The following is a 144,179-nucleotide window of genomic DNA, read 5'->3' on the forward strand; positions in this document are numbered from 1 at the left end:
CATGTAGGACCAATTGCTTAGTCTCCGAGCGAGCAATTTGGATTCTGAGACCTAAGTATACTCGATTATTACCTGTCGGGTTGTCTAAAATTTATCATTTACGCAACACCTGCTAATAACGGTGAGATATTCGTGAGTTAATGAGGCGCGTATAACACGATAGGTGGTCATTTTGAACATTTTCTTTTCAATAATTATTTCATAAAATACAGAAGGTGCTGTAACTTAAAAATAATTTTATATCCGACATTTGTCTTTTTTATTGCTCTTAACTTCTGACTTTATCGTGACGAGCACTCTCCGCTCACAGCATTCTTTACTTCTTGTTTCATTCACTTTACCATCTTTATTTCTTGGAAAATATTAATACGTTCTCCAGTCGAGAACATACGACATTATAGTTTGCACGATTCGATATGCTTTTGAAAATTGATAGAATCGATTGGGACGATTTTGAATACGATTAAGAAATAAATCGATGTCGAAGTCCGTTGACGTTAAAGAACGATTAAACTGTGCTATGTTAGAAATGTATTTGCAAATGACATCGTTGTCCGCAAACTTTCACGGAACTGGTCTCTGAATCAAAGCCCCTGGAGAACGTTTAATTATCGTCCTTTCCAAGTCCAGAACCGAGCGTTTACTCCAAGACTCTCGATAGTAACTCAGGTATCATAAACCTAGAACTAAGCGAACGTTTAATCGGAGGTCTTAACGGATCCTCGCGATGTTGGGGTCATTTCTTCGGAACTACCTCTTCTATGCGCATGTCTTCGATCTATTACCTGACCGCCAAACGCACCACTGTAGGCGAAACATCCAAAGACCTCTGATTGGCTCTCCCATTATCGCACCCAAATCTCAACCGCTTGAAGAGTTCGTGGAAGGGACGATCGAGGGTTTCTTTTTACGATCGATAAGGGTTAACCACGTAGGTTGAAAAAAAAAGAAAATCTAAAATTTCTTCCCGCACTTTTCGAAAACTTAAAATAATTTGAAACTAAATTCGTAAAGTTTTATTTCGAAGCCTTAAAAAATAACGAAGTTATAAAATATTTTCGAGAGCGTGGCGGATTACCCGACCGCGCCATTCAGCGGTTTTCAGTGCGTCTACCTCCAAACCGCGTTTTTCGAGCTAGGTGTCAAGATATCTGAAAATTTAACGAGCCTTCAATTTTTGAAAGTACCTTATCAGATATATAGACGACTCACTTACATTTCTTTCTTTGTCTCGGTTTTATGTTAATATCCCGATCCCTTTTCACGTTAAGAACAGAACCATTACCTACCTTTAAACGACAGTCATTTTGTACTAAATTATTTTACTCGTTCTCAAGGATGCTTCAAAGGAACAGGGAAACTCGACAATCACGAAACACGATTACAGAATTTCAACGAGAAGTAATTTCAAATAAGATTACCGTTTTCAAATGTTTCCTTTTTATCCACGGAAGAGTATGGATTATCGTGTCAATTACGATAAAAATATATTGCCGAGTTTAGGAATAAATTACACGGACGGTTTTACTTCTTTCGCGTCCAACGTTGCGGTTGTTTTCGTTAAACAAGTAGTCTCGTCCGAAACACCGTACCGACGTGTATATACTCTTCCGCTACTATCGTTCGTAAATTCTAACGACTTAAAGACCAATTATCTCTTTACAATGCATTAGTATTCGCTTATTTTACAGAACGCGTCATCGATAAATCTTCTCGACCGAGGGGGTCATGCGTCATTAATTTACCGTAAGGTTGCGTACCCACGTGTACAACAGGCGGCGCAAAACCACATGGAACGCTTAAAGAGGGTCGCTTTTAAAGGTACCGCGGGCTCAAAAGGCGTCTCCTTTTAATCGTCTTCTGCGCCGCACGTTACACGTGTGGGAACGTGGCCTAATAGATCCAACCTTATGTCGCGGTGATTACGTGTAAGCGTGACTTACAACCCAGCGAAATTCTTTGAAACGAGGCATGCGCGACATTTTTCCGACAGGGTGTTAAATATAGAGTATCTATAGTTGAGTCGTGTACGAGAGAGACGACAGTACGTACACTAAGCGTAGAGTAGTTACACGGCTTTTTAACGAATATGGATTCAATAATTGTTCAATTCGTGGTTACACATCGGTGAATTAATTTTCTTGGAAATGTCATTTTCTCTCTCTACCGTAAGTGACGAAAGTGTCGATTATTTCGAAATTTGTACGAAAGTAAAAAATTATTTAACCGAATAAAAAATATTGTACAATAGAACCGTTTAAACGTGGATACACGGTCCTTGTAATCTTGAAAATTCGTTTCGCGTTCTAACGGTGTGTTGCTTCGAACTGAAACTTTTCTAAGTATTATAATCTCTCCAGTCGCATCGGTCCGCAGAGTATTTCTGACCTTAAAGACGGTCTTAAGGATCAAGGTGTTAACAGTAGAAGTTGTAGGTACCGGAGCGTTAATTAAAACGTACATAATAATATTTTGCACTATCTCGAACTTCTCGAGTGATACAACTCGTTCGTAAAAAAGAATAAAAACACAAGCAATATGTACCCTTCGATCGATTCACTTGGAAGAACTTCTTATCGCGATAAGAATTTCGAGAAACGAACAAAAAGAAGACCACTTTTCACCCATTAATCGTTGTCATTCAACGAACCGTGGAATCAAATATTTCACAATGAACATATAAAAATGTAACTCCTCGATCGAATAAACGTCACGAATAAATCACCGTTAGTTTCATTCGTCTATTACTCGTTCGAATAAAATTTTGTCCTGATTCAGACCCACGTACATACATATCCAATTTTTTTTTCTTTCTTTCGTTTCTTTCTCTTCCCTTCTCGGCAGCTTTTATTTCGAACCGAAGGGGATTTCTTGGTTAATCCAATAAATACAAATACGATGAATCGTTCCATCGATATTGAACTTCGTTTATTATCGAATAAAGACCAAGAGGATCGACAATTACTTCGAACGTTTAAAAATCCTGCGCGTTCGCGGCGGTTGCGTGAATAACTCTGCGTAACGATATTCGACCGACGGAAAACCAAATCTGGTATCTTTGAATTTCGATTCGGGTCGAGAACGAGTCGTGCACCGATATCCCGCGAATCGCAGCTCGCCACCGTCGAGGGTGAATCGCGCAAAAACATCGAGACTCGTGTGTATCGTCTTGGTCGTTGAACTCGGCCGTGATTCTAACCGAAGAATCGGCGGGGGTTGGAACCATCGTCGAGTATCCAACCCGCGACCGAATTCTGCCCTAATCTTCGTTGAACTTAATATCCCTGTACACGCGAATCGGAGCCACTCTGTTCCGGCGTGGCATACATCCCACTCGAGGATACCGATATTGAAACGTAAAAAAGATTCAATCAGTCGCGAAGTTTCAGCGCCAATCAATCACCCCTACCCCGAAGCTATCCGGCTTTAGGACGCAAAAGCTCTCTCGCGCGCGCAGCCCGCACTGGGGCGGCTGATCGCGACGACGACGCTAAAATGGCCGAGGGGGCGAAACGAAGGGGGCGCAGAAGAGGGGAGAAGAAGAGAACGAGGCGACAGGGAGGTGTAAGGGGTGTGAGGGTCGTGGGGAGGGGGAGAGAGAAACGAGCTTTCGGGTTGCACGACCGAGTCGACGCACTGGAAGCTCTCCGTGCTTGCGGCGGGAGCCTCAGTAGCCGCTTGTACGTCGACCGGAAGAGCTCTTTGTCGTCACGTCATCCTGAGACGCGCGGCGCGCCATCGCCGACGAGGGAGATCGTCGTGTAACGCGCAACTGGACCGCATTGTGAGAAAAAAACACACAAGACCGGGAATAACCAGGAGGGGCTGGAGAAGAAGAAGAAGGAAAAAAGATAACGAAATATCCACACGTCTTACGTGTTTTCGCGCGGCGCGTTATTCCCCGAAAGGAACGGGCGGCGGGGACGTTTTCGCCGCGGGGAACACGTTCCCCACCCCACCCCACCCCCGTCGCGCGTCCCCCTGTAAGGGGCCCCCAGTTGCCATCGGGATTCTTCACGGCACGGCCGAGAGAATTTTTTTTTTTTTTCTAACCAAATCCCGAAAAAGTGAAGTGTACCGTTATTTTTTTTTTTAATTTCGGTTGGTGAATGGATCGACGTGCGGGTGTGACGATCAAAGGAACCGGATGTCCTGAGATGAACGCGGTACTGTGATCCGTGAGAATACGAGGCGCGTACATCTGAGTGTGTTACCGCTGAAACAGAAACCGGAAGACATCATGAGAAGTGTCGCGAGGCATCGAGAAGCGCGTCCTACCCTCACCGTGTCGCTTTTCATCGTTCTCGCCGTTTTCGTGACCGGTAAGAAATCGAGCGACTGGGACGCGTGAACACGGCGATCTACGCGTTACGATGCACGATTATTGGAGACACATCGAGCGGATTTCGTGCGATTGTCCACGATCGCACAGAACCGGGATAAGTGGAACGTCCAAAGGGGTTTCCCGACCATCGAAATAGAGAACCCTACGAAGCGAGGGGACCGCCTCGATTTTTATTTTCCCGTTTAGGACGTCGTTGCCCGAACAATCCTCGGTTCACGGATACGGTCGACGTATACTTTGTTGCGCTTTAATTCGCGGGACACGTCCGCTCGTACGTTGTAAATTTCATTTTAAGATCGACCCTCGCGATCCGGGTATCCGGTGATCGGAATTGAACGCGTCCAATTGGGAGAAGAATTTTCATTCGAAGGAATTGAAAACGAAAATGTCCGCGCGTACGTTGGAAAATTTGATTTTAAGATCGACGCTCGCGATCCGGGTATCCGGTGATCGTTGAACGCGTCCAATTGGGAGAAGAATTTTCATTCGAAGGGATCGAAAATGGAAATTGTAAAAATTGAAATTTTCAACGATTGTTCTCGTTAGAAATTCATCGAGGAGTTCGGGTCGAATTTGGATACTCCGCGAGTTCGATTCTCGACGAGGATCTGTAAATCGAAATTAGTAACGAGTACTTCGAAAATTCTGCAGCTCGTTCCGTCAGATTTTTCAAAAATTGAAATTTCTTTTTTACTTTCGACGTTGACGAATCCATTCGCGTATTACTCACTCGTGAAGCTATCCGTGAATATTTGATTACATTTGATACGACCGAGTGCAAAAATTAACGCATCGTAACCCTGTTCGTGTTCCGTTCGCCGAAATTTCTCGCAAACCGACGGATCTCTCGAAGTGACACGCGACGCTTGTTCGTGTTGGCGAACGGTGCTCGACACTCGATCCGGAGTGTTGAGAAATCGTAGTTGGAAATCGAACGACCCCGAAGCCCCGTGTTTTGACTCGAGACGCGTAACTTCCGCGGACAAAGTATCGAGAAAACGAAAGAGACGGTACGGAAATACCGTCTCGCGTTATTCGACTCCGCGAGAGAGCCAGGATGCACTCACGGAACTTTTCAACCATCCCCGTTAAATGACCGTACCTTCCGTGAACCTTCTCCGGGGGCGACGATTGCTGCTGGATAAAAAAGTTTCTATGCCGAGTTCCACACCGAGAAGACGGTCCCGATTTCGTTTCTTTGTGCCGGACAAAACCGCGAAACGTTTTTCCAACGACGATCGCGAAACGAAAATAGCGATCGGGTGGGGAAACGCAACGAAAAGAGTCACGTAGACACCAACGTATTAGGACACCGTTCGGAAGTGAAATAAATCGCAAACGTAACGTTATGAAATTAGTCCAGTCGAGAGAATCGTAAATTACGAAATTATCGAGGAGAGTATCGTTACTCGATATTCCCCACCGTGAAGGGACGGTACGAATAATATTGAAACAACGTCCCACCCCTGAGGGGCGGATTATTTTTTTCGAGTAAATTACGGAATCATCGAAGAACTCGAAGGAACATCATCGTTCGATATTTTACACCGCGAGGGGAATATACGAGTAACGTTGCGAGAAAATCTCACCCGGTCGGGAAAATTATTTTTTTTTTTATTTTTCGTTGCGATACCCCAGGCGCTATTGAAACGACTAATATTGAAATTTGAACGTATAATACGGTCAAGGCACGGCTTTCTATTTAAATTCTCTGTTTCTATAATGGAAAAATAGAACGAAGTTATGCGTTCGTTGATAAAGTAGAAGTATATAAAAATTGTGCGCAGCTGTGCGATCAACTTGTGGTTTTCGATTCGAAGCTTTAAAATGGAATAGTAATCTTTTTCGATGCTTGCGCGGCCCCTGGGCATGTACGATAATCCGCTACTGATCTCATCGTAGGAATTGAATAAAAATTAGATCAACTTTTCGTCGGTACGACCGCCACGAATCTAGATGACAAGATTCCCCGTTCTTGAGTATTCGGGATGTCAATTTCTATAGTATTTCCGATAATATCCGGATCCATTGGTCTAGCGGAAGTTTTCACAAGTCGAATTCTGATTTTTGGCAAGCAAATCGTATTTTCTTGTCCACCTTAACGTATATATTTTCTCGATAGAGCGCTGATTGGGGTATTGTGGAAGGCAACGTGAAATTTTAATATCAAAAGTTAGTTAGTTTTTGCTCTTTCAAAAAGGATCCGAGTAAATTAATTAAGAATCAGAGTTTGGAAAGTCCAGCTCCGAATATCAAATATACGTGATTCCCCAACGTTACAAAACATCGTTGACAAGCTCTTATTACTAATTAATCGTACGTCGTTTGTTGTGATTATTTATTCTGCATAAAAGCTTTGGGCGACCCATACATAATGCAGCCTAGGATAATCCCATAAAATATTTAAATACTATTCCTTTCTGAAAATCTTATTAATTTTTATTCGACCATCAGTCGTATTAACGTCAATGTTATTCTATATCGTGACAGTGTGGCCTTCACTCAAGATTAATTTCTTCTGAATTTTGCCATGATCGTGCAATCGTTGTGAATAGTTCAATACTTAGAAGTTGTCGAATAGTCATTTATCCGCAACACTTCTTCCAATCTTCTTACAATGAAGACACATCTTTAAATCTACTCGAGTCTTTTCACTTCATTTTGTAGTCTTAAGTGTTCTTCCTTCGCTACACAATCTTGAAGCTTATCTACAGTCTCTTCACTGTTATCAGAAAAATCGGTACATCGAGATGTTGATTAATTTTGATCAATTATTTTCCAAATCATTTTTCGACGATTACTTTTAATCGACATTTACACGTAACAATCTTGAATGATTGTCGACTTCCTCAGACGTCCTGATACTTAATCATAGCAAATTTCTTGGACGTGTATACCATCAGACGATACGAACATCCAACAATAGCCTTTTTTCAATAAAATTTCAATTTTCGGAGAAATCGTAGCTCAAGGTTCTCGATTTCACTGCACGAGAACGTCACCCCGTGTACCTAAATTTTTTAAATTAGGCTAACAGAGATAGAAGCTCGTATGGAAATTGTCATAGTGTATTGGAACATTTGAACACAATTACACGATCGGATTAAATACGATTAATTAAATGATCAGATCGATCATTCGCAAATTACTTAACATAGACAGGTATCGATGCAAACATGACATAAACGAAACGGTGCAAATATATAATAATGTACACCAGGTTTTCTTTAAGTATACCGGGTGTCCTGATATTTATGAATAGAGATGTATCGATGGGAGAAGAAAAGATCAATCTTATAAGGAGTCGCGTGTCGTCCTGGGTCAGACGTTTTAGTCAGACTTTGCAAGTCCTGCGACTGATTGCAAGAAAAAATTACTCAAAAGTGTCCACGTTCTACTCACTCGTGGTATCACACTCCTCTTAACCAAGGATTAATTATTCTCTCTCCCTGCAATACACGCCCATTGAACGAATATTTAAAATTGATTTTCTTTCAAAGTTTCGAATGGAACATTTTTTATCTACACTTTTTATTTATTTCTTGCCCAAGGGATCAACTCTTTTTACCATTGTACCACAATTTCAACTGAATTCTGTATATTGGTGGAGCTATGTAATTTTTCCTTCTCTTTGTAACTTGTAACCGATGTTTCTTTCTCTCGACGATACACCGTGCACCACGTATGCTTGGATTCTCGATGCGTAAACGAGTGGATAATCGTTTGTAACTTGGAACGGTTTTGCGCGTTGAATAATTACTTTATCGAATATCCAATCGCGCGTAATCTGTGGCGCAGATATGTCGTACAAAGTCGAAAGCTTATTATGAAGCTTTTGAACAAACGATCGACCAATACGTCTAAACGTTCAGTGAATTGACTCGTTGCTTCAGACATTTCGGCATTTTCGAAAAAAAAGATAGATTCCATATTATGGTTCAAAGCGTTTGGTATAAACGTTAAACAATCGTGATTAAATTTAACGCAAATAACGTTGCACGGTCTGTATTATGTTCATACGATTATACGGACTAACTCTAATTGAAATTTAATATTAGCTGTGATTATACAGTGGGCGAGTTTCGGCGCTTCTAAAATGTAAAGCGCGAATGACACAATAAATACTATTTCGTTAATAAATTGCGTAATAAGTAACCGCGAGTGTGTAATTTATAAATTGAAAGGCGAGTGAACGATTTTCCTGCGATCGAACGATTCTCGACGAAATAGAATTAATCGTGATTAAATATTGTATAAAGAATTCGTTGATTCGGAATTCCTTCGTGGAGTTTGCTAAATGAACGAAAGTGGAAACGGTATATAAAGAAGTTTAAATCGTAAGTCGAGGAAAAATGAATAGATGGCACCTGTGAAACGTGGAAAAACTCGAAACTTAAATTGGGAACGAGGAACCGTTTAGAAGCCGTAGTCCTTTCATGTAGGAAACATTAGTCAAACTAAAGGAACGTTTCTCTCAAGTGTGACAGCCGGTTGGAAACTGTTAAATGACGTAAAAGAAATGATTCTCTGGAAACTTACACAATTTCTTGCTCTCAATCTTTACGATCTCGTGGGATATTCCGCTCGCGGAAGTCTTACGGCTACTTTTAATTTATTTCCGCGGACTTTTACGTTCTATTAATACAATTAAGCGAAAAAACGAGAATAGGTCGAGCAGATGAAATTACTTTCCTCGGTCAAAGTGTACAAGCAAATCTGTCTATTACCGTGGAACCAATTCACAATCGCGACGAGATCTGATTGAGAATCTTATTGAATTAGTTAGCCAATTTATTTCCTTTACTGACTGAACAATTTTCTTAATACGCGAGTTTCAGCTTCCTCGGTTTATTCAAATTCAGGATCGGTGGACATTGGTTTAGTTTATGGGCGTGGAGTAGACATTTGTCATTGGGCAATACGCAGAAGAAGAATCGTTTGATTATTAAAGTGTTCGAATATCTCGAGAAAGATTAACTCAAGGGCTTTGTTTATTGGACATTTTTTTCAAACATATATAAATACTATATTCGAATTAAATTCGACGTAAAGAAATTAAATAATTTTCTTCTTCCATCTTCTCTAATAGAGAAAAAAATTCACGAACATGATTATTGTCTGTTCTAGTATGCAATATTAACGAATAAGGTGTACGCATAAAATAGTCACCACCAACTTCTATAATTTTTAAATTCGTCCAAATTGAAGCATACGGACTGAGAGGGAGAAGTGAAAATTAATATCTAAATAGATCCATTTACGTAGGATTTTGGATTCTGGTACCTTTTCACCAAAGTATTACTTTTCCACCGACGAATTAACGGAGGAACACGTGAAATAGTCACTATAAATTACTCTGATCTATCGACTTCGGTAGACTAGGAAATCTATTATTGGAATTCGAGTTACAAGATCAATTTGTTTGAAACCACGTTCTATTCAACGAACGATATATGTAAGTCTTATCTTAATCCTCGGACGAAAGACAATTCAAATAGATAGCTTCTCGAGGAGCAGACTTTGCGTTTCTGCTGCTGAAGCAGAATTGCGAGCAATCCTCCTCTTTACAGCCTGGCTCGAACCTTTTCGGTTGATTTTTTAAAAGTTTCATTGACCGACTCGAAAATGAGAAAATGTTCGTTGATTGGCTGCAGGAACAATCAATGGATAGCTTTCGAATAAGAATCTATAAGTATCTACGTGGAAAATTCATGACTCGGGGACCGTTTCATTATTATTTCTGTTTCCTATTATTTCTTAACGAAAAAAACAAACATCGAATAAATGTCAAGCTCAATTCGGTATTTAAATAACACGCGCGAATAATTTGATCCATTCGGCATATCCAATTATGCAATATCATCGAGTTCTCACCTCAAAATGGATCGGTAAATCTGGATATAACGGAAAATGTAAACAAAGGTAATCCATGACAAGATAAATTCATTTTATCGATTATTAATTATAGTCACCCGGAGTTGAAGTTATATCGGTTAGTTTGTAATATATACGATCGTATAATAAACTATCGTTATGCAAATTAGAAAGTTAAATAGCTGAAAACCGAGTAGTTTGTGGGTTTATATTTATTTAGATATTTTGGTTTATATTTATACATTTTACCGGATGCAAACTCAACTCTACGTAGACTATTAGAGTCTATACTCGCACCATGTATTTTTAGTATGTAACGATAAATTTCAAATCAATTTTATTGTCTCTGGACTTTCCAATCTCTTTACGCGGTATCAATTATGTAAAATAGTCTATTATTTTCATTATGCAACGTTCATTCGCGCGTATCTCATTCTTTCCATGCTACTAAAACGTACTTTCTAATATACACTGCTTTACGAACAATATTATCTTCCATCTGTATATGCTACAATGTCGTAAAATTCTAATCTGATAAAATATAAATTCGAAATGGGTCTCGGATGACCCCAGAAGTAAAACTCGGAAGTATCCCAAGGTTAAGGGGTTAAGTTACGAGCTATTGTTCCGCATAAAATGTTTAGCTGACGGAAACTACCTATCTCTGATATTAGCTTGCAAAGCATTCTTCGCGAGCAAACCGTTCATTATCCTATACACACCGAAATTGGATTTAATATTGAGCTTTATGGCAACATAATCAAAGCTCCACGGTCTATGCAATGTCGATAACAACGTTACAATAAGTGCATCGAACAAACTAATACACCTCCGCACTGTTTTAGCGAGAGGACTGCATAGTATCAAAGCGAATACTATACATGTATCACGGGTTACATCAATTACCTCATATACTTTAATACATGCAGATGCATATCAGACTAACAGCTGTCTGGCATGACTATATGCATTATATATTGGAACAATTACGTGTTTCCTCGTACGGAAATTCAGACGCTCGTTAATCGTAGCTACGGCGAATAAGACGTCAGATACAAAGCATCCTAAAATATTTCCTCTCTACGTCGATATTCCAATATCGTAACTTAATAAAGACAACTTGACGTTCTCGAACAAGTTTTCTCAAATTTCGATAGAAAACTAATAAATAAACGGATATCTATCTTAGCTCTACATCTATCTATCATGTTTCTTAGTCCCTGAGCTATAAGGAGGGAAACTATTGCAATTCAAAATCTTTTTATTTTTTACATAGATACTCTCGGAGTAGTTATTCTTGTATATATTCGTTATACGTAAAAATTTAACGAAACGTTTGAAAGAAATCTTAAAGGAAATTAAATTGTACGTAGAAAAATGATATAAATTCGTTCTCTATCGTCCGTGATAAGGAAACGATTAAATTGAATAATTCACGTGTATACTTGTACATATCTGGGTTGTCTGTTATCTACATAGTGAAAGTAAGAATCTCATTAGCAAGATTATCCAAACGTACGATCGCGCGAACAGTGCAATCTAAATGGCAAGAGAAACAAACACTTTACGCACGTGTCAAGTTTGTGTTTCCCTTTGAGTTCAGTGTATTCTACCGAAACGTCAATGCAGCGCAAGTGCACTACCTGAATAATGGAAGCAAACGAGAAATAATAGATGAACAGGAGAATGATAAAACGCTAACCGAAGCAACAGTCGAATGTGAAATTGGAATGCTAAAGTTTGAAGAGTATTAAACCATCCTATAAATAAATCGATACTGCTGAGGATCGTCGAATAAAACTATAAAATTCTACACGATGCACATGTATTTTATATAAATCCTACCAGTGCAACGTGGCAGTGTTTCACTGTAACGAATGAGATTACACACGATTGAACACCGGGTAGATTTTAGCAAAACTTTGAAGAAACTTACTCAACGAAATAATACCATTGACAAGAATTTGAAACTGATATTGTTGAAAGAAATAAGTATCGCGTTAAAGGGAATGTAGACAGTGTTCAGTAATTAATTCTTACAAGCAACATTTTTACTTAGATTTTCTAAGTGAAATATGTTTCATAGAAAATATGTGTAAAAGAGGAATATAATTGGCAACAATTACACCGTTTAAGACTTGGTGTAGTTTTTATTTGTAGTATCTTATCTTTGGTTAAAAATCAAACTGTTTTCATCTTCGACATTTTTTCCATCTCCATTAGTCTACAAAAATGTAAATTGAATAGATATTTCGTTCCTAACATTGACGTTAATTAACATGCCTTGAATATGAATATCAACTGTATAAAAACAATACGTGTCTATTATTTTTCAATATTTGTGTGTCAGTTACTTTTTAATAATTGGGTTCATTGTTAGTCGCAGACCGTATGACTCCATTCTCTCCAGGACCGAGCTTTCGTTTTCTCTTTAACACAAATGATAGAATAATTAAGGGGACTTTAGTAGAATTAAAATGTGTAATCCACATAAAATTAAGGGGTGTTTAAGTCATCATTTTGCTGGATTCCAATTTGTCTGAAAACTATGAAACTCGTCTCGATTGAAAGAAAATTATTAAAAATTTGAACTAATATGATCACCGGGTATTGTAAAAATTTTTAACCATGAACAGCGAACAGTGCATATAAATAATGCACGAGTTTGTGTTAAAATCTTGTTTCGACGCTGAAAAGTGAGTCGTCTGCTGATCACACTATTAGGTACAAGGTTGGTTATTACATATTAATGTTAAATGACCACAAAAATAGGTTAGTCATGTTAAATCTCAGTACCACCACAGAAACCAGGACCACACCCAGAGAAAACTTTATTGTCTGTTCGGTGTGACACGGCGGAAGTTGCCCATTATGAACTGTTGCCATGAAAACAAACAATAACTAAGAAGCTTTGTTGCGAACAATTGAAACGTTTGAAGCGGCTATTAGAAGAACAACAGCGAGCTTTGTTCGTATAACGTGGAACTATAGTCCATTAGGACAGCGGAAGGGCACATGTCGGAAAGGAAAATTTACAAAATTTACGAGATTTAGATTAAAAATCTATAAATTATTTGAAATATTCACCAAACTTCGTGCCATCAGTTTTCTATATTTTCCGAAATCATCAAAGTGTTTGGATGGAAAAGTGAAAATTTTAAGACAAATGGCAATTCTTGTTTGAGACAAAGTTAACACAATTTTGATTCTGTTTTTAGAAATATTGTTGAAAAATTGTAAGAGATTGGAGAAATAAATTTTATGAATCGTTAATTAAGAGAAAGTTTTATTTTACATGGAAGATGTAGAAGAAATAACGACGACTGTTAAATTACAAACAGTTATAAATATTTTGAAAACACTTTAGGTATCACACTAGTCTATTGAAGTGAAGTGAAAACATGCTCCATCCAATTTTCGGTTGATATTTGTTAATACGATATTGGAAACGAATGATCCGATAACACATCGATCAATTAATTTAGAAACTCGACATTTTGCTGTAGTAGATTATATTGGTAATATGATTTGCATGGCAAAAATTTCCGAATTCATACAACTAAATTAAAAATATAATATTCACGATTAAAATATTGTTGTTAACAAATCAAGTACAGGAAAAAGCAACGAGCAACAAAAGGGTCTTTCATCGATTGTCTACGTAATTTTTGTCACAGTTTATACAGAACAATTAATATCACTCTACAAGGGTGTTTTAAAAGAGTAATAAATCTACATTAAAAAGAAAAAATTTTCTATTATACAGAAATTATTATCTACATATATGTGTTTCAATTCTGTTACAGAATATATTTCTAAAGTTTGACTGCTTATTCTAGGAACACCCTGTATATATAGTCCGATGACAATGCATTAAATGCAGTCAATGCAGAACCACTTGAGTCGCAAAAGGAACAGTGAAAATAATAATTCCAGTAGTTGTACCGTGGTGCATGAACACTTAGCTAAGATTGGAAAAGTGTCTAGACTTTAGAATTGGGTTTCTCACAAACTATCTATGTCAAACTGTATAAAATGCAGAAGCATTTATGCTGCATTGAAATATGATCAAAACAGTTATCCTTTTTCCAGGCACACTGCAGCTAATGAATAATGTATTCTTGCAACAATCTTAAGCTATAAATGAGAATGGCAAACGCGCGGTGAAAAAGTTACACAGTGTTCAACACCCAAGTCCCACGAGAAAAAACTATTATTCTCCGTATGATGAAGTACGAATTTTGTAATTAATTTTGAGATTTAAAATCAGTGAAAGTGCAGAAACGAACATAACCGACAATTTGATCGATCGAATACAAGTTTACTGGAAAGGGTCATCGCAATAAATCAAAAATAAACCCCGTACCTCTCTGTCTTACGATAGTATTCAATTATGAGCGATTGAAACGGCAGTAGCGCATTTTAAATAATGCAATTAGTAACTGATACCACACTGCAGCTACCGATTACCATTCACTCCAACCGTTGCAGTTTTGTAATTTAAAGAGTTTAATGATACTGTTCGTTTGAAATTAGCATGAAATGTGCATTTTGGCTCAAAATAACTGAAATTTGTTAGCAAGGGGAGCAATATGTTGCTGAAGAGGTGGATGCTCATAAAGAATAACGATCAATACGTCAAAGGAAAACGATAATCACGAGGCATTAATTTTTCTTCGTGTCAAAACAATCTTTGAAAACCCGATATCATTGCACTCGCATGTGCAAGTGCGCGGACAAATAGATTCCCCGGTGCAGAGTGAAATAAAAAAAAATTCAAAGAGCGAAATTACTTTGATGGTAACGAAGCAGAGGATATTTTCTATGAGTTTCGTGCAATAATACTGTACGACCGACCGAAACGAATTTGTTATCGCGAACAAACCATATAATTATCTTTAAAAAGGAATTTTTTAACTTTACTTTATACGCGAGCCAAACACAATGGCGTTAATCTACTCAGCGTTGGGCATGGCGTGTGTGGTTCTCTAGCGTCAGTGATTTCGGCTCGAACAGTGTTCGAAACACCAAACTTGAGTAATATTATTATTTATCAATGTATTCTTCGTTGTACGACATGTGGAATTTTTAAAAATCAAAACATTCTAGAAATTATTGCATTTAGGGAAGAATGGACCTTTTCCAACAGACACGAAATATTCTATAGTTACTGTTTACAAGCTCGCTACGTGGAACACCGTTTTTCATTTCATTGCTGTGTTACATAAAAAATTTACAAATTAGTATCAAAAACTATTCTTCCGAAACAATTTTTATTTTTGCATTCATGATAAGAAATTGAACGTATGAAATTGAAACGAACGTGACATCTATTGGAAGATGGTGGACGTTAAGAGATTAGGCACCAACGCCAGAAAGGTTAATCGTTTGCAACTACGAAAAAAAAAAAAAAAAGAAAAATGGTTTCAATTATTTCTTACTGAAAAGATGTCGTAACCCCATAATCGTTTACAACCTCAAACTTTGCTACTGGTCCTGCACCACTAAGGGGTTCGAACAATTATTTTACGCGCAAAAGAAAAGCAAACGGTTTGAATTATTTTTCACGAAAAAGGTGGCATGACCTTTTAATCGTCGATCAGATCGGGTTTTCAACGGCGGGGTTGGCTTTTGTTGGATCCACACGGCGGCATAATTAAAGTGTCACGCGGCGAGTAACGTTGATACTGCGTAAAAGTAAGAAGGCCGAAGTAACGGGCGCGCGCCTTTGTTCTTCGACGCCGAGCGAGGGCTTAGTTGTGAGAAATTAAGCAATTAAGCCGCGTATTTTACTACCGGAGATCCGAGTTCCACGCGCAAGCTAAGTCTTCCTTCCAAGCTAAAGTCGCCGCTCGCCGCTCGGCGCTGCGCGAGCGTGAGTAAGAGCGCGGCGTTATTAAGACATCGCAAAAGTGCAAAGACGACCTGGACGCGCGCGAGTCGACGGAAGAACATAGAGGAGGAGATAGGTAGAAAAAGATTAGAAAAGAACCGCGAAGTTCGCACGAGTTATAACTAATTAGATTCCATTGCCGCGGGTATCGGGTCTTCGGGAGTGATTATTAATAAGTCTCGCGAGCTGGAAGTTAACGTCTCGTTTCATTGGCGAACAAAGGACGTTAAACAGAAATTATGGTGGCTTTATTTCGTGTGTAACAGGGCGCGCCATAATTCAGATTCTATTTCCAGAGCGCTATCGCGGAGTTTAATGGGCAGTGAGCGAGAGGGGGGCTCCGGGTTTCGATAGGGGTGCAACATTTTAATGCGGTCGCCAGATGAACTTCCGCAGTTGCAACTGATTCGCACTTGTATTCGGAGAAAGTTGGACTTTTGTTTCGATAGGACTGCTAGGATCGTTGAAACGCGAAAGTAACGTTCGAAAACTATCCGCCTGTGCAAAGCCTAGCTTTACCCGGGAATTCGAAGAAATTCTATCAGTTAATTACACGATTCACTTAATAGTGCGTATTAATATTTTAATACCATTATTTCAACCTATTTCGAGCCGAAGTTTATTATTGTATAATTATCCCGTCTCGATGTCAACGATAACGTTTTGTCTTTATTTGAGAGTCGCCAAGAGAAATCTTTGCTCATTCATTAACGATATCACCGGTGGATTTACATTTTATTGCACGTTAATGGTCTTAACAGTTTCAGAGAGATCTCAGATACTTCGAACGAACTAAATGTTCGAGTAAAAGTTACGAATAACGGCAAAGAGATAAGCGAGACAAATAAAAAAAAACATACGACGATAAATGGGACAATTTTTTATGCGTTACTCGTTATGTCTACCGATACACATCACCATAAATACACCAGCAAATTTGCTACGTGTCGTTTCACAAAGACTATCCAAATGTGACTATCCTAGACTTCGTTTAGAATATGCTTCCGTAGAATATTCTACATAATATCGCTTTAGTACTTCTCGAAAGAGTTCAACGTAAATGTTCAAGATTTGTAACAGTCGGGTTCACACATTTTTAAACTAATTTTTTTTAATGTTCTTTCAAGTCTCAGAACTTTGTTAGTTTTTCGTACAATCTTGTAGGGATCGATTCAAGATTTGCTCGAAAGGAGTCTATAAAACTGTTTTGCACTCATAAAATATTCTTTTCTTCGTCAACATTGATACTAAATAGTGAACAAATATATTACTATATTTAATATGCTAGGTTGTAACGACCTATTATAAATAATAAATTATCGTTCATTGTATATACTTCACTCATAAAATATTCTTTTCTTCGTCAACATTGAAACTACTCAGTGAACAAATATATTATTCAATATACTAGGTTATAACGACCTATTATAAATAATAAATGATCGTTTATTGTATATACTTCAGCAACATTGATTAAAACAGTTTTAACCACCGAAGAAAGTATTCGAGAGGAAATCTGTTCAGAGATTACTTACCTATTTTGCAGAGTACTTCGAAAATGTCGTCTGTCAACTCCAATCCTCTTTCGCAGACAACAAACAAGCGAATGGCTAAGTTGTTAACATCGAAATTCCTTGCGGTACATTTCTTGACGTCGCTGGAATATTTTTGTACACTTTATCTTTCAATGTGCCTCATAAAAGAGAGTCCAGGGGATTAAGAACCGGGGAACGAACGGGCCAATTTACAGTACTGCCGTAACAGGAAATATTTCAGGAAATATTCAGTCAAAGACTTGACGTGCGGTGATAACGTAATGCGCCAAGTCATTCCACACCGAGTTATTTACAAGCAATAATTACTGTTTCAATGTACGGAAAAGAATACTTACAACGGTTATATGAAAGATCGTAAATTAGATATTAATAATGACTAATAGTGGTGCCTCTCTAACTGTTACGTAGTTATCTCCACCCCCGTAACTGTAACTACTCTCATCGTCTCTCGCTCACTTTCACTGGTTTCTCACTCTTGTCCTTAACGTAATCAGAGATCATGCAGTGATCAATTCTTGGAACATATAACTACCTGTGCTTCAAGTCTCTCATTGAAGAACAAAGTTGAATACGTAACATTGCCAGAGGTAACTCGTTTTTACAATATTCCAAATTAGTCGATCAAAGACAGGTATTTCGTTAATTACAAATATGTGCTTCGGTTCTGAAGTTTGGAAACAGAAAAGAAACACCATATTTCACAGGCAGAAAGAGAAAGAAATTTTACTCGAATTTAGAACTGGTACCTACTGTACAGAAAGATTCTTAACATATGAAAAGCGTTTCAAAGAGAGATTCGGAACTGAAAACGATAAAAAAGTTCGCATAAACCTATACCGAATGGAACCTAAGTTGTAATCGGTTGGCAAACATTGAAAATGGTCGAAGTGATCGAATTACGCGGTGTCACCCAGTATAATTCGTCGTGATGTTTGTGCTAGCCTCAATTCATCGCGAGCAGAGTCCAAGCGATAAGAGCGTACCGACGTAAAATTATACTTCCCGGTCTTCATTATACGAGAATAATGTTGACGGAAGGAAGAGAATAACGAAGAAAGTTACCGTTTGTATTAAACTTTTGATAAAATGCCTCGCGGTGCTACTCCCGGAACTGAAGCAAGTGATTCGTCGCGTCAAAGTGAATCTTCCAACGGCGCAAACGAATCGTTAAGAAGTACGACGATGTTTTTACAACGTAAATTCAATCGACTAGCCACACGGAAGTTTTCGATCCGCCGCCCCCTCCCGAAATAACCGTGCTGAAATAAAATGGAAAATAAATTGCAACAATAAAAATAAATATTACCGAAGTCGTTCCGGTGAATTGAAAACCACGAATCGCGCGGTAACGAATTGTCACAGTCTATGCGTACACGATTCAACGAAATTGGGATTATTAATGACGTAATGGTTGTTGCAAAGGAGTAGATGTCGGTGACGGATGTAAATGAAAAATTGTTTGTTAACGGAGAACTCTTCCGTGCTGTTCCTCTTCGTGGCTTAAGCGTCACAGTATTATCGACAGAAAGGTCGTAAAAATGCTGAATTTATAAATAAATATAAAAGCCGACGCTTTAGAACCGACAAGTGGTCGAGACGGTGGAGGCAGTAACTGGAATAACCCGGCATATTTGGTCCAAAGAAATGCAGATATGAATAGAGAACTACTTCACGTTCACATAATAAAGAAAAGGTGAGAAAGGATCAGAGAGAAAGAGAGAGAAAGAGAGAGAGAGAGAGGGAGCGAGAATGACAGGGACGTTGCGTGTCATAACATCGATAAACTCTTGTTGATTCCTATAGAACTTCACTCGCATTTGAAAGGGAAACTTCCAGATTATCATTACTTCCGACTGAAATCTTTTCCTCAAATGGCAATATTAACACTTTGCGAGCAAACGAGAAGCAAACAGACAATTATAGACAATTTTCTCCTAGACTTTCCGTGGAATTAATACTTGTAAACGGAGAAGGAAACATCACTCCTGGATCGAGAGAAACGTGCTTCCATGAGCGAGGGGAATGTGAACAATATCGAGTAATTGTTGCTTAGTCACAGACCTTGCGAAGGCTGACTAGAAAATCTGTTCTAATACGACTCGCAATATTTTCCAGAAATATTAATTGAAAGTTTCCCATAAATAATTGAAATAATTAAAAACAGTCCGAAGATGTAGATAGAATACCTCTCGAATAACTGGAACTAAGTCATCGAACATCATTCTTCGCGATGTACGGTTCACGGTAACCTTAACCTTTCCAGCTAATGAAGTTTACAAGCTGGCTATAATTCATTTTCAATCTTCTTGACGTAATGTTGCGCTAATTATACTTCCAACTTGTGACCTTATTTCTGGGCGTAGCTAGACTTCGCGTATATTGAGTTTCAATTACGTTACTCTCGTGTTATTGGATACTATCAATTATTCGAAAATTTGTGATTGTTCAGCGACCGGCTTAATGAATACGTACAATCTACGGTTATAATCACTGACAACAGTATCGAGACCCTGGTGGCTCTTTCGGGTGAAGTTACTTCGTAGTTCTTAACTTCTCCGAAGGTAGAGCCTGGAAGTGTTCGTTGCAGGTTTGATAAACTAATCCATCGATCGTGAGACAGGCTCTTCCTACAATCTTCTTGGCGATGATTAATTGCGCGAACCGTTCTTTCAGCGGGTCCACTAACATATCCCGACCGGCTCGTAATTTCACGGATAAATGTTCCAGCGGCAGTGTTATTTCCATTAAAATCGATCAGAGGACATAAATTTTCGTTGCAAATTCTTTGCGAGCTTAACTGAACTTTTTCCGCGGAACGATGATTCGCTACGGCGAATATCGGAATCTTCGTTACTGGTGGGATTCGAATCAAAGAGTTCACCCTGTTGGCTGGTACACCATCCCTTATCGCGGTATGCTGTTCGAGCAGTTTTTAATTTGCGTTGTAGCTCGTTAAGTCCCTCGATTAATTCTTTCTCACACGTGTTGTTGATTTATTTACACGTGCTATTTTAGTTTATCCTGTATATGTATTACGTACAGGTTAATACGTGGCTCTGATCACATATGAAGGCAAAGAACCACGCTACCTTCTTCTAAAGCTAAGAAGGGTTTAGAGAACTCGTAACTTCAAAGACGTCTGTATTATTTCTAATCTGTATCATTTTATTTGTAAGTAACATGTTTCTAGAATGTGTCAATCTCTGTTAACTTGTGTTACATTTGAATCTAAGTTGTCGGTCTCTGGCAACTGTGTTCAATTGTATACGAAATTGGCTGCACGAATATGAAACTGACCAAAAATAGTGGTGCTTCAATTGGTGCGAATCAAAATGACCGCCATTTAATTTGTCACATTTTACACGATTGATTATTTTTAAATATATCGTGCAAGTGACCCGGCTTAATAACAAACGAAACGTGAAATAGATTTGTTCAAATAAGAAACAAGAATTCTGGTTAATAAAATGTGCCAACGTGAAGTTCGACTTCGTTTAAGACTTAATTGTGTTCTCCTGTGGAAAAAGAAAACTACCGGCAATAAATTAGGATGGGAACGAAACACTTACGGTCATAATCATACTGAAAAGAATTCGAGAATTGACGATAGAGAAGAATGGGTACCCTAGCGCAAGAGGTCAAAAAAATTATTAAACATTAATTGGTTCGGTTGATTAACGTCACATGCTGAAATATGTTCTGTAATTAATTCGAATAATAGAGAGTCCGCCATATTTTAAAATTCCATAATAGTTTCAGGACTGTTACAGCAAGAAAAGTGCAAGTATCAAACAATCGGAATAACTTCGCACCAACATAAATTCCCGCGTAAATTGCCGTGTACATTAATTTCCTTTTCGAAGAGTAACCGACGCTCATTATATTATGCGCGGTTTATAAATTATTGCATTCGCTGTCACGGAAACAACTAATACGCGCATTTTCAAGTTTTATTTCGAACAGTATGGGAACATGAATGGACGCGCCAAGAATAATGTCCCCGCGTTGGAAAGTAAACAAACAATGGAATTAATATATCGGAATTACAACAGACCGCGGGGGAATTAAATCCATAAATACACGGATAATATTCGAACTTGGAAAATTACATTAGGAAGTGCATAGTGAATACCCGGTGGTCTGTTTAATTGCGCGGCGCAACGTTCCGCGTTAATCGATTGTCATCCAGGAAAGATAACGGAAATGGAACTCGCAGAATGACAGGGAATACGAATACCAGCCGCTGTCGTCTATAAACTAAGGGAGAAAACTGCTTGTCCTCGAGAAAGGAGGTGAACGACAAGGAGGAAAGGACCATTCTTTAGAAGTTTTCCTTGCTGTCTGCTTTTCTGGGATCTCCAATCAATCATCTCTGTCTTTCTTCTTCGCCAACGCGCATGGAAGCAACTTATTCAAAATTAATAGAACCCGGGAACTGTAGATGTGTTTCCGCAGCTTGGTATCTTCGAGAATATTACACGCTCTGCAGCATATTCGTGTGTGAATTTCGGATATTTCTACTTTGATGAATGTTGAACGGGTGTGTGCACGTGAACAGTGTCCGAGAAAAATGCTACCGAAAAATAGGAACTCCGGTGTTTGCGAAATGTGAAAAGAGACGAGCCATTTTTTAACCTAAATCAGTTTCAGTTAGACCAGGTTAACAGTGGTGAATAAAACTACGCTGAAAATTTACGTAACCGATGAGTGAACTATATTCTTAACAAAGTATCGTAATGGCTTTTTAGATTGTTGCTATTGAGTGACGATTTATAGTTCATTTTATATCGATATTAATATTAATATCGATACATTAATATTCCAAACACGTACGCTATGTACTATTAGGTGAAATAATCTAATAACGAACGAACATAATAACTTATATTTTATAAGTTTATTTACAAGAGCAATGAAATTGTCCAAACTTTTAGGGGTATGGTGTTGTAAATTGTCTAAGAATTTTATGCCAAATCGTACTTGGGGCTAAAATGGTCTATACTTGCCCTCCAATGAAATTTGAAACCTCTATTCACTTTGGCTAGACGAAGTGCCATATTTTCTCCGCCGCCAGTGTACGCGCCATTCTATTGAGTCAATAGGCTATCTATCTAGTGCAGCTATCGATTTACCAAATTGCAAATCGATACGTCGAATTCCATGCTTGGTAATATACTACTTGACCACCGCCGACGATGGCTGTCGGATACAGAATGATCTTTAAGGTATATTCAATATTGACCTGGCGTCGCGACGTCTCGACACTAGCTAAGATTACGGCTCCAACTGCGCCTGATACTCCTGCAACTCGTATCTTTACAACCCTTGTAAAATATATTTTTCAGCGAATGTAGCGCAATGGAGGGTAGAGAGTGCATAGAGTATCTTCGTAAAAATAGGATTTCCCACTTTATATTAGAATGTAAATTAAGCGAGTCCATTCTCGTATAGTATGATTCCCTACTGCATAAACTCAATTCTTTGGCAAAGAATCGTGGAATACGGGAGATGGGAAGAGTTAACAGCGTTGACGGATGTTTAAATACATCGGGAGTGTATATAAATTCACGAACAACTACACGAAAAATGTACAATAATTTGATGGATAAAAATATTCGAAAATTCATGAATAAATTCGACAGATTTTTACCGTTCTCTGGTATCTTCGTGCATACAAATTACAAAGGTAATGTGAGCTTAAATAAAATAATGTCAAGTTTTGTTCAATTGTTTTTATTCATTGATTTATGTACTATTGATATAATATTCATCAAACAATTCAATCGAACTAAGTGCAATTTCATTTCCCACTGTAGATTATTGCACACATTCGACCGTAATTACTAATCAAGATCGTAATTACTATCAAAATGTATAGCGCTATGCGAAATATTCCCTCGGAGAATATTCTGAGAATAAACTTCCACTATCGATAATCTATAAATTATTAATTCCTCGTTAATAATCGTAAACTAATTGAAAACATCGCTAAGATATCAAGTTGTTGATCTACTGCTTTAAATTGAATTAGCATACACAGAGAGCGTATTACCAATTTTGAAGAGTTAATAAATTTTCTGAATTTTACTACGCGTATTATCAACAGTACGGAAATATTTTCAACGATTCGTTTATAAAGAATGTCGAGCAGTCATTAACTTGGTTCGATTCAATAACATCTGTTAACTTTCCTACCATTTATTTTAACGTTACATCTACGTTTTCGTTGCGAAACAAATCTCGTTGAAACGAATCCTCCTTGTAATAAATGATAGCAGAAAATGCAGATTAAAAAATATAGTATAATGAATCGACTGATAATTTATGGACTACTCTAATGTTTTGCATAAAACGAGATCTGTATCTAAATCACAGCTCGGAATTAATTCACGCGAGTAAATTGGGATACCGCCGACGACATTCGTCTTCCGATTCTTCGCGTTATCTACAAATACCCTCTAACCGCTCACAATTAATTAATTGTAACGTTTAATCTTGATAGTCCCCAGAATTTCTTACCTCGTAAAAATCAATTGAGCGTGATGATAAATTCGGTACCTATAGTATTTATTACGGACGCACATTCCACTTTTACCTTTTTCATACACGACCATCGAGCGAAGTCAATGGAGCGAATACTGATCGATTTGCCTGCCCGAGAAAGAGTGTAACGATAGTTCGGTGAGGACCGACATCAATACCTGTCCCGTAGTCATCATAGAGACCCAGAGAACGCTCAAGATCAGAATTTCGGTAAATCCAGTGCAGTTTGGAAATACGAAGATAGCAAACCGGTATAAATTCACGGTCCACGACAATCAGCTATGATCGGAGCTAATATCTTTCTCCCAGATGTCGATGAAATATCCACCTGTCACCGAGACCAGTGTGCCAAATTACAAATCGATATTCAGAGTTTCGTCCCGATGATTCTAACCTTCTACGTAATATTCTTGAAAGATTCACGAGAGTCCCCATTCAGAGAGAAAATATCATCTTTGGAGGCCAGCAATTTTCTTATTCTATAGACAGAAACGTGTCGTTCGAAGCTATTAGAGAACCAGGTCTCTAGACCGTTGAGGGAGATTAAAGTATATTACAAACGAAACGGTATCATTTCTTGTATTTATTAAAATGTAATATTCTTCTTAGTTTTTCGAAGAAATAGATACGTTATATTTAAATACGTTACTTCGTACGAGAATAGGTAATCCGTGCAATAATTTCGACTAACGAATCCCAACCCAAAGCAAAACTGATTTCGTCCCAGCTGACAGCAAAATTTTAAAGTCAACAGATGCTGCGGCAATTTTCGTGTTTCATTAAGATTGAATTAAAAATTTGCATTCCTTGCATATCTAATTTTTTAACCTTCAACACGGATGTACAGAATTTATGACTTTACCATTCGTGTTAGGAACTCGACATAAATATTAACTTATCCAACTCGAGCAATGTATATTTTAGAGTTTCGATTCTTTGGTACAAGTTCTTTTCAGAATTCGTAAATTACATCGAAGAGAAAGAGTGAAAGTCTCAGAAAACTGTTCTCCAGGTCTTGAAAATTAGGATAAAATTTAACAAACATTTGCCGAAGATTCTAAAAATAGAGTAGCGATAGATATTGGCTGACAAGTTGTAAGAATCTAATAATACACATTTCGATCATTTTTAAATATAGACGTACAACGATCAACTGGTTGCTAAAGGCTATTAAGTGTGACACAAACATGGCTACATGAAATAAATGGTAACTACAAGACACAAGCCGATATCAATGTGCTATCAGATCTCTCATAAAGCTAGGCGGAATGCTGGCAAAACATCAGAACACGCTTCCAAAAGGACACGGCTTACACTAGGAAGCCTCGAACGGTATGTTTGCTATAAATCATTCGCTTATAACAGTGTATTTACACTGTTCCCTTTTGATAACCCGATGATGATTCGTGCTTATGTAAAACATCGATTTCTTATTGAACGTGTCGATTCAAGTATATTAATATCACCAACATAACGCTTTAAATATTAAAAGGATCGAACTTCTATGCAAATAACCTTATAAAAAATTCTAATTTTCCGCTGAAAATCTAAAAAAAACAGATGCATCGAAAGATAAAAAGTGTACACGCAATTTATTCCGAAAAGTCTAATCAATCATTTGTTTCAATGACAACGGAGGACAACTATACATTTAGTCAATTATATTATTTAAATCTCTGTACCACCGAAGAAGACTCCAACGATGTTTCAAATTTTCTCTCGTCAAATCAGTCTAACCTAGACTCTTTGAATAAAATAATATCACAAATAATACATTTCTTTTACATCATAATTTTACACGTACAATTAATCGTACATTGAAACAAACTTTCGTCGCGTACAATTAATTTTCTCCAATTACAAATCGATAAACGAAAGAAGCCCCGAAACCAACATCGAAACCTTACAATATTGACGCGTTAATATTCCAGATACTGCGATGAAACAAGCGAACACGTCTACGGTTTCGCGCTCATCAAAACCGATACTCTGTTTCGCGTTCCGTCAAAGATCGCCGTACACTTTCGCATCCTCCGGTGCAATATTACCATCTTCCGTCCCAACAATACCGCCAGTTTGTCCGTAATAAAGATTATACAGTGTTACACGCGAGGTCGTGCGGTTCCAGTGATTTCGAATTCTCGGACGTCGCATTGTTACTACCACATTACACAGAAATTGCGTGAGATTACCGATCGAACGTATCAATTGCAGCCGGCCGTCAGTGTAGAGGAAACGTGACTAGAGCCACTATATTTATCTTATGGACAACGTCTTACGAGAGATTTCCACGTCGTATACGAGCAACAACGGACGGTACGTTGAAAAGTTACCGCCGTTAAGCGCCAACGAGCTTCCTGGTTCTTGTTGTTCTCCGCCTTGAAATACAATACCGGACACTCTCCTATCCCAGATAACAGCGGGGGTGGCGACTCAATTACAGGATCAAACAGCGCGCGCTCCCGTCGCGGTAAATCACAATCAGTTTTAGCTAGCGTAGTGTAATGGTCTTGGAGAAAGCGTTATGGGGTCAAGCCGCTCCAAGTTAAGCCATTTTTCGCTAAACCGGTTTACAGTGTCAAACTTCCCTTCGAGACGGAAGGATCGATACCCCAGGCTGCTTCGCTAAAAGTCGCGCAGCCTTGATCCCAGGAATGACTGAGAACCGAGGAGAGCTACCAAGTAGGATCGCGGGCTAACTTTCGAGAAACTGATACCTGTTAAATAACGTTCCCTCGCTGAAACGTAGACGAAGACACCGGACAAATTCGATCGAATACGTTCACGTAAATCCTCGTTTCCGTTTCAAGCGATTCTGGGTCTCAGCTGAGAGCGTAGATCGGCAATTCCGTTGGGATAATCCGTAGAAACTGGATTTGGGCGAGAGAGAGGGGGGCAGGGGTGGGGCTAGGGGGTTTGAAACGTTGCGCTAATCCCGTTCGTTGTAATGCACGATGCACGATTGCGACGTTTAACGCGACCGAATCATAGTAATCGCGTATACGTACGAAACGATGATCAATTGAACGAGTGGAATACGAATCTACCCTTCTTTCGAACCGAACGGTTGTTATGTACGTAATTTTTCAAGGTATGGACAATTTTTTCAAACTGTTCGTCTCCGGTGCTCTTTCGAGTACCATTTTGTTGGCTCTCCATCGGATCTTCTAGAGCGGATTTCACGTGAGCCGATTTTTCCTCGAGGTTTCTTTCTATTTGTTTATTCGACGTATTTTATTGCGCGAAATCTGTGCTTCGCGCGTAAAATAAACATTGATTTACTTCGAAAGTTGAGACAGGAAAGATAAATGCGCTTAGAGGCGAGGTGCAGCTCGGAGGTGCTATTTCGGAACCCTTGTGAAATATTCTTCTCGTCAACGCCGAGGATACACCGGTGAAAAAAATGTATTATGTAATGTATAAATAACGAACCGTCGTTGACAGTGTATATTTATTACACCAGGGTTGACGATAATCAACCATCGAAGAAAGTGTTCAAGAGAGAAGGTTCAGAGACTTACCTATTTTGCAAGTCTGCCTACATTGCCGCGTTTAGCGCGACCGAATGATAGTAATCGCGTATAAGTACGTATGATATTATGCGTGGCGGAGCGAGTAGAATACGAATCAGCTTTTCTATGGCACTTGGAATATTGCGTGTGTACTTTTTGTACCGTAGAAAATTTTCCGAAGAACTCGAAGGTCGAGATAAGACTCGTAGTTTTGAATTTTTAAATCTAATATCATTTAGACGAGGCAGATAATTTGACCCTCTAAACATGGTTTAGAAGGCCCTGTAAAGTATAAACACCTGTTTATAAAAAAATAAGTTGCACATAAAAAATTGACAAAAGAAACACATAAAACAAGATACATACAGAATGTCCTGATTCCACGATTAGTCTACCAACAATGAAATTAACAAGGAAGCATAAATTATATAATTCACCCTATACAAGAGAAATTTATTTTACGACATCGGTCTTATTTTCCAAGAAACATAACATCATCGTTTACGACACGATTGTCGTTTCACGTAAACACTTTAAATCAGGTTGAAACCAAGTAGAGCCTTAACGTAGGGAAATATTGTGCAGAACTATAAAAAATACGAAGAATTAAACATGAAATTGTCTGCATTAGATATGTTAACAGACACGGCATACCACTGCTGCGTAACAACCCTCAGCGACATATTGGGCACCAAACGGTCCAAAAAGAGCGCCAGTTAGAATACCAGATTCTTTCTCATCCGGCGTAATCACTGGACTTGGCACCAACTGAATCTCGCTTCTTTAGACACCTAGATCTCATTTTAGCGGAGAAAACCTTCGGCAATGAGGTAGCAGTCGAAATGCCTCCGAAAAATAATTACTTCCAGAAACTCAAATCTCTATAATAATGGCAAGCCCGTATTTCGTTAGCAAGAGTGTATTGAACCTTTTAAAGCTTACAATCGTTACACAAATTTATTTTTACGTACGTTATCACCACTTGGAGCTAAATTGAAAAATCCATCACGTATTGTGTGCCATGTGTTCGTTCCAAAAAAATACACGAAGCTCGAGAAATAAAAATATTTACACGTGCAACAACATTTATCAACCAAGGCTTGCCAGATATCTAATCTCGCAAATTCTTACTCGTAAGAACTACCAGGAAAGAGATAGATTTACGAAAAATTAATTACACAGGAATACCTCGCCGTTGTTTAAAAAAATCTTGGTCGTATGTCATGGATATCAACGCCCGTTGAAAACGGAATAAAATTGCTTTTCCAAGGGGTGTAAAAACCCTTGGAAATTCCGAGATATCGAACCGAATACATTTTTCACCCCTTCGTCGTGAACATTACCCGACAAAAAAGATACGCGATGAATACTTTCGGTTATTCCGCAAATCTGTTTAGTTCTCTTCGCTTTTTATCTACGAAAGAAGATTTTCCGTATCTCCGAAAGAAAACTGAACAGATAAACGTCACGTATGGGGATTTCATCACTCGTGGTACAAGCACGACCTTTGAATTCTCACCCTTTTGATGTAAACATTGTCCAACTGAACAAAAACTACGCGATGAATATTTCCAGTTGTACCGTAAATCCGCTTAGTTTTCATTTTCTATCTACGAGAGAGGATCTTGCGTAGGTCCGAAAAAAACCACACAGATAAACGTCACGTATGGGAATTTCGTCACTCGAGGGACAAACACGACCTTTCGTTTCTCACCCCTACGATACGAACATTATCCGACAAAAAGAATACTACACGACGAATATTTTCGGTCGTTCCAGAAATCCGTTTAGCTTTCTTCGTGCTCCATTCGCGAAAGATCTTGCACGTATCCGCGAAAGAAAACCGAACAGAGAAACGCCACAGACGGGGAATTTCGTCACTCGAGGCACAAACACGACCTTTCATTTCCTCGAGACTTACGCATTTGAGCGAAAGATCATTTCCTATCGCGGGGCGCGCATCTTATTCAATTCGGAGCAAACATCGCGGTGTTATCGAACGCATTATCTGTTATACTCGGCAATCGACTGGAAAGCGTTCCATGCAGATGTTCAACGTCTCTGTTCTCGTAACGGGAAGCTGTCGTTCCACGGGAAAAACTTCTCGCGGAAACCTTTTTCACGGTTTTCCTTTTTAATATCAGCGGCAAATCGAGAAAGAAAACGTCCCCTTTATAATAAACCATCGCCTCGGTGTACATTCCAACTTGCAACGCCACCCTCGAAACTTTCCCGGGCTATTCCAAGTGAAACGAATTCCTGCGACTTCACCGTGGCCCATCTGAATGCTTTTCCAATCTGCTCCCGAAATCGCATTCCCCGGATCGTTCAATTTTCCAATGGTGAGAATTCGATGAAATGTAAAAACGTTTAGAACGTCGTTGGCCCCGTATTAATTGCAACACTATGGACACTCGTTCGTTTATTTCACGACGTGTTTGCGACAAATTAAAGAAACATCGATCACTGTTTCCAACCGACGAATTAATCGCGTACAATATCTATTCCCACGTGTGTGGATAGTCGTACAATTACGATTCCTCGATTTTTCGCGGATAAAACGAGACACGAAGTCTCGAAGGTTCGACACAACTTTTGTCGTTACCACTCGAGATTTTCCAACTTCGAATGGCTCCATTGAGATATTTAAAATTCGATTCTTCTGAAAAACGCTCGCGTTCGCGGCCACAGAGTTCATTCTTTATCGTTGTTGGGAACGCGCCTTACAAGTGTTCCCTCTGCGACTCAACTGCACAGCTTACTATACTTCGTAATAGTAAGTTTATACTACCATACTTCGTACATGTATATCCGCGACGCTTCGAAACACTTTTCACCTTGCCATTATGAAATCTTACAATCGTAACCATCGGTTCGATGTTTCGACACGTTGGAAACATTTCATGTAACACGGATTGTTAGAAATATATATTTTTCAATGGAATAGAATCGAATTCACCATTTCTTTTTTTAGAATATAGTTACAGTGTGTTAAATTGCCTTATTTGTTCCGCAATTCTTTCACAAAGTGGAATTAATTGTAGAGGTGTATAAATAATACAAATGAATAGCGACAGTTACATCAAGCATAGTTGATAATAATAATAATACATCTTTGTCGTTTAGAAAAAAAGAAATAAAATATTGAGTTAAAAGAAAACAAATGAAATATAATATACAGACGAAATAAAATTATTAACTCAATCTAAATTAATGGAATAACATTTACGATTTTTGCATTCTCTTCGATACAATTAAATGTAATTAAGAATCTATCAAAATTGGAAATTATACAGAAACCTTAAAAAAGTCTAGCAGCTTGTATTTCAACTACAACCTGTATTGTTCGCTGTAATGAAAACGGAGTTGAAACAATTTATATGTAAAATATGTAAATCGTCCAAGTAAGTAAAAGGACTTGCAATTAACTGATAATCTAAATTCGTCGTTAATGGAAAGTTCGTTCGCGATATTTCGTGAAATTAGCAAACCGTAGAAGTGAATTTACTTTACCAGAAGTAAGTACTCAAACGCTTTGTGCAATTAACACACGCGTCGATACGCGCACAAAGAAAATCAAAGACGCGTGAAACAATAGAACAGCTAGGTGTAGTTATATTATTTATTGTTAGATCCAATACGATGACAGAAAGTATACGTGTTTGGATATTTATTTACTGTTTCAGATGAGACTAATTACATACTCAATAGTTACATTACTAATACATGTGTATATATATTATATATTACTTAACATTGTAATATTACTATTTAAGAATTTCCATTATTAGTCTGTCCGATAAAATGACAAAGTATAAGTATTATTCGACCTCGTTCAATATAGTAATAAAGTACTTGGCAGGAATTTCCCAATGTTCCCAAGTAATGTCATACAATGAGATGAAAGAACAAATTCTGAACGAAAAGTGAATTTCAATAGGTATTACAAGTTTCAAAGCTCTTTATTCAAATTATCGCACAATGTCTGAAAATTGATGGCTGACTTATTGTAATTTAATTTTACATTTAACAAAGTTAACAGTAACGCATTATTAATAGAAATATTTTTCTAAATATTATCGACATTTGTCTTGGAGAAGAATAAGGCGAAGTTTACAACAATCGTAGTAATTTGATCACAATTTGTGATACATTCTAAAAAATTTGAAAAAAACATGAAATAATTCTCTCTCGGTAACTCGTTTGAGGTATTCTTTTTAAAATAAATAAAAAGTATAATTAATTGAAAACGATTTTGACTCTAATTTTCAGTTCTTTTCAGGAATCAACTTCAAAGAAATTTAATGATAAAAAATATGATTGCGACTAAATTTATTTACGATTATTCCATATACGACGTTCGAAACTACTATTTTGTCATATTTTATCTGTACAATAGGGATACAGAAGCCAAACAATCGCGAAACTCATAGAATCGTATCACGCGATTTGATTGTGGCGCATTTCCTATATTTTCACATGAAATTATCTTTCGACTAGTGTCAGAAAAGTCACGTTTAATTGAAAAACGGTGACTAGAGGGAGAGGGTAAAATAAAGAGGAATGAGAAACGAAAGCAATCGCGTTACGAGACGTAGTTGACAACCAACGTTGTCCCAATTTCGCGCGTGGCAATTAAACGTTATTCGTCGACCGCGAGTAGAGAAAATTGCTCAGTCAGACAGCACGATGTATTGTTGTCCTTTCCTTTTTCCCCTACTCGCCACAATCGCTTGTAGATTCGAACATACGGCGTGAAATGAAATCAAATATCGTGTGTTTCAATTAACCTCCAAAGAATATAAATATCATTTCCTTTACACTGTATATTTAAAAATTTTGTCGCAGCTGCAAAGTTTATTTTTTCCAAAACATGCTTATTTGCACCTTCAGGCAAGGTGAACCATTTGAAATAATTAATTTGTAAACCCAATTAGTAAGTAGTTAAAAATAAGTTTTTATTAAATATTTTTTGTTACAAAAAATGATGCAGGAAAAAGTAATACAATTTAATGGGTGCTACTGAAAAAAAAAAATATGAACAAATATGCTCTTGTAACCAACGCACGTACGTATTTACTCTATATTGTTGCAAGTATTTTAAATATTATTATTGAATTAATAATATTTATTAAATTAAATTATTAAATATTATCATCGAGAGTAATAATATTTATATAACTTTTACCAATTCAATGACACATTGTTAAACATTTAAGAAATAATTGGTTTATTATATTAATAATTTAGTATAAATATTAAATATCGTAGAGATAAAGGATTAATCCTTGTCTCCGAGTGGAAAGAAATCACTTGTTCATACTAATCGATTAACGAAAACCAAACTAATAGAAACCTTAAAGAATTCAAAACGATTTCGTTGCTGCGTTGAACATTAATTTTTTCATGCATTGTATATAACATTCATATCAAAAGGACAAAGAGCCAGTGAAATTATTACGGCTGAAATTGTATTTCTCTTTTTTCATCTTACATTGACAATCGAACTGGAAATTGGTCCACAGCCACGCGTTTGAACACATCCGCCAGCACAATAATCGAAATCGAAACTCACTCGTATGGAATTTAATTAAATCTGCTATTGGAAATCTCATCACAAAAAGATACATACGTACGTAATAATCTTTTCAGGAGTGAAACATTTCCAGACTTTTTCAACAATTAACTGTCGTAAATTAATGTTTAACGTATTCGATACGATGCAGGAACAGTTTTGTAAGAGAACTAAATCATACTGTTCCAAGAATAATTATCACTGGCAAATTAAAATTCTCTCTTCAATATCATCGCATTCTACCTTTTCCTTTCATTATCACGGGACTGAGGAGATAAAGTTACTCAATGAAGTTATCAGGACACGTTTAGCAAGAAGTCAAATTCCATTTCTAAAATAAACGATTTCATTATAATATATATTTCTGACAGATTCGTTCAATTTGATTACAATCGATCGACAAAATACGGAAATATCGATAAATTGAAAAAGGTGCGTTTAAGAGCAGAGATGTTAAAATGATATAAAATGTAGTTTGACTTTCGATCTCGAAAAGTTGACATTTTATGATCATTCGAAAAGTACGTAATAATTCGTTCAAATTATTAACATCTTAATTAAGTTCAACGGTTTAATACTATATTGTGTGCGCTAAAAATAAATTCTATCGTGCAAACCCGAATGTGAATTGCTAGAAGACAATTTGAAGCTACCTTGTAATTCAGACTGTTCAAAAGCAATTTAAATTCTCCCTCGGCAAATTCAAATTGCTTTTGCAGAATTCGCGTCGTATCGTGTTTGCATTGCATTGCCTAGTTTGTGCCGTATGCCGGCCCTCATCCGACAATCCATTTCCTACGCGCGAGGCATTTTACTTAATGTCAACAAAAATGCTAATTCCCCGCAATTATCACGACCGGGCAATTTTTTAACGTATTATCGCACCTCGACGATTTCTATTCCGGTTAGTTCTTATGCTCGTTGCCTGACAATACTTGATAATATCGTACTAATTAATGCGTTCAATTTTGCATTACGTACGAAATTACTTGAACAATACAGTTCGCCGAAATTACAACAGTCTAACATAACAGTAGTAATTAATTATCATTATTAGTTTATGCAATATGGTTGAAATTAATTACACGCATTGCTTCCTCACGATTAGTTGTGTAAAGTGTATAGAATGAGACTGAATATTAATATACAGATAAGCTAGCGGCAAAAGGAGTGGTAATTTAATCTTTAATAAAGCAACTTTAGAAAATATACAATGGAGTCTAACTGTTGCAATGGCATAATGATGAAGTACGTGACGTTGGAAATAATATAAAATAATAAGTATGTGTACGTGGAAAAAATAATTTTAGAACTAGGACCTTATTGTTTACTCAATCTCCTTTGGTTTACAGTAATTGCAACTTCTACAAATTGAACTAAACAATCATAACGAATATTAATTTTTAACAATTTATACAAAAACTGCTCATTGTCTGCATTTTTCTTAATTCTTCATTACCCAAATTAATGAAGTTTGCCTCTGGAATTAATCATATAAAAAAATAAACCCCAATAACGAATTATAAATTGAAAGGTGAATTTTAATAAAAATAGACCGTAAACCGTATTCATCGTAGTGTGAGAAATCCTACCTAATAACTATTTTAATTGATGGCCATACCATTGTTTCGAAGCCACAATAGCGCGCACTGGTAGAGAGATAAAATCAAACTTTGAAAATAGCTACATGGGTGTGTGACTTGAAAGTCGCATGGTATTATAAAAGTTTAATACTGTTACTTTTCTTGCAAGTGTAAAACAAGCAAAGGATGCAGACAGTTAAATTTTCACCCGAAAGTTTAATCTCTTCCGTCTCCCGATCAACCGTTCCTCTCTTTCTAAAAATCCAATTGCTCGATTATCTGCTGCTGCTGCAAAAAAAAAAAAAAATTGATTATCCGACCATTGTGTCCTCCAATTAGTTCGACTAAACGGCGTTCCACCGTGGTAAGGTATTCGTCGTTCGAATACGTTTTGAAATGCATTCTGTCCGTGTCCGCGCGCGATGGTGTCGTAGATTGCGTTTCACAGCTGCTGAAAAATGGACGCGGTTTCGATGGCGAGGCGACCGCGCGGAGAACCGTGGAGCACCGGAATCCGAAAGAACGCGGCGACGATCGTGATTTGCCGACTCATTACTGCAACCCCGGAAAATTCTCAAGCAAAACCGTAAGTGCTTAAGCTACGTGAAGCGATAAATAAGAGGTGCAAAGAGACGTAACAACAGGAAGAGGCGTACTCGAACGCCGTACTGGGCTGCGCATCGGTACACAAGATAGCACTGCAGCAAAACGTGGACAACTCCCGATGGAACGTGGAACAAAATCATTAGGACTCGGCCGCGATCAAAAGAAGCTCCATTCATCGTCGCGCCAGCGCACACGACCGCCGTAATTTTTCCGTTAATGCTCTTTGTTGGACTTCGGCTTAAGAAGAACACAGAACGGACCTTTATTCTAAAACATACGCTGATTCGCGTTGTTACGTCTAATCCAATGGGGTTAACAGGTTCAACGGTGTACTAGGGAAAAAGGATGATGAAGAAACAATTGACTCTGCAGTGGGGAATACGATTCGTATTAAGGATTCTTGTCGAGAAACTCGATTCCTCGAATCGATACGAAGCGAATGTTGGAAGATCAATTTGTTAAATTATTTATTGCAAAAGAATCGATCTATCGGTGTAAAAAAAATAAAATAGGTAGAGTATCAGCATTGCTAATACGAATTTAATTTTACAATGATAATTTTATATTCGAGTGATGGCAATTTGTGTTTGAATCGATAACGATTATTTATTTAAAATGAAAATAATTGAAGGTTCGCTGGATCTCGAAGCTATGGTAAATTGTTCGTACGTTAAACTTAAATGGAATAAAATTTCAGAACCGGTATCATAAATTAGTAAACGCAACTAAGAAACTAACTATGCTACGAATTATTTTCATTAAACCACAACGTAAAATTGTGTAAACTTGAAAGAATACCTAATTGCTCTTACGAGGCCTTCGAAGATTTCACGATAATTGATGTGAAAAACAAAATCTCCCATAAGCAGTTAATTGATTTTTTGAGTGCGTATACCTTCGAGTTAATTAGTAGTATCGGAACACCGTAAGATAGAAATTGTGCTTGTAGAGTGGAAAAAGTTTAATTGGATTATTTTGGAATTTCAAAAATCTATTTTGCTTAATTAAGTGTGTTTTATTTAATAAATACATTTTAATATTAATTTCATGACTTCCCTAACTAATTAGAATTCTTGTACTTCATTGATGCTCCATTCAATGTGTGAATACATATTGCTCGGTTACTCGTACAACGAAATATTTTACTTACTGCGATATAATTCATGACTCGATCACAATTCGTAAATTATACCCATTCTCTGCATACAAAACAGCTGTATAATTTGTATGCAACAATAAATACGATAAGTCGAACAAAAATAAAATCGATAATAAATATTTTCATTCGGTGGCGTCCACGTAGATTTCAACAATCATTACTTGTGCGTGTGATCTGTATAAAATTTTATTATCTTATAACTCGTTTACCTAAAATATTCCATGTACTTTTACTATTTCAAAAAAGGTCTATTTCTGGCGGAAGATACTACCTTTCCACGTTATTTCAACGATTTGCAATCAATTCGAGAGCGAATGCTCGCATTTCGCAAACAGAAATCGAAAAACAAGGATGTTAGCGAATATTAACTGTAAGCCACTAAACATGGAATGTTTATTGAACGTCCTATTAAACTTTGATAGTTGATTACTTAGTGCTCGTATAATTTCCTTCTACCAATCACGGTACACATTCGCTGAATGTGACCACGACGATCGGATTAAATTTCTTCGTTCGTTTTACAAAAAAGTACAATTTTCTCGTGTGCACGGTTTATTTTCGTCCATTGTAAATTCCGTGCGGCCTCGTAGAGACGATAGGTGGAACTAATTTTATGTAACAACGATATCTCGGTACAAGGGGGAGCGTACGTGAACTACTCGCGCAATGTGCCACGCCTTTTGTCGAACGTTACTTACAATCGCAGTGACATCGCCTCCTGTGTAATATACGCATTCCAGATTACGAAGGAAACATCAAATTCTACCAGCTTATCTTACGATTGACGCGTGTTACCGTGTGTCGTCCAATGTCAACGCGAGGAACATTTACACCCGCCATCTTCACGGAAGGAAATATTCGTTTCGACACGAAGTACGAACGACACGTGATACTGACGGCGCTTCTATTTCCGCGTACGCTATTGGTAATCAGCTTTACGACGATGGAACGATCCGTTGGATCGTAAAATCCCCTATTTCGTGACAATGTCTGAAAGAAAGACTAGACGAGGAAAGTACTTCAGCTTGATGCATTACTTATGCGTTTTCTGATAACACAACGAACGAGAGGAGTGCAAACTTCCGTTTGTAAAATAAAACGAACTCACTCGTCGAGTGACAACGTAATATGAAAGAATTTTTTTTACGTTCAATTTATAACGTAAATTTAATACGTGACAATGATCGATAATTCGTTTAAAAACCGAGCAGTTGGTGATTTTAAATTTCGTTCGTGAAATTTTCGGGATTGATTTTGCGCGTCAATGAAGGCAGCGGGTATTGAACAATTTTACAACAAAACGTCCCAAATGAACAAAAGACTTTCGAAGTACTGCCAACGAACCTGTTGTATAACAATAAATTTAGTTTGGAGAGTCTTTTATTTCAAGTACCGGTAATTTTTCTGAATTTCAAGTCTCGTTAGGGAATTTTTTTATACGTGAGTATTTGTTATGTGTGCTTGTATAGGGTGAGTAGAGTGTCTATTACTCCCCTTTTATGTTCTAGAGTGCAAGTGGCTTGAAACTCTACTTTTCGAGTAGTTTTACGATCAATTTTAAATACTACAGGATTAAACTGCGATGAGATGTACGGTCAGGATATATGTATTTAGGAGAGCATTTATAAACCTAAATGCATTATTAACATCAGCATAAATCTCAGTACCATTTACAACAGTAATTTGCATTAGCCAACGTCTTGTATGTAAAGAAGACGATTACGTGCCTTTATCGTACTATACGATTGGAACTTCTCTAAATAAAGGAAATAATTATTAACCGTCTTAAAAATAAAGCTAAGATATAAGAAAATACCGAAATATATAAATTTTTTATATCATCAAGTATTTTCCAATCGGTCTACGTGTCTTCTATTAAAGGAAATAATTTCACGAAATGTAGCTGATCGCATAAACAAATTTCGAGTGTAAAAACCAGTTGAAATTATAAAATTAATACTTTGCGCTGGGTTTTCTCGTTGTTAATAAATTAACAAGAGTGCGTCAGATTTAATTTCATAAATTTCTGTACACTTGACAGCGTAAACGGCAACGTAATGCAGTGTGATATAGTCTGTTTATTCTGTAACGATAAAATTTATGTATTTCGTTAATTGTGGAATTGTTGCAAATGTAGCCCCACTTGTTGTATGCAAAGCTCTGTGAATTGTGTTGTACATGGACGCTGACCAGGGAGTCCGATGTTTTTAACTTCTGAATGAACTGAATTCATTGCTTAATTAGTAGCATGTTTATTGCACCATACTGAATTACAGTGATACAAAGGGAAATGTAGAAGCGGGACGTAGAGTGGCCATCATTATGTTTAAACTAAAAATAAGCGAAGGCAAAAAAGTGGAAATAATATTTGGTGCAGAAAAGGTGGAAATAAAAATCGATCGAGTTCAAAATCAAACATTAATATCGAACATAAACATTGAACATAGAAAATAGATAAATAAAATAAATAAACTTGTTTAGGTTACAATGTTGATTTAAGTTTTTACAATCGAAATGTCGCTAAAATTATTTTAACCGAACGATTTAAATTTTACAAACATTTATCGGAAAAATGACTTGTATAACGTCAAGTATAATATGAACAAATTTTAGAATAAATAAAATTGAAGTAAGAGTAAAAAGAGAATGAGATCCTCGGTTAATGAAATAATTAAAACTGGAAGAATCTTGAGAAGAATGGTTTCGTGAGAAAATCTTGATAGCTTGTTTTAGAGAAAGAGGAAGTAAAGAGTGACCGAATTTCATCAGATAGAAGGTTCAAGGTTACATTTCAGAAATCTAATTAAAGATAAATCCTCGTATCTACATTCGTACGAATTTATAAATTCTTGGATACATTCTTATCTAATACATTTGTAATTGTTAAATAGCAATTACGAGAGGAATGACTGTATATAATTATTCTTTCTGTTTGCACATCGTGTAAAAATGAAGTTTATAATTTATAAATGTGTCAAAAGCGAGAATATCGTTTCACTAGTACACGATCTGTTTTTTTTTAGCGTACTAACAAAGTTTCGAGAAATCAATTTCAACGATAGAAGTAAAATTGAATATTACTCAAAATGGTTCCAAGGTATTAGAGGAACGGTTTTTATTTGTGACATAGTACGCAAGAGGAATGCGACAAAAAGAAGTATGCGCAACCTCGTTGATGTACGTACACACGACGTTATGAGGAAGCGAATGCAGCAACAATAGCTGTACATTATACTGACAGCGTAGAGGGGATAAGGTGCAATCCCCTTACAGGTCTACCGTCTCCGTAGTCAACAATGAACTCATATTCTCATGTTTTCTACGATTCTTCCCACCTTCGTGGTTGTTGAACCGAACTTGTGTCTCTGAGAAATGAAAAGGAAGAAGATACAATATATAGAAATAACGTAACTCTTTGAGTCTTCAGTGTAGAGACATTTAAAAATCGTTTATACCTCTGTTTTCACTTTTCTTTTGTCTCGAAATAATCTTAAAGTGGAATTACAAGAACTGCAATATGTACATTGAAGAAATAAATTCTGAAAATGGAAGGACGGATAATATACTCAATGAGTCTGTTTCTCCATGTTGTATACAGAACAAATTATAATTTTTACCGAAAGGTATAGCAGTTGATTATTAAATCGCCTCGATAGATTTTTTAAATCAATAATTCGGAAAAGAAACCTCGCGGTAGAAACATTATTCTACATTTTTTACTTCCGGATAACAATACGAAAACTTTATTTCAATCTCGTATAAATAAGCTACACCTCTCCTGTTTTGCACAACTGACGGCATGCTTTTACTTGTCTATTTTATATACAGGTATCCCTTCGCGTGTATCTGCGATAAAAACGTCGAGTAAGCGAATAAAATAAATACAATTATCCTCGTAAAAACGTGTTCCGTTCGAAACGAGTTCGAAATCCGATCAAAATTATACGTGACTTTTTCGGGCCAACGTGGCCGGTGGAAATTATCATAGAAATCAAACGTCGTTGGTTTCGTTAAATCACAAAGCATCAGAGACCACGATTTTCGAAATCTCGCCAGTTTGGAGCCCGAACGGTATCAGCTCTATGTGACCAGCATGAACTTCCCCGAGGATTACGATGCCGCAAGGCAAACGTGTTACTGGAAGCTTCGAGAGCGATTCACGGTACTACCACCGATATATCGACGAATTCATCCCCCACACTAGCAGCTGAAAACCGACAAATTTCACCTGCCGCCTTCTTCTTGGCATTTCCACTTCTTCACGTTCTCGCAGGAGGCAGTCATGAAAAGTATATACCCGCAGAAGCGAGTAAATCATAACCGTACACAGACACGCCGCACATACTGTCAAAGTTAAGCTCGACTCAGAATCAGGTTTCAGCTGAATCTCGGCAAAGAATGATTGGTACGTGGTAGTTTGATACGACGGAAGACAAAGAATTGGAGACTCTATTGTATCACGTTTTCCTTCTATGGTATATTTGGTTTACTCTCAGCAGTTTCTTAGCATACAGGAGCCAGGGAGGTTGTTTGATTTGGAAGAAAAATAACGACGTGAATTTTCCCTGTACCGACACCGAGGTAGTCGGTATTCCTAAGAGTACACGAACACGTCTCGAAAATTGTAAACAAAATTTGAATCGAGTCAATTAATTGACCTTAACTCGAAGCTGAATGTTAGATCCAAATTTGTGCGAAGGGAGATTATTTTACGGACTAAACTAGAGAGAACATTTGTTTCTGTTTTAATGGAACCTCGATTATTACAATCTCGATTGTTACCGAGACCTCGGTTCGTTGAATTGCATTGACAAGGGATGGTCACTTAGCGACGAGTAAAGTTGGACGAGGAAGTGGTTAGTAGTAGCGATCGTGGATAGTGGGAGATGCACTGTGCAAGGCTCTTCATTGGATTGGTTACCTTGATTATCGAACTTCGATCGTTGCACGAATTTTCCACCCCGTTTTCCTGCAATAATCGAGGTTCTAACGTATATTCTATCTTTTATCGTCTGTCACTCTATTTGTATTTCTGATATTTTTAGAGGGGCTCGTTTCAACGAAAACGGTAATAAAATGCAAAATTGTTTCGTACGGAATTCAATTACGAAGAAATTCAATTTTACCGCGTAAATCAATTATAAACAACGTAAGAAACATTTTTTGACGCAACGGAAGTAAGGAAAATAGAGTTCAATTTAAAAAGATGATAGTTCGAAACGTCAACGATCAACGATCTAAAAATAATGTCACAGTTATTGTCGATGGCCCATAATTGACTATATATATACTTAAATCAGATACGTGATTACATCATTGCTCCTTGACCTCACATTTTTCTCGTTGGGAAAGATGACGATATTACGCAAGAAAATAATAGAAAAGGTGGATAAAGTACAAAAGAAGGATCGTCTCGCGAGGTTATCAAAGAACTTTTCTCACTGATTTTCTCGAGTTCCTGTTTCCCTGGCAATGAAGCAATCCGGGCTATGCAATGTAATACACGTCCGTTTTTCCACATGGTTGATTTATTCTCGGCTGTGTAGCAAAGCTAGCTCTATCCACCTTTGAAATAGATTTCATTGGTCGTGTTTGGATCGAGGGTGTTGACCTGCACTGGCTTCGTGGATTTTTGCGAGTCGAATGCTTCGATGGAGCGAGCAGACATATCGTTGAATTCCTTATTTGCATTTACATGCTTATACGCGAGACAATTTTTCTTCAAGTGTTTTCGTATTCAGTGCTCCACGTCACAGAGGGAATATCGATAACCGAGAAAAACGAAGTTAGACCCTGACAATTATATTTACACGTTCGCGGGGAAAGATTTCAAATATTTGCAATCGTGAATTGAAATTTGCCCGGTATTCAGGGAAGCTTATTTAATTATTTCAACTGTTAGTTTACGACCAACAGTGAGACTTCTGACAACACAATACCAATCGCAGTGAGAAATTATTGCGTATCTAGAAGCGGGTCTGGTGTTCCTTGTAGAGAAGAGGTATTAGAAACAATTAATGTAGGTTGTACTTTGAAGCAGCGAAGTTCCTTCAGAGATAGAAGAACAATAGCGTGATACAGATGAAATTACTGCCTGCAGGCGTGTATCCACAACGTGAAAATAAATCTGTACAATTAGCGCACACAACGTCTAGGTAAGAATAGCTATGTTACTCGCTCGAGAATACCATTTCCGGAGCAAAATTTATGTTTAGTTATCATAATTAAAACACGTTAGTTAACGAGAATACTGCACGAAGAAAGTACGAAATGCATTCAGAATAACCAACGAATCATTTCTATGAATAGTTCTGCGGAATTATTCGCGTACTAAAAACACCAGAAAAATGTACATTTAGTAGACATGTCATTTATTAAAAGAAAAGTTTCCATCGTAAAAGACAATATTGCCACAAGGTTTACACACTCCCGTCAAGTTGCACCCACTGTTGTACTAATAAAAGGTTTCTGCTAAATCCCTGTGAAAGTTTAATCGTCAGCTTATTTAAATATGAAAATTAAAACGTCACAGAGCATTCTGCTCTTCCTTATTTTGCTTTCTAATAGCATTTAAACATTTTCTATAAATACCTTCTATTCCATTTAAGATTATAGTCTATATATTTTAGACAAAGTTCTAATAATTCTAAAATTCGATAATTTTATCAGTACGGAGGAATGATTCGTCCTTTTCAATTATTTTAATTATTTATATTTTAGAAACCGAATGTAAATATCATCGTTGATATTGAACTTGTTTAAAGCTAATTAGAGTAAATACTTTTCTATTTATTTAGTGTATTATATCTGTATCGAAGAAGAATAAAAGAACGAAAGTAATTAGCCAAACTTAGTGTCAAACTACTGTCAGTAAATAAAAGTGGACTGAAGACTGAACGGAAATTAACAGAATTCCCATTGACGTAAAGTACTTTTCTATTAATGAACAATTTAGCAATGGTCTGTTAGAAAAGGATAGTTGGGGATTGAAAATAAGATTCTTCCTTTACATTTTATACGTTTACGTACCTAATTTTTAAGAACAGGAATATATTCATATTTTATTTTCTATGGCTTATTGTAGCTGATTTCCGAAGAGTGTCCAAAAAAAAGTTAAACGTAACGTTTATTCGAATGAAATTATTCTTATTATTCCTCTAACAATAGGAAAGGATATAAACTAATAGTATTTCCTGTAAAATCATTCGTGGTGTTCCTAAAAATTGTACTAAGTAGTAAATCTAACTAAAAGTAGCCTCGCATCTGTGAACGAAGACTGACATCGATCAAAGTGCAAATATTATATCGACCAACGAAACGATGAAGAAAATAGACAAGATCTGAAGAACCTCGTATGCGACTAGACGTCAGGCACTTACGTAGAATATCTCGTACGGGTGTACATTTTATTATAAAACTTTTTACGAGCATCGTATAAAAGTTCAAGACCATTTGGAGGGTTCCTATCGCTTTGGGCTAGCCGGTTTCCTTTTTCTGCCTCCGATTACTGGTCGTCGTCTGCCCACGGACTCGAAACTTTAAAAATTCAACAAGCGCCGCTGAATCTTGCAATATTAACCGAGCCAGTCCGCTTCGGCTCGTGGATTCTCCATTTCCATTGGAAATTAAATATGGCCAGGAATCGTGCCGGATACGTAGCGATACCAGTCGATCGTAACACTTCCATCTGATGGATTAAAGGATCGCGTTCCGCCTTATAGCTACTTACTTTCCGAAGCAAATCGATGCCGATCGTTGGAATTAATGTTTAGTTTTCCATGGATTATATATTATTGGACGCTCTCTGCGTTATTGAGTTTCGAAGTTATCCCAGACTGGTTCTTGAATATTATAGAGGTTGTGTTATTGAAACGTATAACACGATACAGAGTTCAATTTTATTTCAAATGTACCCTTTAACCCTGTCTGTACGGACCCGGAGGCCTTTTCGGACCCAGACACTTTTCTATCGTTCAATTACACCGTTAATACAACCGTTCCTAGTGATCGAGAACAGTACGATAAAATAATAGAATCTTTGCGTCGAAAATATTTGCGCAAGCTAGGTTAAATTATGGATCTCTGATGATTCATAAAAAGTAATTGACTGAAATTGACAATTCAAAGTTACAACCGTTTCTGACTAATTGGAGAAAAATCTGTTGAAAGTGATAGAATGTAATTACCATCAGAAAGGAACAAATACAGGCCACGTCGAGGAAATTAAAACCACTATTATTTTGCTTTGCTCTTTTCGCTCCTATTTTGGGCTAATTAAAATCAGTTTCAAATGAAAAAGCATCGAAGCTCAAGATGTCCTCTCACAAAGTAAGCTTAATAAAATGAAATAGTCGGTGGTTCTATCGTTCTTTTGAGTCCCGAAACAAACCATAGACTGCGCAGTGTTTTCCCTTTTCTTCCCAACAAATATTTTCAAAGACTACTTCCACTCGCTCTTTTTCTCTCATCTTTCACGAAACAATAAACGCCTCCACAACCGACGGTGCATCAGGGATGAGGTTTCATTTAGTTGAGTTCTGAAGAAAGAAAGGGATCTCATTTCAAAGTACAAGCTCTTTACGCCTTTGGCTTTTCCGTTTTCGCGGCCGTAGGGGATCTTGCCAAGGATATGCATAATACTTGGAAGACTTTTTAGAGGGGCCACACTATAGAGCTCTAGAAATATATAAGTAATTAAGGCCTGATTAAGACTCCGCAGATACCGTGTACCGAGAGGCACGCAAAATCTTCCTCCGAGCGAGTGGACATTTTGAAAGCAATTTATTTTATGCATAATGGGAGCTACAGCAGCTGCGTTTAATAAGGAATGAAAATAACAGCGCAGTAATTGGCGTCGATAGGGGCGTGTTAATTTCGCGATACGTGCGAATTGAATTTTAATATTATCAGAAGATTTCACGATATAAATGTATCAAACATTGCGGTGAACGCGAATATTGACATAATAATATGAATTTCTGTAAACGCGACGCAATCGTTCCGCCGCAAAGATATTTCACAAATCTATTCATTAATATCGACACGATAATTCTCATGGTATTTTAAATTGGAGCAATCATTGAATTATTTAAGGAAGGAAGTGATTTTTTCTAATAATGTAAACGTCGGTACGTTTGGAGAAATTTTCAATTCAATTCAATTTAAACACATTGCTCGTGGATAAACGGAATTATAACTTTTCCTTAATTATTATATTAACCTATTAACTATTATTTGTTCAATATTATAGAAACTATTAGTCACCTAACATGACATATAACACACGAGATACAGCAACAGTGGTGGGGATGATTACAATTCAGTTATCCGGTGGGAAATTCTATTAGTTACTCGGGGAAGGGAATAACATTAATGAATTGGAGTAAAGTGCACGGGATAGTGAATTAAATGCATTTTGCATCCTAATAAACTGTAACAACATTTTCCTATAATTTTCGATATGTCTACTTTGGTCAATAACAATTTTTAAACTTTTCACGCGTTGTTACTATCTTTGAAAAAATTGTCATGCAATAAAGATATTAAATTTTATGCATGGTACAAGGTACAGCATAGCTACAACAACTGTGCCCATTAAAGATCATTAAGAAAATTAAAGGTAAATTTTAATATTGAAAAATATAACCTATGTGACATTAAAAATTTCAATATCAATGCATTGGTCGTTATTTATTGCCGGATATATAAAATTGTTCCACTATTTCGTGAACGCAATACGTGTAATTTTTATCGTATAATTTTCAGCGTGCTGTTCCTTCGCGAAGGAGAGTTAATAAAAAAAAAACCATTCGGTCACAGAATTTAATTGTAATTATAGAAGCTTCGTCTTCACAGGAGTCTCGAGACCTAAGCAACGGAGCAGAGTGTACCTAATCTCCAATGGTCTGTGTTTAACGTTTAGCCGTGCAATTTGACAAAGAACGCGGCAAAGTGGTTGCGGAGAAAAATGATTTCGGGATTCAGCTTCGCTTACCCTATTATTTCGACGATAATTTAAGGGCAAAGGGTTGATATATAGCTAGCAAATTTGTGCGACTCCATTGTCTCAAGCTACTGTTATTTATGGGAAGGTTATTTCGCCTTCCAAAAACGGAAGATGCGTGTACCGCCAACCACGATGAGAATAACAATCGCGCTAGGGCAGTAATTAAGGATTAGCGAGGTGATTAGCAAGCACCCGGTATTTAAATCTCACTAGAACGATCTGGAGAGCGAGTGTATGCGTACCACCTGATTCTTGAGTGCAACAATTGATTGCACCCGCTAAAAACCAATGTACGACTTTACGACGTGTTAACTAATTACACGTCTTAATTAAATATCGGTGTTTCAATATTATTGAAAATTTTACAGCAAATTTAATACAACACAATTTAATCGAGCATTCGATTAGTCAAACATTGAACGACTATAAAATGAATGATATTGAAAAGAAGGTATTAAAAATGGGGCATGGGTATTTATAATTCTTTGGTAAACTATGAAGTAGCATAACGAATATCAGTACATAAAGAATGTATGAAAGCTAAAGAGTAACAAATACACAATAATAATATATAAATGCACAAACAATTTCAATGGATCGTAAAGTAAAAAGGGAAAGTACTCTTGAAATATATGTTTATCGTTTCCAAAAAATATATGAATTGATTCTTTAAAAGGATTTAAAAACTGGAGTGAAGAATAACAGAAATTATTAAAGTTCTTGTAGCGGTTTGGTTTATCAATGCAGCCTAGTCACGATCGGTCGATTATCCAAACAAATCAAGAATAGAAGTAAACTGGGGAATATTAAACGCGTTCGGTTAGTGAATCTAGTAAAAAATAACATGTAATTTCACACGTTAAAATTTGTATATCAAGATACAGTTGGTTTTGTTTTAAATTATATTTTACGATAAAAACTACAAACAGGAACGAACGCGTTGGAAATAATTGTATAATATTTGCTAAAAAGATGCTGAAGTATAAATGCACATTGTATGTACATAATAAATTTTCATTTTAACACATTTATGATGCTACACAGGATATCCTTAAACGTATAAACAGTGGCTTAATATCGAGTAGAAAATGCAATTTTCAGTAGAGTAATAACCGTCCAGGAAATATGTACTATTTCTCACACGATGCAATAAAAAATCTGGTTGTCCTGGTTAATTATTGTCGATAAATGCAATGAAATTTAAAGTACTAGTTAAACGTAATTAACGAAACGTTCTTACGTAATTTTTCAGACATTTTTCATAAAAAAAGATTTTCGATTCAACAGATTATCGTGGTCTACCACGATATTAACAACACAGTTATTTATCAACAAACGTTACTATTCATTTATCTATATGAAACAACCAGCGTTCTGTTAATTGTAAATACAAGCCGTATCAATATTTTAATGTAGAAATGCAAATTGAACTGGATTACACATGGTATTTAAACCTTCTTGTGCTAATATGCGAGGTCGTTGCATCGGGTCTCCGATCAAACAACTGATTATACGTATCTCAATATTGAAGATGTACAGCATAGACGTCCCAGTTACCGACTCTAATTACGCACTCGTTCTCTAATGTTGTTACAAAGTTCAGTTTCTCGCGGGGATTACTGCTCTTGATAGACTATAATATACGTGTATACTGATGGATCCGGTCGTGGACACTATGCAAAGGATAGGAATGCACGACGTTAATTGATGACAGGATTAATACTAAGTTATACTTCCGATAGGGGTTACAGTGTGCCTTTTAGAAACGTATGGGTACGGTTCTCGTTAGACGAAATAAAGAAAAATAATCCAACCTTAGGAACTACGATAAAGTTTTAATCGCATAATTCGAAAATAATCCCTTAGATTATCGGATCGATTCGAAACACAGACAATGAAAAGCATTATACGAACAGAAATCGACTCACATCGCGATAGTACGATAACCACGATTACTAATTGAATTTCTATACAACTTTTTGTTACGTTACCGGATCGTTGCAGTTATTTATATTTAATTTATTTCTTTTCACCGTTGTTTCGTATTTTCTTTTCCGTGCCAGTACTACGTGTATTTACACCGTTTCGTGCCGTTCAATGAAATACGCTGCGGGCGCAGTAATTCAAAAAAAAATGTTGAAGCATAAAGAAATGAAAAATATGTATCTTGCTTTCTAATATAGCATATAATTACTTTTTAGATTAATTAACGATTAATTACATTATAGATGAAAAAGCTGCCCATGCGTTGTCTCATAAATAATTATAACAGGCTGCGCATTTCCGTGAAAAACGGTTAATTAAGGATGAAGCTGCAACGTTAGTCCGGTATAACGAACGCCATTCTCGTACATTTCACGGTGACCTCGCAAATCCACGACCTGGACGTTCAACTTGCGACAGATTTTTCCCTCTTAAGCCGAAATGTCGACGTCGGAACGAACGAACTCGTTGGCCTGTTGGCGATAACTGAACTAGGTATTCGCCGCGTCCTCCTATCAGCAAGTATACAAACATCGCCTATGGGCGTCGATGTTGCATTCTGCTGCGAGTCCAACAATATGTATAGGGTGCAATGTGAGAATGTTATGCCTTTGGCTATGGAAGTGCAGATATTCAGATGAAATGAATTATGAATGAATCGAAAAAAGACAAGACCAGCGAACACTCAATGAATGTAATTTAGTTGAGTAATTTTTTTTTAAAATAGCGTCGAATAACGCATTGAACGGAACGTTATCTAAAAATAGACGGTGCTAGCTACTTCCGGGCGAATATACATACGTCTGGCGCAACATGGTGATGCCACCCACAAAGAAAATTCGAGAATGGATAATTTTGAAACATTACGAAAAGTGAAAATTATGGCAAAATCAAAAGAAAGACTATTTCACTATTCAAAGAAAGATGTATACATAATAAAATTATTTTACGATAATAAAGTAGATAAATAAGATGAATATTGAATTTCGTTATCCATTGATCGTCCAGGGGAAAAATATTCCCCGCTTAAATGACTAATGTTATATTTTAATTTTCCTGTAGACAATTCGAGGAAAAAGAAATTCATACTTCTTATAATTCAGTATCATTTCAACGAATAAACTTCATCGTCCAGTGATAAAGTGTTCATATTTACGAGTGTATTTTGCAACTGACAAATTCGAAACTGTATTCCGAAAACCAAACGAGGTTAGGTTCTAGTAACACAGCTTTTCAACTGGATCTCACCACTTACACATTTGCATACGCATATATTTCTTGTTTCATTCAATTTTTATCATGTATCTGTACCATCGCATTTGCGTAACAAAGATATTAGATAAATAAGTAGGCATAAAATAAGTAGATACCTGGTCTACACTGTGCGTACACGTTCTACTTGTAACATTTAATTCTGTTCTCCAATGAGCCGTCTGGTTTCTGAATATCTCTTAATTGGCGACATCATTTTTTTATCGATGACTTTACATAGAATGTGAATGAATATTTCAAAGTTCATCGCAGTATCTGTAACTTAATGTGTTTGCGCGTGTGCATTCGCTCTTATTGCATAACTTTGAATTGAAGAAAAAAAAAATTTTTCTTTTAATTACTCCTTTTATAAACTATCTTGATACGTAGCCATCCAGAAATTCCAGTTTGTAACGTTCCCATCTAGCAAAGTGAATTTACAAATAGTTCATTCAAGTAAGGCAAAACACCTCAGTCAGAACGCCTTGAGCACCTAATACTTATGAATATTATATTACGATCATTAATTATTAATGTGTGCCTTTAAGGAGAATATGAATACGTCTAGTAGAATCTTCTCCTCTTCAATTTACTTGTATGTACAATGTTGCGCCTACATATTGAAGGAAGGCTCGATTTTCTTCCCATCACACGCCAACGTAATATTATGTAAGTACCTGAATGATGAATATCAGACAAGTTCACCTTATAGTTAAACATCCGTAAGAACGGTGTTTGATCGAATTAAATCTAGCGCGTGTGACGAGTTCTCAATTTACAATAACTTGGTTCGAATATAATTAAGTGCTCTTTTGATGGTATAAAATATGAAATCGGTATGCTGATCTAAATGCAACTGATTTAAACATACAATATGGCTCCTGGGTCGTTACAGGCTCAGGACTGCGAAGACCCGAAGCTAGCGAAAAATTAATCCAGCAACACCAAGAGATCGTAAGGTTAACTATTCAACAACTCAAAGGACAAAATTGATTAAGATTAAAAATTGATTCATTGATTAAGAATATATTTATTTGGTTGGATTAAAGTATAACTCTCCAATAAAATTTCTCGTGTCTTTCATAGATGGTACCGAGTTGTAAACTCGCAAATCGTAGATCTGAAAACAATTCGAGTAAAGCTAACGAAGCATGCTCGATCAGATGCTTTCGCGAAGCATGAATTTTCAAATTTTCAAAAGCATAAACAGCTACGTTCCTTTTCCAATTCTACTGTCAGCGAGGTAACATCTTGTCTCAGTTCTCAGATTATCTAGGCTCTGTCGAGCTCCCTTTTTATCAGTTTACATTTACAGAATCCAGTCGTATTCCTGATTCGATAAACATCAACGTGACATTGTAAGGAATAAAGCTCCGTGCGCTCGATAAAAGTCTAGGTTTGCATACAATTTTTCCACGGTCGAAGTTTAACCCAGGAAAGATTCCCAGTTGATCTTGTACACGTGTATATACAGACGAAAGGGTTGAAAGTACCTACGTTCCCTTTTACACGGAAAATAAGCAAACCGCGTAATTCCCTGTCGAGATATTTAAAAGCTGACGCCAATGCCGGAACTTTTCCTGTCACTCTACGCGATTCTCTTCCTGCGAACGTAATCCCTAAGGCGGCTAACGTTAACGCTGACGTTGCCAAGCTTACGCAGAAAGTTTCTTAAGCACTTGTCCGTTTAAGTTATCGCAGGGTAAGTGGTTGCCGCTTAACTCGCTCGTAAGAAGTGAAGTATGTGATTCCCGTTCGAAGAAATCTCGTTTTTCGACTCTCGGGAGTCGCTTGGTCTACTAAGCACACATTGTCTATTGTACTTTTGGGTGTGCTTACTGCACCCTTGCTTGGAAATTGATAGCGGACGAAGAGCACTAAACACGGATAAAGTTCCCTACTGTCACATTTACGAGAATGTATTACAATTCGTAGTTACGAATGATCGCACTTTGACGAACACTGTGAACTTCGATCGTTGACTGACGTTGATTGCCGCTGACTGATTGCGAGATTGATGTTCACTCGGAGATTGGCATTGGCCACGGTCTAGGTGTTTACGGATTTTGGTACAGTTCGTGTTGACAAAGTGAAGTTTCCAATTGTATATTTTTACCCAATTGAGAATTTCTGTGTGTGATTTTTCTTAATTGGTCGACACACCTGAGGAGAGAGGACAACAGTGTGGCAAACAGTTAATACCTACCTAAGCTCTTCTAGTGCCTTCTAATCCCAGAAATCTGGATGGTCAATAGTGTGACCCGTGGCACAATGTCTGCACGAGAAAATTCTTAAGTACGATGAACAAATGGATCGAACAGTAATTTTCTTTGTTTTGGAAATGGAACAGAAGATACAGCAATGTCTGAGAATGCTATAAAAATTGTGGATACTTTAAGGAAACGATCAGTATTTTGTATCATATGACATGTTATTTTAGAGACAATGTTAGAACAGGATGTTGACGTAAAACGTTTAATTAGTAAACGTTCGGTGGTTGAGAGAACATTATATAAACGAGCTGGCTTCGATGGTTGAACGTTGTCGTAGAAACTTGCAAAGATAAATAGATTATCTAATAGAAGAACGATATAAAAATGAACTGGTTACTATTTAGAACTTAAATGTCCCTTTGGTTGGACAAGTGTCCTGAGTAGAAGTGAGGGTACTAGAACAGGACAAAGTTTAGGACATAGTGTTTCGTAGCATGAATCAGGATTTGACAATACAGGAGCTAGGATGATGCAAGATTCGCACGATAAAAGGTTTATATAACGTCAAATTTCGATAACACGGGGAAAGGTCGAGTTGAAATATAAATATGCAGATAGTAAGTTAGTACATTAGAGATATCCAGAAGCTCGAAGGATCGAAATTCTCAAATGCAAGAAATACAACTGTTCGGTTCAAGTTCAACTATTAATGCGAATCTTGTCTTAAAGGCAAACTTTGAATCTACCCGTTCAAAAGGTTCTTTGCAGTTAGAATTTCTCGTGCAGTTCGCTGAATTTTACGTAATCTACAAGTTCCGGATTTCGAGGAAACTTCAAGATTTGCAAGTGAAGACTATTCAAATCTAACATTCGTGTAGACTCGTATCAATTACCATTGCGAGTGGAACGTACAAAGTATTTTCATGATAGGGATAATCGACTTTCTCTAGCTACGTTAACAACTACTTGAAAAGGTTTATCGTTCAAGAATGTGGAAATAGCTTTTGAAGAATAGTTACGGTGGTATGTTTGCAGCGCAAACCTGACAAAATATTCATACTAAAGATTGGACACGAACTTTCATTTTATCGTATAACCATAAATTCGTCTATGAAAGTTTTCATACTTTGTACGTGTATCCAGGGTGGTACGTTGCAAACAGACTACCTTAATATCTTCAGTATTTTAAATGATGAAAGAAAGTGTCGTTAATACACTCGACCAAGTGTATACGAATCAATGTTTAGTATTATAAGAGAGAAGTTATTGGTTCATTGTTCCTAAAATTCTATTTTAGTATTATGAAATAATATAACGTCACCGTGTATCTCTTATAATGGAACTTTTGCTCAACGAGACAAACGAAATGTCTGTCGTGTTGACGCAAGTAGTGCCACAAAATTTATACCATTTTATTTTCAGGCGTTCGTGGACTTAGAAATGTGTCCATCGATATTCCATTGGCCGTAGCAGCTGGCACCACCGTCAATATGAGCTGCAAATACGATCTACAATCGGACACTTTGTACACGGTGAAATGGTACAAGGGTCCTGAATTTTTTCGATACCTACCCAAAGAGATGCCACCAATTACCGTTTTCGGAGATTTGGGTACCAAAGTTGTTGTAAGTACACGTTTTCGACAATTTTACATCCAGACTTCGAACAAACGAATTATCGTACGATAACAATTCTACCCGTGAAATAATTTTTTATCGAGATTACATTTGTTTCACATCTTTCTTCGTTTATCATTTGTACATTCTACGTTTCATCGATGAGATACAATGATCGTACTTTCTTATTCTTTGTCATTCCTACCTCTCAAGTTCCTCGTTTCGTAAGTTTCATTTTGCTACCGAATATCGGTTAATTAAACAGTTGAATAAAAACATTTCCACGAACGAGTAACAGTAATACACTGGACGCTTCTCAGGGAATTGTCACTAGTTTATTTCCAGTTAGAAATACCCTCAGAAATCCTTACTTATTAAAAGTTGGAAGGCGATCCTTTGCGAATTACGTTTTACATTCGCACCTGACGCAGAACCGTCGAGAACCGGGAGAACAGAAGCGAATCTCCCGGATTATATTTCCCCAAGTTTCACCGGGCGCGGAAGTTTGTTAGTGCCATTCATGCTCTACTTTATTATGTAGCTGTACTTGACAAACTATATGCCGACGTGTGCACCGTGTCTTTTAAGTAATTAAAGACACTCACCCACAATTGCTGCATTCTTCGTTGTGCGACAATCGTGATGTATTTTATTTCACGTTCCCAACAATGAATAAATTTATGAAAATATATGAATGAAAATTGCCAAATGAGATGCTGTTGCATACAATTCTAATTCATAGGATTCCAATTGATTCTGACGTTAACAAAAACGATTTTCAGTGAACTTAAAATTTTATCAAATCAATTCACTTATGCAAGCTTTTACAAATGGAAAATATATATATATTGCTCGACAATTGTACACGTGATTTACGATTTTATAGGAAATTTGAAAATGAATCGATTAACTTGAGTAGAAGTATCGGTAGCACGATGAACATTTAATGTTGTCCCAGATTAAGAAGAAATCCATGCAAAATCAACATTTCCAAGCGAACTGAAAAACAGATATCACGCTGACACATGAATTCCGTCGATACTCGATTGAACGTTAAAGTTTCTGTTCAACGTATGCATTCTAATTTGCTAAAAGCTTGCGCAAAGATCACTGACCAAGCAAAATTTACTGCTGTTTTGCTTGTACGATCTGAAAGAAATCCTGATTAATTCGATGGAATCTTCTCGATGATAATCTACACGCTAATTCTACAAAGTATTGCATATTTCAAAACAACAAAGAAAACGATAAAGAAAAAGAATTTATTCGAGTTCGACACGTTCGACTAATGCCAAGAAAAAGTTACTACAACATTGAAAAGTATTTTCTCTTTTTTTTTTTGCTCTATTCAAAAACAAATAAATTGTTCGCACAGATATTTTTAATAGACTTCGAAAGCACGTTTTTTTAAAGTCTTTCTTGATTCTGTGTCCGATAAAAATACTTGCGCGATTAAAAAATGATTATTTTATTTATTCCCAGAATCACTCAGGTCGCTACACGAAATTTAATAAATCTTTACGTACGTTGAGAACGTATATTTAATAACGAGTTTGGAGTCGTTAATTATAAGGAATAGGAAACAGATTTAAAAAAAAAAGTATTAAATATCACGTCGACGGTATCAATGTTTCTTTCGCACACAGGAAGACTAATACTGCTTGATCCTATAAAAGTTGCATTTACGAAATGTACACGAACAGTACGAAGCAGTGCACATGCTGCATGCTGCTCGCGTGCAGTCCGGACCGCTCGTTAGAAAAAAGAGGAAAACAGGTGCCACAAAATCAACGTTTCGACGTAAGTTAAAAATCTCTTAAAACCTTCGCGAGTTCCACGTACACGAACGAGTGCAGCCGATCGAACAGCTAGCCACCGAGGCGCACCCATGCACGCAATACTTTTCCAATTAGATTTTACCGGCGGAAAGTACGAACAGCCCTCGAACCGATAAATTGCGCCTGACGCCTACCACCAACGAGGAAGAAATACAGGGGCGTAAAAAAAATTATAGCACCACCGGAAGCGAGGTAATTCGTCATACAGGAACAAGTGAATAATATAGAATCGTTACTTTTTCCCAGCAGAGATTTGTTTACGAGGAAATTGCGTTTGAAATTCAACGTTTACAAGTACCCGGTATATACACGTTTTAATGGATTTTTTAACGCGCCTCTAACGCGTTTTATACAGGAGAGAAAAGTAACAACTTATAAACACAGATAACGTTTCGTTAGCAAAAATGTTCGATAGCGTCGTAATTAAAAGAAACGAGCGTTTAAGCGTGCAGAGAATTGAAAATGAGAATTATTTCGATAAGAATTTATGTGTCGTCGGTTTGAAGATATTTTGCAGCAACTCGTGAACCAACGAGATAGAAACATTGAAAGAAATAACAGGAAACGAAATTGGAGAAGCGTTTCATGGATTTGACCTGTCCTGCACAATGTATATGTACAAAGTAAACCACGTAATTTGTGCAACCCTATTATGTTCGTTCTAGTGGTTCAATCAATATTTGTCTCACCGTTTCAATTGCACGGTGCAACGGATGACATTCTCTTGCATAGGATGACATTAGAGATTTCAAGGTCACTTTTACTTTTCTCTTCGTACGATGCATCCCTACAAATTTCTCGGTTTACGATTCGGTGTATAGGTGCTGCGAGAAAATCAACCAACTGCAACGATATGACCTTCAAATGACCTTGAGTATAAAAATTTACGCTTACAGCGGAACGTAACGTTACAAGCAGTTTCCGTTATGTCTGGTCGGAATACTACTTTCTTTCGAAACAGATTTTCATCCTCGAAGTTATCGTGCGAATAAACGAACGCATAATTTATGCCAATCGTGGAACTATTCTAATTTATAGCTGACGATGCATATCTAACCTGTTATTATCAATGTTAGTAACAGAATGGGGATATTATCAATGTTAGTAGCAGATACGTTGAATTTCGTTTGAATATTTCACGACAGTATTTTCAAAGTGTTAGATTTTCTGAAAATGCATAGAAAAAACCTCGACGTTTTGAAATCAGAAATATAATATTCCCTTAATCAACCACGAGAATGCGTTCGAACACTTGCCTAGAGTTGAAACTGAAAATGAGTTAATGAGAGAATACAGACAGAGATGCTTATATCAGAGAATTTATACAAATGATATTTTCAAGCAAGATAAGAAACAACGTTGCTTATGGAATGACACGAAGAGTGGAGCCGAGTGGAGTGGAAAGTACCAGACCATCGCTATTTCGTATTTCACAAACAGTAATTATTACAAGTATCGGTCGGCTGAGATAACCAGAGAGCCACGGTGCGAAACGGTATGCTTGGTTGTACCGACGCGTAACTGCTTGTCGATCGCACATATTCGACCCACCCTACTTGTTTCCCGGATAAACATTCTATCCGTAATTTTACACAGTTCGTTTTCCCCCCTTCTGCGTGTAATCCTTCGAATACACGAACATTATTTCGCCCTGTTATATTTTCCACCGTTGAGCTGCAAAATTACACATCTGTTCGGTGCCCATGCTAAAACATTGGACCGAAATGAAACTTGCCTCCTCTAGAAAAATTACTTTTTTCCCGCTCTTTGATACTTCAAGAAATTGAAATAATACCATATTCTCTCCCGAGAGATTAATATCGTTATTCATCTGGAAGATAGAGTAGATAGAATTATTCGCAATGTTGTTCATTTACTTACCTCCTATTTTCTATTCGTCCATTCAAACAACTTTTAATCTGAATTTACAAATTGGGTGATCTGTCGATACTTTTTTTTTTATGAGAACTATTCGACGTATGATTTGACCAAAAAATGCGTGTTTTAGAAATGAAAGAATTAAAGAGATCTTATCGATCCTTCGCATCGAGTTCATTTTTGTACGAAGGATAGAAAGATCTTTATTTTATACGCGTGTGGGATATCAAGTTACTTTGCCCCTTGAGTTATTCAAAATCTGTTTTATACATTTTTTGATATCTTCAAATCCAATCTACATATTTATGTGTCCTATTTCTTACGAGTCATCTTGCATAACTAATAATCGTTAAGGTAATACGCTTGTGAAGAATCTTGTTCAATTTCCTGAATATCTTGTGTCATATACCCATTACCTTCTCTCAATTTCCAGAATCCTACATATAAATACATCTTTACACGTTTCCACGACACATAAAAGTAGATTATTACGTCTATCCTAATAATTTCGTTCATAAAACCACGTAACTATATTTTTTACTGGATAGTAACTGGTACAAGGCACACACATATTCGTACAATACAGTGTTACTTCTCAGATTATCGTAATCTCGAGATCAATAACCTGAGTGGCAAAAACGGTGACAATTTATGAGAGACTGTGATTTTTCTTTTCGTTTATTGCAAAAATTTAATAAAAAACCTCTTCTGAAAAAACGTCTCACCAGTGTTCAAGAATAAAAAATTACTCTGTTACCGAAAATCTCTGTTTAAAAGATACACCTATTATTCGTCAGAAATGAATAGAAAAAATTATTATCTTTAAGGTGAACGTCTGCCGAAAGAATTGTCCTTTCGTCGCAATTAATTCCAGAATACTTCGAATCGATATCTAACGATTAGTTTCCACGAATCTCATTCCTGTTCACGAGTATCTCTTTGAGAGACGACTGTCATCATTGGAACACTGCAAACGGTTGTTTGTGCGTTAGTGTACCGTGGATTTGTTGAAAATGAAAAATAGGTCACAGTACGATGATTCTACACATCCGAAAAGCTGCTTGCGTCGTTCCGTTCTGAATTGAAAAATGTGAAAAACCTGATTGGATAAGCAATTTGGATTATGAGTGTCCGTTGCCACGAGCCTCGCGTGATCTGTACGAAAATTAATTGTGTGATTTATACGCTGCCATTGGCAACGTGTAATTAATTGTTGTCATGAAGTATTGTTTGTCGCGAGCGGGTAAATGCGCAAGGATGTCAAAGCGGATGCGTAAGTGCGATCGATTTGCAATAAATGGCACGCACGTCGTTCGTGGCGTTCGGTTCATCCTGTAATCATCGATGTTAAATTGACTCGCACTGCACCGATAAGTTACGCCGGTGTGAAACAGGTGCTTTGTATTACACGCAGTTTGCAATTTTTATTCAATTATTATGTCCATACCACCAGCATGGCGGCCGTGGTTATACAGCGAAAAATATGCATCCTGTTCTACGACAGCCAACCTTAAATTCAACACCAACTGAACGATAATTCTGTAACACAGATTTATCGATCGATTTATCAGTTTCGATCCAATTGTTACGTAATTAACGATGATGTATAGAAAAAGATATGTATGCATTCGATCTGTCCCACGATTGTCAATGTTGATTTTGTAACTCGAACCGTGCTAAAAATGACCAATAATTGATTATTGACTATCGACGCCCTTAAAATTTATAATCAAAATTTGGAGGAAGGTACAAACATATTTCATTTACAATAATACTTTAAAGTGAATGAAATCAGATATTTTAGAAAATTTCTTCCAAGAATTTTCATTTCTTGTCCACACCTACTTATCAATTGCAGTTGTTATTACATTTCTTTAACCTCCGTGTAGGAAAACACCGTAGATTCCTTAAACTCACATTTGTCTATTAATGTGCATAAACATACTGTTCTCGAATCTGTTTTACTAATGCTATGTTTAATCACGTTGCAGACAAATCGAAGCGATGCTCACCGTGTAGTTATAAAGGATGTACAGCCAAATTATACTGGCAAATACCGTTGCGAGGTCTCCGGTGATTCGCCTTCGTTTAATACTGTAAGAGTTTCTGGTTACATGCACGTTGCCAGTAAGTATTGTCATTTTACTTTTTATTCACGTCGAGGATAGATATTAGAATGTTAATATTGAGCCCGGTAGCTATGCTTTATAACCACAAACGATCCACGTTTAATAGACAGATGAATAGAAGTTTGAAAATAACAAGCGTAGCGGTAAAGAAATAGTCCAATCATTTTATATACACTATAAAAACTTACATTTTAAATGATCGCATGTTTTCTTAAGAACTACATTCGGTATTGTCATTCTTCATTGCTACGCGAAATTGCAACTATTAGGTTATTCAACGTATAAAAGTATATTTATATTTAGCCTGTAAGAAGAAATTAATCGCTCTCGATAGCCACGTGTTTAATCTTCTGCTCGCGTTATAAATAATGCATTCGTAGGGAACAGTCTGTTCGGAAGACACATTGAGAATTTGTATAACAGTGTAATTTTAATGCTCGTTCAATATTCTTAAAAAATACGTGAAACGAGGTTCTCCTTGGAGTATAAATTATATACACAGGTAATCGCTTGCAAAATGTTGTTTAATCGTGTTCATCCTGTTCATTTAGCATCTTTATTTTTTTATATGCTATATTTCAGCATTAGACAAATAGGATGGATCGAGGCAATTCCGAGCAATTTTTTATTAATTGAAATTAAATCATTCGATGCCGAGCTTGTGAAAAATAATTACCACAAATGTGGATTATACCCTTGGGAACAACGCATTGAAAGTAAAAAATGTTGGGTTAAATTTTGAAAGGCGATAAGTGATCGGAATAGCCTCGGTGAAATCATAAACAAAAAAGTAGGGTAATTCCAACCAGCTGTTGGGGTATTTTCGATCACCTCGTATATTGTCAGTAACCAACCAGTATAATGGCAACAAAAGCAATTTCTGGTAAAATGCTATTTTAACGATGCACGGTATTTGGTGGTTAGAATTACCTTAACAATATTAAAAACCGATTTTATTGACAAATTCTTTTGTTTCTAATCTTATGAAAAATCATAACTTGCATTAATAAATTCAGCTACGTGCAAAGATAGGACCATTTAATAGTCTATTAAGTATCTTCAAAGACTAACACAAAAGTTTACAACGCCCCGGGTAAGACGAAACTTACTTAAAAATATTCCCAAACGTCTATTTAACGAGCTTATAAAACTTACAATTTCTTTAAAATTGATTAATATAGTTTTTATGTAACGACCGTAATTACCAGTAGAGTAAAATAATTACGAGATAATTACACGATGCAAAAACTATATTAAACCATTCCGAAGCAATCGTAACTTCCACGACTAGTTAAACAGACCCGTTGGGAATACTTAAAAATAAACTCGGTCTTCCCCGTCGTATTTTTTCCACGATCGCCATCGTTTTGCAACCGAAAGCGTAAATGCCAGAAACTGATATTTCGCGCTACCGAGCACCATACTATTTCATACCGCGCACGAGATCGGTAATATTTTCAAATCAATATCACCGCAGCGTACAGTATGCCGTGAGTTATCGCAATAATATAATAAATATTATTTTTTCTCATACCGAGGGTAACAGAGGGCCGTATATACTCCTTGGTCGGAATTACCCTACCTTACCTCACACCGGTCCAATACTTCTTTCTTATCGTATCGTCGCACAACTTGCCGAAGCTATTCCATCGAGAGATTACATTTTCCTATTTCTCTGTTCTTCGACCGATTGAACCGCGAACGAAAAGAAAAACAAAAAAAAAAGCAAAAAACCAAAAAAAAGCTAGAGAAAAAAAGGAAAAACCCAACCGTCGAGAATAACCGCAGATTTACTGAAACCGACAACGAACGCTTTGCCGGATACAAAATCGCTCAACCGAGGAGAGAATCCTCGTCGCGTAATCTCATTAAACAACCGAACACGCGTCTTTCATTTCATCATCCGGTTTTCACGATTCTCTTAACCGAGATACTGTTAATTACCAGGCTCGCTTCAGCGCACCGTAACCCTACTCCCTTTTCAGAGTCGCTCTTCACCTGGTTCCCGCCGGGCCGATTCTTTAGTATGCACTGTTAATTTTCAATATACTCGGCTACGAAACCAACGACTCGGGACACGAGTCACGCGGATATCCGCGATGAATCAGTCGGTACATGAATCCCCTCCCCCTCTCCTACCCTCGATCGTGACCCGTTTACAGTTTCGTGAATTTACGTCGGCATCTTCAATTCTTGCCAGCGTCGTTCATTATCGTCCCTGATTATTCTACACGGTAACCCGGCATTGTCGCCGTAATCGCGGTTAATTGAAACGGCAGGACAGGGTAACGAAACGAACCGAGGAAAAGGGGGACCGTAGGAAACGTAGCGCGGAGAGACCGGTGGCAAAGGACGGAGAATCGGGTTTTGTTCCCACCGTGCTCCGTGCTCCTCGTCGAGCGTCAACTTAACGACGCCACAACCGCGGTAGCGATTCTTCTTTGAAGGAACGAGGCGATTGCCTCTCCTTTCTGATCACGGATCGCTCGTAAAAGCTCGATGGTGAATCGAGCCTTCCAGTCGTGCTTTGTATCCCTCAGACGCTCTGTTCACCTTCCCCTCATCTCCCCCCGAACGTCGCCGTTCGACCACCTTTTCTTCCTTTTCTCCATTCTCACCAGACGGGATGATCGCCCGCATCCACAACATTACGAGACACGTTTAAAATGATAATCTCCAGCGGCCTCCGTGTCCTTGAGAGCTGCATCGGGCATCAGGACGAACCACCTTAGCCACGCTAAGGCGGAAGTCGTTCCCCCGAAGTCGGACAATTCTTTGACAGTCCACTGCCGCTAAAGGGAAATTGACTGCCTTCTGTGGACGGTATAATGATCCCTCGAGATATACATGACGTGTTATGTATACAGAACACTTTACCGGGAGGACGTGCGGGGAGAGGACGGGACGGGCAGCCCTATTGCGAAAAGCTCGGTGCAACCTTATACAACAATGACCGCGCCGCTTGTTGCCGCGATTCTGCAATTCATAAGAACAATATAACAGACGAGAACCGATCGGACGCGACACCACCGACCGGCTCCGGGTAGTATTCGTTGTACGATCGGGAATAATAAATGTCTTTGGAAAAATCGCTCGACGTAATTTTTCGAGTCGCTTGAACGGGGGAACGTTTGAAGGATGTTATTCATTTGAGAGAGATTTTATTTGAGAATGGTGAGAATTTTATTACGTACAGACGAGCGTTGTATTTTTGGCAATGTACTTGATCGTTTCGATCACCGAGCTCGAATCGAAAAGTTCCAGGTGAATATTTGTTTCTAAATGTCAACGGTACAAGTCAAAATACATTGTACGGGAAATAAGTTGAGTAATTTTCAGCTGGTTCTTTTCTTTTATAGCAGAGAACAGATATTTGGTTTCGATGTTGAATTCAACGCTTTTCTATATTTTATTAGAATCGTTAGCTCGCGCTTTCGAGCGGTAAGTTTTACGTAGAATTGGAGTAACAAATTGTACCGAATTCTTATTATCCTCGGTTTAAGATTGGAATCACTACCTACCTCGCTTTAGAGCGAATTGGCGAAATGGTGTCGCCTAAAAGCGAATTACTACGATATCTCTTAAGATTTCAATGATCTCGGGTCTTAATTATGTAATGTTTCTTTTTATCAAAATACGAAAGTCGGTTTTGTATTGTAAACGGAACACACGATATTTAATTCTAAAATTCGAAGTATCAAACTCTGAATATAGAAATACTGGACAGTCCTTCGAGTTGTCGCATAACTACTCCAACTACTTTGCGAAACTGTTAGCACACACCTCATTTTTCACTCGTTCTTATTGTATTTCTCGTTCACTTTTACAATTTCTCACTCGTTTAATTACACGCAACAGGTTTTTTTAAAAAACCTTTGAACATAACGATGCCAAAAGGTGTTATAAATATCCTCGAGGAAACTATAATTATAATTAGTTAGGTAACTGGAACTACTATCGCTATAATTAATTAACTATAATTATGATTATAATTAATTACTCCTTTATAATTAGTTCCACTTGTTTCTATGACATATTTATTGTTCATAACCTTTGAAGATGTATTTCGAAACACAAAGAGGACGTCATTAGTTTGTGGTTATGAGAACCAAGAGGGGAACAGGAAGGAAATAAAAGAAACGGAAACGTACTGTCTGAAATTCTGCAAGCAGAGTGGCGAAAATTTTTAATGAATTTATTAACAAGTTACCTAACTGCGTACCAAGGAAATCTGATTCGGTTCAAATATTAAACATCTTCCCACATTATTCTCAAGGGAGCTCGTCTTAAGTACTGTTACACGTGATAACTGGAGTGCAGAGGTGTGTAAATTATTAAACTCGACGGAATATTGTCACTAGCTTGCTACGGAAATATCAGAAAATTGTGATTAAAGGTACCCTCCTCGCTTATTAATTAGTAATTCGAGAGTTGCAAAAATGTTTTTTTCCCGTTGAATTTCAGATTTCCATTCGCAGCTTCTTGATTCTATATTCCTTCCGTTGCTATTTTAAATAATATTTACCGTATTTTAACATACTTTCTAACATCAACAAACGGTTAAATTTTCATTTTAATCGAAGTAGTCTTTGTCGTTATCGATCCTGTTTTGCTGTACAAAATTAAGATTATGGAGAAGGATAAGTCTTATCGCCTACAAAAGGAACCTTAATAGAATGTCCTCTTAAAAAATAAAGTTGAAGATAATTTGAAGAAAACGTTTCCTTGAAAAAAGACCTCGTTGCTTATCATTTTAAAACTCTTGAGACTGATACACCTTTACACATTCTGTAACGTAAGAACTTGAATTCCCTCGTTCGTTTAAGTAACGAAACAATATCTGTAACGAATCGCTAAAAGTATTTTATCTATCGAACTCAAAACTACCTTATTATTATCGAGATTCGCGAGAGTTGAAACCACACACGCTGAGAAACGCAAGAAACTGAATTGTTCGCCAAGACTGCTTTTCAACGCTACGAAACAATAATCTCCAGCGTGTAACAATACCTCGTTGGTGTCGAAACGTTTTTACTAGAGACGCAACTACCCGTGGTAAAACAAGCGTAACAAAGCCATACGAGAAATAACCTAACAGCTATTTATTGTCGAAAGAAAAAGAGTAGCTATCTCGTGCAACGTATCGCTTCTCTTTTGTATTAAAAGTTTCGATGAATTTCAGGTCTTCCGAAAGGCGATCCTCAGGTAAGAGTCGAGAAGATACGTTACGCGGTTGGCGACACTGTGAGAGGGAACTGCACCGTTCCTTCGGGAAATCCACCAGCGAATGTGACGTGGACTGTCAATGGAGTACCGGTAGGTTGATGGATGCAGAAACTTTCGGGGAATTTCGGTCTAGGCAGTCTCGATAAACTGTCATTACTGTAACGATCGATATGTTAGCTCCCTTGCCTGTAATGGCTTATCTCATTATCCGCATTACAACGCTTATCGAGGTGCTCGTTATTGTCTTAAAAATGCAGTAGTTGCGTAATATGGACAAACGAATTTTATAATGCACGTTATTAAACATGATTCGAATAAAATTCACTCGAGATCGACGATGATAATATAGAAGCGACCACTAAAATTATCGTGTTTTCTTGTTAAGCGATTCTTTGACTAATTTTATCCGTTTATATTTTTTTTTTTTTGAGAAATCGACAAATTGAAATTTTATGAATTTTCTTACAAATCATTTGCCAACATTCTGATCAACGTATACAGTAATAGAAGTACTTCTCGCTGGAAATATTAAAATTATTGAACTTCAACGCAGAGAAGTGTAACTTAGACTAAGATCGAAATTAATCTCGGACTAAGGTTAGTATAACTTAGAATGATCAAGAACCGATTGTGAGAATAGTTCAATTGGAAATAGAACAACTCCCATCGCGAACTAATGATATTCGTAGAGTTTGAGAACATTCGTATTCTTGCATTGACAACTCTCTATCTATCTCTCTCTGTTTCTCACAACTGAAACGTACAATATGGATTAACCTACACAGACGCAAGATCCGACAATTGTAAGTTATCGAACTCCGTGCAACGTGAAATTCTGGTATCGAGGAAATTTCCAGCGAATTCGAAGGTGAATGAACTTTTCGAACGAACAACAACCGCGAATAACAAATGTTTGAGAATCGATGGAGAACGAAGAAGATTAAATGGATGTTTAGGTTTGGGTATATAGGATTAAGAGAGAAGAGATATTTTAAGAATGCACGTGATATTTTTGCGTACGATGACACATCACACGAGTATGCGATACGTTCGTGTGAAGCTTAAGAGTGCAATGTGATTGAAAAATCGTGGAATGAGTTTACTGAATCGTGAAATTCACCTAAACGACGCGACTAAAATGCGAAAGAATTATCATTCGACGGATATCTGCACATTAAACCTTTAAGTCCTCTTTTCATCAAAATGATACGACTGTGGTTAAAAAAATTATCTAGTCGAGAGAAGAAATTATTTCTCAATAGTTGCATTTTGAACTATTAAATCGTACACTTACCATCAATGTACATAATTACTTCTTTGATCAATTGATCAAGTGGAAGAACGGCTTTAATTACCAAGAGAGTCGCTAAGAGGCTTTGGAGCGCATTAGCGCGCAAAGATACTTTGCTGTACATTTATATTCATATAAATGTATATTTTTGACTATTATCTACTTCAGTTTCTCAAAGATCACTTCGATACATATTATTAGTAAACGTATATGTCTCTCGTTTACCTTTTACGTCTCTTCGTACGAAACCTAACGATTAACGAAACATTAACGAAAAGAAAACCAATGAAACACGAATTGTCCTGGTGCTTATTGTTAGATCATAGCACTCTCTGAACTCTAAATACGTGGAGAAATGTATCATCGAGGACATTGTAAATCGTTGCACTCGATTATCCGAGTGGTGAAGAATTATCAAAATGAAATTCGAGTTCTTGTTAATTGTGCGCATAAATTAGGCAATATTTCATCTTTCGTATTAATATTTCATTCCGACTAATCGTGGAACGTTTCCTAGCCACAAGTTGATTCAAGCAACATTACTTGGCACTTCATTGGATCCGAGAAATGAAATATTAACGGCGATGGAGCGTTCGCATATGGTGCGGTATACTCGACAGTCGAACAATTAGACTGTATTTTTATTTTATGGTCGTTCAACAAACTGGATGTACTCAATTTTCTTAAGAGAGCCATTGCCAGTTTTACTGCAGAATATATCACTAAGTACTTATCCAGTGATGTAGTACCAACATGATGGTCGCCCTGCACATTATGCACGGCAATCAAGGGAAGCATTACGAGAAGCATTAAGACACTTCTGTAATCGGTGAATTGGTCATGGCGGACAATTTCTGTGGCAACGATGTTTAGCAAAGTTGACGCCACTGGATTCCGTATGTTACATTAAAAGATAAAGTTTATTATAAAACGCGAACGTACACGGAAGAATAAATTGTTGCACCCCGCGTTTAATTTCGAAATAATTAAATGTATTGTGTTCTCGTTAATTAACAGACTGTACCTGCATTCGTGTTAACGGATGTCATTTTGTAAGCTACCGAATGAAAATTGTTAAAATTTTTGCGAGTATTTCATTCATTACTAGGTTTGAAGTAGATAAATTATAGGTTCTCTTTTATTCAAGATTTCTTATCTTTTGAATTTTACAGGGGTGACTGTTTTATGCGCGTTATAGTTCGATAACTCATGAATGTTGGATCTTACGTGCACGTGGGTAAATATTATTAATATATTTTAGATTCCGTAACAGAAAGATGCATCAAAGTTACCGAACAGAGAAACAAAGCAAGAAAATTTCGACTGTATTTGTCATTAATGTGTATGTAATATATTTATCATTTTCGTCGTCACTTAAATAAGTGTATGTTAATATTAAGTTACGTTATTTATTTTGTCGTCCAACTGTGGAACTTCTAATTTTAAATTAATGTCGTAATACGTCGCGTCGAGTAATATTATGTACAAATATATTTTAAGTTTACGAATTAAGAATATGTTTAGTTAAAATGTAAAAAGTACTTATATATTATCTAAGTGTTAACCTCTTTAGGGATGAATTATTTTGTTTGTAATAATCAACAATTCTAATTAATATTGATCCATGATTTCCATGATACGGTACAATAAGTCTTCGAGTTACACAAATTCGTAAACACTCGGTTGTGCGACTTACGTCCTCACTTATGTTGTGTATGTGTGTATGTATTTAAATATTAAATAAGACGTCTCTTTTTTCATTTTTACGGATCTACGTAACTTTAATTATCTACTGAAACTAAAGTTGTATATGAAATGCATTGTAGGAAGAAAGAAAAATCATGTATTCGAAAGAACAATTACGAGTATTGTTGAATCAGCTTTCTTAACACTTTAGATTAATTACTCTTTATTCGTGGTACATTTTACTTAACCCACGACTGATTTTTCTTTCTCTTTCTACGATACATTGTACTCGTACAATTCGACCGACACAAAAAGCGTTCGAACGGATTAACTACGTAAATCGAGGACTTATTGTACTTAAAGAAATTAAAAAATTATCTTTAAAGAGGTTAAATACTACGACGATTTTTGTTATTCAAGGTTACTCGAAGGTCAACGTATCATACCTGATTGAAATTGTTTTTTACAAGCTACCTTTATGAAAATATGTCGTTTCGTTCGAAAAAAGAAATGATCACAAAATCTTGTAAAACGTCACTCTAAAAAATAATTCTTGTTTATCGAAATATTCGTCCCTTCGAAACGAAGGGTATTCATCTTTGACATTTTTCGTACCTTCGAAAGGAATGGTGGTATTCCAGATACTCGTGTTCGAGGAAACACCTTGTATAATGCATCGTTATGGTACCGTTATGTGTACGAAGGAAAGTTGTTCAGAAAATTATAAACAGCACACGGAACTCCCCTGCTTCGATACTTTTCTAGCTGCAACCGATTTCATTTAATCCGGAACTGTAACTTCGACATAAGCTAGCAATCTGAAACGGTTTATGGGCACCCTAACAATCTGATAAACATTATAGTTATGGTTGAATATACCGCAAATCATTTGCGGCTTAAAAACGAGGCGTTCCCCATAAACGAGGTATAGGAAGCACTAACAGAACTGTACTTTGCACCGTTCGTTTTCTTCTTCTTTCATCCTTCGGTAACTATAACAATCAAAGTATAAATGGAACAACGTAATCCTGGATACGTTGGATTTCAGATGAATTAGTGTGCAATGATCTATCTGGTTCGACGACTATGCAATATGTAATAAGAATTCTAGTTTGTTACTCGATTCGTGCTGTGTTAACATATTTATAACTGTATTACTTAAGTCATCTTGTAACCTGAATTATGCTATACTCTTACAGAGATGATGAACGGTCTCGTTTGCATTAATTCGTTTGTAAAAAGATTATGCTTATCAAAAGTAACACCGACTGTTGATCCATTTCTTGACACTTTTGTATCATTTTTTCTACACCACGCAACTTACAAAATATTGATATCCAACATTTAGCTCGAATTGTGTAACCGAAGATGTGAATTTTTAAAATTCACGCAACTCGCTTTCTAGTACGCGAACAGTAGACTTCGATGTAATATTTTTCAGTCGATTTTTCGAAACATTTAGCAACTTTGTCAATGAAATTTTATCATTGCAGGTGAACGCCAGTTTCATCATGAATGTGACGGACAAGCTTGGGGACAATCAGCAGCTAATGATTATCGCAGGATTGGATTTTGAGATTATACCAGATAGTTTCGATAATGGCAGATTGCACGTGATCTGCCACGCTAACGTCTTTCATTTGTATAAAGAGAAGGCTGATGTTGTTCTGATCGAGGAACGCCCACGTTTAGCATCTGTCCTAGGAACTCGTGAATCTTCCTATATTGGTACGTTTTGCTATGATAATTCACACTTTCGAACGACAAAATCAGAAAGGTCGATTCGCTTGAAAACGGGGTAGGTAGCGCTTCCACTATGTGAACACAAAGTGGGGAGATAATTCCTATACGCGAATCCGGTGTAAAAATTGTCAATTGAAAGTGGAAATTATTGTAAATGGATGTCTTCTGGTCACTTCAATTTATAAAAAATCTTTCAATGTTTGCATACTGGAAATATCATACGGAAAAGAAATGAAACGTCGAGTCTGTAAATACAAACTCGAGCACGATTGAATCATTATAAATTTTAATTGGAGAGTGGAATAAATAATGTCCCTGGTCAAAAAATGATTAATATTTTGGATTTATTTAAAATAAAAGAACACAGCATATTAAACTGAAATCATTTGTGCCGATTATTATATCAATGTAGATACTACATAAATTTGTGTATGTAAATCTATTTCAATTCTATACGAGTTATTGGTAATAGACTGATGATATACAGAAAGTACCTAATCGGTGACCATGATTTACGATCATCCAACAATTGAAAATGAAAAATACAGATTATTATTCTTTCCGAGTGTGGTTTCAGTTTGAATCGGAAGTAATTAAAAAATACCAAACACGACAAAATGGCAGCCCTTTGAAGGATTATAGCTATGTTTACTACATATGAAACAATATTATTTATGGAATTACCAGCTGATATAATTATGCCCAATTACAGAAATATACATGTTTCAAAATCACAATTGGCTCTATATTTATCGTGTTGAGACAATATTGTTATACTATTGTACTACTATATTTCATTGTGCTATATTTAATTTACATTCATACGCGTTTCTTTTTCATTTCAGGGAGTGCAGCAAAACACATTGAAGGATGGTTCCACTTTAATATTGCAGTCACGCTGTTGCTGTGCAATTTGAGATAACATCAATGAACTCGCCATTGACATTTTATGGATATGATTGTATTGGAATGGAGAGGGCAAATTGTTTGTAAAATTTTGAAATTATTAAGTGCAACGAAGGAAGGGAGAAAATCTTTCGTTAACATAAATATCGACCGTATGTTATTCGTGTAAATAGGATAAAAATTTAGCGAATTATCTACGTGTAATTGCGATCTACGCTGTCTCGTTACAGCAAGATAAATTTATAATCTGAATAACATGTCATAATATTATATATTAGATTGAAGGTACGCCGCGTCAGGAATCCGAAAAATTATTTAAATATTACACCGTGTTTTCTATCCTCTGACAATGATTTTGATACCTCTTCCATAACATTATAGCTACCGGAATGTATCTCACGACGTTTCGAGATAAAAGCTGTTATTATTTACGAATGAAATTTTATTTTAGTGAGGAACAAATAAATAATTCACCTTCGTTACTTCTGTGTGTGTGTGTTTTTTTTCATAAAATCTCGCATCAATCTCCTTCCTTCCCAAGTACCCGACTAATTTATTATTATTGGATATTACTCTATTATATACGATTAAGAATGAAACTATTTGTTACAATACTTGTACGATGAAATAAACTTCTTTTATAATTTATTGAAATTTACATTCCTGTACAAAATAATCTATTGTATCAATATGTAAATAAGTGATATTCCCTTATACGACGCGCAACAGACAATATCACAAAATACATCTTGCTTCGATTAAATTTCATTAATTTTTTTCGTAATATGCAAAATAATCGTTATTAGAGTTTAACGACAAAATACAAAGCAATGCAATTCTATAATGATGTAAATGCGAATTAATGTAACCATAGAACGAGACAATAAATCAGTTACTTTAGCAAGTATTATATTTTATGCGTGCTCTGAGCCTTCCTTTTGCATTTGACTTTGATATTTCATTTCTATAACATCTACCGTTGCGTCTCTAGCTTTACTTTTGTCGAGACCCAGTTGTTGAATTTTTTCCATTTGTTCTGTAACATAAGCTACTCTTCTATCGAAATAATCCTTCGCTTCCGTGATATTCTTCTCTGCATAATAGCCAGTTCCAATGTCGACCAACACGTTATCTGTATCTGCCAGTTTTCCAGTAACGTACATCGATCCGGTTAATGGTACTAGGATTTCACTACCTGCAATAAAATCATTTCTTCCCGATTGCAACACATAGCTCCTATCAAATTACCTAACCTCAATTAACGTACCGGAAACTAAATAGATTATACAATAAACTAAAATATAGGAATCAATTTACTCTTACCTTTTGAAGACGGGGAAATCTTTTCAAGGCACGATCCCGATTCTTGAAATTTACTTTGAGCAATTTTTAAAGTTTGCAACGAGTCTTGAAAGACCACTAGTTCTTGATCCAATTGCTGCTTCAATACCGTAAGTTGTTGCAGGTTTAAAGTTGTCAAATCAACTTTTCTTAACAACGGCGAGTGTAATATGGTCGACATTCTGACTTATTTGGAGCAAAAGCAACAATACTTTACACAATCTCCTTTCTTGACAGACACGTTTCAGCACTATAACCAAAAACGGTCAACACCAGTCAACAATGAAATCATAAACTCATTTCCACTAATGATTTTGCAACATTCCGATAGATAGCGCACTCGTCCACTGAGTACTGGTGTAGACCTCTACTAATGAAACGTGACACTTTTTATAGGAATTATAAATACACGATAAATATTGCAGGCAATACTCTTTTGTATCACATGGATCGGAAATTTACAGGTCTTCAAACCATCTTTGTATCACTTCTAATATTATCAATCGAGACTAAAATAAATCTTCAGTGCTATTAGGTAAGAAATAAAAATATTATCTTCATATAAAATCAATGGTAATAGAGCGATTTCTTCATTTTAGACAGGTAAACTTAAGAACTCGTGAATTAAACTACTGTAGTCGGTAAAAGTAATAACTGTAACTTTACCACACGATTTAAAATACCGACGTCGTAAAATATCAGTGGTATTAAAACGGCCATCTAAGAATTAAGAACTACACTTAATTGAACCACTGAAATCGATAATAGTAGTAATGTGTATATTATTTGTGGTTTTATCGACCCCTCGTTATGAGGACGAATATTCTTTTACCGACTTTCGTAGTTCAGTTGAACGTGGTTTCTAGTTTCACGGTTCCTCATGAAGATGTCGCCACCAGACGGTTTTTAAAATTGAATAAATGTAAAAAAACTCGATCAGTTATCATTCTTTTAGTATGAATGAAACTATTTTTTAAATAGAGAATGCAACATGCTGTAGTCTCAAAACTTCACTAGACACGAACCTTAATTATCAATTTAATTTTACATGTATTTTGTTTCTCAATGTATTTAACATTGGTTCGTTTCTTTAAAAATGTATCCTTTGCAAAGTATAAGTGAAATCGATCGATATTTTTTTTTTACCCATTTCGGAGACAGATGTAGCACCAAATGCGGGACTTTTAACTTCGAGTATTGTTATTTATATTAGCGAGAATTAAAATTTTTTATGTACGTTTGAAAGAATCATTCGCTTAGCTTCTAAAAGACTATAGGTAAACCTAGGCATCATCTTGAAGTAGAGCGTAAATATCGATGGCGAAATTGTGGCGTGTCGACCCATTTCACTTGACTTGTCAAAACTTTAACACTTAATATCTTGCAACTGTTTGGGTTAGTGAACTGAGATTTGACGCGTATTAGTTTCTCAAGATTGTCAATAAATGTTGCAAATTTAAACAACAATTAACCGATGTTGATTCGTATTCAATTTGATGTAAAATGGCGCGTGCGTGTTCGATGAATTCTTTTTCTGTCTCGACAACGAACCCAAAACCGTTTTGATTTCTGTATGAACTATGAACTAGAAAAGTATTTAATACTTACCAATGATGATCCAGGCATAATTAAATATTTGAACAAATTTTTCTGATAAGTGCAAAGAATTTCTTTCTTATCGTAATATTTCATTTTAAGAACGAATAAAATAAAACGAGCGAGTAAAATTAAAGTTTATTTTCTTGCAGACAATCATAACTACTATTTAAGCGACTTCTTGTCCTCTAATTATAAAATTAAAATCGATCTATTTATTTCTGTATTAATTGTTGCTCGAAGAAGCTGTATTTCACATTCTGTGTTGAGTATTCTAAGTTTCTATTAAAACTGGAAACTTATTTTTGAATGCGACAATAAAAATAAAATAATTCCTCGAATATTGACGATGATTAACAATACTGGGGATGATAAATATTTATATAACAGTTTTACAATTATATCACATTAGTTCGCTTTATTGTAGCCATTTTTGCATATATAATTGCAACGCATCGTAACTATGTGTACATTATATTTAAAAAAAAAAAAGTGGTTGCTAATTATAATAATGTCTATACTGCTGTGCCTAATCCTATTGTATTTGCATCGCTACAATTCGAGCTGCCGATATCGGGTTAAATGTTTTCCATCGTGTCAAAAATCAACTGCACAAAGTGAAAATTATACAATTACATTTAGGAGCGGAAAAATTTAAGATAACAATGTGCTTCCTGTATACAAGGAAAATAAAAATGTAGAATTAACGATATATTTTTGTACGAAGCTTCCTCTTCGAAAAAAAAATTAATATTAAATCACTTGAGAGTACGCATTACCTTATTACAGACATATGTTGATGGGCGTTACAAGCATTTGAGGTTATGTTACTTGAGGTTAGGTTTAAATCCAGCACTTTAGCTGCATCTCGCCTACTATACAAAATGGGTACTATACACTACCCGTATTTTCGATTTCATATATTTACTTTATACTTGTATTATTACAAAGAATGTGCAATAACGGTGTTAACGAATGAACAAACGAATAAGTGAATGCACATACGCCCAGAATTGTCAATGCCGATTGGCTCGAAAACGAAAGGACCTTGTTCCGGTTTACACTATCGTTTTTGCAACATTTTCATAAAAATATACAACTCTTACGAAAATTCTTTTTCAGTAATAAAATTCGTCGAAGCGTTAAAATATCATTTACAATAACCGAAATAAAGTATAACGTTGCAAGATGCAGCTGTGCGACGACAACAATTTTCCAACACTATTACAATTTATTATAGTTGCGTCAATGTTTTATTTCATTATACAACATATATGCACACACTTTGTTACATTGTTGGCTTGAACTAGTAGAACATTTCTCTATGACGAAATTATACAATGCTTTCTTTTCCCATAAAATTTCCTCGCACACTTGCTGCTTAAACGCTTCTATTATATTTAATGACCATATTAATGACAATCACATATTCATTGAACTTTTTCGTAGAGCGATACAACAGCGAAGTCTCGAACAGGTGTGTTCAACATTTTTAAACATACATTTACATTTCACATAAAATTTTCGATATATATGTAACATGTTTCAGAATCAATTCGCATACTTATTAACTACAAAAGTGTAGCTTTGGTGTTTGTTCTTGTTCGAATTGAAACCTCCATTAACGTAACAATACAAAATTTTCGTTTCAATTGCTTTTCGTCCTAATTTACGTAAGAGCGTTGTACTTGTTGAATTTTCTAATTATTATTTGAAATTTCACAATACCGACGAGCAATCAATGCCGATTGGATGTTGCTGTCAACCGGAAGTTGAAGTATTCTCAATTGAAAATTAGGCCTTTAAAATTCGAGCGAAACATAAAAATTTAGAATCGATTTGTCGTCTCCAATTCCACCACGTATTCCGTGGCAAAAATATTCCTTTTAATATTTTAGCTTCGAGTGTAATTTATATATCCAGTTTTACTGTTCATAGACAATGACACTAGGATAGAATTCGGGTTACCCTTTATGACCTCTACTGTGATATGAGAAGACTACACACTCCGTTTAAATATTTAAGAGAACGAAACTGCCAAAGACTTTTTCGCAAGCATTTGAAAAATTCATTTCCGTGTAATCGTTTCAATTCTCTTCGTGTGATACAGTTCCTCGATATGTTGCGTCAATTGCATACCCTGACTCACACAGTGGATATAGTAATCCGCGTAGTACAGGAATAATTGTTTAATATTCTCGGCTCTAATTTTATATACGTATACTCTAATAATGTAGTTTCTCTCTCTATATATATATATTTTATTGCATCAGTGATAAAATTATATTATTTGGTTATTTTATACGTTATTGGAGGGTTGACGGAGATCAGATTGTCGAGTGAGAGCACGCACAGTATTGACTAGAATTTAATTACAACGAAATGCTGTTTTCATTGATCCCATGATAATCAAGAATGTCCATGAATATACATTGTATCCCTCTTTGTCTCGTAGTACATCAGTTTTAAAGAAAAATAGATACTTTTGCAGTTTCAATGCACGGCTAACGCGATACGTGTACACACTATCGACCAAAGCTTGGGACCACCGTATAATAAAATTTTTACCTAGAATTATGCGATTATCCATCAAAGGACAACCAATTAATTTTTCCATCGTATCTCGAGCAATGTTACTCCAACTTTCGTTAGTAGTTTCTATGAATCTTTTTTCAAAAGTGGTATTTCTCGATCGTCAAATATCAGCTTGGAGAGGATTACTTGCATCGATATTTATGAATAAACTAAAGAGTATTCGGACATGAAAAAATAGTAAAGCAATCCGTGCTGTCCGTTTCTGTGTGCAGATTAAAATAACGGAACCGTTGGAGTCACTTTTCAGTAATTATGCTATGAAATATAAATTGTCCCAAACTTTTCGCCAGTAGCGTGTACGTGTAATTAACAGCGAGTAAAATGTTCGTTTTACTTTTGTATGTTATAATACTCTCGGTAAAAATTGTTCTATGAACATTTATCAAAGAGTAATGTACCAATACTAATTTTGTCGAGTCTTCTTTTCATTTTTCATACACTTTTCATATCTGTAAATAAATTTTCTCGAAGTAGTGCGATAAAGATACAATTTGGAGATAATTCATCGTCGTACCTCGATTTTCGTTTCGAGTTTGCATAACGTTTAAAAAAGAAAAAAATTTATTTGTTTAATTTCACGTGTACTAAAACTTGTTATAATATTCGTCGTATGTATCTTAAATTAGTATTTAAATCTTTGTATACATGCATGAAATTTAACAATTTGCAATTTCACCATTTACGAACGAACATTTTTAGATGCAACGCAGCTAAAAACGTTCGTAAAAAATAATCTACGTAAATTATATAAAAATCATTTTATCGGTCGTAGAAATTGTCGCGATTCAATATCGACGATGAATTAGTCTGCAACGAAGAATGTTTCAATTTGATTAAAAGACGAACAAAGTGTTGTCGATTCTTTGAAACGTCGAAACGGTAAAATCGAATCGTGGTGTTAGGCGAAATTGTCGAACAAAGAACGGTATGAAGCGTACGCGGATACAGTACATATTGTACGAACGAGCAATACCTTTCATAGCGAATCGAAAACGGGTTCGCTGCATAACTCTCGTATTTCTTTTCGCATACAGGGCGAGTCACGCAACTAGGGCAGGTTATATCTCTTTTTTGGGTTAGAAATAGAGAAACTGACGGAGGAAAAAGTTGAATGCCGTCGGGTGGTCTAACTTTCTATGACCTTGTTTCATTCGAATATGCCACGATGCATCGGTAAAGTGCAGTTGTACCCTCTTTTCAAACGGAACCACAAATTTTTTTCTTAGATCGCCCGATTCTTCGGAACGTCGGAGTGGAGAACGTTGTTCTACCGAAAACACTTCAAATTTCTTGGCATGTTCAAACACCGGTATGGCGAAACTTTATCCCGTACACCGATCGAAAACAGTCAAATACACAGGACACTTTTTATTTCCGACGAAAGTTTCAATCAGTTGATCACAATCTTCAGAGCTATCGGACGTGTCGTTTTCATGCAGTTGCTTACAATTATGCAGTTTTCTATTCCAAATCCAATTCCAAATCTTATAAACATCCTTGTACCAAAGAACCATAAATATTCTCCGTACGGTGAAACATGTACAGTACGCGTGTAAAAAGATTGCATCTAGAGTTGCACACCGGTCCAATTAATCGATCATTCTCTCAGGCGTGTAGGGAACATAGATATTTACGTCCTTTTCGCGTCTAAGGAGAAAATCCCTAAACGAATAGGAATTGTCGCAATTCCTGATGCAATCTTCTCGCGTTCGTAATATAGTTGCTCAATCGAATTGTTCCACTTTGGTGAAGGTGAAGAGAAGTTCGACACTGTGACGGGATTCAACTGTTTCATCTGCCACTTTTTCGTTTTTTTTTGTTTTTTTTACCTCCGATCACAAAAAAAAAATGCAACCTAGTTCCATTTACGTGATTCACCCTGTACATTGTTCTGAGGTAGAAAGAGTGAGTGGAATCCATTGGGAGACATCGAGCCATCCTAACGATTAGACAGGTGACGAGCATTGCAATATTCTTGCATCGAGGAACATGGATTTTAATTGCTCCTCGATCTTTGTTGATTGAGGCGAAACCTCAGCCTTATAGCTCATTACGGCTCCGCTTTTTCCGTCTTTAATGACTCTGCTTCATTGGTAGGCGTTAATGAAGAACGCTACAACGAAAGCTTCGGCACGTAGAAAGAAATTGCGCACAGATACTTACCTTCTCCACAATCAATCATCTAATTGTTATCTAGTTTTCATGCTTATTTATTTTTTTTTCTTTTGTTTATTATTCGTTCGACTTTAATTCTACATTTCTCTAACATCGTCGTGATTAATCCCTATGTACCTCATTGTCTAACGATTGTGCTACACACGTGTATATTTGCTACGTACGATAACCCGCAAACAATTGTGTGTACAGAGCCAGACGATCGGATCATCGAATTGTTCAGAAACGTGTACATTAACGTAATTGATATCGATCCGCGAACATCGAACTTTCAGACGATTCGAGTATCCTGCAAAAAATCTTAGACCATTTGTTTTCGAACGACTTTACTATTTTTCAATATTTATTACAATTTTATTAGTTTTGTTTCCGAGAGACGTTACAATGATTTTACAGTGATATTGTTTTTTTTTTTGGAATTGTACAAAGCATATGCCAGAGTGTACAAAGAAGAAGTAAGAGAGATAAGCATTACTGTAATTACGTTTGAGCTACAATACGTTTCGGCTAAAATGAAAATTGTACAGTACGCACGCGAGAAGATTGCTTTTGAAATTATGGGGGATTCGATTTGCTCGGGATCTATCTTCTCAGGTGTGTACAGATCAGACATATACATCTTTCACATTTTCATTCATGGATGTTGAACGAATAAGACCCGCCATTCTCCAGATGCAATCTTCTCGCGTACGAACAGTACATATCAAGTATTACAGCGAAAAATTCATAATTTTCAGGAGACGACTTAGTAGATATTATCTTCTGCATAGAAATAAATTTCATTTGGGATACGTTCGTTCGTTTAAAATGATCTAAGATTTTGAGCAAATTTGCAATGCCTTGTACGCAAAAGATCGATTTTCGCTCCGCTAATCAACGAAAATATTATTTATTTCGTACACATGTTACGTACCTAAACTCGTATTTGGAGTTTCTTAGAACGGTGACATTTAAAAGAACACCGTGTTATTCATCTTCCTTTTCGATTCCCATTGAATGATGTCTATTTGTTCTTAATGGCACCATATTGATATATTATATTTCGGAGAATTTGAATTCGAAAAAGAAGATAATGTTACAAGTTTCCTGTCTCGTTAATGTCATACATAGTGTGTACAGTTTTCGATTTGAACATATTGCTAAGTTGTTCCGTATCTTCTATTATTCTGTTTACTTTTTTTCGCACGTAATACTCTTAAACCGAGTGACACGTATCTTAATCGCATATAGATTATGCTTGGTATAGAATTGCGCATAGAATAGGAAGAATAATTGAAAATTCATTAAGATTCACGGCGGCCTTAGCGTAGATAAATAAATATTTGTCCGTACGATAAAGAAATAGGTTGACTATCACCGTTTGGCAGTGAATTTCGAAAAATATACAGAACTTTGAAAGAATCGAAACTGAATTAGATCTTAATTTTAATAACTTCTAGGTTTTATACAAGAGTATGATACATTTATTCGAGAACCACATTCTCATTGTACGATTATACGGAATCGATCGCGTACAAAGTATCTTAATAATTAATAAGTACAGTAGCCGCTGTGAAACGTTTGAATTGGTTCACAATTAATTGCAGTTTACAATTGTATATTTAGTAATTAACATCTGCGATATGAAAATTATACATCTGCGAGGAAATTGATTTGCGAGTAAATTCACACAAATAGTTCACGGTGCAAGGTAATTGCTTACTTATTCTCCTGTAAAAAATGTATAAACGTTTGAAAACGATTAAATAATGGCAAATATAAATACGACTTTGTTAGTTTAATCAATACAATGTTACATAAAAAACTGCCATCAAAGTAACCTTAAAGCATATCTTTGCGAATGAACGAGAAGGATCCTCTGAAACATCCATTCGTAGGTTTTATGCTGTTGTATTTTAGTTTTTTTTTTCCACCTGTTTCTTCTTTCTAATGACGTAATTCCATTTCGTGGCTGTAAATTTGTGTACAATTCTTTTTGCAAAGCGCGCCATTGAAAAATATATCCCTCGCGGATATCGTAGTTACGCGAAAACAATTTTGGAGTCGCTTCGTTTATTGATTAATGATTGTATCAGAAAGCTCGATTAAAAGTATTAAAGCTATACACTGTCATTACAACTAGTTTCATGACACCGGTTTGCGTCTTTCGATGGTGTCATTAAAAATATGTTTGTTAAAAAGCATGCTCAGTCGAAAAGGTAACAGTTTACCTTATAAAATTCTTTAAAACGTACGAAAATGTAGCGTTTCAATACTTTCTCGCGAAAGAAATATTAATAAAATCGATCGTTATGCATACGCAAGGAAGATTAATAATGATGCGAGAAACATGTATTACAAGTAAATTATGTACGTGATATTCTTTTATGCGCTATGATAATTGACTTATACAGGATGCCACGCTAATTCTACGATGCGAATGGTTTTGAGAACGCGGTAATGATATCGATACAATTGTTTTTAAACTTTACTGTATTAAGGGGCCTTGTACTATATGCAACAAAAGATTTTATAGCCTTCGTAAGAGAATTGACGGAGAATCTTTAAATTGCTTCGAACTTTCTTTTCAATTTTAATTACCATACGAAATCTGTATGTGTCGAGTTCTCCCATCAATTTGAGGTGTTCGTGATAAATCATATCGAATAATTATAATTTAGAATGTTCTAATCAATTCATTGTTCGATCAAATATTATGGTAGCAATAAATTCTTCTAAACAAGATCCAGGGTGAATTTGGTTACATAAATTATCCTCTTCATTGTCATAGATAGTGTTTATACTAAATCAGTAGTTCTTACACGAATCAAATTTAAACTAATACACGTGATACAGAAATATCTAATTTTGTGATTGTAAAATGCATATAACCTAACAAGAGACCTCAAACTTTAATATAAATATTCATACATTTAATGTGCATTCCCAATCGTATGAATTATTGTCAGTTAAGGGGCAAATGACTCATTCAAGCTACCCCTTCTCTTTCTCGATACCACGTGCTATGACTCTATATAGCTGCGCAACCAATGATGCGCAGAATCATTATGGCGCCAATCACATAAAGTGATTTTACCTTTCCCGAACATCTATCCAATGTCCAACAAATTGTACGAATTACAATGAAAGAACAATACCGATAAGTTTCAAATAAATGATCAATGTTAAGATTGAACTATTATTTATCAAATATATTTCATACCCTTCTTGAGAATTAATTTCAACGTACGTAGTCTATACACGCTGAGAAGTAATAATGACTTTGTCGATAACTCTACGATACGTAACACCTAAAATAGATTATCAATCCAAGGACTCTATTATTTATTAAATACGCACTATTGTGTTTTGAGAATCAATTCCGATACACGTAACCCAGATACGACCAGTGTCTATGAAATAAGAACAACGCAATGCCAATATCTGTTCGATGTTTAGAGTTTTAAACAAGTTGTGAATTCAATAATTATTCATTCAAAGCGTACCGTAGTATTTTCAAAACGAATTCCAGACTCGCGTAAGTTATCACGTACGTTATCCAAATGATATAGACGTAAATACATTACGCGTATTCAACGCACCAAAACTGTGCAGAATACATTGAAAATGTGTAGAAAAATGCTCTATATTTAAAATTCGGAAAATTGTCCAGTAGAGATTCGCGCAACTCGTTGTACATAGGTTGGATAGGTGTTTCGAACGGTTGAAGTCGTTTCGTTATGCGACGTAATGTTTCTGCGTAACCTATGTCGCCCAGCTGTCAAGCATAGCGTGAAACGAGACATATGCCCCCCAAACGTAACAAATTAATGCTGCCTGGATTATTTAGGAGGCTGTTGCTGGTAAAAGTTCCATCGTGTCACTGACAAATTTAAACACACCGGATTTACCGGAAACGTTCATTCAAGACTCTCGAATCGCATCGTTTTTTCAAGTCTCTCTTCACGCTGAATGGAAATTGAAATTTGTTCACTTCGCGCGACACCGAAGTTCTCTTCGTGCAATGAAATCTAAAAAAAGAAAGAAAAAAAAAAACAAAAAGGAAAACAAATCGCGGTCGAAGCTGTTCACGAAGGGGTTGGATACATCGGATACAGCATCCTGTATAATGTTTGGAAAGTAAAGTTATCTATTGGTAAATCCACGGGAGCTCGTTGGCCAAGACAGCGCCAAATCTAACTGAATTCGGAGAGGAAGAAGGCCTGCATATAAGTAGGCCACCCCAAGGCAGTGTGTGTACGGATAATGGAATCCTTGAATATATTGGTACTTCTTCGAGGCAAGCCATTCCCCATCTGGTTCGTTGCTCGTAAAAAATATGTCCCTGTTGTCGAACATAAAAAACAACTTGTACTAAAGACTTGGCGCGACTGTGTGCTACGCGACCGTTCAAACCAATGGATAAGAACATTTTCCTTCAAACCTGTGGGTTGTTCACCGCGATGAAGCGATATTTATCGATGTCTTGAAATATATATCGTGTCCCGTGTTTCAAGCCGAACGATCCCCATCGTTCGTTAAACTAGAAAACTTACGCGTGCACGTTTCAACAGATACTTAAAGTTTAATGCGTTTCCTCGTCACGTAAAATGTCATGTCTCGAAAGCGCTCGCCCCCCCCCCCCATCCCCCCGTAGCGGTTATTACTACAGTACGCACAGTTCACCTAAAGCTAGTCATACGTACGTGTTCCTATGTGTTTACGTGCATCCCTGCACAGAAATTAATAAATATTCATACATATACATTATATACATCCGAGAATGCAGTCTAAAACTATATCAATGCATTCTATTCCTATATACATAAAGCGCACAATACTCAACTTCTTTGCGTTTGTATCGCAACTGTTTACTACGTTATTGTCCAATTTCACCATAACCATGGCGTTATGAGTATAATTCGGTATCAACTATGGAAGGCCTTCTTCTTCTTCTTTATCTTCATCTTCTTCGTGACGTTCTTACCCAGGTGTCTCCGACTTTGTATCGTCCGGTACCTTCTTATTCACGTCATGTGCAAGTCGCCCTTCAGTATTCTCGTGAAGGTTTTCTTGAATTGTTGATTGGCCAGAGCGTAACAGAACGGGTTCATGGGGCTGTTGGCGTAGCACAAAAAGTACGAGAACATGTAAAGGTGCTCGTTCGTGCACGGTGGCTTCGAACAGAACCCCTCCACCAACGCCAGTATGTGATAGGGTGTCCAGCAGGCGACGAACGCGCCCAGGATGAAGGATATTGTTCGGAACGCTTTCCGTGCCCGGTTCTCCGTGTGCGATTTGTGTCTACCCATCATCGGGTTCCTTCTCTGGGTTTTGCTCTTCAAACGTTTCCCGATCGTCTTCACGAAGTCCCTCCTGGAGCCACCGTCCTTGTTGTCGCGTACGTCCTTCTTCTTCGAATCCTTTTTCGAGTCTTGCTCGTTGCCACCTGTCCCCGATACCGTGGGCACAACACTGCCGCTGGACGATGAATTCTGCGGTGGATTGTTAACCTTCGTCACCTGGTCAGCGAACTGTTGTTCCGTTGTCACGTGGACCGACTCTACGGCGGACGAGCTGACGACCGTCGTCACCGGTTGTTGCTTGGTGTCCAAAGCCTTCACGGTAACCTCCGTGTGGACTTTGCTGACGGTTGGCGACGTCTGAGACGCCGCGTTGGTTTTCTGTGTGATGAACACGCGAGGTGGATGCGTTTGGCTCGAGGCGTTCGACATCACCGGTTGCGGTTGACTCTGTTTGTTCTGAATACCCATCGATTGATTGTTCGCTTGTTGGGCGGTAGCTCGTATCAACGCAGCCTGTAACAAGTTGATGTTCGTCGCGGATGCGGTGTTACCTAAAATTGGCGACGAGGGTGTGGTCGAGAGAGGATTGGCCAGACTACACGAGAAGGAAGACGGTGGACTTTCGCAGGAGGGGCTGGGCAATATCACCGAGCTCTCGTCCATGAATCTCAGATCGCCGCTGTCCAAACCGGTCAAGATGTCGAATGTACCCGGTCCTTGGGTAGGTACGACCAACGATTTCGGTCTGTCCGTCGACGACGAGGTTAACGGACTATCGGACACCGGAGGGCTACTCTGGAATTGCGTAGGCGGCGGTATAATGTTTTGCTGACTGCTGCTGTTCGAATGGTTGGGATGAGTGGGTGGGGAGGTCTCCGCGGAGGTTGCAGGCTGTTGGTTGACGCCGTTCCCGTTCGATTTTATCGACTGTTCGGGCGTCAACGTTTGGCTGCTGGACTTGTCAGGCTCGGCTAGGTTCTCGGTGTCCAGAAGGCTGAGTTCTTGTATCTTCGGCAGTGTTTGAGCCTTCTGCGTGGTCGTGCCTATGTCGCAGGTAGGATTTGCCGGCAGAATTTTTCTCGACGGTGGCGCATTTAGGTCGCCCTTCGCTGGAACGATCCCATTCAAACGGCCGTTAGTGACGAAAACTTGGAGAGCGCCGGACTGCGCTACCATGTCCGCCAAAGAGGATCGTTTCCTAACGTTACCGCAATGTTGACCAGGCCCGAAGGTACTCTCTTCGTCGGAGTCGAACGCCGGACTACTTGAACGTTCGGACTTTTCGGTTTCCGTGGGGAAAGTACTTCCGCACGTTTGCTTCCCCGCAGAATCGGTCACCCCGGTCGCGGATGTCTTCGAGGAGGTCTTCTGTCCGGAACCGTCGTCTTCCCCGGCCTCCTCTTCCGAGTTGCCCACTTTCTGCTTATCTTGACTCAAAAGAGTGCTCTGGGTTTTCGACATACCTATACCAGCCGCCATACCGGACATCGCGCCAGCGCTGAGTGCAACCATCGATTGCATTTTACGTTGTTTGGCCTCGCTCTTCTTCTGCATATCGTACGCTGTCTTGTATATACAACCGTAGAGGATAAACAAAACGACAAGCGTCGTCCAGTAGTAGCCAATTATCAGAGCGGTATTAAAGACCGGATCCTTGAGGAACTGTACAGCGCACTGGCCAGGACTCAGGTCTCTGTAACCGATGAAGTATTGCCAACCGAATATACTGGGGAAGAACAGTAGCGCGGGAATGATCCAAGTGATCGTCACCATCCAGATCACGCGGTTCTTTGTGCGCCAGCTACGGTACTGCGCCGCTATCTTTACCGAACAGAATCGGTCGATGGTGATCAGCAACACGGTGTATTGAGACACCAGACACACCGTATAGTCTACCGACAACCATAGATCGCAGAGCAAGGGTCCGAGATTCCAATATCCCATCAGTACGTACACTGTGTAGAATGGCATGGACACGGTACCTGTTCAACAATTGTATCATACTTAATTCCATTCAGTCTGAAAACTGTCAATTTATATATATATATATTACCGTAAAATATAAATATACACAAACTTTGACATAGATTAAAATAGACGTAAGACGGAAATATTGAGAAAACTATACGAATGTTCTACTTCCAATTATTATCGTTTAGAGACACTTACAAAGTGACGGGATACAACAATTTAAATAAAATATCCTTAAAATAATGACAGGAAATATTATTAAAATAATATTTCTAATATCTATGTAAGAATTGTAAATTTCTTTTTGGACGACACGAGTCCACACGTTCGCGCACTCGTAAGATACCAAACTCGAAAGAGTTGAGAAAAAAAACTTACCGATAAGCATATCAGTGGCTGCCAGCGAAGCAATAAAATAGTTGCTGGGTTGTCTGATAGCTCTATCTACGATAAATGCCAGAAGAACGAGAATGTTACCGCCGACAGTTAACAGTATGCACAGCGCGATGGAGAGAGCAATCAGTATCGACTGCCAGAGTTCGAAGGGTGGTAGAACGGGCGTGAAAGTTTCCTCTGTTGAACATATAGATATCTTATCGGTAAATGTTATAACGTGCTATTTTATTTTAATATTTCTGCGCGGATCGGTATTACGAGCATCGAATTTTGCAACATTAATAGACGTCCCTTCTGACATCGTTTCATTTTTATTTTCTCTTACTATCCATTATTAAAGTTATTAACAGTCCACTAACGATACTCTATTAATAATGCACTGAAATCGATTTTGTGCCGTGAAACGGGCCAAGTAAGTAATTGAGTGACGATCTGCAGTAATCGGAATTGATCGATATCGACAAAAATTATTTATGAAAATTTTACAGAACGAGCTCTTGGTGATAAAAATTAATCGTCACGTGTGTAATTTCTTAATTGTTAATCATGCTGGGAAATGTTCGCTAGTATTACCAGTTGATAAAACCGTTGTGTTCCCCGTTATCGAGCAACAGTTGGTGTTATTTGTCGGAAACAGGTCTGACAGAGGTTCTACATATTCTCCGCTACTCCCGCGTGGATCATCCGGGTCAGGCCATGTTCCATTAAACTGGGTGCATTCCGTTAAAATCTGGTTGTACATGCGACAAAATCGCTCCCGATGCCTTTCCCGTTTCCTGGAAATGAGATTCTTTATTTCATCCTGCGTTTCCATTATCTTAATACAGTAAGGTACGTATAGGTATAAAATTAACGAAGAGAAGGTCCCGAGATACAAATTCGTAAAATCTTTGAACACTTTGTGCCCCACGTGTGTCACCCAATTACGACCTTTCGTTTAAGCCGATTAAGAAGGGGCACGAAGCGTTTAATAATGTCACTAATCGATATATAAACTGTATCATGAATAATGCACTTGTCACGTCGTAGGATATCGGTGACTCGCGCGAGTTATCGATTTCTCATTAATCGTAAATTAAAATCAATCCGATAATATATTATTCGATAAGAGTAATGTACCGTCGAGGGTCGTTGCTCTTTCAGCGAATGAAAATTGTAAAGTATGGCTGTACGAATTAAAATTGTCCATGGAGTACCAGAAGAGGGTAAAGCGACAGGAGTGTTGATCGTAATCGTCGATCATCCATGAATCAATCATCGTGTAATGTATTCGTATTGTCTTTATTTTATTTCCCGTGGAAATGAATCCCGTGATTTATTTTTGAAGAGCAGTTTACAGAGTCAAGTTCAAATGTTACACGATACGAGCTACCATGAAGTGTCGTTACACGGTACGGTAGATAACAGGAAAAATACCGAACGATAAGGTTGCTGTTTCTTCGGTAATGTTCGTTAGTGTCAAAGAAAATGTGACACTAGTATTTCCTGATTTTAGCCAGCGACATGCACGTCTCTTGCTCTCCATGAAACATTGCTGCAGTGGCAACACGAGAAGCAAGTCAAAGGCTGAATGCACCTGACGCACAATGAGCTTGAAATAAGCATGAATGGAACCACATCCATTTCCCGCTTGCACGTCCCTGTCGCCGGCAGGGAAGAAACGACGGCCCGTACCTTAAAGAGGGTGACTCGTTTTTAAATAATTTAGCCAGTCGATCGCGACTCCCCCGGGTTAAACGTACCTTTCAGTTTCACATTCTCGTTTCACCATGCTCGTCGAGCATGTAATCAACATTATTCATATGCGAGTTAAGCAAAGGGGGACACCCATCTTTCGTTTCGGTGGACGTTTCATGAATTGAAATTAAACGCGATATCGGTTAATTTCGGTAGCCTTAACGAGGTAGCCTAAACTGTTTTCGACTATCGGTTTAAGCCATTTTCAGAATCGATACAATGGCATTTTTTTTTTTTTTTAATTTTGTTGCGCAATGTAATATATAGAAGGATGAATAACAAAAGTAATAGAATACAGATTGAGAATGAAATATTTGGTTAATCGAAGAAACTCTAGACTACAATTTAATCTTGACTTGCAAGTTAGAATAATTAAATATACGGAAAATATGGTATCGAACAAATAAATGCTTTTGTAAGGTTTAAAGTTTGATACTCCAATCAATGTAACATTTAATTTTTGCAATCAACAGCAATCTTTCCTTTTCTTTTTCTTATTTTGTTGACCACGTCATACGCCTGATAAGAGACGTGTTAATATTACTTGTTTTCAATGAAATTTGATAGGTGCTTAAATTTTCTAAATTTTCGCGTGTTTAACAATACGTTAACATAATTTCCACGTAACTTTTTATTCTTTTTCCAACTATTAATTAGTTTCATCATTCCAGTTTCATAATAACGAGAAGTTTTGTAGGCCAAAAAACTTGCAAGCTTTCGCAGAACCTTCGTTTCGGAATAATTAATTAATTATGAAAGGTACAGACTGCGTGTTAAATTCAAAGTTAATAAAACAATATTACAAAATTTAAGTCATAAACTCTGAATATTGAGACCGATATATGAAATTGTTAGAATAAATCTTGGAATTCGTTTCTTAAGATACATTTACATATATTTCTTTGGTACTCTAATTTATATATGTATAGCACAAACAGTTCTGCGGGTGATAACATGTTGCGTTTGAGTAGGCAAGACAGCAAGTTTGAAGCCTACATATCAGAGACTAAACTTTGTAACAATATAGAACTCTATGGAAACTTTAGACAGCTTAGTGAACTCATTTTACACGGAGAACACCACTATGACTTATCGCCTCTTGATTCTCAAGGAATTTAATTCCTACTAAAACGAGGAATCATTTTTTTTTTTTATACATACCCAATCAAAAATCAGAGTACTCGTCACACGTTGATAGAAAAATTTTCTACCAGCGCAAAAGTATCAATTAAGTTAATATCTACTTGATTTATAAAATCAGAGGGATTCCATCGAGAGTTACATTTATAATTTCAGCGCAAGACCGTCACATCGCAATGATATTACAGAAATAATGGTTAGGTGTTATCCATATGGTTAGCTATTGAAGCTTTACGTACTACCATCAATGAAGTTAGTATCGAAGCATTCGCACATCGAAAGGGACAAATAACGCGATGTTTCGACTTCGACGTCAAAGATTTGTGAGTCAATGAGAATCGTTCTAAGATTATTAGAACAGCTCGCAACAAGCACAGACAATGAAGCCACGTGAATAAAAGATAGAGAGATGAGATCCATTGTTTCAACGTTCTCGAGGGTAAATACTTGTCCTCGTTATAGCGGGCGTTCTCTTGAAGCAGCGTCGCCGTGAAATGATTCGTAAATACTTGACCTCGTTATGGCGGCATTTCTTTTTTACGGCACTACATTACAAGTGAAATGATTCGTAATGGAGAGCTAACTACTTGTAATTAGCTGAAACTTAACGAGGAACCAAACCCAAGGTGGATGATATTGGTTGAAATACGAATATAAATGGTACACGATTACGAAAATATAAACGAAAATTTATTCAATACCAAACTCTGGATTCAGTGGAAATACGATAACGATATAATCGGGCAGTTTTAGGAAATTGAATAATGATAACACTAACAGAAAGTAAATTGTAATTATAATGAATAGTTGCAGTTGTAAATGAATTTTACCAACAGTGAAAGATACTTTCTGAGAAAACTATTTAATAAATACAATTAATATTTTAAAATATAATTATATATATTATATATATTTCGATCAAATTGTTCATGAACATTGATCAATACATTGCTCGTCGAAATAGTTGCAACCTGCAAAAATAACTCTAAATAGTTCCAAGAGTTAAAAGAAGAGTGACAGACAATTACATGCAAAATAAGCTAGTAATCCGTCGCCAAGTGATCGACAGTCGGTCTTGCTCCTGATCAGATAGCGAGAGATGGTACCATTTTTATTCCAGGACTCGACATTTTTTATCTCGGATTGAGGCTAAGATTCGCCACATAGAATTTAACGAGGAGAGTAAATGGGATACATTGAAAGCGAGCGAGATAAAGTAACAATCAGTGAATCTCGGATTATCTATGACATAAAAATAAAATTTGTGATATATTTCAGTACACCTTCTTTAGAATATTATTATTACTATCAACGAGTTGATAAAATTTGCTCGATGAAAATGAGTCCAAACACAACTTATTTCAAACCATTTTACTCTGTTTTAACCGTAAGCATAACATACGAAACTATTGGCAAATACTTCCATTCTCTATCTTTATATTTGTTTACGCATTTTTATTTTGCTGATTGATAGATACCATCACCAAGTATTGCTCTAGATGAAAGACTATAAATTTTACTCTAGATGAATTATTTTAGACATTGCTCTAGATAAATTACTGTAGACATTGCTCTAGATAACTACTATAGACATTGCTCTAGACGAATGACTGTAAATATTGCTCTAAACAAATTACTGTGGACATTGCTCTAGACAAGTGACTGTAAATATTGCTCTAAAGAAATTACTGTGGACATTGCTCTAGACGAGTGACTGTAAATATTGCTGTAAAAAAATTACTGTAGACACACGGTTGAATGTTTAAGCAAGCTCGAGGGGTGTGTGACTATTACTAAGAACTGGATGTCGAAGAAGAGGGGGACTACAGAGGAGGTTCTCGATTCTAGAGCGTTTTGGAGGAGAGAGTGCTCGATGGATCGCCGCAACTCGTGCATTGAAACGAGGGTAAAGTATCCGTTTTGTCTAATGAGTTGTGATGCCTCCTCGTCAAGGCCATTCAACCGTGACTCGAACTAACGGAGACACCCTTGCGAGGGAGGACTCGCAACTTTCCATTCCTGTGCATCTCAATATCCTTTCAACGCTGGGAAACAGTTCGAAAACCGAACAATGGCGTGAATAAAAAAAATTAAATAGAGAAAATCGATGGTGCTTGTAATAAAGCCTGAACCCCTTCAAGCGTATTATATATATAGCGAAAATATTTATAGAATTTACGTCGACATAATTACCTTATTGGTGATAAATTGCTACGAAGTCGTTTCTTTAATTTTTATCGAAGGAAACAATTTCTATAAATCACAAACATAATTTGAATATCCCACTTTGTCACCATACAATATAATTTATACTTTGTACTTCGTGTTCGTGCCTCGTAAACTTTTAAAAATATTGAAGTTTGACGAACAATGTATTAATAGAAAGAGATGAAAGTCATTTATATTTTCCTATATTTTTTATGGTGACTTTCTTTTTTAAAATAACGTAAAACAAAAAATGCATGCACTACCCTTTGGTTTCGCAAGTTATTTTTAAAAATATTCATTAAATTAATATGACTGTGTACGAAAGTGGAAAATTAGTTAAAAATCAGTTGGAAATGAGCTCTAAAATGGGGAATTGGGGAAAACCAATGTGTATATATGACATAAGTAAAAAAAAAACGATATAGAACGGCAAAGTGGCTAAACGGTATAGTGGGGTTCGTTCCTCAATGGCTTCAAGTGACTAGTTGAATTTGCGTTCATAGCATTACCATTTGGTTCATCATATATGAAGTGCACGTCGACCATTTTAAAGTTTGCGCAAAAATGGATCATCTTTGAAAGACGTCAAGGAAAATTCTAAATCGAATAAATCTGTACACGATTTTCGTAATATCATACAAAGATTAATCTGTTTCAATTTGGAGCATTCACTTTTAATTTGCACAATAATTGTCTTTCATCGTGTACACTAAATTTAATTGCCTGTCGATAAATTTACTTTCGTTATTCGTTTGGTTTCACTTGTATTTAATTTTTACTTGTTAAACTTTCCGACTGTACATTCTTCCTGAAAGCTCACTTCTACAATGTATAAATAATTTGCCATTTTACTGCTCCTTTGTGCCTCTTACGTCGTTCAAACTTTTGATTCGTACCGAGGTTCCATAGAAAATTACAGAATAAGTGTTATTCGACACGCAGTGGTATTTCACTCGAAGACACATCTAGTAGTTCAATTCAACAGTACATAGGGTACATTTCTGCGCTGAGGATTTACGCAAGAGTCTCTCTTCCAAATGAATGGCACTCACGTGGCAGATATTCAGTTCCTCTTGAATACCTCGCGATGAAAGGAGAATTCAACGAGAAAAGGTTTGAGAGGAGCGAAATAGAGGAAAGTATGTAAGTGACTGTTGAGAATATGAGAAATATTGCTTGATTATAAAGGAATACGTACTGTAGTACAATGAATTTAAAGTGAAAATGAAGTTGAGCTTCCATTTTTAAAAATATTTTAATTAACCTTAGTTAGACGTATCTTTTCGTTAGCTAAAGCCACGAACAAAAGCCACAAACCAAAATTCACAAAGCTAAAATAATGAAACCCAGACCTATCCTTAATCTACATTTTACGTTCTCTTCTATGTGTATTATTTTTGCGATCTTACTTTACAAACTTTTTATATTCTTTTCCCTAATCTGTAAACTCTATTCTTTTATCGTTCATTCAAACGAATGTGATATTTAGCATTATAATATAACTCAGATCCTTTTTTAACCGCTGCTAGTATTTTTCAAGAAAATCAAGAAAATTTATAATACGGTGTTGTTTTTTCATGCCAACTGTATCTTAAAGTTACAATCTTCGAGTTACATTAACACCGTTATTCATAAATTCTTGGGACAATGAATTTCGTAACTTCCTTCGGGAATTCCTTCGTGATCGAGTATCGTATGAAAATTCTGTTCAATATTCCCACCTTGATGTGACAAAAATGATTGTCGCGCGTTTGTATTTGGGTTAAAAAAGGATCCGCGTATGAATTAACTTCATCGAAAGCTTTGTTCGTACGAAGACGCGATACGAATACAACACCGGTAGCCAACGCTGCTTTGTCCGGATGTTACATCCGTCCTTCGATACATGCATGCATGGCACTCTCATCTATGTGTGCCAAGAGGATGGCGAAGGGTGACTGCTACATAAGCCCTGTTGAGCCGAGGATCATCGCTGTGGAATGGCATGATCATACGGGCAGATGGAGGGGAGGGATGAGCGAACGAGGTGAACCGATACGAAGACAGGGGTGAGAGGAAAGAGTTGAAACGAACGACAGGAAAAAAATTGCGAGGAATGGAAGCTAAGGGTAAAATTCGAGATGTAGAGAACAGTGGCAACAAGTCCTCGGTCGGCAACGTTCCAACATTCCGTGAATACCGCTACGTAGTTTCAGCTTATTCGGGGGATGAACCAAAACACAGTACTCTGTGTCATTGTATCGAGTCACAGTGGATGACGTCAGGGACGGTAAGGCGAAATCATCGTGGTTCATTCTGGCATCTTATGGAGACCGTATCGAAACGTCACTGTTAACGTTCGATAATTTTGTCCGAGCATTCGTAAAACAATTTCGAATCCTTTAACCGTTTGAACACCGTCGAAGAATCCCGAACAGCGCAACCGCGTTTCCTCTAAATGAGTACGAAGAGACTTAAGCAGCGCGATAGCGCTTCTTTTATTTTACGTGGATAAATCCCAAACGACGTGATGCTACTTGTCAGACCATAGACGGGGTAATACTACTTGTCTGGTCACAGGCCAGTATATGATCAGAAAAGTAGTCTGACCCCTGTCCATGGTCAGACAAAGAGTATTGCCACCGTCTATGGTCAGACAAGCAGTATTACCCCCGCCCGTGGTCAGACAAGTAGTATCGACCCGTCTACGACCAAACAAGTGGTATGACCTGTCATGGTCAGACAAGTAGCATTGCACTGTCTATAGTCAGACGAGTAGTGTGGTCCCCGTCCATGGTCAGACAAACAGTATTGTCTCGTCTATGGTCAGACGAGTAGTATGACCTCCGTCCATAGTCAGACAAATAGGCATGCGTGTGTATGGTCAGACTTGAAAGAATTGATCTCAAAATGCATACAGATTCACAAAGTCAACAAATTGTTATACAAAGGAGGTAAATATATCTTCAAAGACGAGCCTTCTTAACTCAAGGAAGTAAATTTACTTCCTCCGCAATGAACCTAATCTAGACGAACTGTTAGGACGACCCAGAAAATTTATTAAGTCATAACTACAACAGAGCATAATTTTAAAAGTGATGATCTATGGCAGTAATTCTTTATCATCGTATAACAGCAGACCACCAAGCCACGAATGCTACACTTTATCATCGAAACAACCTTTTAAATTTTTATTTTTCAAAGTTTTTAACATTATTACTGTAATTATTCACTATTAGGAGTAATTCTAGGATAAAATTCTTTAAGTTGTGCCATGTGCTTAAAAATATTTTGAATCTATTTCTAAACAATACCACTAGTTCAAAAAGATCGAGAATCACTGAACTATAGTGTTCTTCTACCATTTTGAAAGTGCATTATTGTGCAATACTATGCCGATTATTTAAAGAGCAAAGTCTGAAGTGGTTATTATACTATATCGAGCGAGAAAGTAATACTCACAAAGTTATGAAAAATTTTTTGTTCCAGTTCACGTAAGTGATTTGCTTGCTTCGAGAGTTATCTTGTTATAAGAGATCACATCCAGAGAAAAGAAAAATGACGAAGTACTCCATTGTTTTAATATGGTATGATAGTTTCTGAAGCTAGCAAGTTGCTTGCTTAAACGAGAACAAAAAATCATAATTCGTAACTTTGTAAATATTAGTTTTTTGGCCCATGTTTATTAGGACTTCTCTGCTCCATTTGGCGAGTACTATCTACTCTAAAAGTTACGGACCGCTTTTTCTTTTTATCCTGTATACATATCTACAAAAGTTGTTTCGCTTTTGTGCGAATCTGCTAGAAATATTATCAAAATACTAAATCTCCGCTGAGAGGAGGCTGAAGTAGGCGGTAATGACGTAGAATGAAATGGAGGACAATGTCGGCCAGATTAGAATGAAAACAAGGAGTTCCCTCGGGCTTGGTATTTCCTTTTTTCGTAGGCACCGCATTTCCTTCCATCCGTATTGTCCATTTAGGCTTTGCTTGCTGTCTGCGAATTAGAAACCCGAATTCTTAACTACATGAAATGTTATTTACTTGCCCGAGTATCAGGAGAATAATGTTTTACAATCGCGATGGCAATTTATGAATTTTTTCGTTCTTTTCTCCATTTGATGCGTTATATTAATTTTCACATAAAAAAGTACTGAAAATTATCATTCAAATAATAGTACGTAGTTTTGGAATATTGAGATTCGTACGTATTTGAATAGAGCACTTTAGAGAAATGATCGAAAACAGTATTATGATATAATTACACATCTGTGATAAATTAAAATTTAATTTCCATAGAATTAAATAAATTTTACAATAATACTGAAACTGGTATTGTAATGTAAATACACTTTTTTGACTAATATTTATACGTCATTTTAAAGCAGCTCATGTTCCATTAAATGGACTGAAAATATTATTTGCGATGTTTTAGTTTCGAAATTCGTTCGCTTTTAAAATTGAAATTTTAAAAATGAAATAACAGAGCCATATACTAAATTTATTGCTTACAGACCTAATTTGTAATTTGTAAATCGTGACAATATTTTCACAGGCACATGATACGACATACCAGTTTTTCTCAGCTCGTATCTCGACACCGTTTACTTTCTTCGCAATCTTCATCAAGGATAATCAGTTTGGGAGTGATTGCAGGAGATAAACATCGTGTGACGAAGCAGCAAACTATGAGTTTTATTCATAATTAATGTAAAACTTGCTACGTCAGATTCACCCAGATATTCCTGCTACTGTATTCTTATTCACTATCGACATTTTATAAATACGTTTATATTATTGTTTTACCTCTCTCTACAAGCTCGTGTTTTCGTAGGGAAACGAAGCTCTGTAATTCTCAGAGTGAAATTTAACTCTCAATGTTTATTTTACAATAGTTGGGCAATTATATTGTTTCTACCGTCCAAAGTATTACCTGCTTTCACTTTTTCTTACATTTATAAATTTTAATTCGGTCTTTAAAGAAATAATCTTCATAAAGTTGACACATATAATAAGTAATAGTAATAATTTTATATAATAATTGATATACAGTATAATCATACTGTATTAAATTTTTAAAAACGTTGAATAAGAAATTGCTTATAGCTACGAAAAAATTCAGTAATTTAATTTTATCAGTTCGGATATGCTACTTTGTTACAAATTAAACTTCCATTTAAGATGAGAAAACACTATAGGCTATGTAATTTTCGAAAATTGATACGCATATTTCTATTAGTAACCTATATGGGAGTAGTGCATATATGCATGTTTATGGATGGAACGTTTCATCTAAGCGATGACAGCGTAATGTTCCCTGTCAGAAGCGTCTCTGCGCATCATTTAATTATCGGCCTCTGTCTAGGGATGAAACATAGAGACAAATAGCAATACATAGAAACGGAACAACGGAATAGAGACGTGGAGTTACATTACGTGTGCTTAATTATTGTGTGTCAACAGATGGTAGAAATCACTGATTGGTGCATATACGTTACAAAGTCGTGCGAACATAAAGACAAGAGGAATATACAGGGTGTATTGGAAATCGTGGTGTAACCAAAATAAGGAAGATGATTCTTGGAACAAAAGTAAGTCGAAAATTGTGAAATGAATTTTTTTTTTATAGACTTTGCTTTCGAGCAAATTAATTTTGAAAACTCTTCCAACGAATGCACGATAACGTGTCTGACCATCGCACGCTATTTCTACTTGCTTTGGTGTTTCTGAACATCGATCGTCTGGTATTATCTGTCTTCCATCGTATTGTCTTTTAATTAGAAACAATTAACACCAAGAATATAAAGAAATGATTATTTTTTATTTTTTTCAATCAGGTTAACATTCATACTTTTTGTTTAATAGAATATCCACGAAGGCAAATATTCGTTACGTAAAAATAAATAAAAAGCGAAGAAATTCTTTCGTCCACATTTATCACGAAAGAGACAGCTATGCCATCCCACTATTCTCTTCACTGGCTATTCATAAATTTAAGTCAGCATCGGGAGTTACACGTTTCAGCGTCAACTAGATAAATAAAGGACGTTATTACCGGAGTAATAGGCTACTGATAAGAACTTTAATACCCTGATATTACAAGTCTTAAAAGCTCTTGAAAGCTGAGTAACGGGTAAAATGGGTGTTGAAGTATTTGAACGACAAGAAATACCACGTGTTTGAATACACCTATGTATGTTCAACCTTGAACCAGTTTTTAATGTTTAAGAATTATTCACAAAAATGTTAATGAAGCAAATTGATAGAGAAATCTTAATAAAGGATTCATTAAAAAATATTTAAGAACTTTCGATCATCTTCGAATTGCGTTAACTTTCAACATATTATTCAACGTACTGTAATTCAGTTCAATTTTAAACTTGAAATCCTTATTGTTTTTTTTGAAACATCCTTATTCTTCTACGATCCTTCGATATCTATTTCTCTTGTCCCCCATAACTTTATCTACATATAACCCATATAAATCCCTACAATGTCCAGTTGGCGACTAATTTATTCGAAAACCTACATCGAAATTTGAACGAAATAAAAATTCCTCGCCGTCTCCTGTTCCGCTCAACAAATAAAAAAAGCTACTCCGAAGCAACACAAGTAGCACCGGGCTTCGATCTCTTTATATTTCCATTCGAAAGTTTACGGTGGCTCGTAAACACCGCTGATTACGCAATTTGGGTCGCGCTTTGAAAATTGTCGGGAAGCACTTACCCGGATTGTTGAAATTAGCCGGTGTGACGAATCGAGAAACAGACGGCAATTAAAATTTCTAGTAGCCAGAGAAAATGTGCTTCGGGCGCGGAGACATTGAAACTTACGACTACCAGTTGCACGCAGGAGGTGCGGGACAGGCGAATACTAAAATATCGTCGAACAGTGATTGCGCGGTTTGAATAATGCAGGTTGGCTACCGATTACAACATTGGTGGGAATTTCCCCTCGACTTTCCAAGAGGATCTCGACTCGCCTGTTGGATGGTTTCAGTGTCACGCCGTGGGCGATCGTATGCCAGCAGAGTTATTAAACGCGTTCGTTCAATTCCCTCGAGCGATTGAGCTTCCCCTCCGTGAAGTCTGCCGCATCACCACCATCGGCTCACCACCGTAACGCTGATATTTATGGAACACGCCCGCCCTCCGTCCAAGTGTAAACCTAAATTGATCTCCACCTATATTAAGCTTCCAACAACCCTTGAATCGCGATACAGCGAAGGTAGACTACGAAATGTGAGAGAAGGCTTCACGCGGAACTCCGGCTCTGGCTTCTCAGAGGGAGGGAAACGACAGCAATCACTGTAATTATCCACTAACTATAAAATGTTTGTTCTCTTAACGTTTACTGATTGCGTTCTCCCTGCTGCTGGATAACGAAGATTTCTTCCGGTAAAAGGTTGTGGTAATTGTTACTGCACGTTAAGCTGGATACGTTTATAAGCAACGAGATTCTTCTGTTTTTTTTATCTATAATAGTAGATGGTAGGTATGGAAATAATGTGTTTCTTATATTTTGGATTATGAGACTGGAATAGGAAATAATATTTTTTACAAGATGAATATTCTTTATGCGAGTGGTATCGATGAATTGTGAGATTCTTTTATGAAAATTAGTTGAATCGTTTAGTTGGTCAATGTAGCACGTATTTTTCTGAAGTAGGAAGTCGTTTGTATTTTATTTAATTACAGAAAGCTTGTACGAGAACGTAATGGAACGAACCTGGTTCTGCGAAATATTTGTTCAAGTTGTTAAATAGAAAAAAGAATTTTTACGATTCGTAGAAAAATGAAGAATAAATAGGAGAAACAAAAGTTGTTACTGCCACGGTATTTCAGTGATTGACTTTCAGATATACGTCAGCTTTGAATTGTTTGTAATATTCTATTAATAGTTGCTTGTATTGCAATTTAAAAGTATTTAATCTTTAAAAGTCAGTATGCATTCAGTAGAATTCTCTTCGGTTATTATCTTTGTATTTAAATATCATTTAATTTGTACTAAACAATACCCAATGATAGTAATGAAAGTCGTCGTGCAATATTCGTATAATCTCAACAGTGGAATGTTAAAGTAAGAAACTTGGAGACACCGGTTCTCAAAATTCTCAAGCGTGCCGTGTGAAATTTGTAATATTACGAAACTCTGCCTCGTAAAAGCTGGAAGTTTCCTACTAATCCCAAGGAATCCTTAAAGAAGAATTCTCTCCTGTTTTTAAAGTTACCGAATTCTTAGCAACTGGTGACCTAGCCTTAGTGCCAATATTTCTGACCACAGCACCGTCCAATCTCAGCAAAATTTCTGCTAACTTCTACTTTCATCTTCCGACTTCCACGCCGAATTTCATCCCCGGAGAGAATGGGAGAAAGATCAACACAAAACAGGAGCAACGTCAAGAAGAAACGAAAGGAAGAATATAACTTCATAAACTGCTAAAGGTTTCGTCCATTGTACGCTTCAAATGAGCAAAGTTTCTTGTACCACGCGTCAAAAGAACAACTTTCTCTACTCATTTAATGTAATCAATGAGATAACTGCGATATAATGTGCAATTCATCACCCTGGAATACAATTGTAACAACAGCAAAGATCGAAGAACGTATTCGAAACATATTTAGATACAGTGTTGTTTGAAAATTAATAAAAAAACATCGTTACATAATTTTTGTATCGTAATACGTATTTATTGACGTTAAGTCCCTCGACGGATCCGGTTGGCCAATGAATAAGGTGAACGAACAGCTTCATTCATGCACCGTCGAACTTTCTACGCCTATGGGTTCGACCTTTCTGAAGGAGCTCTTTTTACGCCACCGGTCTATTTTTCTCGAGAGGTGAGAATTTAAGGAAATGATGTCACGGGAAGCTGTGTCGACGAAGAAGAAAGCAGCGTGGAGCTGATATCAGCCCAAAGCTATGGGTTACGTATTTCGTGCATGGCGGGGCGGGAAGAAGAAACCTTTTGAAAAGCTCTATCCAGTAGCGAAGGAAGAATATAAGAATAAGATTTCCCTTGAGGGGATTGCGAGGAAACATCGAAGAATGTATCGTCTGATACGAGAACTCGTTTTGAATTTGCCAAGCACCTTACTAAATTATTTGCGTATCGCATGCAAATTACTACGACATCGAAATTTTTTTAGCATCATGCGTTACATTAGCGCAACGAACAGAGATATTTATCCGTACACGGCGGAACAAGTTCTTAATTAATTTTGTTCCAGTTGGAACGTAATCGTTAACTGAAAAAGAATAAACGTAACCTCATCGGAGACCACTGACCGGAATGGCGAGACGCCATATTTGTCACGGATGATCACGTCACGTGACTACATCGATAAATTCCAATAGCGTACACGTACCTTAACTTATAAATTGATCAATTCGCACGCCGATTAATCATAGTTCCTGTAGCAACTTAATTCTGGTGTGAATTTACGGGAAACCAAGGGGAAGTTGGATTAAGAAAGTGCCCGAAGCGTTGAATAATTGAGTTAGTGAAAAATGAGATCTGCTCGATGCATTTTTCCTGTATACACTTCGTCGGGGTAACGTAATTAATAAAAAATACAATATAACTTTTGAACATTGTTACGAGCTATTCTCTCTTTCTTTTTGGGAATATTGGTCACGTAAAAATTGCTCGCGTATTTTGTTACACATTTTTTTAAATTCAACTCGAACGAGTAATCTTTCTTCGCGCTATAACGATGAATGATAACGATTTGACTCTCGCTCGCTCTTTTCTATTCTTTTATATTTTCTCGTGGTCGTGCCACGGAAAACAAGAAACTACGTGGAAGTAGAATGTGTCGAGTAACTTTGTCAAACTAAGTAAATTGCATCTTTTTCGAAAACCTTGTTAACCCGACCCCTTGTTATTGAATTTCCTTCGTGAGGGAATAGGCGAAACCGCGGCAAGGTTCACGAAATGTATACAAAAAGTAAACATTTACAAGAAATAATACGGTGATATTTCTAATAATCTCTGTGTATTCATTAAACATGTAGCACGCGTGTAATATTATTTAAATATTCATGTCAATAAGTAAAATATTCCTGAAAGTATTACAAACAATTTATTTCCGATACGTTAAAAATAGGAAGAAATTTTACCGACCCAACTTGACGATTACAATGTTTACAATATACTCTAATCTGGGTCTTTTAAGGGTATACGTTGTATAAATTTTCCGAGTACGTATTCACAGGAAAAAGTTTTGAATAGCCGAGACAAAATTAAATCCTTGTTATCTTTTTTTAATACTCAAACGTGTATGTACAAGTAAAGCTGGATTCACAGTATCCGTCAGGTAACCGTCAATCGACCGTCCATATAAACATTCTTCAAAGGGAGCGCCAGACGGAACAGTGACGGACAGTGTTGAACACCTCCATGTAAAACCCATTGAACAATGTTTCGACGGACGGTAAACCGATGGTTGACGAACGGCTAGCGTTAATCAGCTTTAATGCCTCATATGATTGACCAACAAATAAATATGTAAAATTCCAAGACTAAGAATCGAATATTAAATTTGTATCCCGTATTCGCTAACATAAAGTTTATAAAAATGATTGCTTCGTTTATTAAATTAGTAGTTACAAATTGTAGTGAATAGAAACATGAAAAGTTTGTTCTTATGTTAAGAACGTAAAAGTTCATTATGTATATTAATACATTATACTCTACAGTTGCTGTCTTTGTAAGAGTGTTTCAATTTTCTGAAGATTGAAAACAAGTTAGAAAATAATTATTTTAGTTAAAATATTTGAATAAGTTTATTATACGAAGTTCATACCTAATTAGTTAGTAAACTAAGTAAGTCAATGGTGAACAAACGTTACTCATAATGTTTTGTGAGTAATCTCGGTTCGTTCTTTTAATAAGAATAGACGTGTGAGAGCTTTTGACTACTTTGTAGTGAATGTGATAATGAAATTGGGTGGGCAGAATGACTGACAAATGGTAATTGACAAGAAATGGCCGATATGCAGCTAAAGCCTAGATTTATCGAATGTTACGAGTCGAAACAAGATATCTATATGCAACTGATTTTCCCAACAGACGTCTGTCAAACAGAACAACATTTCAGAGAATACACGAACGCCCAGGAGATACTGTTTCCTTCCGAAAACGAGTTTCAGACACTGGTAAACCCGCCACTAGACCTGTTGATTTAGAAGAGCGGATTCCCTACCGCATCGAAGCAAATGATGGCGACAGTATTCGAAGGAGAACGATAGTAAGGAATATTTCACCTCTTTCTCTATACGATTATTGTAGAGAATTTTTTAACAGGCTAACTGTATCCACATCGTATTTAAAGAGCACAGAAACTGACCGAAGTTCTAGAAGACATAGAGTGAAAGTCTAGGACATAATTTAGGAGTAAACAACAATTTAGAAATAATTTAATCTGAAATTCCACTTTAGTTTCTTTTTTTTTATGAAAATGTAAAACAGAAACTATTCAAGATACGACATCAAGATATTACATCAATATATCGTACAAAAAATTATGCAGAGTTCTGTTTACTTTATTTTTGGAACTTTCAACGACTTCGTTTGCCGTAACGAAGCAAAGTAGAAGTTCCTAAAAACATGGCATAAAGGAAGCAAAGAAAAAAAAAGTAGAAAAAGGAATATATATAGACTTAGGTTAAACTATGGTGAAAGGTCGAGGTTCAGCGAATTGGTTTTTTACAACAGGATCTCTCACAACCTAACCCTATTCAGCGAATCAGATTTCAGGTTCCACATGCTTCGCCAAAGATTGCTTAGTCTTCCACATACTGCGGCCAAATTAAATATTTCGTGAATTTCGATGCATACTCTGAATGCACCGTACAGTATATATTTCTGACAAGGAGATTTGAAAGCAATACAGTGCAACATAGAGAATGTACTTTTGTCTCGATACTCTCTACGGAGTAATGAAAACTCGAAAATCAATATGGTTCGTATCGTCACAATGTACCTACAACGGCTTCCAGTGCTCTGCTTATTTTTCTTTACTCTGTCTACGTCATATCCGTGTGTTCTGTATAAATTCTGTATAAATCCGCAGAATTATTCTGACTATTCCTCGCACATAATACTGTTGATTCAATGAGAAAAGAGTTGGACACGTATAAAAGTAGCGGTAAGCTGCAATAACGTTTATCGAGAAACGAAGGATATTTAACATATATTCAAACGAACTGTATCGGTACTTTATATCGAGTGACTAGTAAGTTCGTAAGAACACTCTTTCAAATTCAAAAGGGACTTTGTAATAACTCTAAGAAATATCTAGGGTATGTTGGAATAACGATTCATGAATGGTATAAATAGAATTTTAATGGTATAAATAAATCCAATTATAGATCAGAATGTACATTTCGAGTTTTGTGAAAATTGAATGTAATATTATTTTATATGTAAAAGTACCAAAAATGGAAATAGCGTAAAGTTTTATTTGTATTGTTAATATTATGAATTATCGTGTAAACTGTTATAATAGATCTCATATATTTCGAAATTCATAGATTTAAAATATTCGTATATTTTGAGCGTTAAAATTTGTTCTATATAAATACACTTTTGCACGATCTGTTTCACGATAGCTCGTGCAAGCAGGATGCATGTGATTCGATAATAAAATGTATATCGATATTGTAGAATAAAAGTTTATTGAATGGGACTTTATTTGCGAGAAAATCTGAAAATCGTCGAATACACGCGTTATCTTTAATTAAGTATAACAATTTATACAGATAAATACATTTCGAGGAACTATCGAATAATTTCGATTTCGAATAATTTCATTCAATTATATTTCCAGCGACAATCGTGAACAATTTAACTTATAATATATGTATCTGTGAGATCTGTGAATTGTTATCTTTTGTAGGATAACACAAAATTAATTACGATTCATTGAGTTTTACTCGAGAAATTATAGTCCAACTTTCCACGGTGTAAATAATTACCCAAAAGTTTAAGAATCTTTCGTGAGAAAACGATTCATCTATAATGCATTATTTCTCGCGAAAGTTTTATCATTTTGCCGAGTAAAATTCGTAGGAATATTATAAAAGCACAATCTTGAATTTAAGTCGTAATGAATTTTGCAATATTTTTTGTGAACAATTCTTCGTCGACTTAAACGCAACAATTCATCTTTAAATGTCGTTTCGTTACTTCTTTAAGGCTCTATTCTTAGTACACGACAATAGTTACGTGTTAAAGGAAACAGGCAACACTATCGTGACTGTCAAAAGAACGTTCTCGTTTCACTTCCTTCGTTGTTCTTTTTAAAATCGATCGACATCTGTTAATGTCAGTCTAGAAACCGAAGAAATGCTGCAACTGAAATATGTAACAATAATTAAATTATATTAGTCCCCGATCGATGATAGAACGGTATTACAAATGAGTAACACGCTAAAATAATGCAGACCTGTGTTTGCTGTCGTGTTAACCATTCCTCGATACTTGTCTCGAGCTTATGCATTGTTGATAAACGTAAAGCACAATTCACGTAAGTAAATGCGACTGAAACAATGGCAGATGTTTCTCATTAGACAGCTGAACGCAATTCACTCGGACGCTGCACATCGAGTTTTAATTTTTTAATACACGCGTGAATCAAACAGCTGATGAATCTGCTTATGCCGCCTGATTGGCTGCACTTTAGGTCAATCGTTTCAATTTCCTGCCCTGTTAATTATGCGATGCTGTTCGTCTTTAACACGGACACACTGATGATTCTCTAACCCTCGCAGCTTGATTCTGTTCACAAATGACAGTTCCGTTGTACGGTAATTTTCACTTTCAATTTTGACTCGATTGTCAATTTTTACATGGAATTTACGTAACAGGGAAAAGAATTATTGACCTTAATTCGATATAAAAATTACTCTTCCACTTTCAAGTGAATTAGTAGCCCTGAATTTATCGCTCGAAAGCGGAAACTATAATACACGCACGAAGGGATTGAGTCTGGAATTATGGCAAGTACTATTCATCCAAAGGTCATCTCTTCAAGCGCGTACAAGACAGATATGTAGTACATACATCATGTTCACTCCTGACGAGATTGCCTCTGAACGAATGGGACGCACCATAATTCTGGATGCAACCTTCTCACGTGTGTATTATCACGTATGTATTATCTGTCTCGTACGTTCTTGAAGAGACGATCCCTGAACGAATGGGCGCGCCATAATTCTAAATGCAATCTTTTCACGCGTACACTGTACTACAATTGAAAACTACAATTTTGGTCTATTGAAATGTATTAAACGACATTAGAAGATGAAAATAAACATTTATTTTTTAATTTCTTTCGTATATTTATTTTTCGTACCATACATTTTAATAATATATATATACTTCCAACGATAGTAGTTATCGTTTGAACGTAATTAATTGTTTGACAATTGAGCGAATACTCTCTTTTTAGACATAATTTACAAAAAATTATTTAACGATCCGTGTACGATTATCGTACAAACAACAGACTTTTTCTTTATTGTTTTGATACTTTTCCTCTTAACATCTCATTCATCCGTTGTGTGTTTAATCATGGCTTTACCGTGTAATGTTGGACGCAGTTTAATTACATACTGAAACAAGTTTCTCGAGAAACACACACCCAGTCTCTTGAAAGTCACACTATACTTTTCATGTTGCAAGTGATATGCATATGGTATGCATATCATTGGAATTGCAAAGACTTTTGCGGATTCGTGTCGACTTGGATGTCGATTTTATGAACGATAATTAAGTGTAATGAGTTCCACCGTGTTTCAACCTTGTATTTCTTTGAACGAACACGTTGGGGAAAGGTACATAAATCTTTGCACGACAGTTTTGCTCGCGCAATTTTCAAAGAATAAATTTTACTTTTGTGTGTGACAATGGTTTTTTTTTTTCGATACAGTGGTAGATTGACAACCAGTAACGATACGTTGATTGAAAAATATACGGTGGCTGAACGTCGAGTTAGGAATGAACTGGTAAGGACGCAGTAGTGGAATATCGACATGGAAATGAACTGGTACCGATACAGTGGCTGAATATCGATATGGGAATGAACCAGTACTGACCGAAACGGGAAATACAATGGGTTTCAAGAGTTTTGAAAGCAGGAGAAGACTCTGATACGTTAAGTCAAGGTGTGGAAACTTTTGGTCAAAAACACAGAGGACGACACTGTGTTCACGAGAATAGACACCAGGGTGTTCGCGAGTAAGAAGTCATGTGTACGTTAAGAAGTGCACATTACATATTAATAGAAATGAAAGAACTGAGCTATAACATTACGTTATATTTATTCATATTTGTTCAACGTAGCAACGCTACTTGTGTCTGCATATTACGTTTATAAATAATAACAAAGCGGAAAGTGTAAGAATTTGGAAAATTTCGTACGTATTACACTCGCCCATTATATTCTATCGAATTTCAATAAGCCATGAAAGAAACGACGCAGCGATACCAGAAGATGCTACGTATAAAATGGTAATGCTCAAATACCCGTATACAATTGCGTCAGTTGTATACGATAAGAACGAAAGGACTTCGTCCATCCTATCAGTTGACCTGAATTTTATCGAGAAAAGATTTCAGTATGAAAGAGATAATCTTTGTATTCAGTAGAGGTTCATTATCTCCTACTCCTTTGCTTTGGGTATCCCGTTAAGTTGAATTATTCAAAATATCAATGTTATCAATGAATATTTTCCATTTTCTTTCGCAGACAGCAAGGTAGAATGTTCATCGTCAAGGAACAATTAAATATTTATACCTTTTAATGGAATATTTGTTTTAGAGTTAGAACAAAGGGGAATTATACGGGGACAGTTGATCTATTAAACTTGATTACTTGTCGAAGAATGATTTTTAATGTTAGTTATCGATACAAATTATAATTCTCAGTGTCACATATTTGTTCTGAATCCTTCATAAGAATATTTCGGATAATTTGGTAATTTTATCATTGCGAGAAGAAAATTAATAATAAAACATACATAACTAATTTACTTTAAAAGTTCATCTCGTGTCACTTTCACTTTCAATGAATCCCATTCACTTTGCTCTATGAATGAGACGAGTTCGAAATAAAAATGTCCGATTGAGTATAATCAGCGTTCAACCTTGAACGATGTTCATCAGGAGCAGTGAGCATCTTTCGAGGGAAAACTATCTAATAAAAATAGTGTACATTTTGGTATTAACGTACGAGAGTTGTTCATTTTATAAATATAGCGAGATACGCTCCGTGAAACGATAACAAACTGCGTAAGCAGTATCGAAAATACAGAAAAATGAGGTTAAGGGTTTCACATGCAATTCCGCAATGTCCGCACATGCGTCACGATCGAAGGGAAAAAAACGATCAATACACCAATCGAAACAGAAATGTCTACGTGACACGAGCGCCGCGTATCGTACGCAATCTGAAACCAAGTTTTCGCTACAATGACCACATGAATACTGGTTTTTAAATTTTCCAAGGAATCTAAGTGGAAGATTAAAATGCAGCTATATGTTCTAAAATATAATCTCGTCAAATTACATTTTGCGGTTGGAAACAAGGTTTCATTTTAATTGAATTTTCTGTGTCCAATGGGAGTGGCAACAAATTTACATACGTATAGTATTCTTATATTACATTTGAATAAAATATATATGAAATATTATTTCATATCATTTCCATGATTTCTCATAACAATATTTCAATTTTTTTAGTACTGCCCGTGTAATTTGTATTTTAAACGGAATTTTTAATCGCAACGTATTCAAAATTTTGGAATAGAAACTAACTTAGGTAAAATCCTAACAAATTATGCATTGTAATTTTTTTTTTTTTTTTGCTGATAAATGATTCTTATGGTTGCGAATTAGAATTATGAAAATTTAATTAGTGGCTATTTGCTTACATGTCATTAAGTTCCCTCAGACGTGAAGAGAAATCATTTGAACGCAATATCGTTCGTTGAAAATTGCAAACGTATGCGGGTAGCAAGAGCCGCGCTTTAATTAACAAATTTGCAGAGTGAAATCGAATGCCTCAAACGTTTTGTTTACCCTTCGCTTCCGACACAATCAGAGTGTTTTACGTGTAGTGAAAGATCTTTTTAATCAATCGAATTCTATAATGGTATATTGCAATCCTGTGACCCAGTTTAATAGGCGAACTACGTGTATTTAAAAAATAGCTATTTGGAGTTGGTGCTTCTCAGAAGTTACACGATGCTTTGGGTAATTATTGTGAAATTATATAAAAATAATCGGATCTCCTAGCAAAATGTCTACCAATTCAAAAATTACTTTTCGCTTCGCTCAAGATTATTTAATTATGCTATCGAGAAATGGAAGTGAATGTATCGAATCAATAATAGGTATATTTTATCAAGAATATATACATTTGTTCGAGTATATTAGAAACGGTTCATTAATTATGTGAATATGAAATTATTATTTTGCGTTTGAAATATTGTATTACTATTTTGCGTGCTGGTTTGTTTCACCTAGAAAATGAAACGCAATATCGTAGAGGAAAATAGTGTGTCGGAACAATAGAACGTTTTAATAATGGCGGTACTCCCATACTTTATCGATAGGCACCCGCAGAAATTCACAATTTTTCGCCAGCATCGCGTGCGTGAGCAGCCGATCAACGATATAACGTGGCCACTTGTTTCAATCCAGTTGCACGACATCGGTTCTCCTTTTTATGAAATAATGAAGCCAGCACGAGCATGTATTCGCGCATTCGAGCAACTAGTCCCATCAACCGAAACTCACCCTACTCGCCTATATGCCTCGACTCAACGGGATACGCGAATTAACATGGCTAGGTCAAGGGTGCAATTTTCCGCAGATTGGTTTTGCTGGATGCTTTCCTTCGTTCAGCCAGTATATCTGGTAGCTGTAAAGATGGCTTTGCATAGTCTTGGCCCTTTGAAGACCGACTAAATCGTTTAACCCAATACGATTTATAATTCCTTTCAGAGACTAATTTCTCAGCTATTTACAGTACCTTCTTGAAAAATCTCTTTTCAGGAAAAAAAAAACATCTGGATACTATCGTGAGGAAGTTATAAAAGAGATAAAGGAACAAAAAAGAATGTACTCTACATTTTGTTTTCGAATGGTCTACATACATGTAATTAAGATGATGAAGAATATAGTAAATTCAGTTCTTGAAAGAATGATTCATTCTTTAGTAATTTATTTAATCAAAAGAGAAGTGTTATATTTTTCATATTCAATAAAATGACATGTTTACCAATACTATTCTGTAAGTTTAAATTAAATCTAAAAATGTATTATAAATTTAGATAACAAACCACCTGATGTTTGCTTCGCGGTTACTTATTGCTACGCAGATAACGGATATTTAGTTTCAACATCGTACATGTAACTATTGATCCCTTAGGTGAATATCTGTTACCTGAGATATCAAGCATGTTATAATTTGCGTAACAATTTTGAAATAAATATTATACTCTTGTTATATCCGCCGTTCACATCGTTATAAACATTACAATTATTAAAAAAAAGAGAATATAAAGGAAGATCCAATTTCTATATTTCTATAAAAATTCTTGAAATAATGCAGGTAACACCACTTCCATCGTAAACACTCTATTTTCTTGAAATAGAAACATGCACTTTAAGTATACTTTATGAAAAGGAAGTATCGCTATATTTAAATGTTCTCTATCAAGGCATTGAAACGTTGTTTAAAAATAGTTGATTCAAAAATAGTAAATTCATTTCTATGTAAGGATACGCGTAAATTTGCAATGTACCCGACTGAAATTACAATCTTGAGGTATTCTAACAGGAAGTAAAATAAACTCTCTGTTAAAATTGCTCGGGTGTATTTTTCTTTATAAGTATCGATTACTTATTAGAAAAAGCGGAAGAAATATTCTGGTCAGGTATCTCGGTTAAAAGAAATTGTTCTCGATATTAATTGCCTTTCACAGGTACACCGCCTGCATTATCGGGAAACGCAGAGGCCGCTCTCCGAAGCGAACGTTCGTTGTAATTTACCTGTATATACGCCCTGTCAACAACGAATTAACAAAGCGATTCTTTGGTATTTAAATATCAGCATTTACGCTCTGGTAACATTTGTATGAAAACCTACACAGCCAAAATTACAGTATTGTGAAATTCAAAAACAATACGTTTCAGATTGATTGAATTTATTTAGAAAATTTTGTAAACGTTAGACGAACAATCGTGTTATTGTAATCAATTCCTGAAAACAAAGCTGTTTCATCAATTTTTCAATGAATCCTTCTATGCGCGCTTTTAATGATTACGTTGGGATTGTATTCAAGTTCTGTTAATACTATTTACTACAGTATGCACGCGAGAAGATTGCATCTGAAGTTATAACGGGTCCTATTCGTTCTAGGGGCCATCTCCTCAGGGGCGTACGTGACAGGCATACAAATATCCTTTTTACGACGGCCCTTGAACAAGTGTAGAATCCGTCATAACTCTAGATGCAATCTCGTCGCGTGCATACCATACATTCACATTATGTTGTAAATATTAATCACAGAAACCTGAATGGAAAACACTAATGATTTTAAGTGATTGGAACTTGAGTTTCTCGTATTTTGAACATAGTTGAATTTTCTGTGCTGCGATAGTTCGAAAAATCATTTTTAAGGACAAATATTAAATATTACAAGACTATGATTATCAGCTCTTGGTGAATTCTTAAGCAGTTACACGTATGCATTAGTTTATTCTCTGTGTTTCTGAGATCGCTTCATTTATTTAAAAAGATAATTTTACAAAATATTCGGATCAATTCGAGGGTGACAAGTTGTCACTGAAAATAGAATGAAGTAATTAACAATAATTAAAAATTTTCAAACATATTTACTAAGAACCTTCTCTATGTATCAAAATGCTTATAAACAGAAAGTGTGTTAAAGTAGAGCGTAAATATCAAGGGTCAAGTGATGGTGCCCTATTTTGCTCGATTTTTTAAAACGTCAATATTTATTATAACGGAAATTGTTACGTGTAGCTGAAAGTTTGTACGAATTATCGAGATTATTGGTAAATAGCACATGTTGAGACAAAAATTGCTGACGATGGTATAAAATCTTTTACGATTTAATTGCTCACGTGTGCGTGATTGCGTTGTATTTTACCAGGGGTTGGCACTTGCGTATATATCCTTACTGGAATATAAAATTGTAGCTCGTTCAATCGAATTAATCAATACGTTATTATTGTTATTATAATATTACCGCATCGAAGGTACGTTATAAATTATCATTAATTATTCGATAAAGGCGGAAAAAATTTAGCTACGATCGTTGCAGCAGTCTAAGCAACATTATTTATCGACGCGACAATAATTTAGAAAAATGGAGCAGTTTATCAGTCGTTGCAACAAAATGTAATTTATCGATGAAATTGAAAATATTAAAATATTGAAAATTCTCAAAATATTTTAAAAGTTACGATCAATAGGGATACTTGCAAGTTGTTATAACACTAAAATGAATGTATTAAATTAAATTTTCGACGCATGATGAAAAATAATAAAAGTGTGTACGTTTTATTCCCATGTGTTTACCAACGTCGAGAATCTCTTTACTTACGTGTAATTTAATCTTCTATAAAGTTCTGTTTGTTGTCCCCAACTCATTTTTAATTTGCTATGCTCACTTTATTCGCGCATATATCTTCAGAGAAGCACTATTTTAGGATGAGAAAGTATGCTAACATCATCTTGGAGATCTTTTAACAGCTACCAGACGCAACGAACATCTATTTACCGCGTGTATAGCGGTACTCATTAAGTACGACTAGAAGGACAATGCTGTCTCCAAGAGAAACTAGAGGAGTCGTCCTCCCAAGCAATTTTTGTCTTCGTTTTGGCTCTCGTGGAAGTTCATTTCCTTCAGCCTTGGTACTTCCTGAGCGTACCCGTAGACAATTAATATCGGCCGCGTGAGAGAAACCAACATGATGTTATTACTCTTCCAATAATAAGCATTTATAGGAGCAGCGATTAATTAACAAAGTCACATGAATTTCGAAAAGTATCGAGTGAACATCGAATAGCTACCTGAACTTTCCTGCATCTTACGAAAATAACTTGTATTTTTTTCAATTTCACCCTACTTATTGGAGACAATTCTCAACTTCTAATTTATTCACGACATATTGTAGTTTACAATCGAATATGTATCTAAAACGAAGTAAATGAAAGTAATATATAGTAGAACATATAAAAATAATCGTATCAATTTATTTTACTCCATGATAATCTGTCGAGGAATTACGAACAAAGTTTCCAATTAATTCAAGATATCTTTGGAAGCAGGAAATAAATTTAACGGAGAAAAATGTCTGATTTATTCCATTTTATGTTAATTTATTCGTCAACCTCGGATTTACGAAATTTAAAAGTCTTTAAGAAATTTTTTGATAAAGTATTAAAATCAATATTATAAGAAACACTTAAATGATTGGGAATGTGACTAACGTTACATCATAATTGACAAAAAAGTCCGTTAAAAGGCAACCTGAGGCAATGCGTTTTAATTTCGAATCTTTGAAAATAAATTTTATAGGTAATTGAGAATGCAATTAAAAAAATCTTGTTCAATTTAAAACGGCAATAATTAATATTTATTTCCAGCGAGTCCCAGTTAATTAGAAAATTTTTCTTATTTAATAATCTTCAATGCTGTATTTACAGCGCAGCGACTTAATTTCAAGAAAAATGTAGGCCGACGTTTCTTTGAGAACTATGGCGAAACGTAATTTCGATTTATAAACGCTTCGTACAATTTGCTAAATTGCTTCGTAACGTCATATCTTTACACGAAACAGTTCGAAAATTTCGCGCGTGCCAAGTACTACCTGCATACTTGCTAGTAAGCCAAGTAGTTCACCGAAGCTGATTACTCCATAAATACACACACCACTTCTACCTGGTGTGAGAAGTTTCATTCTGCATTTGATTATAATTGCTACAAATACTAACCCTTTGAAACTGAAGCCACGTAAAGTATACGCATGCGATATTAAACATTTTTTTGAATCTTTCTGTCTTGTAAAATCGTTTGATTTTTAAGTTATTTCATTCATTGTGTGATGTCCTCTCATCTCTAACATCTAACCCTCAATTTACAAGGTATATTAATTTCCTCGCAGCTTCGAACAAACGAATACTTATATTTATATAGAAAATGGACGTGCATTTTCATGCATAAAACATTCTTGATATAAACAAGAATATTCAATACAAAGTTTACTAGAAACTTTTTCAATTTTTCAATTTGTATTCTATTCTTTAAAAAAATTTCTTTAATGAAAATATTTTAAATTACATCGTTGATTTGAAATCTTATCGCTTAACAGGAAATCTTTCTGCACTTTTGTCACCGTGTTCAATCGAAATCGTGCAACTTGAGTAACGCGTAAATTGAGGGTTAGTTGTGTTGCGGTATTTCAGTGGTTAATTGAAATACTGGAGGTTCTGTTGTATGCTACATAAATCTAGCCACTCACCATTCGGTCATGTAATGTCTACTAATGATGAAGACTGGTGAAGAAGTACGATTGGTTTCGGTGCCGTTCAGGCTATTGTCTGTTCCGTTCAGCTCCATTCCACCAGGCAAAAATCACGGTGGCAGTAACCTTCGGAGTCACTGACACCTTCACTTCAATACCCAGTCATCTTTCGAACATTCTGAAATTAATGCAACAGATCATAATTGTAGCAAATATTGTTTGGTTTGTACTTGCAAGAAATTTAAAATAAAAATGTATCGACAGTACTATGTGATTAGAATTTTTTTAGAAAGATGTAACAAATTCCATTTTAAATTAAAAACTGTGTCGAACATTGAATTTAAACGAATTAAGTTTCAAAAGCTAATTATGAAATTTTATCGAATTCCAATAACCATGTTTTATCAAGTAATATATTCACATCAGACAAATATTACATATAATGATGTTCATATTAATCATTAAATTGAATTAAAATTACACAATTTCGAGTTTGGTATTTCAAAATAAACAGTTGTAACAGCGCTTCGATTATTCGTCAAGGTACAATAAAATTAGTAAAATTAATTTTCCATTAAAATGATGAAAATCCTAGAAAGCGTTTGATAATTTGCAAAAAATGAAACTAACAAAAGTGATAACAAAACTTTTTGTACGCGTAATGATCTCGTGTTTATGATCCACATAATTCAGTGTGAATGAAAATTACGATTGCCAAGAGAATAAAATGCAAAAGGTGTATCGCATGTCGCATGATTCTAAATACTTTGGTTCGTACTTTTGTTTTAGAGAGGTACTTGCATGATGAAAGACGATTTTATATAGGTTTCCCTTCTGCTAAGTCTCTGTTTTTCCCCTTATTATACTTCAGTGTTCATTTAAACGTACAATATTGCTGTTGAATTATTCTGATAAAATACAACTCCACTCTTATCGTACAAAATGTGAATACTTTTTATAACATTCAAACGATAGTTTGTTTAACTGTATTAAATATTCATATTGCAGTGTTTAATTTAACGAATCTAATATTTCCATTAATATTGTACGATTTCCTTCAACAATAATTAGTTACAGCTCTTCTAATGCGTAGGAAATGTATCATTTAGACATAAACGTGAACAATAGTTCAGATAATAAAAATTTTACCACAATTATGAGAACTGGGTTTACTCAGTTTCATCTGTGCCTTTCCAAATTTTTGTTGTTTGCTTTGGTATTCTAAAATTGTATTTTCTACTACGTGACATTTTTCATCTTTAGACATCTCTGTCTAATAGAAGTATAGATTGTAGAAACATTTACAAATTAAATCCATTACAATTTGAGATCTTCACCTGACGTATGCACAAGTCTCTAAAGATAAACCAATGTTGAAAGTATGTATAATGCAACAAAGAAAAGGATTTCTCTCTAGTACTGGAGGAGGCCCCAATTAGCATGACCTATTATAACGATGCTCACGAAAATCATACTATTGTTTTGTCGTCGAAATGGAACATCACTCTGCTACAGCTTTTACGGTTATCGCGAGGACTGACGTTGAATCCTCTTTAAGCGCGGGAATACACAGATACAATAAACAAAATTGAGGTTTGTAAAATTAATTCAACGAATAATACAAATGATTAAACACTGAATAAAAACAATGAATCACAGGGGTAGGAACAATATTTTGTAATTCTCAACTTATTAGGTTGTGATACTCATTTATTATAATTCTTGGTACGTTTTCCAAAATTATATTATTTCACTAGAGATTTCGATACTACATATTACGTAGATATTATTTCCTGAACCCATATTACTTATTTCTGGAACGATCAAAGTTAAAAATGTGATATCGTGAAACAACTCGTTAAATGATTTGATTCTACTTTAAGATTCTGAAAATCGTAAATTCATTGTCATGGAAATAATTTTAAGTGCGCAGATTTATATATAAATAGGTTCGGTACAAATGAGAATGTTCGTGTCAAATTATTAATCGAAAGTGTGTTGTGTGAAGTAGCTAAAAGAAATTGACCATGTATAGTAGTGTGTATCGCAAAATTTAATTCTATTTGTATTAATATTACGTATGTATTTATATTATGAAACTTTGCAGGAATTTATGATAAATATACGACACAAATGGTCTTCATTTTGTAGTTTTTTCTTCTAAACCGAAGAATGATAATTCTTGTTTAATGTTTCCTCGTTCAATCTGACGTCATGTAATCTTGAACTAAACACCCACATTCGCCACAGCGAAGTTGTAAGTACAGTGAAACCTCCATTATCTGTGCTTCCATTATTCGTGGCCATTAACAAAATTCCTTCGATTATCTGTGCTTTCGTAAAAATAAATAAAACAGCCAAAAAAGTAAATCGGCAAGACACTATGCCTTGTTGGTGTTACATGTCCGGAAGGAAAATACTTTCAACAATTAAAGGAATATTAAAATTAAAAACAAGTGAAAATAAAAAAGACGAGTACAATTTTTTTATTCGTACTTATTTTTATTAAATCGTTTACCTGTTCTTTTGAAAAAGTCTTACTCTATATCTATGTATACAGCTTTTATCTAGAAATTTTCATTAAAAAGAATTGAAATCATTTTTATAATATTTAAAAATCTTGGAAATAAGTATAAGGTATTAGGTTTCTTAAAAAGATATCACAAATTCTTTCTCTCTCTATTTCTAATCACACATCCGGTACTTACGTAAAAGATAAACGATTGCCATCACCATTTGTGAAATTTAAGAATAGGTGCAAACCTTACGATTTCCATTTTGATTATCGTGTAAAGAATATAAAAACTATACGTTGTTTCTGATTCAAGGATAATATCTGAATATCTTTCGTCCTTCAATGAAGCACGTTACACGAGATTCTTTCTTACCCTTGGCACCACCTTTCGCCCCTACAATATTCTATGCCTCATTTCACGCTATCCAAACGCGAGAAATATCGTGGACGTCAATCTGACCATACGTCTTATCGTCGCCGTACGTCATATTCGTCCGGATGCGAACCGGCGATACATTTTTTCCCATCCTTGCAGATCGTAGCGGCCGAGTTCGAGGGTAGGGTTAAACGAGCTATCGTGGCACATGTCGTGCCTCTGTGTGCAGACGATATGAAACGACCGAGAGAGATAATGAAAATGGAACGTGGATAGGACCGTGCTACACAATTCTCCGACGGCGGAAAGTAAGATGAGTCTGACGTGTCGGGAATTTCAGGAAACGAGTGCATTAATGATCGTAAGACTGCAGTAGATCAGAACGCTCGAGCGGGAGAAACCGATGAGCAACGAACCGAAGATGAGATTCGGTTAAAGATAGAATTAAGGGGATGATAAGTTCGAGGATAAAAATAAATTGAATTTCTTCTTCAAATTTCAGTTGGCCTTGAAAATATTACACACAAAAGATTGAACTGAAGTTTGAAACGAATTCTCTACAAACTCCAATACCGTGTAAATAATTTTAAGGGGTCTTCTCAGTTTGCACGTAGAATGTATTAATTTTGTTTTACATTTTCTTGAAGTTTCAAGCCTTGACAACCTTGTGTTCGAACGATTATGGACAAAATCGAAGAATTTTCAATACTATGGACTTTGAACCAAACTCTTTACATGCACACACAGAGTACGTCCAAACTTCAAAGCTGTTTCTCTCGCATCGACATTTTTCCAGCTGTTTGACATTTCGTAAATCGATTGACTTCACATTTGACGTATATTAAATAAATGTACTTCCATTGTACGAACAAAAATAAACTCAATGTCTATAAAAGTTTTCTTTCGCTGTTTAAAGCAGGAGCAAGATTTTGTGAAAAAATTTTATTTTACTTTTAAGATTGCGTAAGTTTTCCAATTTTCGAGTTTCATTATATCTTTCAGATCAAGATAACCAGAATAAGAGTTGTCATGTCAAATGAACGTAAGTTTCTCTTATGTATGCAAGAAACAATCTCGAGTATTACCTAGTTTTTAAGGCTGCAAACGCGTCAGAACCCTTTATAAAACAATATTGGAACAATGAAGTTAACAAAAATGTGTTTTTCCTTTTGTGCATTACAATTTGACAATAATTGGATCGTACGGACTGTGCATTAGTCAGATGCAAAAGAAAGTAAAATGGAATTTAATTATCCCATTTGTTTGGAAGGTGCACTGTTTGTATAATTTAATAGAACTATGTACAAATGTCTCATGTATACATTCATAATTGTATAGATGTATATATCAGTTTGTATATATAAACGTGATAAACGATTGCTTAACAAATATTTTATTTTAACATTAATCGACGAACGTTCTATGTATATCTTTTCTATCGAAGTTACTTTTTTATTGCTACTCAATTTATCACTATTGAATGATGTTTAATTGTTTCTCGTGAGATTTTACATTCCGCATGTTATTCTTTACAGACTTGTCGAAAATATAATAGACGTGTAACAACATCAATTTGTTCACAAAACGTAAATCGATAGAACATGCCGTCGCATATTTCTAAATTTTTCGTAGCTTCATAAAATGCAAATCAATTGGATTTTCGAAGCCGCGCTCGACTAATTCTTGTCAATAAACCTAACAATCGTAAATGGACAAACGAATTTGCCAATGATCACGTTTTCGACTGTTTTTCCGACAACACAACTACAGACCCTCCACTGAATAAGTTTGAAAATCGTCGAACAATTCCTGTTTTCCGTCCATTCGTTTCGCTCGTTTTTGTCCCTTGTCTACGAAATCCAAGCGATCTGCAACTGAAATCTTTGTTTCCGTGCAGCCAACACGATCCTGGCTTCTTTGCATCTATTTGTAGATACGTGTACACTGCCTGATGGAACGCATCGATTATCGATGTACAGTTTTCAACTGTTTTGTAACAGGTCGGCACAGGTCTACGTGAAAAATGGGGTTTCCACTTTCTAAATATAGAGATTGATTCGAAAATTGACAGCGGAAGAATATACTTAAATCGATACAATTGCATTCGAATCAAATTTAACAATTGTGTATGAATTTTTAAAACGATAGCAGGGTATACATTGTGATAATATCGGTCGACCGGGTTAATAAAAATATTTAGAATATATGAAATGAAAAAATCGCTTGAATAATAATAAAAAAAAATCAAAATTATCGATTAATTTACTATAATCGAATTTTCAGTAGTTTCTTCTTAAAGATAACCAATTTCGTAGACGGTTTTGTGAATTTCACTTTAATACCGATCGAAACTTAATCATGGTACATCGAAAGGCTTTACACCAACGCTTTCTCATCATTCCTCGCGAACAATCCTCAAACATCGCTCGAATACCACATAATTTTGTTTACACGATCGGTAAAAAGTGGCCGTTACTTAGTTTGAGCGAAGGAAGTTGTCTCCCAGTCAGCTGATTCAATATCCTCCAACAGCGGAGATGGAAGTCGCTGCAGTTTGGAATTAGATCGATATATAACTACACAATTATATTTTCTCAACGGGAAAAAAAACTGTCGATAAACCTAGTTTAACGTCTTTTCCCTTCCTGTCGACTTTAATGAGATTCTTCGCGATTAACCAGAATCGGTCGTTTTGTTCTTTCTTCCTTTCTTCGGTATATTTGATCGATGATAAAGCAAACATCGTTGACAAGTATGCACCATCGACGTTCCACTATTTCGATCAATCAGTTGAGTGTCCGTGCCAGTAATTAACGCATCCCATTATTTCGCCCTCTGTGCGTGTAAATTGGTGATCAAAGATGCACGCTGTACAGAAAATTTCTAACAGTGTATTCATTTTGTGAACATTGAATCGAGATCGTTCGTTCAGTATTCACGCGTGAACATTTTTTTCGCTGTTACACTATATTGAAAAATTCAATTTTCAAAATTCAAACTCGAAAATGTTTGGTACAGTAAGAACAGTAAGAAAAGTGTAGAAAAAGAGGTATGCATATTCTGTCGAATCTACGATGATATTTGTTACCATAAGTTCACCAAATACGATATTAAATCATTCCATAAGTTCGTGCCGTGGTGTGTTTACACTTTTTGCGATACGTTTCGTAAACACACAAAGCTAGAAGGACTTGAACGACGAAATTGTTACGTTTCGGTAGATGCGCTGGCAAAATAGATTTCTTACAGTTTAGCACTGTGTTTCGATCATTTGGATACGAAAACTAGAAAGTATCTTCTCTTCTCACTTCGTAAGAATCTTCTGTGTAAGGCCTGTCGCGTAATTTCAACAGCTAGAACAACCAGAGTGACAGACACGCAGAGCTGGAGCTTACTCCGCCATAAATCGTGCATGCAAGTCACCAAAACTGAACTCCACTGTCAGACATTTGCACGTCTCTCAACCACTTACTGTATAGTGGGTGGAAGAGATATAATGAACTCCTGGAGGCGTACTCAAGTAGTGTGTAAAGTGATACCTTTGTGGGGGCAAGCCGCCAACTTTGTTTCCCGCCACTTGTTACAGGGCCGCACAGGCATGCAACGAATGTCCCTCTAGGCGTGCGCAGAAATCCTTAATGCGCCATTGTATAGCTCGATACTTAGAAAAAAATCCCTGCGGTGGGAGAACACCGGTGTAGACACTTCCTACCGGGCGTCATTGTCAATTCGGTTCCATGACAGTGAAATTTCCAAGCTATTCCAGCTCGAATCCCAGTACCTCATTTTTTTTTAAATTTATGGCATCTGTTGGAAATATCAAAGAACTGGGGCTGCAACATATGGGATGTCTGGTTCTAACAATTTTTGAGATATTAAATGTTGAAGTCCCTATTCTTCGGTAATGTGACGTCCATCTTTGTCATTTCTCCATGGTCTCCTTTTGAACGTTATCGGATGACACTCGATAATTCGATAGCTACGCATTTCCATGTCGTATCAGCCGGTTTCATCCCCACCGCGTCTAGACTCCTCCCTCGGGAATCGTTTCTGCATCGCGGAACTGTATAACTATAAATTTAAACAATGCGATTCACACGATGTCCCCAAGTGTCTTCGTGTTGAGAGTGTGTTTGCAGATTTTTGGGAAGATAGAGCAACAGAATAATTGGTTTCGAGTCGAAATCCGAGTTTTTTGTCGCAATCGTATTTTAAATTGCAAAAAATGAACGTCGTTTAATTTTTTAATTAGTTGTCTACGAGATACTTTCTTGTATCAATTTTAGTGGGATACTGTGTATTAAAATGCTGTAAAATGTTGTCTACAGATGTCCAGTAAAATTAGAATATTTTGACTCTCGTAACGAAGCACAATTTTAATAAATGTACTATGCAGAGTAGATTCCAGAAACGATTGATTAAAGCAACAGAAATTATTAACGTAGAAACGTTCGTGTTCAGTCTTATAATATCAACAGGTATAAAAGCAATTTTCGTGTCCCGTTGCTATTGAATTCGAACGCATGCTACAACGCATGCCTGGAATTCCAACTTCAAACGTATTTCTATATCTCTGCTTAAGAACTTTATTACTCTCGCTTAGACTTTGAAAAGTATTAAAAAATTCTTGGACCAAGGAACGATATTTTCCAGTGGATAGTAGTCATGGACTCCAAGGATGGTGATTATTATGAGTTTTCATAGTATAATATTTTAATACTTGGTCGATTAACAAATAAATTCCAATTGATTAATCGATGACAATTTTCTAATCGTACGACATACACTATTACATTCGAAAAATGTTTACAATCACAAACGAAACGTCTTGCTCAAAATGCAATTCTTTAACCTCTTCCACTGACTTTTACCTGGTAACCACGCAAAAGAGACCGGTCCATTTAAACCAAAGAGGTTCTTACCAAATGTAAGTCTCGAGTTGAGTGAGAGTCTTACTGACAACATCTGGGAGACATTCTGGACATTTATGGCTCTGCAAAGCCCCACTGTCTTGGAACGTATTCTCTGGAGACGTTCATGGCATTTACAGATCGAAAAAGACAAGACACCTGGGAGACGTTATGGCATTTATGGCTATGAAAAGTCTCGATGTCTGGAACACGTAATTTGAACACGTTGAATAGAATACCTAGCAATAATGGAACGAAGCCAGCATACTTCTTGTTCGAAGAAACGTTGAAATGTTTTTTACTATTTAGCAATCCAAGGCTTCGTTAACAAAATATAAGCACATTAAATTCATAGGTCTGATTTCTATTGCAAGCTCAAATTTCTGATCATACAACCGCATTTCAACTTGTCCAACCATATACACGTATACCTACTTGTCTGACCATACATCCGTAATTGTCTGACTGTATACTCGCACATAAAAAAAAGAGTTGGCAAATTATTAGTCAGATTCTCGCATAGGGTAGTTATTTGCCTTTCAAACAAGCGCAAGAGCAATAAAGTGAGGTGATTTTTAACGCAGTTACAACGATTTAACGAGGTCTCTGTTTTTTCAGTCCTCGTCTTTCCTTCGTTACTCGAGGCCAAGTAGAATTGCCCCCTTCTACGGTCAGACAAGTAGTATTACCCCGCCTATGGTCAGAAAAGTAGCCTGATCCTCGTCTATGACCAGACAAGCAGTATTACCCCGTCTGTGGTCAGACGAAGAGTATCGCCCCGTCTATGGTCAGACAAGTATTTATTACCCCGTATATGATCAGACAAGTAGTATGCCCCTGTATATGACCAGACAAATAGTGTGGCCCCCGTCCATGGTCAGACATAGTAATTCTTAATAATTAATCATTCTTCTTGGATTAAAGTACAACGTACATCTGTTTTCATGATTTTCAACATATTTCTCATACGATCGCACGATAACTACAAATTTCGTCCACGGTAGGAAAAGTCTGTTGTGTCACGTAAGTTTGCATTAAAAAAAAAAGAAATTCGCGTTGGGGTATCAGTGAATTGAAATACTTGCACGCAATACATATGGTATAGATGTTTATCCTCGTCCTTGAAGAATTCAATTTAGAGTTGAACGCGGCAAGATAATGTATGCAGTAGCTGATTTCTCGGTTTTCGCTTGCTTATAAAGGAATTGTATTTCCCTAACACTACGCTCGCGTTTTAACTTCTACCCCGATGTAACGACAACAAAACGTGGGAAACATTTTCCAAGACAGTTTTCTCGTTTCCATTGACGAAATGATACCATTTCTTTGAAACCGCGTTTGAATAATTGAATTCTACCTGGATTTCAAGATTTCAAAGGAACATTATTAGTTTCAGTATTAGTCTGGAATTGGATCGTTCGCGTGGTCTAATTTTTCATATTTAACAAACTCCTACAAATCTGACAACAATCCTCTGCTTCGTAGTCGCTCAGTCCGGCTCCTAACAGGCGTGTGATAACAAAGTACATAATGGTTTTGATAACCCCTTATATACTTAAAGCAGAAGCTCTGCATCCTTTGTAGAATGTCCTCTCTTGTAGTTGGTTTTTTACGTCAAAGATCATCTTTCAGGTTTTTCCAACAAAAGGATATACAATAGAGTTAAATACGAAGACGATTGTGGTCACAGCATCTGTCTGTTACGATCACCACAATGATTTGGAAACAGATTATTTATACAAAATTTGTATCGAAGTGAAAAATAAAAACCATAATTAATAAAACATCGATTTTGACGAATATATACTGGCACATATTCAAGAAAAATTGATGTTGCATTTAATTATTAAAGTTACGCCCACCGAACGCATGTAATGCGAGAATCGCTCGCTATTGTTCTATCTCGCTCATTCTCGGTGCATTCCGTTTACTCTCATCGTCGGGTTGCATATGCGATGCTCAGAATGTATTTTGTAATACCATATGAGAAGCAATTCCATTATTTTTAAATTCTCTCAATCCCTATTGGATAGCGCATGTTTCTCGTAATTTTCACATCTGTCATAGGATCTAAATGGAAGTCTCGTATTTTATTACACAACAGTGTATCTAAGCAATAACATTTAGAAAGGGTAATACTATTACACTTTTACTATTTCACTGTTTTATTATACATCATAGAATAACATGCAGTATTCCGAGTAAATCAAAATTATACAGAACAAAAATAATACATTGAATAAATTAAGTAAATTCTTTATCATAAAGTTAATATTGCAAATTTTACCGAAAATTTATTTTTGTGTTCTCATGCGATTGTACTTCGTGATTTTCTTATTCATTATTTTATTTTATTACCAACTGATTCAAGTTTAAATTCAATGCTACATTTAAGATCTACTATTGTAAAAAGTTTTATCATTATAATTTCACTGAAAAAGTATTCCACTTTCGATTCATACGTACGCAACTATCAGAACAGTCCACTGTTGATTATAATCTTTTCGTGACTTTCGACTCAAGACGTTTCTAACACGTGACGCACAGCACGAACGAAATTTCGCACCCTCTTGGTCGACTAAAAACAAAATTAACAGAGCGGTCGCATATTTTAATCGCAGACCACCATTTTTTGCCACTGCGTAGAGATTGATCTAATTAAAGTTCCTGTAGAAGCAATTAAACTTGCACGATTAAGGAAAGAGCAACAATTTCATTGAATTACGTCACAATAACAAGGCAAATGCACAGCAGTGTCATCTGTTTTATGAAATAGAATTGAGTCTGATGTTTTATGCGAAATTGATCTATCGAGAAACAACACTATAATCGTATCACAATGCATTAAGGCTAAAAATAGTCACTTGTTTTACTTGTGACAATACTTTGCCATCGTCCAACAAATTTGTTCACTTTCTCTTGATAATTCAATTTCGACGTATTGAATTAAATATAAAATGGTAAGATGATACTTGGTTTGCAACGTTGAGTAACTTTTTCACGGTCAGTGATGTTATATATTATATAATACTTTACGAAGAGTTTCCTTCTACGTAATATTACAAGTTTTACTTTATTGCTTTTGGAAATCTGAATGTAATATAATTCCCGTTTCCAAGTAATAATTTTTCAACTATATTTAAGTTACAGATATATGTTTACTTGGCTATATTCGACCTCAACTCAAGATAAAAGATACCTACCCCATTTTCGATTTTATTTATTAATTCTATCATTTTATAATTTTTTATTAACGTCTACAAAGTTTCCTCTAAACGACATATCAATAGTTGTAATTAAAACATAATAAAGAGTCTAATATAATCCTTATCTAAAATTGTAATATACTCGCAAATATTTGATATACTTGTTTGAAAATTTTGTGTTAGAACTAAGAACGATTGTAATGAAGAATATTATTTCGTGTACACAGTATCTTCGGCAAAATAAGTTTTTAAGTTAACCAAGGGAGATAAAATTTGTACAGTAGCATGACGTCTACATAAAAGAATAAAATTTTTTTCCTTATTTTAATCTAAAAATACCTCTGTGAAGAAACTAGTACTTCTGATACAAGGATAAACGAATTCAGCATTTCATTTATCGATTAGATACTTGACCCTGCACTTCAATATTCAATCGGTATAAAATTCAGAGAAATACAACTTGACATATTGTGTTTGTTATATTTTTTCCCATCTGTGTTTCGCGATTTATTTTCGGTTATAAAGTATTTCTTCTTGAGGACCTACATCATTCATTTAAAAAGTGACTTTTGACTTGACAAGTGAAATTATATTAAATGTTCGTAATTGCAACGTCTCGTGATCAGCTACGTTGCATCAATGCGAATTACTTGCAACATGGTTTAACAGACGTTATCAATTGCCATGAAAAATGCTGAAATAGAGATCGATTGTAAGTGCGTGACGTTATTATTTTAAGAAATTAATTACTCTTAAAACCATTCTACTTACTTATTCATCATTTACACGTTGTTCAACACATTATTAAATAATGGATTACTATATATTATAGATTATGTCACGACTACTTTGTAAATTGGCTACTTCCTCTACTGTTTACTTAATCTATTTCGTATACTGTTATCTTATATTTTATACTTTACGTTGTCATCTTATATTTTATCTTTAAATTTTGTTCCCTCGTCAAAGTTTTTAAAATCGTGTAATTAATTATTTCCTATTAAAAAATGATCTCAAAATCCAGTTAACTCCGGTTAATATTTTATCGCTTAAAATATAGAATTTTAACCAATAGCGAGCGAATGTGCCGTGTACCCTGGCGTTTTCAGAAACAAAAATAAAAATTACTTTTTAACGAATCGCTGGTAATGGCCCGCTAAAACGTGGCATTCAGTGTCTGGCGGAAATTCCGCATCGTTGCCAAATTCCTGTGTACCGCTTTACATAGAAGTACGTTATCATTCGGTCGCCAATCAGGACACTCAGAAGCAATTAAGCTCCGAGTCAGCTATCAGTCTAGAGTTAGTGTAAAAGCAATAAGGCTTTCTATTATTGTAGGTGCAAATTCAACTGGCCGTTCAAGGCCACTTTTGCAAATGACGTCACTAACTACGTCCTGTCTTACGATCGGTTACGTGTCTGCATATTTGAGAGACAGACTGTGTGTGCTCGATGGAAGAAATCTAGTGTACTCCAGTCACGTTCTAGCGACACGAACCGATACCCTAAGGGGTATAAATCGTCAAATGTGAAGGACGTGTTTTGGGGCTTGTTATAGATGACGTAACGTTAAAAAGCATTGAGACCACCATGCGTTCTTAAAACGATCTATTGAAAATTGAAGAAGACGATGCTTAATCGAAGAGTATTAATTGATTTCATTCAACCTTATAGGTATATAAAATAACTAAAATGATCCTGATCCTGAAGGTGAGTCGAGAATTATTAAATAATGTACAAAATGATCCTTGACTGTTTTACGATTGTCTGGAACGTACAAGGTTAGATTAATAACAGCATGTAGTTGTACATTGCCTTTCTACTCAACCTGTACTTATTTTTATTTCTATATATTAATTTTCTCGGTTCGTTTTCTTTTTTCATTTGATCTATCATTTCTTATTGTATGCAATCTCGGTGCACCAAAGAGGTATTATTATTATAATAAGAGATTACGTTGCTGCTTCGATATCTTTCGGTGTAATCGTAAAGTAAGCTCTGACTATTCGTTACTCCGTGTCATCTGTATTACTCGGATATTCATGATAAAACGTGTCCTTTTGAAAGTACCTTCCAGTTTACATTGGAAGCTTTAAGCAGTATCAATAATCGCTCGGGGGACGATCGAGTGTTTTTTTTACGTAGTTCAATCGAATAGTAATGGCACGAGAACGGTAGCGAAATTGAATTCAGAGCGTGGTGAAAATCATTTTCACGTGAAAAATGTTCGATGTTAATTTCTCAAATTCGAAATCAATATTTTTTCAATGATAATCGATCCAAGAATACGATGAAAGGAAATGATGAATAGTATAATTTTGAAAGAGTCTCTCAATAATAATTTACATCGAACTGTACCTGACATAGCAAATACAAACGATTATTAACCATCGTACGATTATTAATTATCGATTATTACAAAGATAGACAAAGTAGAGCGGTTGAGTAAACGATTGTACAAAAGCTTAGGTAAATGGAAATAGTTGATTTGTTATTGCGGATAAATATATAGCGGATTAAAATTCACGTTATGAATGGAAAAAGGGTTATTCTTTGTAAAAAAATAAATCGAAAATTTGGGATAGAATTTTTTCATACGAGGCTTCGTTTCCTAGTAAATTGGTTCTGAAAATTAGTCCGGTACACGTGGAATTGAGTACGGCTTGGCTAATGTGTCCGACCATTACTCATTGTTTCTACTTGTGTTGGTGCTTGTAAACCTTGAGGGTGGTATGATATTAACTGTTTCCCGTCGATCTTACTATCTAACTAGTTATAGTCCGATAAACAGACTATACCACACCATCAATGTTTACAAACACAAGTAGAAATAATCAGTAATGGACAGACACATTAGGCCAAGTCGTACTCAATCGCACGCGTACTCGACGAATGTTCAATATCGATTTTCTCGAAAATGAAACCTGAAACGAAAAAATTTTATTCCACATTTCCCATTTATTTTTATACGAAGAATCTCTCTCTTTCCACTTCCGCCACGAATTTTCGTTTACTCTGTATATAATACATTCTTTAGACGAACGTCACCAGTCATAAAAAATATGCAGTGTATACTAAATTTTAAGTACATATTTATTAATATATTTTCGAGCCTTGTATGTACTTCCTGTAAATTTCACGTAACAACTACATTGCAAGTTCATCGAACGAATAATTTTATTTCATAAATAATCCAAAATCAACCTTAAATATTCAATTTATTGCTTCTAGGAATACAAATTAAACTTGATCCCGTCGCTGATAAAACTCCATTAATAAAGGATAAATGTAGGAAAACTTAGTGACCTAAATCTTTTGTCAACAGACTACGATTTTTTCTTTTTTTTTTCCAGTATTTGAATCACTTTTGCAGAACAAATTCTTTCGGAATGAAAAATCTGTAAATTGAAGCTTTGAAAAGTTTTTGAAGTAAAAAATTATTGATCCACAGAATTTCTGATACACGTTTAACTGGATTACGAAAGTAATTGGTCGTTGAAAAAATGTTACCTGCCTTTGAAGTTTAACTGAAAAACGAAAACTGTTCCGGCGATGGAAATAAAATTTTAGCGAAATGCGCGGAAACCTTGTTTAAAAGATTAGAACAAATAGAATTATTTGAAGGAGGTCGAAAACATTTCAAGAGCGAAACACGCGCTTGATACTTATTACTCAAGATGTTCGTGACGGTTTTCCCGTATTAGGTTAAACGCAATTCACGAAGGGTGGCGTGTGCTTGCAAGCTCTCGTGCTCTTTATCTACTCTTTCGCGAAATGTGCTTCGTCGTGCTTCGTGATATATTATAGTAGTCATAACTATTTATCTGGAGTTTTTTTTTAATAGTTGCCATGTGCGTTAAGTAGTTTCGACTGGACTCTCGATAAACTTCAAATTGTAGGCGTACGTTTTATAAAAGCGTTTCCTTGTGGTCTTTATTGGAATTGAATATCTTTCTTCCAAATATTTTTGAACGAAAATTGTAATAATAAAATTTCCCTTTCAGTACACGTGTTAATTTAATTTCTTTCATTCAAACAATTTCTCGACACTGTTCGTGAAGTATTTAGTTATAACAGAAGATAAAACAGATATATTTACTAATTAAATGGGTATTTGTTGCAAACAGTAGAAAACAAGCGTTCTAAAATTTTAACTACTTTCACTGAGAAAAATTTGCTGCAACAATATCCAATTTAATGAACTAATTACAATAAAACGAAAGTATACAAAATTAGTTTTATGAATAACAGAAGGACCTAATAACAATTTTCTTCTCTACCACGTTTCAGTCCCATTATTAATGGTTTTATAAGGAATAACGAGTGGTAGTATAAATGTATAAACGTGTCATTAAATTGTTGTATTATTTATTCAGACAATTGATTAAGTGTATCTTACTGCAACATACTACACATTAGAATCGAGTTCTTCCATTTTTTAGTTTCATTCATTTTTCATAGTCGCGACACGTTTACGCTACGTAGTATTTATGAATCTTTAAACAAGCTATTACACATTGTATGCTGTAAATGAAAAAATAATCTAAATTTTATTCGAAATAAATGAATGAATATATTCTAGCGGAGTTAGCATGTTTCTAGTGAATCATCTTGCACAAAAATCTCACTTATTTAGTTATATAAATTAAATTGAGATTTCATTAATTTACATGGAAATGTTTACCGGTAAATAATAAATCGGAGGTAAAGTATTAATTGTAATTGTATCAATACATGAAAATTAATTTCTAAATAAACAGTGTCCGTGGCAAAAAGTGATCGAGTAACATGAATTTTTATTGTCATGAAATAAAAATCATTCAAAAACTTCGAAATATGTAGGGCAATATCTGTCGGTAAATGTTCAAAAGTGCACTATAGCACTTAAAGCTATAATTACAGAAATGTAATAAAGCAGTAAAGAATTTCCGACTGCTTTTATACGAGAACAATATTAAGAATTAATAACATCCATTCTATGGATGACTTTACGTATTGCATCATAACACGTGAATTTATTTGTTAATAGGCAAGTTATATATTTGAATACTTAGCAACATTTTCTATGAACGACGTAACTGAAATATTCAATTTCCAAAATTAATAATAAAATTTATTAAAATTGATTGCCAATAATTCGGTATATTAATTTCTACGTCTGCTGTTTGAAATAATGAACGTTTCGAATTATACTACCCATTGAGCGAAGTGCCATGACAGGATAATACAAGAACAGGTTTCTCCATACACGAAGAGCAGACTAATCGATATTTATCGATTGTCCTTTGGGAACCTAGCACATAACGCACGAACCAGAATCCTTTTGCGTTTCATGTCAACTAATCCTCGAATTCTCAGGCAATAATTAAATTTCTTGAACGAATAAAATTTTTGTTTTGGATTCCTGGTTAATTAAATACGTAGACTACAGGTGCGTGTCCATGCGGTATTAAAAAAAAAAAAACAAATGTGTCAGAACTATTACTAGACTTTTATATTGTATACAATGAAATCGTGTATTGATTTTTAAGTAACAAAACAAATATTTTATATTATTTATGTATATCGATTAAAACAAAAGAAACCGGTAAATGTTGACAACCCGTTATAATTTCCATCGATTATTCAAATTAATGTAAAAATTTCATCGTTAAGCGTGAACCATTTTACAATGTACATATACTTATATAATCAATATTTGCTAATTTCCTTCTTACGATGTTTTTTTATTTCAATATGTAAAATCGCCTTTCATTAACGGAAATTTTTCCATTAAATATTAATACTTTCAGTAACGTCTATGAAATATAATGTTCAAACGCCAGAACATTAAATAATTTTTCTATATAACATCGAACAATTTACGATACAAAATTTACGAACATTTATCTCGATTAATTTTACATTAATAGAAATCTCGATCCAAATTTTGTACACAATATTTCTATATGTGTAATTAATCTACCAATATAACTCTTGTCAAATGTTTCATCACAAAATAAAGATTCCAAGTGTACGAGCCTCTATAGAAAATCTAACATTCTCCCAAAACAAATTTGATATTTAAATTGTCCATAGTAATTCGTTCAACCGTAATTCCGTCTAACTTTTGTCGTCTGGAATAAACCAAAAATTCATGCATATATGTAACACAGTTAAATGCTGCAACACTTTTTCCCGGCAACGTTCTTCCTACCTAACCCAGACCTGTCAGTCATGGCCTCAGTATCGCCTGGTTGAGCGGAATAAATGGATCTGGGGTCCGTTTACGTCGAGGTTGGCACCACTGGCAATCGGAATTTTCACACTGTTTAGTAGTGTGCAGCAAACGATTTTTGAATCTGAATAAGCTTTCGTATTTTCGTCGAGAAAGAGGTGTACGTGTTTCTCTTCCCACCGGTCAGCTTTACATTTTGTTTAACAAAGCGTGATCGTTGGAATGTACGTGTAATTTTCTCGATAATCGATCGACGATGACACGCACGCATAGTATTAAAGCGAAGCTGACAAGTGCCTACGTGTATTCGTAGCCTCGTGAGAAAAGTGATCGTTTCAAAAAGTATAATACTCGAAATTGTACTTCGAATCACCGTTTAAGTGCTCAACAACGAAAGAAATCCCACAATTCGTTCCAAGTGTGTAAACACCTTAGTATATAATTCACATAAATATCTGAACTTGAAAAGCGTTAAATTTTCAACAAATTGTACTTCGAGTCTTCGTTTAAGTGCTCAATGACGAAAGAAATCCCACAATTCGTCCCAAGTGTGTAAACACCTTAGTATACAATTCACATAAATACCTGAACTTCGACATCGCTAAATTTTCAACACATTGTATAGTTTCAATTTCCAAGCTCCTGTTAATTACCCTAAAAATTCGTTAAATCGTGTTCGATGTTTGTAGAGATCCTCTACTGCGAACGAAGCAAATTTTCCAAACCGTTCGTAGCTGAGATAAAGCTGAGTTTGCGCGGGAAATAATTAACGTCGGTATACCGGGAGAGCAACGAAAACGAAGAAACGATAAAATGGCGACAAACGATCCATCGTGACTGACCTTGCGTGCCCTTCGAGAAGACTACGACGACGTAAATTCCCAGAACTTCAATTCTCGATGCACTCGCTCATGTCCCTCCGAGTACTCAGTTTCATCTTTCGACTTCCTCGACGTACCCGGACCAGTTCAGAACCGAGATACGATTCAACGATCGACGAACATCGTCTCGAGAATACTCGTTACGAACGAAATCGGGATGATTCGTCGTTCTTCCGTAATGGACAATGTTCTCCGAACAAACCGAACGTCTGTAAACCAATGTCACTTAGATCGAGTATTACTCGACCGATTGGACGCGGTCCACTTGGACGAAATCCTCTTAACTTCTTTCAGGTACTTCGTTCTTCGGCGTGTTTGCTGTCGCGTTAGCTCCGACTTCGAAACTTAGGATCAACAGAGTTGTTCCACGATCGACGAAGACAAATATCACCTGGATGTTCCTTCGTACCGGTCCTCTGACCTTTCTCTTCCGGTTTCCAACTTTCTGGTTCAATCCTCGATCGTTTTCTTCGAGCTTTCGAGAAAATCGTACGTGTATCGTATCGGTCGGCGATCACGGAGCGTCTGTCAGCGTTCTCGGAGGTTTCGCGGATGACATCCAACCGATCTTGCCGATTGCAGATTGTTCCCACTGTCTTTTCTTTTCACTCGCGCACCACATAACTCGAGTAGGGCGAAAGAAGAGGACAGTGTATCGGGGTGAGGCCCGATACGCGAGAAAGTAACGTACGATGCGGTCGCCGTTGGTAAACTTTGGCGAATTTTTATCCCCTCGTTATCTAAAAAGACATATCGATTTCGCTCGACGGGAAGGACGAAGGTCGGAAGCGCGCGACTTCCGGCTCTGTCGCGTTGAAAAAAAAAATCTGTCCCCGGATGTGGTACGGCGGCGAGTCGGCCGACGGACACGCGGCGAGAATTTAAGTGAGCGCCGTGAGCGTCGCGACGCTGTGCAGCGTCGCCAACCTCGTTTCAGGAGACGCTTGCGCACCGCTCTACGTCGCCCTTCGACGTCCGCGTAGGGGGATGAATGGTTTCGTCCGTGGCGTTGTTATCAATTCACCTAGTTTTCTCCATAATCGCCCCGGGTACCTGCTGCGTCGGTTAGGTGTGTGAATTAACAATGAATCACTCGATCGGTGACAACGATACGTGAACGTTGCCGAGTGATTCCGACGAGGGTAATCTTACGTTTCGCGTAAGGGCCGGAGAGCGCAGGGCTGAACTTGTACGAGGAATTCGACTAATTGAATGATTTTTTACACGATGCAACTGTTGAGCAGAGATTGTTGCAATGTGATGCTTGTATCAGTGGTTAGAGATATAGAAGGTACCAATTGGAACAGGTATAATTGAATTTGAGATAAAATATATTATTATGATACATTTTGTTCAATTTTGACGGAAAATTACATTTCGATTTTGAAATGTAGAATATGAAATTTGTGAAACGACATTTGAGAACAATTTTTCATCCTTTTCGTTTCCCGCGTGAATTGTTCGAAATTTGAAAAGGTTCTCGAAAAGTTATCGTATACTATTACTTCGATATATCGTTACACGCTCGTGGGTATACATTTTTTACAATTATGAATTGCAATCTGCACGAGACAATACGAAGTTAGAGTGTACAGTCACGTTGGGAAACAGAACGCACGAATATAGTCCTCGCCGCGGGTTCTCAACCTTTGCGGTTAACGCGAGAACCGGCGTTCAACAATTGCAAAACAACGCGTTGCTATGTATTTGTATTAAATGTAACAGTTGGAAGCACGCGACTTCTTTTTCACGTCAGTCTTTCATTTTTGCTCGAAAAAACTTGTGCGGTTCATTCGAGTGCGTTTCGATCATTTTGAAATTGAGAAACACTTACCAAAAGTATTTCTAAATACCCCAGTCGTGGTTTACGAATCGTATTTAATTTCTCCGGACGATTCTTTGCGCAAGAAGTGCAAAGAATTCTTTGCACGAGATTAGAAAAAATCTTTCATATATTTTGCGCATCGAACGCAACATTATATTCAAACAGCTCCAAAGAGTGCTCTAACACGGACTTGCGAGTAGTATCTCTATGCAAATACTCGTACCTTGTCATCCTTAAAATGTACTCGAGTAAAACTTAATGTATAATCCTATCGAGCCACTACAGTTCCATGTATACTTAATTTTATTAATTGCAAATTAAATTTGTGTTCTCGACTCCGACTTCAAGTGTCCTTTGGAAAGCTCAACCCTTCGAGTGTCCAAAAATTAAAAAAACTCGAACCATCCAGTTCGAGGCTCCTGCGTATCGAAAGCCACGTTATCTACTCGTCTATGTATACAACGTGTTCGGAACAGCTGGGTTACAGTTTGCACGAATTCGCGTTTTCGTCTTATAATGGAGTCCAACTAATTGTACGAGTTTACATCATCGTGCGGCGTGATCGTGTCGATCAGCGAATAGCTTTCGGAGATACACGACATGCTGCAAACTGTGCAGCAGCAGTAGGTCAGCGCATGCAAAGCTCTATCGGTGATCCCAATCTTCTGCTTTGACGAGGATGTGTGATCAAGTACAGTCCAAAATTAACACCGTACCACAGGATCTACCAGCGAGCCAACGTAGCGTCACGAACAACACAGGAACCAGTTGATTCGCCCCTTTGCTGCGTACGCTCTTAACGATTTGTCTTTCGAGCTATACCGAAAGGATATTTCATCGGACCGTGACTCGCCTGAACGTTCCTTCGAACCGTTCGTTAACAATTTCCGATCGATATTTTGTGCGTGTCGTTTGCAACGAGAATAATGTCGCAAGGATCTAAATTAATCGAGGTGTATCATTATTTTAAAAACGTCGATAACCTTCCAATGCTTAACTGATTTTAATTTTTGTCACGGTTAAGGGATATCTAAAGATATTGCATATTTAAACTATACGTAATACAGATTATTTAGAGTGTTAGAAGTATATCGGTACTTTTAAGTATTGTATTTTACACGAAAAATCTTTTGGATTTCCTTCTAGTAAAATTCTTGCATGCGCTGCTTGAAATTCTACAAATTTCGAACAAGATCCATCGCTCGTGAGTTTCGAATATTTTTCAATCGAGAAATCTATGTTACTTGGTTGCAACCGAATCTCGTGTACGGTATCTCGATTATCGATAATTTTACGGTAAAAATGTTCAGTGAAGAAGCCACTGAAAATTAAACTCGGAACGATTTTCGTTCCGCAAACAATTTTCGATAGAATACCGTAGAAGAACCAAAGCAAGAGCTTTCCTTGTTTCAGATAACATCGGGTAATTCATAATGGTTAGTCTCGGTATAAATATTTCTTTGAATCTCACGTGGAAAGTTGCAAGCCACGAATTTCAACCGTGCGATAAACGCTTAATTAAGGGTTCTCGCTGGAGTAACAATTACCCTGCTTTCCCATTGATCAGTTATAAGCTCAAAATCCCCCAACGCTGCTACGCTGGATCTAGAACCAGTACGCCTCGAGCGATTCGGTTAAAAAACGATCCACTTCCCGGAGCACTGAAAACTTCTAGCCCCGCAGTAAGAAGGGACTTAGCCGCGTTTGAATGAAGGTAATATCAGGGGATTCTTCGGTAATGTTTGAAGGTGGCAGGAGACCAGGTGAAAAAGCAGGTTCCCGAAGTGAAATCGCGACGGCAGCTGAAATGTATGGGTTAGGTCTGGTGCGTCGAGGATGGTCAACGACGAAACGGTGACGTGAAAAGAAAGAAGAGAATGAAAGGGAAAATGGTGGGGGGGCCCTCATCATCCTCCGCTAATATTTGCACGCGCATGTACAAAGACCACCCCGATCACCAAAAGAACTTCTCCCGTTTGTACCCCCTGATAAAGATGTAGGAAGCTAAGGAAGTCGCTTCAACGACCGTACTTCACCCTGCCTCGCTGGACACCCATATGCTCACGGGATACACTTTACTGCGTGGATCGTTAATTAATTATTCGTAATTGCGGATAACGCGACGATCGTACGAGATTTCTTCGTTGAAATAGATAATCGATCGTTTATTAATTACAGATAACGTGACGATCGTACAGGATTTCTTCGTTGAAATAGATAATCGATCGTTTGTAATTGCATATAACTTTCTTAACGGAAGTGATTCGGTTCTTATACGGGATGTCTCACTATAAGTGTCGTATAAACAGATAGAAATTGCAATAAAATTTGTACCATCAGTTTTTTGTTTGCAGGATATATTACTATATAGAAATAATATTTTACCTTAAGTTTTCCAAGGTCATACCAAGGTCATGATTCTCATATGGAACGCAACGTTTTGGTTTTGGTATTATGAAAACGTAGGAACGAGTTCGGTATACGCCTTTGTAATGACCTTGGGGAAGTCCAAGGTCGCGAAGACTGAACAGTTTCAACGCAGACGAAAATCAATATCTCTGTTACATTACTTGTCCTTTATACTTTTCGATCGAAATGTTCACCTCCAGCTCTTAAACACTACTGCAGCCTGTTGCGAAATGAACGATTCTTCGAGCAGCCCATCTTTAAGAGACAGGGGTCAACATTTTGAACACCGATTGTAAAAGATACGGGCGAAGTAATAGAGACATTGATTCTCGATTGTTTCAAGACTTTTCCATCCTTACGACCTTGGATTTCCTCGAGATATTTTTAAAAATATATATTGAACTTTCTATTTTCTGTCGACTAACTGTCAATATTGGAGTAAGACTATTACAAGAATATAAATACATTTGAACTTACATCGTTTTGTAGGTGTTTCTTCCTCAATTTTCTAATAGCACTCTTGATCCACATAGTATTGTACCTGGCGAGTTTGGATGGTTTATTGTTCTTGATTCTCATATGTCGGATATTCGTTGAGTTTCCTCCTTTATAGTAGGTATTTGTAGATCTTTACGTAGTTCTACGTCTTTTGCATCCCACGGTGCGTTTTATGTACCAGTTTTAACGACCACCATAAAGGAATCTCTGCCAAGCAAATATTGAGTAAGTAGCTTTCTTTTTGGTCGAATGACCAACCGTGTGCAGCTGATCCCAACGGTTAGTTGCTGTCCACCGGTGGTCCGATTCAGGAAAAAGATATTTCAGAGGGATTCGTGGCAACACGCAACTGTCTGAGGAAGTTGTCGCCTCGGAACGACTTACCCTGTTCTCAGATGTCTCGAGTCGTGTCCACGGTTGCGTGACTAGTGGCAAGATGCAAGGAAAGACAGGAGTAGCACCAGATCTAGACTCCAAACTTCTTACCGTATCTTTTCCAATTTTGTTTCAATCTTTTTTTCCAAGTTCTATTTAATTTTTCTCGAATTTCGTAATTTTCGTTATAAAAATAATGCATGCAGAGGTGGATGGATTGAATCAAAGTTTTTAAGGTCTTCCCTCGTAGCAATCTCCACGCGATGAGATTCGATGATCAGTTGGATACTTAAAACAGTTTCCTGACATATAATAATAATACAGAAAAGAATTCTAACGCATAAGAATACATCTGAAGTTAAATATTTTAACGAAACTTATATGAATGTAATTTTGATAAATTTTAATAAATTCCTATCGCGAACAACTTTCTTTCTCTTCTTTTACCTTGGAAAATATTCTTTGTTTTATGGTTCTAAAATGTTCCAAGTTTTATCTACATTTTTTAAGGCAAGTAGATTGAATCATAAACGATTTACAAGAACAAATCTACTCCCTTTATCGACTCGGTGATTCGGTTGATTATAGTTCTTAAAAGTGATGTTCTTAACGAAGAGGTCACTTCTAAACCGTTAATACTTCAAGAGGTTGGTATTTCAGATCGTATAATACCAACACAGGCGAGATATATAATAAACGCTGCGCGCAATGTTTTTTCCAACATTATCGACTCGCTCTAGAACAAAATTTCAGCGCTACAAGCATAGGAATTAAAACTAAATATGACGAGGAATAGTTCTGTTGATAATAATTATAATAATATGTGAAATATAGCACAAATTTTAACAAATTAAAACACCGATCTCGCAAAATATCAATGATTATAAAACAATATGTTCGTTTCAGAATGATTTTAAGAACTATATTTGGCTGAACCACCCCCACGTCGGTAAATATAGTAACGTAGAGTGCTCGTCCCTCTGTATCATTGGTAGCTCGATTAAAAATGTTAATCTGAGGAAATATTGTAATAATAATTTTCATTTATTCTCAGAGATGAAACTTACAATATTGTAACAATCTAAAATTAAGAATATTTCCAAAATCGTACTTATCCTAAGAGTTGTTCACTTATCGTGTCGATATATAACCAGCATTTTTCTATTAAAGTGTGATAACAAGATAATCATTTTATTATGAAACATATGGAAGTGGAGGATGAAGTGTTTATTTTTGTAAACATCAACAAAAGAAATAGTAATCAATACGGAATAGTTTTCATATTATAATTAATTACCAGAAGCGAGTAAGTTGCGCTTCAACCAAAACAGAAAATTATAAAAAAAGAATACTCGATTGGTTTACAGAAACTGATGGTTTTACCTAACGGTAAAGAAGAAACTCTCTTTTTACCAACTTGGACGTATTGCCACTGATGGCGCCACTGAGACCATACGATTAATTTTAAATGGTAAGATCTATAAAATGCAGAGTTATCAATATTTTTAAATTAAGAATAAGAGTAAAAATCTTTCTTATTTCTACATTTTTGACGTTTATGAAATACGTATGATTACATTTTAAAAATAAATTCCCGTACACGTAACTTAGACGTGTGTACACATCTATGAAATAAAAACAATACTTTTACTTAGTTAATACTTACTTAATTTATTTAAACAATACTTAATTTTTATTAAATATATATCTTTGCATTTTGAGTATGTATCCGTGACAGTGGTTCTATTCTGAACCTTATTTGTGTTCGGATACATTGTAACTATCAATGATAATTATTGTATAGGCGCTGAAATCAAGATTAACATTTGTGGCTAAATTCAATGGATAAACAGTATCTGTTTCCGGTAACCTACTTCAAAATTTTTCAAAAATGTAACATCCTTCGAGTACAGACGAATCAAACGCAAAATTAATACGCGGGACAGTGAATCATGACGAAATTACAGAAAAAGAAACAGAAGAGACGTAAGTCTGGTCTTAGAGATTTTGACACAGAGGAAGCACTTAAAAAGAAGATCATAATTATTGAGGAGAGGAGACGAAAGATTATTGCTGAAATTCATAAGTCCTTGCAACAGAGAAGAATGGATAAACGCATATTACGTGATGCAACTCTGGAGAAAGAAGAAAGAGCTTTCCAAAAGCAACACAGAGATTCTAAGAAAACAGGAAGCGAAAAGACGATGTTAGAGGTTCGAGAACAAGATTACTCGTTCTGAAAATTACGTTTCATTTAATAGAACCATTTTAATTTTTGTTCGTCTTTTCATGGGAACGTCTAACGTTTAATGACAAAATTGAAGGAAATAGTAAATCTGAAATAAGAAGGTATTGGTAGTAATTTTATAGAATTCAATCAACGACCAAGTGTTCTCGACTTTACACTTGTGAGAGGTTGGCAAATTTATACAATATAGATAATTAAGAACTGTACGTGCTTTTACAATCACTTCACGATGTTACACTGATATTTCCGGTACAAAGAACAAGATTGCTGCGTTTCGATTCAGATTTGTTAATTGGGTTTCATCGATAGGGCTTAATATATGCCTTGTCTTAGACGCGGTGCTATTAATTATTGGAACAGTTTCCAATTAACCGGTAGTGTATTAACAGATAATCTTCAGGTGTATAATCTTCTATATAAGCTTTCTCACCGATCTAAATTACAAGATCGAAAACTATTACTTACTGTATTATACGATTGAAAGCAATTACTTATTACACAAAGATAGTTTTTCTTCAATGGATTGGTTATTTCTAACAGCTGGAAAGACCTCTAAAAGTCAAGTGATCTGGACCTCTCGGTTTCTGAAAGGTCTCGGTAGTAGCCTCTATACTTCTATATTTATGTGGTACCGTGTTACTAATTCCGTGTCATTTTCCAACCTACCTCGTAGATTCGCGAAGACCTGGGCAACATCGTCGAGACAGGTACAAGGTGCGTGCACACGTCCGTGATCCTACCACAGAAGATCAAGTACGACGGCCGGTCGATCTTGTCGATTAAGGGTGTCCGATACAGACTGAAGAACAACTTGCACATGGTGGGCTGGGGAAAAGAGGCGGTCATGATGAGCTCGGCGTTCGAACGAGTTATCGGCAAGCAATTGAAAAAAGGATGGATGGTGGTGCCCCGCAAATCGATTTTCATGATGTGGAGTTTCCCGGAAGCGTTTCCCAAGTTGGACAGCCGCATCTCTTACATCGAGGCCGGGACAGATGGACAACCCGACGAGAAGTCCGTAGAGGCGACCAGAAGAATCGTCCACTATTGTAAAAGATTGAAGAGGAAGGATCTGTTGATAGTCATGCTCTCGCAGGAAGACAACGAACTTTTGTGTTGTCCACGGGAGGGGATCATGCTGAAGGATAAGCTCAGATTGTTGAACAAATTGAAAGCAGCCAAAGCAACACCGGAGGAAATAAACATTGTGAGAAACAAGCTGTCCGCGATCAGAGGTGGGGGACTAGCGTTTAAAACTGTACAATGTTCGCGATTTGGTAGATTTCTGACGTTCGATAGACTTGGAGAGTTAATTCGTCCCATTTAAGAGTAGTACGGTGTGTCGTACACATTCCCTTCTATTTCGCAGAAGCTTTCAGTTTAACGCTGTTCAGCGCAGGGCTTTCTCGCGAGCTTGTTTCTCTTTCCAACTGCTTCTTCCCCGTACCCCTTACCCACGTTGTTAGGAAAACCACACGACACTAAAGAGACACCCGTGACGAGCGTCTCCGTCGTGAGGAAGCTTACCCGATGCTACGCACCATGTATATGCATATAGTGTCACTTTCAGACAGGAGCGAAGGAATAACGGTCCTACGAAATCTCGCTTAGACAGCGCTGTTCTAATTGTTGCGCGGCTGGGACGCTAGGTAGCGTTACTGCAGCTGCGCGGTGCACGTGCGCAGAATCGAATCGCGGAAACTCCTTTCGAAACGTCTGTGTTCCACGAATTAACGTATACGTCGTGCGAGTCGATAGAAAATATCAATGCCCTATTAAATGTATGGCTTTGAAATATTTTAATTTTAAAATAAGATACGAATCTAAGGTAGAAAGTATTAGTTACCAAGTACTGTGTTTTAAAAATGAATTCGATACGTGTGACTTATAGGTAAGTGGTAGTTCGTGTAAGTCATTGAAATATCAATGTTCTGTCAATGACTTCGTGATATTTTTATTCTAAAATAGGTTATAAATTCAAAGAATTAATTACTAGTTATTAATTGCGCACTATTGACAGAGCATTGATATTTAATTGGGATTCGTGCGTCCTGTTGCACATTGATCAGTCGCTTCGAGGGTAGATGTTTCGCGAGATATTCTTTGGTCACTTTACCCGTACTCACTAATCAGAGATCACGAACCATGGAAATAGATGTTCCCTAACATCCATCATTATCAGGGAGTCCTCTTATCTTGTTCGAATAATCGAGAACCCTTGAGTCCAATCTCCAGCAAGTTGCAAGGATATTTACTCCTGGTTAATTTTTGCTGTTGGAGTTTAACGAACAATTCCATCAGGAATATGACACTCGAGGGGTAGATGGACTTGGGAACTTTCCCTCGTGCAGCACGAATCATTGTCACCGGTTGTGTACCGCAGCCAAGCGAGAGTGAGGTCCGAGGGCAGACACCCTTAATGGTGTAGATTGGGGACAGAAAGTTTCTCTAAACCCGGGGATGGACAACCGCTGTCTTCGCGAGTCAGAGTGCTCGTTTCAACTTACGGCCAATCAGGGAGCCACAGCTACGTTTGCATAACGTTTTCTTAGCCTTCCAACTGTTAGATTACAACTGTTCAAAGTCACTTCGAGCGACCCGCAAGTTCTTTCGAGTTACCGAACTTCCACTAAAACTTTGCTGACCTAAACTTTCACGAATATCTCCAATCCATAAAAGGTGTTTTCGTGCAGGGGGCGACTTGGCACGATCTGCCTATCCAGCGAGAATCGTCGTGCTGATCACATCGGGCGTTTCTGACAAGCCAGAAGTGACCGAACTGGCAGGTGGACCGTGCGTGTACCATCACAAAGACGAGACAGCCTTGCGAATTTTAGCCAAGTACAAGCTCGTGGGGGGATTGCCGCAGAGTATAAAGGAACTGGTGGAAGAGACTGTTCCATGGGCCATGGCCGTGGACAAACAAGTGGGCGAGAATAACAAGTACAAGTTCGTCGAAGAGTATGTGATTGCCTGCAACGCGGACGCCATGGAATGTATGTCCGTGGAGGTGTTCAAGTTGGGTTTGTTTCCTATAAAACTGAACTCTACTTGCTTCGGAGAGGTCCAGGAATTCGCTAGGGAATACGTGAAAATGACTTCCCTGATGATACTGGCCGTCGAGGGGAAAATCACCAAATTGGACATGTACGAGGAGATGAAGTCTAGCCCCATTTGTCCCCTGACTGACCAGAAGGTGCAGGAGATATTTCCAGCGAAGGACAAGTGGGGTTTGGGCCTCTGCCTTCTGTTAGGAGGTCGACAGACTGTCAATCTTTGCTCCAAGCCTGGTAAGGGAGGACCCAATCAAGAACTTGCACTATACTTTTCGATGTATTGGCAGTGGCGCACAAAGGAGTTTCCAATTTTGAGAGAGTACGTCGTCTGGTTCCTGGGCAGCAGCTCTTACGGTAAGGACGGCAATAGCAACGCAGCTGGCGCTTTTGGCTATAAGAATCTGAGCACTGATGTTTATCCGCAATACGAAGAAGCGCTGAGTATATATAATACTGCTCATGCGAAGTGGTGGAAACTTAACGAGGAGAAACAGAACGTGTACGAGATAAAGGTAAAGTTTCACGTCGGTGCATTATACGCTTCAGAAACTGACGAGCTCGGGTTTATAAGCTGACTTTATGAATGTAGTAAATATTAATAATCTCCTTCTACCTTTTCCTATGCCTTGCAACAAGAACTCTAATAACCGCTTCGATGCTAATGCTGTAAAATGTTCATTGTCCATCAAGGTGGTTATAAAGTCGAAGGGTCGCTGACTTTGTTTCAATCGAATAAGTGAAATTTATTCATTTTATTCAAGTATATATTATTTAACGATTGTCTTCTTACCGCGTAAACAAAAGATACGAAAACCGAGCGTAAGCTCACGGAAATATATATATACATATATACATAAATGTAAATGTGACCTATATTTGGTTTTTAATTACTTTATTTTTAATCCTGTCACTGACCGATGACGAAACTCTTAACCATTCTAAGAGTAAATATGTAAAAAATATAGAAAAAGAAATACAGTATCTATATACAGTATAAAAGAAAATATTCTTAATCGTTTGTACATAATTTCTAAAAATAAATAAATAGAATTTAAAGAAAGGAAATAAAGAGGGAAATATATGTAGATACCTTGGAGTTTTAAAATATTAACAATTCTTTTTAAAATACTTTCAATCGGTTACACAATATACACACCAATCGTAACGAATTATTTTTTCTTACAGCAAGCATACAATGATATGAAAAAACTTGAAGTTATAAAGAATAAATTTACCGCTATTATTCCCAAAACAGTTTTAGCGAACAATAATACAAACTTGATGTTCCTGAGCATTAACCACGAAGATGAATTGTTCGAATTGAAGACTGGAAATTACTATTCATTCACGAACGTTGGAGACCTCCATGTCATACGAATCGTTCGTTTCCAATGTAACTGCGATGGCGTCTGTTACGGAAATAAGGAAACGATATGTTCCGATCAAGAATGTCCCGTCAATATGACGTCATTAGGCGAAGAACGCTCGAAATTACAATATTGCTGCCAGAAGGGTGGATTGAAAGAAGATGTTTATATCTAATGTACCATTACTTTCTATTAAAAACTTACGTAAGGGAACTTTTCAAAACAATTGAACGAACCAACTACTACTTCGATAATTTAAATCCTTGATGGATAAACCATTGATTTACTGTTTACGATTTCATACTGTACATATAAATATATCATTTTGTTTCACCTGTGAAACATCGGTCAAACACTCGTAAAACATACGAAAGAAAATCATTTACCATCAAAACAATGTTTTGTACTACAAATTTAGAATTTTAAATAAAATCGATCGAAAACTCGTTCACCCTTCGTTTCTTAAAAATTCCTTCGATTCGAATCATTTTCGCCCGAAACTATTTTAACATAGTGGACCTGTTAAATATTACAGAAATATTTACGTAAAATATTACGTAAAATATTTACGTTCGATAACTTCAACCATATCGTCCATTACCAACGGATAAAGTGTTCATATTTTGTATGCTTATTTCTAAAGTGGTATTCAAATGCAAATAATACGTTTCATTCAACAGTTTATTACCATTGACGTGGAAATATTCATATTTATATTCGTATTCGTATCGATTCTAGATTTCGACGAATTCGTATTTTACGTGAAGGAGGTCGCAAGAATCATACAAGTCTTTCGACGCGTGAAACTTCAATCAAGGCAGTCCGTAGAATAGTAGCTTTCAACTTCGCCGTTTAAACTCTTTCGTGCGCTCGAGGCAAAATGGTGTCCATTGA

The 144,179-nt window shown here is 36.4% G+C and overlaps 4 protein-coding genes across 4 annotated transcripts; 2 read left to right on the plus strand and 2 right to left on the minus strand.

Annotated features, from left to right (window-relative positions):
* The first annotated feature begins 3,701 nt into the window (after positions 1-3,701).
* On the plus strand, positions 3,702-70,958 carry LOC143149061 (uncharacterized). Its single transcript, XM_076316103.1, has 6 exons — positions 3,702-4,322; positions 53,522-53,724; positions 59,423-59,558; positions 64,743-64,876; positions 69,257-69,491; positions 70,352-70,958. Exons 1-6 carry the CDS (start codon positions 4,241-4,243, stop codon positions 70,426-70,428), a joined length of 867 nt encoding a protein of 288 aa, XP_076172218.1. The 5' UTR covers positions 3,702-4,240; the 3' UTR covers positions 70,429-70,958.
* Positions 69,927-72,035, minus strand: Pfdn5 (prefoldin 5). Its single transcript, XM_076316105.1, has 2 exons — positions 71,736-72,035; positions 69,927-71,607 (listed from the first exon to the last, which is right to left on the minus strand). Exons 1-2 carry the CDS (start codon positions 71,932-71,934, stop codon positions 71,327-71,329), a joined length of 480 nt encoding a protein of 159 aa, XP_076172220.1. The 5' UTR covers positions 71,935-72,035; the 3' UTR covers positions 69,927-71,326.
* Positions 72,036-83,125: 11,090 nt separating this feature from the next.
* Machr-b (muscarinic acetylcholine receptor) lies at positions 83,126-131,619 on the minus strand. The gene is made up of 5 exons (XM_076316419.1): positions 131,469-131,619; positions 113,400-113,580; positions 86,345-86,547; positions 85,754-85,948; positions 83,126-85,386 (listed from the first exon to the last, which is right to left on the minus strand). Exons 2-5 carry the CDS (start codon positions 113,495-113,497, stop codon positions 83,126-83,128), a joined length of 2,757 nt encoding a protein of 918 aa, XP_076172534.1. The 5' UTR covers positions 113,498-113,580; positions 131,469-131,619.
* Positions 131,620-138,566: 6,947 nt separating this feature from the next.
* Positions 138,567-143,460, plus strand: LOC143149652 (glycerate kinase). The gene is made up of 4 exons (XM_076317223.1): positions 138,567-138,827; positions 139,536-140,097; positions 141,556-142,430; positions 143,104-143,460. Exons 1-4 carry the CDS (start codon positions 138,567-138,569, stop codon positions 143,458-143,460), a joined length of 2,055 nt encoding a protein of 684 aa, XP_076173338.1.
* Positions 143,461-144,179: the final 719 nt, after the last annotated feature.

The sequence above is a fragment of the Ptiloglossa arizonensis genome, chromosome 7 (assembly GCF_051014685.1).
Source record: "Ptiloglossa arizonensis isolate GNS036 chromosome 7, iyPtiAriz1_principal, whole genome shotgun sequence".
In the NCBI taxonomy this organism is placed as follows: Eukaryota; Metazoa; Arthropoda; class Insecta; order Hymenoptera; family Colletidae; genus Ptiloglossa; species Ptiloglossa arizonensis.

Coding starts and splice junctions, on each gene's coding strand:
- LOC143149061 (XM_076316103.1), top strand. CDS start 4,241: ATGAGAAGTGTCGCGAGGCATCGAGAAGCGCGTCCTACCCTCACCGTG. Junction 53,725..59,422: donor ATTTGGGTACCAAAGTTGTT/GTAAGTACACGT, acceptor ATCACGTTGCAG/ACAAATCGAAGCGATGCTCA. Junction 59,559..64,742: donor TGGTTACATGCACGTTGCCA/GTAAGTATTGTC, acceptor GATGAATTTCAG/GTCTTCCGAAAGGCGATCCT.
- Pfdn5 (XM_076316105.1), bottom strand. CDS start 71,934: ATGTCGACCATATTACACTCGCCGTTGTTAAGAAAAGTTGATTTGACA. Junction 71,608..71,735: donor GATTTCCCCGTCTTCAAAAG/GTAAGAGTAAAT, acceptor ATTTTATTGCAG/GTAGTGAAATCCTAGTACCA.
- Machr-b (XM_076316419.1), bottom strand. CDS start 113,497: ATGGAGCTGAACGGAACAGACAATAGCCTGAACGGCACCGAAACCAAT. Junction 86,548..113,399: donor AGACATTACATGACCGAATG/GTGAGTGGCTAG, acceptor TCTCATTTCCAG/GAAACGGGAAAGGCATCGGG. Junction 85,949..86,344: donor CACAACGGTTTTATCAACTG/GTAATACTAGCG, acceptor TATGTTCAACAG/AGGAAACTTTCACGCCCGTT.
- LOC143149652 (XM_076317223.1), top strand. CDS start 138,567: ATGACGAAATTACAGAAAAAGAAACAGAAGAGACGTAAGTCTGGTCTT. Junction 140,098..141,555: donor CAAGCTGTCCGCGATCAGAG/GTGGGGGACTAG, acceptor GTTTTCGTGCAG/GGGGCGACTTGGCACGATCT. Junction 142,431..143,103: donor AGAACGTGTACGAGATAAAG/GTAAAGTTTCAC, acceptor TTTTTCTTACAG/CAAGCATACAATGATATGAA.